This window comes from Pteropus medius, unplaced genomic scaffold (assembly GCF_902729225.1).
Source record: "Pteropus medius unplaced genomic scaffold, Ma_sr-lr_union100, whole genome shotgun sequence".
In the NCBI taxonomy this organism is placed as follows: Eukaryota; Metazoa; Chordata; class Mammalia; order Chiroptera; family Pteropodidae; genus Pteropus; species Pteropus medius.
In genome coordinates, this window is record NW_024350924.1 from 3,963,591 (window position 1) to 4,106,882 (window position 143,292).

The 143,292-nt window shown below is 44.0% G+C and overlaps 4 protein-coding genes and 1 long non-coding RNA gene across 8 annotated transcripts in view; 3 read left to right on the forward strand and 2 right to left on the reverse strand.

Moving 5' to 3' along the window:
- Positions 1 to 4,169: 4,169 nt before the first annotated feature.
- On the forward strand, positions 4,170 to 65,105 carry RAP1A (RAP1A, member of RAS oncogene family). Its single transcript, XM_039841190.1, has 8 exons — positions 4,170 to 4,287; positions 48,123 to 48,206; positions 51,999 to 52,067; positions 54,035 to 54,091; positions 55,113 to 55,253; positions 56,822 to 56,965; positions 61,589 to 61,704; positions 64,411 to 65,105. The coding sequence occupies exons 2-7, from the start codon at positions 48,150 to 48,152 to the stop codon at positions 61,673 to 61,675; spliced, it is 555 nt and encodes a 184-aa protein (XP_039697124.1). The 5' UTR covers positions 4,170 to 4,287; positions 48,123 to 48,149; the 3' UTR covers positions 61,676 to 61,704; positions 64,411 to 65,105.
- An 8,145-nt stretch (positions 65,106 to 73,250) lies between these two features.
- On the reverse strand, positions 73,251 to 88,475 carry INKA2 (inka box actin regulator 2). Its single transcript, XM_039841189.1, has 2 exons — positions 88,226 to 88,475; positions 73,251 to 77,949 (listed from the first exon to the last, which is right to left on the reverse strand). Exons 1-2 carry the CDS (start codon positions 88,280 to 88,282, stop codon positions 77,107 to 77,109), a joined length of 900 nt encoding a protein of 299 aa, XP_039697123.1. The 5' UTR covers positions 88,283 to 88,475; the 3' UTR covers positions 73,251 to 77,106.
- Positions 88,476 to 102,199: 13,724 nt separating this feature from the next.
- Positions 102,200 to 110,677, forward strand: DDX20 (DEAD-box helicase 20). The gene is made up of 11 exons (XM_039841191.1): positions 102,200 to 102,536; positions 102,928 to 103,022; positions 104,910 to 105,078; positions 105,661 to 105,775; positions 105,898 to 106,040; positions 106,151 to 106,289; positions 106,387 to 106,445; positions 107,069 to 107,151; positions 107,517 to 107,622; positions 107,733 to 107,834; positions 108,848 to 110,677. Exons 1-11 carry the CDS (start codon positions 102,236 to 102,238, stop codon positions 110,005 to 110,007), a joined length of 2,472 nt encoding a protein of 823 aa, XP_039697125.1. The 5' UTR covers positions 102,200 to 102,235; the 3' UTR covers positions 110,008 to 110,677.
- A 7,555-nt stretch (positions 110,678 to 118,232) lies between these two features.
- Positions 118,233 to 143,292, reverse strand: part of KCND3 (potassium voltage-gated channel subfamily D member 3) — a 202,996-nt gene continuing 177,936 nt past the window's right edge. For 2 of the 3 annotated variants that reach the window (XM_039841192.1, XM_039841193.1), the window contains exons 3-9: positions 128,851 to 129,013; positions 122,864 to 122,965; positions 122,411 to 122,500; positions 120,784 to 120,840; positions 119,386 to 119,633; positions 118,906 to 118,956; positions 118,233 to 118,654 (exon numbers count right to left, since the gene is read on the reverse strand). In XM_039841192.1, the coding sequence (XP_039697126.1) occupies positions 118,453 to 118,654; positions 118,906 to 118,956; positions 119,386 to 119,633; positions 120,784 to 120,840; positions 122,411 to 122,500; positions 122,864 to 122,965; positions 128,851 to 129,013 (913 nt within the window). In that variant the 3' untranslated portion in view covers positions 118,233 to 118,452. The remainder of the gene's footprint in view (positions 118,655 to 118,905; positions 118,957 to 119,385; positions 119,634 to 120,783; positions 120,841 to 122,410; positions 122,501 to 122,863; positions 122,966 to 128,850; positions 129,014 to 143,292) is intronic. The other variant, XM_039841194.1, reaches the window with a different exon arrangement.
- LOC120585028 (uncharacterized) lies at positions 121,886 to 123,664 on the forward strand. 2 transcript variants are annotated; one of them, XR_005648196.1, is made up of 3 exons: positions 121,886 to 122,318; positions 122,426 to 122,578; positions 122,842 to 123,664. It is a non-coding gene; the product is annotated as an uncharacterized LOC120585028 (long non-coding RNA). The 2 variants fall into 2 exon arrangements; XR_005648195.1 differs by having other exon boundaries at positions 121,886 to 122,578.

Here is a 143,292-nt window from a genome sequence, read left to right on the forward strand (position 1 = left end):
TTTTTCCATTCATTTCTTTGTAATTTCCAAGAGCTCTGAATCAAATTTGGTCTTCCAACTTAAGAAATTTCAGTTGTAACAGGAGTGCCATGACATAATTGCTTTTTTGGCTTCTTCTGCTCCTTTTTTGTTTGTTTGTTTCTCTCAGGGCATAAAGATAGTCTCTGTGAGGGTTAGTAATATCACTCTTAGAAAGAAGCATGAATGCTCTTCACATTCCACAAGTCTACAACTCAATTCAGTGGCTAGTTGAGAAGTACCTTGAATAGATAAGATGCAAAATTAACACTGCAAGGGGCACTAATATAATTAAAACACAGTGATCTGCACGGAGGAACATTTGGTAGCAAGATAAAATGAATGCACAGAATATATGACAAGGCGGCATGCAATGCAAGTGCCACCGATGAGGTAAAAACAGAAACAATGGAATTTCTGAGGAAAGGAAAAATCAGAAAAGCTTTCAGGTAGGACATAGTCTTTCAAGGATTTCAACAGATTTGGGAGCTGGAAGACGAGATGGGAGGCATTGCTACAGGCAGAGACAGTTTAGGCAAATGAGTTGGATCCTCTATAAAAAGTTGATAGGAATTACAGTAAGCATTCAATTTTGCTTGAGAAGCAGCTCTATATACATAAGGGTGTAGTACGAAAGGCTGGAAAAGTGAGATGGAGACACGACTGGGCAAATGGCAGATTAAGCAGTTTGTACCTAATTTTATAGGGAGCTACTGATAATTTTAAAAATAGGATAGAATCTTGATTTGGCCAGTGCTTTACAGAGATGGCTCTGGTAGCACACAAGATGGACTGAAGGGAAAGCAACTAAGGTGGAGACCAAATAGGAGACTACAGCAGAAGTCTAGACTAGAGGTAATCAGTACTTGACTTAGGGAAGTGGCAATGCAGACTGAGAAGAGGGGGCAGATGGAAGAGAAGTTGTGTAGGAAGCATCGATTGTGTCTGTCTGTCCAGTATACAATAGCCTTGGTCACACGTGGCTATTTAAATCTAATTTAAATTCATTAAAATTAAAGAAGGTTTAAATTCCTGTTCCTTAATCGTATTAGCCACATTTCAAGCGCTCACTGGCCATGTGTGATTACTGTTTTGGTCAATGCAGGTAAAGGACATTTTCATCAAGGCAGAACGTTCTATTGGACAGTGCAGATTGCTACGCTTTGGGGACTAACTGGGTACAGGGATGGAGAAGACAGATTAAAGGTGACTGAGTAACGGAGGAAGGTAGTGCCAGGAGCCGAAAAGGGGAGTCAAGAAGAGGAGGAGCTGGATTTAGGATTAAAGATGTTTAGTTTCTGTCAAACACCAGGCAGGATAAAGTGCCTACATGCTTGGGTGTCCACAGTGAAAAGAGGGGATGGGTAAAGCAAAACACCCAATAGGCTGCTCCAAGGCTTATAAAAGGACCTAGTAGCATGTCGTTGGCTTATTCCCTCCTGCACTCAGTTTCTCCCCAGCTGGTGCAGCTCTCTTAGCCTCTCCAAGCCCAATGGCTCATGTGCAGACTGAGAGGAGGGAGAGGTGGGCAGAAGCTGCTTCCCCAGCTACAGGCGCCTGCCTGAGCCCTTTTTTCTCGCAGATACCTTCACTTCCTCTCTCCCAGCCGCCTCACTCACCCTTCCCCATGCTCGATCCTTGGAAAGTCCCCGTGCCCCCACTTATTAGATGCTTCCTCTTGAACTATTCTTTCCCACAGGGACCACCAAACCATTGGCCCCACTGCTTTTTTACTTGCCCTCTCTTCCCTCCCAGCTTAGATTCCAAGGTCTATCACTATTATCACGCCCTGAAATATTCCCCTCCCCTTCTCCTTGATTTCCATCAGCAAAATCCAGCTCTAATTAAATCCAACTCTCCTTCAACCTCTCCCCACCCCCCTCAGCAAAGGAATGTGACTGGAGAAAAACCACACAAACCTGCTGAGTGGTCTCACTATAAATACGGGATGACCAACTGAAGAGGGCCCTCAGTGTTGTCCAGGCTACACTTCTCTAGTAACTCTTCCACTCTTCAAGGGAATTCTTTCTCACCTTCTTCTATATCCTTAAATAGTCCTTCCTCAGTCACTATGGCATAGAGCGAAGGAAAGCACAGTGGGATAGCTGGCAAATACAGTACTCAGTATGAACTGGGAAATCGTGCTGTGTGTGTGAATGTGTGTGTGTAAGATTGCTTCTGGTGGAGCAGTTGGAAAAGGTGCCCCTTCCTCTAGGTTGATGTGGCCTCACAGCTTGGTTGGCAGAACAAGGGCCAGATTTCAACTCTCACTCACCCCCTTTTGCTTTCTTGATGGCCTGAGCATGTGACCACCAAATGTACTACCCACAGACTTTGCTTTCTCTCCATAATAGTGTGTGAACATATTGTCCTTGTTCTTATTCAATGCCAGATTCTTTACTTCTAAGCTAGGTCCCATTGCTTCTCGCCTGAGGACAATCTTTTTCCAGTTGTCTTCTCTTTTGCACCATCACCTGTACCTCCCTAAAGAATCTTTCCAGCATACCAACATGAGGAAACATCTCCCATCTTAAAGTACTCTTCCTGATCCTAAGTAATCCTCTGCTACTGCCCAGTTCTCAGTTGCTCTTTACAGCAAAGCTCCTCAAGAGCTCTTTGGACTTGCTGCAAACTCTCTTCCTTACCTCCCATTCTCTCGTCAACATACCCTAATCAGACTTTCTCCTCTATGACCTCATTGAAACTGCTTTTGTCAAGGACATCGGCCACCTTCATCAAGCCAAATCAGCCTTCGGACTCTCAGATCTCATTTTACTCACTTCATCAGTATTTGATAAGACTGATCACTCTCACCTTCCTGAAACACTTCTCTTATTCCTGAAACACTTCCCACCCTGTTCAGGTGTTCCTCCTACCTGACCGGTAGCTCCTTCTCCCTTTCTACTTTATCTCCAAGTGTTAGAGTTCCTCTTAGTCCTCTCCCCCAGCTACTTTCCCTCCCTAAGTGATCTTCTATAGACCTAAGGCTTTGAAAGCATCTGTGTGCTGATGAATCCCAAATTTATATCTCAGACTCATATATCCAATTGTTTACTCAACATCTCCAGTTGGGTGTATACCAAGTACCTAACGTAACATACACAAAACAGAACTCCTGATTCCTCCACCCCATATTTTCTCCTCTTTGAGTCTTTCCCTGTCTCATCAAACAGCACCACCACTAACCCGAACCTAATAATCATCCACGATCTTTTTGTTCCTTCACGGACCCACCATCAACAGCCTCCTCTCTGGTCTCCATGCAGACATCTGTGCTTCCCTGTTGTGTATTTTACACACATTAACAAGAGTAACTTTTTAAAATGTGAATCAGATGCAGTCACTCCTCTATTCACCCTCCCATAGTTTTCTGAAGCTCTATTATCATCCCATGAGGCTCCACAGGAGCCGGCCACTTACACACCTCGGAGCCTATTACTGCTCTCTGGCCAGCTGACTCCCTTCAGCCATACTGGCCTTCTGTTGTTCCTGCAACATACCAGGCATAGTCCCACCTCTGAGCTTTCAGCTGATTTTATTTCAGCTTGGAAAGGCTGTCCCCACCCCACCCCACCCCACCCAAGTATTTGCTAAGCTCCTTCCTTCATATCATCCGTGTATGTGCTCACAAGGTTCCTCTGAGGGGCAATACCTGGTCAGCTATAAAGTCACCCCATTCCTGGCTTTATTTTTTCACACCACTTAGCACTACCCGGAATTTTTGTTTACTTGTTTGTTGTCTGTCTCCTCTCACCCACCCCACTAGAATGCAAGCACCACGATGGCCCTTGCTTGCTTAAGACTTTATCCCCTGCGCTGAGAACAGTGCCTGGCACCTACTAGGTGTTCAGTTAGTCCTTGTCAAATGGTTACATTCCCTCCAAGATCCTATTTCCCCTGAACCTTCAGACCCTTCTTCAGATCATTTCCAGCCTTGGGCACCTCCAGCCCCTTCCCATCTTTGCAGAGCCAGACCTCCCCGCTCCTCCCCCACCGTTCTCAGTTTTCCCCACCCCTTCCTGCGCGGCCCCTTTAAGTAGACTCCGGGACGCCGGGGAAAGGCGGGGCTGAAGCCCCGCAGACGCCGATCCGGAGGGGCGGGGCGGAACTGGGGGCGGGGCCTGCGTGCTGCGTGCGTGCGCGTTCTGGAGGCGCCGCCGCCGCCGCTCTCGAGGCCGCCGCCGTCGCCGCGCAGAGCCGGAGCCGGAGCCACGGCCGAGAGGAGGGAGGAGGAGGAGGCGGCGGTGGAGGAGGCGCCGGACCGGGGGGGTGAGTGAGGGGCGGGGAGCCGGAGCCGGCCCCAGAGGGAGCGGGGGGCGCGGGTCGGCCCCGCCGGGGCTGCGGCGGCTCGTGTCGCCGGTCAGTCCCCGGCTCCCCCTTCCTCCTCCGCGCTCCCTCGGTGTCCGGGGCGGCGGCCCGGGGGCCCGGCCGGCGGGAGGGGCCAGGGCTCGGGGAGGCCCGGCCGCCGCCGCCAGGGCCGAAGTCAACCACGCCCGCGGACCGAGCGGGTCGCCTGTGGCCAGGCCTGCGGGAGACGGACGGGAGGGGCCCGGGCCGGGTGTGGGAGAGAAAGAGGACATTGTGTCCCCCACCCTCCAACTCCCGGAGGTGTCATGGCCCAAGCCCATTTCCCTCGCCATCTCCCCGGACACAGTGCCCTCGTCCCTCGCTACCCAAGAGATGGAGAAGACTGGACATCGCTGCTTTATTCCTCTTCTCGCATGTCCCCAGACTAGGTTCAGATCTTCCTTCAAACCTAGCTCTCCCTTTGGGGGACACGCGAAGAGGGGATTGAAGGTTGGGTGAATTTTCCGTCCTCCTCCGCTAGCGAGATGCGGGTAGATGGGAGCGTTGCCCTCTCTGTGTTCACTTCTGTCAGGGTCTGGGGTCTCCTTTGCCTTCCTTTATTCCCTCAGTGCCCAGGGCTGACATCCCTACATCCCACCCCACCTCCCAGCCCCTTTCCCGCCCTCTTTTCTCCCAGGTTTTCCGTAGCATGCCATGTGTTCGCCTTTCCGGCGTTGCTTTTTTGGGTCTCTGCTTCCCTGAATTTTGCAAGGGACGAGGTCCGTGTGGTTCTTGTCTTTCTTCCAAGTGGGGCTGGTAGAAGTATCGCTTGCCCTTTCACTCAGGAAGTTAAGGGACAGTGTCTTCAGCTGAATTGTGTAATTTACTTCTATGGGGAGAAGATGAGGGGAAGACACTGGTGCCTAAAAGATAGGATCTCCTTACAGGGCTAAGGACCAGAGTTTAGGGGACCTTTTGACCTCTTGGAAAAAAAACTGCCGTTGAGCGGTTACGTATTTCTTTTTAGGAGGGAGATAGTTTTGTCATTGCTTTGAAGAAGGGAGGATATAAGAAATGAAAGGGAATAGTAAGAGGGCAGGAGGTTAATGGGCCACAGCCTTACAGGTGTCCACAGTTTTCTGCTTCCTGGGCGTGGGAGGATGATTTCTGTTTTTATCACTGTAACAGTAACTATCAGCTCTTAGTTTAATGTGGGCTCTTACCTTCAAAAGCTTGCTGAAGGGCAGCCTTAGAAGGGATGCTGCTGGAAACAGGATTTGGAAACTTTCTTTTGGTTTCCTGTCAGTGTGTGAGGGCGGGCATGCGTATGTGTAGTATTCTTTTGATGTAATTGAAATCTGCCATATTTTGACATCATAAGAACTAAATCAGGCCCTCAGCGCCTTTGTGTCTTTATTATGATTTCCTATAACACTTTCTGTTTTGAAATTATACTTGCGTTGGTTGACATTCTTTTTTTAGTCTGGTGTTTCAGTGAATCTTGTTTCTTCGGTATTTTGAACTGTGTACTGCAAACTATGATTAGATGTAAGGTATTGATCATACAGTGCCTGACACATGGTAGACACTCAGTAGTTCTTGAATGAATTGAATGATTTCAAAGAAGCGTCTAGGTATTATATATCTCCTATCCTTTTGAGAGGTAGCTTACATTTGAATCTTGCATTTCACTTCCAATATATAAAATAGTAATTCTTGACCTTTTCTAGGCCAAGGCACCTTTGAGAATATGATGAAATATGTAGATTCCACAGAGAAAAAATAGGTATTTATGCACAATATTTTACAGTCGGTTTCAGGGCCCCTCGGAAGCCAATCATGGTTACCTGTCTCAAAAGTTAACTAGAATCCCTGAATATTATTCAGTTCCATATTCGAACTGCTCAAAAGCCTTTGTTCACTTTCTGTGTGGCCTCAGGACTGACACTGTTTACACTTACAGATTAAACTTTTGGTCTTTGGGAATAAGATTTAAGAGTGATAGTTATTACCATTTTGTGGGAAAAGTTCTCATTAATAACTATTACCAGTCAGTAACAGTTATTGATGGCTTCTGAGGAACTAAGACTGTTATAGTCGCTTTTGGCAGCTTAAAATCATAATCACGACTGACTTATGATTTTTATTGTATGCACTTGCGAGCAATATGACAGCACTTGAAACTTCACAAATCAAACTATTCAATTTTCCTGTTCCAAGCTTTTTCATGTAGTTAATAATTATTGTATTGACATTCAGTGTTAATTCAACAAGTGCTTTTTGAATGCCTATTATGGAAATAAAACAAAGTCCTTACTGTCATAGAGTTTATATTCTAATCAGGAGAGATGGGCCATAACCTAACAAATATAGACTATGTCAGATGATAAGAACTGTGTAGAAAAGTAGGGTGATGAGATAAAGAATCACTGGCAGGGAAGGGTCAGGCAGGGAAGACATGAGGCTGGAGTAGAGACCTGAAGGAAGTGAGGGATGTATGCTCGCTCCCTTGTGGAAGAAGGTTACAGGCAGAGAGAACTGCAAGTGCAAAGACCCTCCGTTACCTTTTTTTTTTTAGAACAACCAGGAGGCCAGTAAGCAAGAAGGAAAATAAATTAGAGAGTTTGACTTGAGGTTAGAGAAGTAGCTGAGACCACACTATAAGGCCTTGTAGGCTGTGTTGAGGACTTTGGTTTTATTTTGAGTGAGATGGGGAGACCACTGGAGGTTTTTGAGTCGAAGGGAGACCTGTTATGACTTAAGTTAGTTTGAAGCATTCTGGCTGTTGTGTGGAAATCAACTCGGAGGAGAGTGGTAGAGGGGAGAGTGGAGGAAGCAGGAAGACCAATGAGGAGGTTAATCTTTTTAAATCTTTTTCAGTGGTTGCAAAATAGTCCATCTACCTGCTGTTGGGCATGTGGGTAGTTTCCTCTTCCCCCTGTTAAAAGAACAATGAAATGAACACTTTTGTATATACAACATTTTCTTTCTGTTGGAATATTTCCTGGGGAATTGATTTCCAGAAGAAGGCCTACTGAGTCAAAGTATGTGAATATACTTGTGTTCTTAGTGTATCTATGAATTCCTTCAGAGTAGGTTGTACTAGTTAAAGTGATGGTCACAGTCGTTGACCTTAAGTTTCATGGCAGTGTCACTTTCATTGAGTATTATTATTTACTACTTAGAAAATAATTTGAGTTATAGAAGAGATCTTATAGATTCTTAGGTTTGATTTTCCAGTAGCTTGCATTTAGAGTTCATATATTTTTAGTTCACCTCTCTCTTCAACATTTAACAAGGTGCTAATTGTTGGGGATAGATGAATTACACAGGATCTCTGCCCTCTGGGAGGTTTACATTGTTTTATTTTGTAATCTAATAGTTAAATAACTTAAAATCTTGCCAGTGTTCAGTGCCACCAATGAACTTTGTTAGTATGTGATTGATGATCTTTTCTATAAAATCAGCATTCCAATCAAGCATTTAACTTTTCATATTGATAATTCCTTTTTTTCTTACAGAGATTTTTTTTTGATATCTGCAATTTGTTTAATTTTGGTTCTATATGTCTTTAGAATTTTACGACTATAACAGCCCCATATTTTGTTCTTTACAATAAATTATACAACTAGTACTTTGTTGAGAACTCTCTTCAGCTGAATTTTTTAATTGTTAATTCTTTTGTTATTCAGAACACAGAGTATTGTTTCTGTTAAATAAGTTCAGCATTGTATTTTTGAAATTTTATTTATTTTTTTGAGGGCGATACCAGTCTGTTTTGATAAGTTATACCACTGTGAGGGTATTGCTCAGCATTTCTGGTTCTGAAATCTAGGTGGCTTTATTTGGCATGAGCAGGGGAACACCAACATCTATAAATTGAGTGGGTTGAACTAATCGAGTTACCTACAAGCACCTAGCACTGCATCCCCTACATGCTAGGCACCCAGGAAATGACCACTGAACCTCAGATAACCTCTAAGCTCCCAGTACTAAAATTCCCTTATTTTAGAGGGTCAATAAAAATATCTCATAGAAAGCATTTATATCTTAATGTTGTGGTGGGTTTAAAATTGTGAACATAAACTTACTTCCTCCTAATGTTCCTTTTCAAATTAAACTCTTCAATTTTAAAAAGAGTTATGGCACATTTCCAAATATTTTCTGCTTATTCTGTTATATACTGCTGCCTGACTTAATGCCAGTTCCATCGTATGGGAAAGATTAGTGTTCAACATAAAAATACTTAAGCTTTCATATGTTACTGTGGTAGATGCAGTATCTGTTTTTTTCTTTTTCGTAATTGAAATTTGGGGGGTTTTTTTTGTGCTTTTCAGTCTTTTCATGTACAGAGATATTATTGGCCCATTCACATTTTGAATTTTTCTGATAGTGGTTATGGGTTTACGCTGAATGATTCAGACTCTCTCCAGTCCCCTTCAAACACAGTTTTGAGATGACTAGTTAAGAGGGCATTTTGTTTCAAAGTTAAATGATCTAGATGAGTATTGAACCTGTAAGTTTAGCTTATTATGATTTTCTGACCAAGAAAGTTCAACAAAAAACTATGCCATGCTCTAATTTCTGCTTAAAAATAGGCCTTTTAGAGGTAGAAGGCACATGCATGCACCAGTGAGAAAAGGAAATTGTGTGTGATGATTAAGGTGGAGTTGAAACAAGAAATAGTGTATTTTTATAAGTGGTCAAAAAATATTTTACTATAATTTTCAGAAGTACATGATATACACATGGAGGATTAATTATGTTCTATGAAATTAATGGCTTTTTTTTGTACTAATGACTTATTTACTTAGGCCGTATAAATTTAGGTTAGATAAATCTGGAAAAAAAATTTCTTTGCATATCCAATTTTTCCAGATACATTCCTATTTCTAGCCTATTTACTTCATATTGATAGAGAGTGGTTCAAAGTGTAGCATGGTAAAATTAAACAAATTTGGAATTAAATATGTAATCCATGTTTAGTTTCAGAATATATTTAAATCAGGCTATATTTTATAAGAAGAAGACTTTACCAAACTGCATTGTAACTGATAAAAGATGTTGGATTAATTAAAAGTGCCTTACGTTGAACTCACAAACATATATATATACCTATAACATTTATGGTTGTTTGCAGTACTATGTCGTATTTACTTATTCTGGTTGTAAAAAATAACTTTGCTCAGGATAGAACTGTGGTTTAGTTATCAACTACAAAGGTGTAAAGTTAGAGAGGCACAAAGAACTGGCTACAACTGTTTCTTTGGACAAATCCCAAATGCTGCTTGTAAGATTCTAAATTAGCAGTAGTAGGAAATTCTCTCTTACTGCAGACTGAACATTTCAGAAGTGTCAGATATGTAATCTGGAGAGTAAATTCATTCACTGTATTTTCAGTGATATTTTAAAATTCATTTATAAATAGAATCATTTCATTCTAGACAAGAATTATAGAACATGAAGGAAGCAACCATAACTTAATTATTTTAGCAGTTGAAATTTAATCTGTGGATTTTATGTAGTTTTTAGTATCTAGCTCAAATCATTGATGTCTTTTGAAATACCTTTTTAAATTCTATTGTATGCTTGTGAAAATATTGCATAATTTTATTAATAGATTTCAGAATCAGTCATTGAACAGATGTTTGAGTGACCCAATATTAGACTCTTTGATGGAAACTGAGATGTGAGACTGTAGTTTCTATTTAAGGAATTTATAGTCTCCTAATTTATTTTGATTGCCAAACCTGACATATGTTTTATAAATAAATGTATTTTCATGGTAGAATAAAAATAGAATGATACTCATTTTCTAAGTAAAATATTTTAAATTCTCTGTTAGTTGCTGAACAACTGTCTCTGTGGTCTTATTTTCTAACTGCTTTTTAGCACTAGAGCAAACCAGTTTCCCAGTAGTTTAAAATATAGTGAAATAAAAATTGTTTGCTCTACTGCCTATTTTACTTCAGTTCAAGGCTTTTCTACTCCCCCCTCCACCCCCCCAAATTGCTTTTCTGCATATATGCCACACTGGAGGGAAGATTTTTCCTTGTGTAGCTAGCAGTTTTAATTGTATGTTTAATGTGGTGTGGATTTTTTTTTTTTTGTAGTACAGCTTAATATTTTTTTACACTGATTAAAGTTATCCTGTGCCACTAAAGTTAACTATCCACTAGAACAGAAATGTGCATATAGCTAAAATGCGTCAGTGTGCATTTTTAGTGAATGTTGGTAGCTTGCCAGCTTTATTTTCAAGTTTCCCCCTCCAGACCTGTGATGTACTTATAAGGCAACAATGGTATATTTAGTTAATTTGCAAAATGAAAATAGTTTTTCCGATTTTTCCATTTTGCATGTTTTGAGTTAGGATTAATTGGACATTTGTTCTTGTAAATAGACATACAATAAAACAGTTCATTTAACTGTGGCGCTTTCTGTTGGAGCATTGGCTGACTTTTAGATGGTGAACCTTGTGCAATTTCATGAACACTACTGAGTTTTGGATGGCATTTACATAATCTAAAAGTAAACGCAAGCATAACAGAAACTGGAAACAAAAATTTGATATTTTCTTTGCAGTAGGAAATGTAATTTCAATTCCTAGTAATATGTCCTTGTTAGGTTTAGGATCATTTTCAGTAATTATAACTGCTTAAACATTGTTTTCCTGTTCAAAATAATTCATGTTCCACTGTGGCAAATTAGGAAAAGAACACAAATGTAAAGAAATAATTGAAAATCATCCATAAACCTGTCACCCAGAGATAATTACTACGAACATTTTAATGTATATTTTTTTTGTCCTCCTCTTATATAGATTTTTTTAATTTTTTAAAAAATTGGAATTATTCTTTCATATAGACTGTTTTGCCCCTGCTTTATTCTCTGAACAGGATATTGGTCTCCTACCTAGTGTGGGATTTTTAAGTTGATTCTTTATAATAGTACTGCTTAAATAACACTGGGACAAACATTTTTGTACACTTATCTTTGATTGCATCTCTGTTTTTTTGGGTTTTTTTTTTGTTTTGTTTTGTTTTTTTAGGATAGATTCTCAGAAGTGGGATAACTGGATCAGAGTGTGGTTACCCTGTGTGTAAGAGTGTGTGTCTCACTGCACCTTCAATGACATTGAGAGGGTCAGTTTTTACAATCTTTGCCAATTTGATAGATACCTTTTACAGTTCTCAGGTGGTAATCACAAAATCATATTAATCTGTAAAACCATCATAGTATATGATTAGTAATTTGCAGTCATTTTGAAAAAGTTGGTTAGAATGAATTTCTTTGAAAATGTTTTAGGTAAAAGTAATCTTTGTGACATAAAAAGATATTCCTTGCAGTTACTATTTGAACATCGTTCTTTTGTTAGGATGAAATAGCATTTTAATATCTCCCTTTACTAAAATGGCAAATATGAGAAAGCTTATTTTGTAGTATATAGTAAGTAGAAATATTATGTAAAACTAAATTTTTTCAGTTAGGCAGCCTGAATTCAAATCCTTGCTTTCCCACTTATGAAGTACATGATTTGAGGCAACTTACTGGGTGTATAATTTGAGGTAACGACTAAATATATGATTTGATGTTTCTGAACTTTAGCTGTCTCATTTAAAAGGGGAAAAATAATACCTACTTAATAGGCTTGTAGAGAGGATTCAAAATATGCTGTAGGATTGCTTGGCACATAGTAGGCATTTAATAAAAGCTAGCTATTATTGTTAAATTTGGGTGGGTATTTTTTGTTTTTGTTTTTTTGCCAGTTTTGGTGGGTAGGGCAGGAGATGTCATTTGTGTGGTCTTGTTTACGTGATGAATGTAGAAATGCAAAATGGCCATGAGCAATGGCAGCTGGAAGGGAGTGGTAGACATTCTTTGTGGTACAAATGACTTGCTCTGATGTAGAAAGTTCAGGACAAGTTGGAGGACAGGAGACTAATTTGACAGAAGCCTAGGCTTTTATAAATAGAAAATATGGCGATAAGGCATAAAGACTGATTGGGGCTAGACTTTGGTAGTCGTCGAATGCTAGGTTGAGAAGTCTAGACTTTATTCAGGAGTGTAAGTTTTGATTTGAGGAATATGACCTCATCTTCTGGAAGATGAAAGAGACCGAAGACAGGGAGGCTGGTTCAGTAACACAGGCAAGGCAAGGTATGAGCATTTAAAGGGAAACAAGGGGAGGTTTTGTGGGGAGTCGCTGGGAGTCACTGTTGTGACGATTTCTGGATCTTCTCAAGAGTACCCAGTTTGGAGACGAAATTCAAAAGAAAGAGTCTGAGGCTAAGAGATGGCCTACATGGAGTTAGGCAGCCTCTGAGAGAGGCTAGAACTCAGTACCCTGTGGTTATTGCTACTTTTTTTTTTTAAATTGAAAAGTCAAAGATTCTTGTTACTTCATCAGTGAAAAGCATATGTTTATGCTATTCTTTTGACAAATTTATAGTTTCCTGAGAAATTTTACTTACTTAGCATTTTAAGTTTTTAGTCAGCAAGGAATTCTCACTTTTAGACATTGTATTTCTGGGGGGCATTATCTTAAAAAAATTTCACTGTAAGGTGAAATTCTTATGCGTGTTGTCTTTCCAGCATTTGTGAACGTGACTGGACTTTAGAAACATCCGTTGTGTGAGCAGAAGTGATGAAAAGTGAAGTATGGACTTCTTGTTTGTTAAGCAGCTTAGTCAGAAAGTTGAGGGCAGTGAAATATGGAGCAATGGAAAATAGGAAATTGAATCTATGATCTTTAGAAAAAAATATTACTTTTACTCTTCTCTCTCTTCTCCTTAATTTCTTAATTAAAATAGTTTGCAAATGACATTCTTAGTTATTTTTGTTCTTAGCTGTAACTCTATGCTAATTGTACTTTCCACTTGGCTGAATGTAAGCAAGTTTAGCTTAAAGGTTGATATTAATATTTCTTTTTGACCGATCAGTAAATTCACATAAGCTGCGAATTATCTACTTGCTGTCTTCTTTTAATATTACCAGTTGAGAAAAAAGCAACCCCCATTTAAAAAAGAAATAAATACAGGCTTGTGATATAAGGTATTTGCATTTTTTAAATCATTGGGTTGTTACACTTTTCTAAATCTTTCTTTTAGTTTTCAAATATTTTTTAAACTCAGAAATAAAGTCCTTATTGTTGATTGTTACTCAACTCTCTTCCCTTTAAAACTACCTTGAAAATATTTTTTTATTATAGTCACGTGCCACATAATATTTCTGTCAATGACAGATCACGTATATGATGGTGTTCTCATAAAATTATAATGGAGCTGAAAAATTCCTTTTGCCTAATGTCATATTGAAACCCATTCATCTGTGCTGATGTTGGTGTAAACAAATCTGCGTTGCCAGTTGTAGATAAGTATAGCACGTACAATTATGTACAGTACATAATATTTGATAATAAACAACTATGTACTGGTTTATATATTTCTTATTCTCTACTTTTTATTGTTATTTTAGAGTGTATTCTTTCTATTTATTGAAAAAAGTTTGCTATAAAACACTATGGCAGATCACGCTAGCATCAGCCTCATACACCTCATGTTTACTGTGTTCTTTGATTGCATCACTGTCTTGTGCTTGATTTAATTTAGTATTATTTTAAAAGTTAGTGTAGCTCAAGTGTACAGTGTGTATAAAGTCTACAGTAGTGGACAGTAATGTCCTGCACACTTACCACTCACTCACTGACTCACCCAGAGCAACTTCAGTCCTGTAAGTGCCCTTCATGGTACGTGACCTATACAGGTGTACCACTGTTTCATGCCGTATTTTTACTGTATCTTTTTATGTTTAGATATGCAGATACTTACCATTCTGTTAGTTACCTACAGTATTCAGTGCAGTAATGCGCTGTACAGGCTCGTAGCCTCAGAGCAATAGGCTGTCCCATACAGTCTAGGTGTGTAATAGGCTAGATCATCTAGGTTTGTGTAAGTGCACTCGATGATGTTTACACAGTGATGAACTTGCCAAATGATGCATTTCTTGGAAGGTATTCCCATTATAAAGCAGCACATAATCGTAATAAGTAAATATAGCACATAATATTGGGGATTGCGTGTTACTTTTTACAAATAACTGTGTTTTTCTTATGTGAAACTGCAGAAACCCAGATCTGGTTTAATTGGATGAAATTTCGTTTACTCAAGAGACCTTTGGTATTCAAAAACAATTATTTAATGCCACCAACTATAAGATTCCAGTTGAGTAGTTTGAATTGGTTCAAAGATATTTCTGTTTGTCAACAGAAATCTGAACTACAGTAATTCTCCTAGGACTGACTGCTCTTACCCTTCCTTCCTCCTCCCCAATCATAGCTGAGAACAGGATCTTCTCTGGTTTGGGCTATTCTGGCACTGTCACTGTGATGGCAGCTATGGCTTTCCCAGTATGTATGTCTTACATTCTTAGAAGTCTGCTTGCATCTTGGCAGGAAAAATAAGTTATTAGATTGAGTGGCTAGCAGCTCATGATATGTTATTATAAGAAATTATTTAAAAATTAATGATAATTATAAAAATTATTTAAAACTCAATTTTATATCAGTTATACCTCAGTAAAGCTGAAATTTTAAAAATTCATTCAGTTTTACATGAGGTGACATATGAAGTGTGTGAAACATTAATAGACTTTCATATCCTTCTATACCAAAGGATTAAAATAAAGGAACATAATGCCTACTGGTTGAATAGAATATAGTGTACATTTTTCTTATTCTTTTTATCAAAAGAACATTTTTTCTTATTCCTTTTGATTGCTAAATATAAGTTCTTAACTAAAAACTCAGAATCCATCCCACAAATAATCTTAAACAGTTTGGTTAGTTATCCAACAAATATTTATTGAATGATTGTTGGGTATCTGGTACTAGTCTAGGAACTGGAGATAGAGCAGTTAATAAGACTTGCTCTCATGGCGCTCTTTGTACCAATGGGGTTTGGTGGTGGTGGAGAGAAAGGTAAACAAACATAAGTGAACAAGATAATTTCAGACGTCACGAGTGCCTTGAAGAAGCTGTAACAGGATAAAATGATAGTCATGGAACAGTTTAGATTGAGTGTTGAGGAGAAGCTCCAAGATGATGGTATTTCATAAGAGACTCGAATGACAAGAAGCCAGCTATGACCATCTGCAAGAAGAGCGAACCAGGCTGAGGGCCCAGTTGGTACAAAAACCTTAAAGTGGAAAGCAGCTAGTCAGATTTGAGAAGGCCATTGTGCTAAGCTGAGAAGAGATGGGTAGATGACGTTGGCAAGGGACAGATCACATAAGTCTGTGGTGAAGGATTTGGATTTTGTTCTTAGAAATAACAGGAGGCCACAGGATATTAGTATCCGCCTTTATGGATAAATGTGTGTAACGTCAAAGGTGGTATTACTAATGATAACGGCTTAAAACAAATCCGTAGGGTAACCAGTAATTTCTCTAGACATAGAAAATCACTAACTTATGGTACATAAATGTTTTCCCAGGGGTATGCAGATGTAGAAATGAATTATTTTTAGTATTGCGAACAGCCTGATGAAAAGTATACATTTACTCTCAATAAATTTATACAGGTGAAATTTATGTATCTTTGCTTTGACCAGTAATTATACAATGTCTCAACTCTTTGGAGCTAAGTATCACAAATTATTGTCATGCATTGTGGTGATTTGCAGGCTGTTAATGAAATAAAACATTGTACTTAAACCCCAAGAACCTAACATTTCATTAGTTTTTATGCCTTTGACAATTTGAAAGTTCCAATTAGCCATTACTTATCTGATTAATAAAATGTCAATACAGTTGGTAGGCAAAAATCTTCAAAGACACGGAATCCATGGAGAATAGAAGATATTTTTTATAGTAACGTTGAGAACCACTGATAAATGTCTTAATTTCTAAAGCGCCCTGCAGGGAGAAGAGGACTAATATTTTCTTGAAGGTAAAACCCTTACATCTCATTTAATACACACACAGCAGATCTGTGAAATAAATATTGTCCAGTTTTTACAGATGATGAAACAGTAATTATATAATTTATGAAAATTCACAAGCTCTAATTATAAAGAATATTGTTGACAGTGAACTACTAGAAGCTGGGATTACCATAATAGAAAGCATAAAATAGATGATCAATAAATATTTGTATTTTGCTTACATGCAAACATAAATGAATCAATGATTGAGTCAGTAGGTGAATAACAGAAGACCGCTTCTATCACTATAATCTTTCCTTCAGTATAATATACCATTTTTCTTCCAGGTGAAGAAAATTCTTCAGAAGCAATTTACTTCACCCGTCTTTTTTCTCTACAAAGCTCTTTCCTCCCCCATGAAGTTTAAGTTACTTAAAATAAATCACACAATAAAAATCCCAAAGGGGGAAATAAAGACCAGAAACATGGAAACTGTCATTTTCACTTAGATGTTAACTGAGTCATCTATAACGTTTTCAGCTTTTTAAAAAAAAAATCTACTTTAGACCCTTGTATTTACATTCATGATATTGTCTTCTTTTGGTTCTGTTTGTATCTAATTTTTTAAAATCTTAATTTGCTGTAGTTTTCTGAAATGAGATGGTAGAACAACAGAGTTAAATGATTTTGTAGCCAACATTAGTTGTCCATCTTCTCTCTATTTCAGTTGAACGGGGCATGTGTTTCTGTTTTTTATTAATACCACCAAGTGTGTGGTTTGTTTAGAAATATGAAGTGATAATTCATTTAATAGTAGGGTTAAAAAATACATAATGGGATAAATTTTTTTTCAACTGATGTTAATAACCAGGCAGACTGGTAGTATGCAACCTCTGAACTGTGTATTGATAACAGTTTCTAATCCTTCAAATGAGTTAATATTTTAAATTTAAGTTTAGAGTTCTTTCAAATGAATACCAAATAGGAATGGATACCTAAGGGATGAAAGTAGATGCAGGAAATTGAGAGATTGAAAGAAACTATTTTAGTAGGTTCCGAAAGTAGAAACCTTTACACGTGGAAGTTGCTATGCATAACAGTGGAAAAGAAATTTATTTTCACACACACACAAAAAAGAAATGAAATTGATGAAATGAAGGCTATGAGGAGATAATGTTGAATGGGTAGAAAAGACACTTTAGGTTAGATGTGGCGGCCTACAGGGACCTTCAGAGAGGATATGATGAACCTCACCATTTATGGCAGTGTTATCACTTATTGAAGTATGGGATCTGTCTTGTTGGTTTGAAGTCTAAGTACAATAAATTTAGAATGAAGAGAATTTTGTGAAGAAGGAACTTTTAAAAATGTGTTTCTAGCTGTCTGAGACTAAGGCTGTAATATGACAGGTTTATAAAAGATAACTATATGATATTTTAGTTCTCGATATCCTCAAAGTGCTCTTTCTCCTCCTGTTTTTTGTGTTTTTTTTGTTTTGTTTTTTGTTTTTTTGTGGGAGATTTCTGTATGACAGCTTTTAGACTGCTCCACTGTTGTATCCCACTGCTCTCCATTCTCGTATAATCAGTTTAGTAATGACATACCTATCTCCCCGGTATGAAATTTTCATGCTTCAGAAACTTGTTTTGCACATAGAGTACAAGTAACAATTTGCTCTCTAGATGTGTATATCTAAAAATTGATGTGGGTGGAACTTTTACAAATTTAATTATTTAAGAATATCAGATTAACTTAAAAACCATGGGCAAGTGAGTTCGGAAGGTGAATCTTATGTCTCAGACCAATCTTTATTTTTTGTTTAGATTTTCAGGTATTAAGTTACTTTGATGGTGTTTCTTTTATATCCAAATAAGTCCAGAACTTAAGAAACTCAAAATTGGTCAAATAGCATCCTGTCTTTTAAAAAGTTCCTGTGCCTTTTAAACATTGAATAACACAATTGGGACAAACTCCATTGTAAAACATCCCTTTGAATTTTAAATAAATGTTTAGTTACTTCTCACTTAGACTCAAATGTCATGATTTTTACATTAGAATATGACAGCATTATTACTTAAGAACCAACCAAAATCTGCAGTTGAAACCATGTGTTGGAGGGTTTCAGATGATATAGTTATACTGTTATTCCCATTATGCTTTAGACTTGGACTGCTGTCATCAATAGAACAAGTTTGAGATTGTGTCACCACTCTGTGCCATCTGCTTGCTGTGTATGTAAGCAATAGGCCTTAGACACTGGAAATAAAGAATCATCACTTTGTGGTATTCTTAGCTGGCTTCACTTAGGTTCAAGTGTACTAGGCCGAGCTTGTGTCTACAGAGAACTGTCAACAATTTTGATCTTTTGCAGCCATACACTTCCATAACCACGTGTTTAATGTCTTCTCTGTGTTGACGTGTTGAAGGTGGACATTTGAAGTTTTTTAGTAGTGTAAATAAAATGCCTATTTAATCAGTACAATTTTTAAACGATTGTTTTAAACATTCATGTACTTGCAAAAAAATTCTTTAGATGAAGGACCCACCATCTTTTCTCCACCTTGTGGTTTAGTTTTCACAGTAACAAACTATTTTTTTAGTTCAAAGTGTTTTGTAGAAAATCAGCCAAATAATTGCATTTGTCAACATATTTTAAAAAGTGCTCTGTTCTTACAGGAGAAAAAGCAGATTACTGATGTTTACATAGAATGTTTTCAGTTCTTATTTTTACAAAATACCTGTTCATATGTAAAATATAGGCTAAAAGGAAACACCAAGAGGAGCAGAGTTTTCATCTTCCATTGGGATTATGGGTGACTTTTATTTTCCTCTTTAAACTTTTTATTTTCTGAACTTTATACATTGTTCATATATTTTATAATTAGAAAATGAAAGTTCTAAAATGAATCCATAATAGAATATAAATTAAATTTAATAAAAGTTTTAAAGATGATTCTTAGGGGATAAAATGAGTTCAGACCTTTACAAAGGAATTAATAAACACTGCATTCCTGAGGTGAAATTATATGTAATGATAAAATCTGTACTTTAAACAAAAACAAGCAAAAGTAGGTTGCCATTTTCTGGGTGCAGGGAATGAGAGAAATGGGAAAAGTGTTGTATCGTCGATAGGAAGACTTAGCAGACTTTCGTTTGATTCTTCTGACTCAGGTTTGCCTCAGTTATATTAATTTATATACTGTTCTATGGATACATTTTCTACAGGATTTTAACTTATTTATATAAATGGTATGCCACATCTCACTTTGAACACTTGGTCATTGGATAACATATTTGTGGTCAGCAGGCAAAACAGTGGTTAAAGTGTGCATATAGTACCTACCAGCTGTTACGTCACATCTTAATTTCAATTTTTTCATCTGTAAAGTGGAAAAAGAAGAGTACCTATTTCTAAGACGTGTTTGAGGATTAAATAAGTATTCCTGGCATATAAAAAGCGTTAAAATATTATTACCGCCATTATTATTACTACCACCAAAAGTTGGCATTGATATCTATAAGAAATTGAAGTAGGAGATCACTAGGGACTTTAGCAATATCCTACATTTTATATATCCACTGTTTGACTAACCCTGTGTATTCTCCTTTGTTAAGTGGACTAGACTGTTATGCAGTTAGGCAGTTTCGTTATTTATGTATACAATAAATCTTGGCATTCATGGCTTAATGTTTTTTAGGCTTTCTCTTTTTCATTCCTTTATTTTCCTGCTTTGATGTTGGCAGTACTAGATTTAATTACTGTAACTTTATAGTGTTGTACTTTTATATCTGGAAATATAAAATGTTCCATTAAGTAGGCAGGTATGCCTGTATATTTTTCAGATTACAAATTACAGTTTTAAGTTTGGCTAGGTGTCGGTGTTTTTTTGTGTGTGTTTTTATTTTTTTAAAGAAAAGTATCTATTTTAACTAGGCTGGACTGGAATAATACAGATTTTTGAGGATTTACATTTTTTGACTTGAGACCTTTAGTGCCCGGCAGTAATTCAGAAGTTTGCGTTGCAAAGTGAACAAACAAGCTGTTGAGCTGTGAGCTTTTGGGGGCTATCTAGAAACCACAACATTTCTGTCCAGTATGCCTTTCAATCTTTGGTTTATTGATTGAAGTATCGTGGCCATATACTCTCTGCTATCCAACTTTTATTCCTTTTAAAAAGAGGTATATTCTTTTTACGTTTCTAGTAATGTCCTTATTTTAGATATCCTGTGCTATTTCTGCTAATTTTTTATAGAGCTTCTTTATGTACTATCTAGAGTTATTTATATATTTTTCCGAGGTTTAGAGTCTCATGAATTGAAAATATATCAGAGTAGATACTATATTAGGTAATACTTGTGAATCAGCCCTTGATTTTCAGACTCTTAATCTAGTTAGTATTTTTGCTGGATTCAAGCAGGTTTTTTTTTTTTTTTTAACACTAATTTTTTCTGAGGCAGTTTCTCCTTTAACTGCTCATACCATTACTAAAATCTTTAAATGTTGATTCGGACCCTACTTACTATGATTCTATTTTATGAGCTAATCTTGTTTTTTCAAGACACTATCGAGTGAGACTTTCGGATGCTCCTAGTGTTCTGGAAGAGTTAGTTTCCCTTTGTAATGAAAAATCTCTCCTGAGAGTACTACACTCACCACTAGGAGGAAGACTAGATTATAACGAGTGTCTTAAGTGATATTCAGTGCTTAGACTATACAGATAGGACTGTTTTCTGAGTAGCCTCTCTTGCAGTTGAGTTGTCACCACAGCTAGCTTGGTTAGGCTCATTACAGAAGTTCACCTTGCTTTGGGGCATGGTTCTTTGTCAAGCAAAGTGGAAAGCCAACTGTTTTCCCTCACAGCAGTGGTCTTTTTTTGCTTGGCATGTTTAAAAAATTAACATCTCAAATGTGATTTTGCTTATTGAGGCTTGCCATTCAGCTAGGTTGGAGATTTTATTCTTTGGTGCAGAATTTAACTTAATCACTTCGTGAATATTCGTGAAACTGGGTCCTTTACTCAGAATGACCGCAGCAAACATGGCATCCAAGCTTGAGCCTTAACACCTTTTCCAAGTGTGTGTGATTGCTCAGATACTGCTTTACCACCCTATTACCTGCTCTTTTGGTTTCTGAAGCCTGAGGCCGTATCAAAAGCTTCAGATTTCATTTAAATGAATAGTCCATATAAGGAGGATATTTGATTTTAACTAAATGTAAAATTATTAATGATTATAATTATAAATTAGACTGTATAATAGACATTTGTATTTGTAAAACTTCAAAATGACTCCACTTCATTATTTCCCATAATTTAAAATATTTTCCCCTTATACTAAGTGTTGTGATAAATTACTACCAGTAAGACTTTCATTAGTAATAGCCATCTGGTGGAAAACATTCTCTAATATGTTTGTTAGAATATACGTCTCCACCGCACATAGAAGTTGAAAGATTTTGTTTTGAGCTCTGACAAAAAGTAAGCTGCTCTCCAAGACAACAAAGTAATTTTTACTGGCTCTTTATATAATTATTTTCCTGTTGAAAGTATAATTAAAGTAATCCTTGAACATCCTTTTAGTCATACTTTTTAAATAAATTCATTATTTTTAACTAAACAAGGAATACATTATGAAAAGAAATACAGATCAAGTAAAAGCAAAACTGATAATTGTGTATCTTACAGATACATATGCTATGTATCCTTCCAGAGATTTCCTGTCTAAATATATAGAAATATTTAGTTTGTTTTTATACCTGTTTTCTTTTTTAATTCTTCAGCTACAGAGGTGAGACACGAAGACTAGACATGTTCTTTGCTAGCATGTATAAATAAAAATGGATTATTCAATGATGAGTTTTGTTCAGTTCCCCCGTCTCTACCCTCGCTCCTCCCCTCACCTGTATTCTTTTAATCACCGCTCTTCTTGAAAGGAGAGAAGTTAGTGTGGTGGGTTTCAACCCTGGCCTGGCTGTACGTTAGAATTAACCGAGAAGCTTTGAGAAGTATTCACATCCTGACTTCACAGTCCAGAGATTTTTATTAATTGGTCATGATGAGGTAAGACATGTGGGAGGAGAACATGTTTTACCTTAGCCTGCCTATGGAAGCTTCCCTGAGCTGAGTAAGATTTGGGGGAAGTCAGTGAATGAATCCAAGGAAGCGTCTTCCTCAGTTTCTTGCCTTTAAGGAAGACAGGCATAGGTCTTTGTAATCCCTCAACTTTTCTGAGAAATGCACTGCCACGAACTTCTTTATTTATTCCAGTATTGGTCCATCTACAGAGTTTGTAATACTTTAATTCAAAGGAAAATCAACGTCATTGATGCAGTGCAAATTAAATAGACAAGATGAGTGATAAAGCAGTATGGTGTTGTGGTTAACCACACAGATGCTAGAGCCAGACTTCCTGGGTTGTAATCCTAGTTCTGTAATTTATGTCCATTGAGTTTGGGCAGGTTTGTTTTAGCCTCATCTATAAAATGGAGATAATAGTCTCCACCTCATGGGAATATTGTGAGGGTTAAAAATATTAATATATGTAAAGTGATCAAAATAGTATTTCATACATGGTAAGAACTCAGTAATACTTACAATTAATTTATTCATTGTATCATCTTTTCTAACATTTCCTACTCTTTTCTTGCCTATTCCTCCTGAAGATAAGTTCATATTTTCTGCAATGAGCTAGTAGAGCAGGAGTAAGCAAACATTTTTCTGTAAACAGCCAGATAATAACTATTTTACGTTTTTAGGGCTATATGGTTTCTGTTGTAATACTCAATTCTGCTGTTGTAAGACCGATTACTACTTACAAAACCAGGTTAGTAAAAAACTTCCAAAAAACAAAAGTCTTGGACTGGATAGCTTCACGGGTGAATTTAGCAAACATTCAAAGAAGATTTAACACTTATGCTCAAACTATTCCAAAAAATTCAAGAAGAGGAAAGGCTCCCAATCTCATTTTTACAAGGCCATTATTACTCTGATTCTAAAACCAGACAAAGACATTATACCAAAAGAACACAATAGGGCAGTATTCCTGATGAGCATAGATGCAGAAATCCTCAACAAAATATTATTAGACCAAATTCAACAATACGTGAAGAAATCATACACCATGATCAAGTGAGATTTATTCTTGGGATGCAAGGCTGGTTCATTATGTACAGATCAACATGATATACCACATAAAATGAAGAATAAAATCATATGTTCATATCGATATATTCATAAAAAGCATTCGACAAAATCTAGCATCCATTAATGACAAAAACTCTCAGCAAAGAATAGAGGGAACATACCTCAACATAATAAAGGCTGTATATGACAAACCCACACCTGACATCATATTCAAAGGGGAAAAGCTAAAAGCGTTTTTCTTAAGATCAGGAACAAGATAAGGATGTGCACTTGCAGCACTTTTATTCAATATAGTGTTGGAAGCCCTAGCCACAGCAATTAGACAAAAGAAATAACAGGCACCCAAATCGGAAAAGAAGGAATAAAACTCATTTTTTGTCATTAGATAACATTAGATAACTATATTTAGATAGCTATATTTAGAAAACCCTAAAGAATCCACCAAAAAGCTATTAGAACTAATAAATGAACTCAGTAAAGTAGCAGGATACAAAATTAATGTTCAGAAATTACCTGCATTTTTATACACCAGTAAAAAATTATCAGAAAGAGAAATTAAAATAATCGCATCTACAATTGCAGCAAAAAGAATGAAATACTTAGGAATAAATTTAACCAAGGAGGCAAAAATCCTGTACTCAGAAAACTATAACATTGAAGAAATTGAGGAAGATACAAATAAATGGAAGCATATACTATGCTTATGGATAGGAAGAAATAACATCATTCTAATGTCCATGCTACCCAAAGTAATCTACAGATTCAATGCAATCTCTGTCAAAATACCAATGGCATCTTTCACACAACAAATAACTAGAACAAATAATTCTAAAACTGACATAGAACCACAAAAGACCTGGAAAAGCCACAGCAGTCTTGAGAAAGAAAAAGTTAGAGGTATCATACTACCTGATGATCAGTCTGTACTATAAGGCTGTAGTCATCAAAACCTGCATGGTACTAGCATATACACAGACAAATGGATCGATGGGACAGAATAGAGAGCCCAGAAATAAACCTACGCCCATATAGTCAGTCAGTCTACAACAGAGTAGTCAAGAATATACAGTGGGGTAAAGAAAGTCTATTCGACAAATGGTGTTGGGAAAACTGGACAGATAACATGCAAAAAAAGTGAAACAAGACCACCACCTTACACCGTATACAAGAATAAACTCAAAATGGATTAAAGACTTTAAGACCTGAAACTATAAAACTAGAAGAAAACACAGGCAATAAACTATCTGACATTGTTCTTAGTAATATTATTTTCTGCTAGCTTTGGGCAAGGGAAACAAAAAAAATAAATGGGACTATTTCAAACTGAAAAGTTTTTGCACAACAAAGGAAACCATCAACAAAATGGAAAGACAACCTACTGAATGGGAGAAAATAATCACCGGTGATATACATCCGATAAGGGATTAATATACAAAATTTATAAAGAACTCCTGAAACTTAAACACCAAAAAAGCCAGACAATTCAATTTAAAAAATAGGCAGAGGACATACAGCTGGCCAACAGACATATATGTGAAATAATGCTCAGCATCACTGATTATCAGGGAAATGCAAATCAAAACCAAAATGAGATATCACCTTACACATGTCAGAATGGCCATCAATAAATCAACAAACAACAAGTGTTAGATTGTGGAGAAAAGGAAACCCTCATACACTGTTGGTGGGTTTGCAAATTGGTGCAGCCACTGTGAAGAACAGTATGGAGGTTCCTCAAAAAAATTAGAAATAGAGCTACTTTATGACCCAGCAATTTCAAATCTGGGAAAAAGATACTGCCTTGACGTACCTAGTGGGCATCGCACCAAATGAAATGAGTCGGATAGAGAAAGACAAATATCACATGATATCATGTACATGTGGAATCTAAAGAACAAAATAACAGCAAAAGCAGAAATAAACATAGATACAGAGAATATTTAGAGGGATACTAGACGAGAGAGGGATTGACGGAACAGAAAAAGGCAAAGAGAGTAAGAGGTACAAATGGATAGTTGCAGAATAGATATGGAGGTGTAGAGTGTAGCATGGGGAAGATGGTTAATGTAATAAATACGTAAGGGGGAAGAGGGGTACTAGATTTAGTGGTGTGATCACTGTGAGTTATGTGGATCTCTGATCACTGCTATACAGCTGAAACGAATATTGTATGCCAACTGTGATTGAAAAACTAATTGAATTGTACAGTGTAAATACAAGCAATTAATTTTCTATTATATTTCAATAAAGACGAAAAAATAAAAATGGAAAAAAAAGAAAAAAAGAAATGAGCATGCAAATTTTAGGAAGCCTGAGGAGAACCAGAGCAGTTTGCAGTGGTCTGGACTTAGGTAGCAAGAATAAACTGTGTTTAATCTACTACAGGCAGAATCCTGCTCTAGAGTCAGCTTCTTAGAAAATTCCTCCTGATTGGCCCAGCCTGCAGTTAGGTGAGATGTCTCCCTTGCCGGTGGTGGGTGGGACACCTTGGTTAACATTCGCAGTAGTACCACAGTGAGGGAGGGAGCGTAGGGTTATTTCCGAGCAGGGAATCAGGATGCTGTTACCAAAAGGAGGAAGGGATACTAGACATGCAAAAATAACAGATGTCCACTTCGCCAACTCCTGATACCTACCCACGTAGAGGGACAGCTGGCGAGGCGGACCTGGACCGGGGCCAGATCATGAAAAACTTTGCAGGCCCTGATAATGAGTTTGGGCCTTATCCTCTAGAGTAACGAACCTTTTGGGGGTCATAGAGCCCACTGAGAATGTGAAAGTTTTGGACCAAATTTTGGGCCCTCTTTCCTACCTTCAGAAAATCATACTTGTACTTTAGAAAGGTGTGGTTTTTTGTTTTGTGTAGCATTTCAAGAAATTCTTGTACCTTGTAAAGTACATCAATGGTTGGTGAGAAGAGGGGCTAGTCACTTAACCCAAAAGGGTAAGAAGTCATAGGGAGAGGGTGGTATATACTATTTAAGGATTTTAGGCAGCGAAACCACACTAAAGCTGTATTTTAAGTGATTTATTCTGGCTTATATTTGAAGGATGGATTCAAGGAGTGTAAGATTGGATACTGAAAAACAATCACAATATTCCATCTCCCTCTGCTTCCAATACTTGCATGTTCTTAATTCTTAATATTCTTCACAGAAAGATTTAGCTAAGAGATAATGAGGGTCTTAATTAACATAATGGTAATAATGATGAAAAGGGTAAACAATTTTAAGAAATATTTAAGAGATAAAAACCATAGAACTAGCTTGGCTGTTGATTGCATATGGGAAACAAAGTCAACTCTACGTTTTATGTTTCTGGCTTGTGTGACAGAATTGCAGAGGGCAAGTGAAGGGGCTGACGTTAAGTATGAGGAGGGACAACTTTATCCTCTGAGTGGCACTTGAAGAACAAAGACAATAGTGACTAGACTTGATAAGTGTATTATAATGAGGGGACAGAAAGAGAAAGGAAGTGGAGCAAAGGCTGGTAAAAGGACATCAGTACAGCACTGAGGGCTTAGGCGAGATTTCAGACCAGGAATTTGTAGTAGTGACATCAATTACATAATGTGATTTTCTCCAGCAATGAAGGAAGAATTTAAGATTCATTCACGGTTATACAGGTGATTTGGAGGGAAACAGGAATACATGGAATAGAGTGGCTGGGCGAACCACCTCCAACAAAGATGGTAATGATGATAAAGAGCACTTACAGAACGCTTACCATGTACTAGGCACATTTATAAGTGTGCTTTAAAGGTATAACTCATTTATTCAAAAGGACCCTGTGAAGTATGCACTATCCCCATGATGAAACTGAAGCACAGAGAGGTTAAGACATTGCCTAGGATTACAGAGCAAGTAAAAAAGTGACAATAGTTGGACTTCAAACCCAGGAAGTTAGGTTCCAAAGTCTATGTTTAACTACCATATTATACTCATGATCACTCCTGGAGTCCAGGTTTAGGAGAGAAGGAGATGATAGTCTGGGAGACGATGAAAGGATCAAAGTGTCTGCAGTTGCAGTGAGGTGGACAAAATTAATTTAGACAATTATAAGTAATTCTTAATGATCAGGACCTTTTTTTCATGAGTCATATTTGGACTGCACAATTCTTTTCGCTACATTTTTGTGTGCTGATAATAAGATATTCTGGTAAAAGTAAACCTCTATTTCCTTTTGTATGTTCCAATACCCTAGTTTTGACAAAACCCCTAGTAAACAACTAGATTTTTCTAACTTTTTCTAACAGTTTTTGTCACACAAAGGCCGTATAACTGATAAATTAATCAAACTAACATTTTGAGAAAAAGGATTATAGTATTTTTTTTCTTATTAAATTCAGGTAACTGGTTTTATTTTTCTTTCTCTGTACCTTATATCCTTGATAGATAGGCATAATAGGTATTTATGATATTAGGAACTATTGTTACATATGTTTTCTGTATTAATATAGATATCAAGGTAAATTTGTTGTTTGCTGTGCTTGGTATGCCTTACAAATTGATTTGGGCTAACATTTCAATTATTTGCTTCTGGATAGATATTATTACAAATAAGGCTCTATCTAATACATGTTAAGCTTGTAGCTTCTAGAAAATGTAATCATAGATATTTGATTGTAGTATTTCTCTTTGAACCCAGATCTCAAGGTTTTAGTGTCTTCTGTATTCAGGTGGTTTTTGTTTTGACTAGAAATACTTTTTCCCAGTTAATAAGCTTAGTCCAAATCTAGGCCTCAAAGTAAGCTCTTTTTATATGCTTGTGGAGAATTTTATTACTTATTTCTTATTCATTGGTGTCTTTTAACTAATGTGAAGTTATTTAAATTGGTAAATTGTTGTACTATAACAGTAAAAGCTTGAAGCTCATTTTTGAAGAACCTTGAGAAGTTATGAGTCCAAAAGTATTAGACTCAAGCACAGTGTTACGAGTTGGAATTTCCTTGTGTATTTGTATTTAGCATTTTTCAAATTTTACAATTTGTATATGCTGTATGGTATTTTCATATATGCCAAAGGATTCAGATCAATCTTAAGAAGTTTCTCCTTATCAATGTGAATGCGCATGAATGTTATAGATAACATCAGGCTTTCAGTCTGTACTGTCTTGAGAATTCTGCTCTTCAGTGAAAATAGCTGGTATACTCGGTGTCTAGAACTAATTCTCCATAGAAATCCCTCTTCTAATAATTATATTTTCAAGTGTAGCGTAGCAGTCACTGCTCATATGAGATATAATTTCTAATTACTTGTGTATTTTGTGTATGGTTTCTTGGAAATTTTATCATCTATCATGAAACTTTCTTTCTTGACAATTTAAAGATTGTTCCCATACCCCTACATTTTATTTTTGTAATTTTAATTATTTTATTTAATGTTACTTCTTTGACAGCTCTTTTAATATCCTTAAATATTTTCATGTTTGTGACCCTTGGTCACTGCCCTTGAACATTCTGATGTCAAATGCAAGATTTGGGGTTTTTCCCCCCTCCTATAGTGTGTTCTTTAGATAAAAGGAAGATATACTTCATTCAAACGTAATTTTAAAAATATAAAATTAGATACTATCATTAAGCAGCTATTTTCCAAGATTAACATTCTTTCTGTCAGAATTTTCTTAGCAGAAATATTGTACTCAAAGCAGTTTTCATAGTTAAAAGTATCTTAAAGCTTTGACCATAATTGCATTTTCAAGGACACTTGTAATATATTGGTTTCTGCAAAAATGCAGCCTCATTATATACTGGACCTTTTTTTAATGTAAATGTAAATAAAAATTGGAGTAGGGAAAGCGGAAATGGGATTAGTTGGTTATGCTGATGGACAGTGGGTGGCCCTGGGTGAATAAAAATATTTCCTGGTAATCATTTCTGCCAACAACTAGTATTTCAAGTATTTAATGTACTCCTACTCTGTGGCAAGTACTTCAGCACATTTTTAACACAGTACCTATAGACTTAAAGTCATTGGAATGAGCTTTCTTAAAAGAATTCAGCAACTGTGAGCAAAGAAACCTACAAAAATAAGGCTTAATTTTGAACTTAAAAATATTAGATAGAAGCTGTTTTTAGCATGTAGGCTATATCATCTCAGCCCTTCCTCCATCACCCTATTTTTTGTGTTGTCGTCGGTCATATCTGCCTTTCATTTAGTTTCGTAGTAGTTAGATGTGGAAAGAAAATGAGATGAAACACACATCTGGAAATTTTACCTTTTCCTTGGATTTTGTTTTCGTTTTGCTTTTACTATAGAAAATGAAATCTCATCAACAAAATTTAGTAAGACAGCAGTTTAGGTTAAGAATGTAGACCCTGAAGTCATGTTGCCTAAATTCTGATCCCAGCCATACAAATTGCTGTGTTCTTTGGTAAGATAGTTTTCTTGGCCTCACTTTCTTTAGCTATACTCATACCTTACAGTCATGAAAATCCAACGATATGGCTCATATAAAGTACTTAGCACGGAAGATATCATTGCTTCATTATCACTTTTTCTGTTGATCAAAACCTTACTACTGATTCTGACTTGAATTTTGAGGTTACCATTTGGTTCCAGTTGAATTTTTAGCAGGCAGTTTAGTATTTAGAGGAATATTTGGTACATTATTCCTTTTAGCGAGAATAAGCTAAGATGCAGAAGAATGAGTGTTATCTTAGATTCCTAGACCTGGGGAACCGGTCTGAATGCTTTTATACACTTGGTTAACCTTTATGTGAGACCAGAGTGTGCTGATTTCCATTCGCCTGTTAGAAAGCCTTAATAAAGAACCACCCTAGGCTTCACTGATGTCTTTGGGACCATTAGGAAAAGTCTTGTTATAATTATGAAGACCCAGAGAACTCTTGTTTATATTTATTTGTTTCAATAGTGAAAACTTGATTTTGGTTTAGAATTCTTCTTAACAGTATATGAGTGATATTTATAGAGGGCTTTTTACAAACTTTTATAAACTTTGTCTCATTTGATCTTCCCAATTTTATAAAGAGGTGGGACAGATGGAATACTGTCTACTTTTAAAGATGAAAAAATCTGGGCTTTGAAGTTCAGTGACTTGCCCAGCTAGTTATGTCTGCTATCTCTTACATTAGTTTTCATTCTTCTATATCAGTGCACTTCTCTGTAGAATCAGTTCCTTCTATATGAACAACCTATCATTTCTAGAATGTAAAAGTCAAATTATTAAAATTACAGATTTTCATGTTTGCCAGAAATATGTATCTTCTGATTTGATTTTTTTTTTTTTTTAATGGTAGGGGTCAGGGCTATATATCAGGTTAGAAGAGTGAATATCAAGTTCTGCCATAGTATATTACTCTAATTTTAATTTTATTTGTTGCTTTAGAACTTAGAGATGTTAATAGACTAAATATAATTTTGATTCAAAGGATATTATGAAAAGTTTTTTTCTCTGATTCTTACAGTATTTTTAGTCAAGCTGCCTACTCTCAAAAGAAAAAATGACTTTACTTTTAGTAATCATTTAGAAAACTAGTATGCTTAACTTATAGTGTGTAAATACTTGGGAGATACATAATATTCTTTTAAACTGGGGACACTCTTTGTGCAAGAAGTTCGGTTCAGATATTTTTAGAACTTGTGCTCTTGTATTCATGGGCACTGTGCAGGTCACTATGAAGGAAAACAAAATAGTCTTTACCTTGCTTTCCGCAAAGTTGATATTGATAGAGAGGGCAAAGCTAATTATGAAAGAAAGGCCTGTTCTTATATGGCCCTTAAGCTAAGAATGGCTTTTGCTTTTGTCGTTTAAAAAACAAACTAAAAGAAAAAAAAAACAGGAGAATATGTAATATAGTCCATATGTGGCCCACGAAGCATAAAATGTTTACTATCTGGCCTTTGACAGAAAGAGTTTGCTGACAATGAATTAGAGGATGTATATCAAATCAAAATATAACTAAAGACATTAGAGGGATGCAAATCAAAACCACAGTCAGATACTATTTACACCCACTGGAAAAGCTGTAATAAAAAAAATGGACAATAGCAAGTGTTGACAAGGATATGGGGAGATTGGAACATACGTTGCTGGTGGAATGTTGTTAAATGGTAGGGCTGCTGTAGAAAGTTTGGCAATGCCTCAAAAAGTTAAACATAAAGTTACCATATGATCCAGCAATTCTACTCTAGATATATATATCCAAGAGAATTGGAAACATGTTCACATAAAAACTTGTACACTATGTTCATAATGTTATTAGTCATAATAGCCAAAAAGTGGAAATAACTCATGTCCATCAGCTGATGAATGGATAAGCAGAACATGATTTAACTATAAAATGGAATATTATTCAGCCATAAAAAGAAGTGAAGTATTGATACATGCTACAACATGAATGAACCTTGAAAAACGTTATAAATGAAGGAAGCTGGAAAAAAAGGGCCACATATTCTATTATTCTGTTTATAGAAATGTCTAGATTAGTCAAATCCATAAAGACAGAAAGTAGAATAGTGGTTGCCAGAGGCTGGAAGGACGGGGAAGGGGGAGGTGACTGCTGATCATGTGGGGTTTCTTTTAAGAGTGATGAAATGTGAATATACTTTAAACCAGGGATCCCCAACCCTGGGGCCGCAGACCAGTACTAGTCCGTGGCCTATTAGGAACCAGGCCTCAGCAAGAGGTGAGCAAATGAAGCTTCATCTGCATTTTCAGCCGCTCCCTAGCACTAGCGTCACCGCCTCAGCTCCACCTCAGATCATCAGGTGTTAGATTCTCATAGGAGCACCGGTCTTTGGTGCTGAAAAGGTTGGGGACCGCTGCTCTAACCGACTGCATTGCACACTTTAAAATAGTGAATTTTATGGTAATTGAATTATACCTCAAAAAAAAAAAAAAGAAAATGTTACCAGAGACCAGGTAGAGTGTATAAAAGAAGTAATGAGAGGTCAGGTAAAGAAGAAAAGACTAAAGACATGAGTTAATGGATACAGCATTGAAGTTGGAGCTGGAAATGCACTCCACAGGGCATGGAGAATTTGGATAGAAAAAGAGGAAGTGGGTATGTATGGCATTACAGATCTCAGGAAGGGGTACAAAACAAGGTACTGTTGTTTCACAGCAGAGGAAGACATGGCGAGATGCAAGAGGAAGACGGACAAGCTGAGTGTCTGGTTTTCATGGCACTTCTAAACTGGCATATTTAGCTTATTTGGCTTCCAAGGAATCACGCTTTGCGCTATCATGAATGCGCGATCATTTTCATGGAATAAATTATATATTCTTCTGGCCTCAGGCAGGAATTTTTTATTTCAGCCAGAAAGCAAGACCTAAGGGCTGTCCGCCACAGTTAATGTAAGGATTTTAGTTCTCAGTACGTATATGCTCTGAGAAATTTGCTGTATCATCTTTTTTGTTTTGTTTTTAACCAATTTTAAGTCATACAAAGTATCTCATTTTTTTTGTTATTTAAAAAATATCCTTGATAATACTATTGTTCTTTATACCTGACCACTTTACACTTTATAAAGTTCTTTCATGTATATTTAATCCTTTCACCCATCTATGAGATAGATGGTATCATTCCCATTTTAAAGATGAAAGAAGCCATATAATAGAGTGAGTAGAAGCCAGGATGGGGGCACTGAAGAAAGCCTAGGTTCAAATCCTGGTTCTGCCATTTACTAATTGTATGTGAGTTTTGGTGAGTTACCTTACCTCTCTAGCTTATATGTTTTTTCTTATGTAAAGTGGTGATTATAATATGCTAGAGCTGTATTTTAAATAAGTCAACAAAAGTAAAATTCTTAGAATCATGCTTGACACATAGTAAGCCCTCAGTAAGTGTGATGCCTCTATTAATAGATTATGAGAATTGAGTGAGGTTTAGAAGTCCACAGTCTTCCAGTTGATAAGTGGTTAGAGCCAGCACTTAATTACAGCATACTGAATCCAAGTCCTGTTGTTCTAATTGCTTTTACCAGATTTTATTATATACTTATTTATTAGACATATAAACTTTCTGAACTCTCATTTAAATGGAGACCAGAATAAACCAGATATTAATAGCACAAGAGACTCTTAACTTCCTTACAACAGAACTTTCATTTCTAAATCCAGTCTTTCGCTTTAATCCACTGATACCCTTTCTTAGCAGTAATAAACCAAATCGTGAACAACGAAGGGAAAATGACAAAGGAATGTTAGATTAAACATAATTAACAAAAATTAACTTGAATATGATAAACAACTAAAATAACACCTGGAGGGAAAACCTGGAATAATCAAAATGGTGGCTGTCCTTTTGTTATTAATAATTAACAGATTATTAATTAATAATAATTAACAAAACAGACTGATAGGAAAAACTTTTTTCAAAGACAGATGATGGAAAAATAACAGTTCACCAAAGAAAAAATGTGTGATTGATAAATATTTGAAAAACAGTTTACCCCACCAGTTAAAGAATGATAAGACATTTTGATGATATAATTAAGAAAATAAGAATATTTAAGTTGAAATAAGTTTTAAGCTGCAACTCTGCGCTGTTAGGGATTTGGTAAAATGGGACTCATATATTCCTGATGGGAATGTAGATTGATAAAACTATTAATTATCTATGAAGAACTTTAAAAATGTTCCTAACCTTAGGTCTAGTTAATGATCCATCTGAATATGTAACTCAAAGAAAAAAATGACAACTCTAGATAAAAACTTATGTGCAAAGATTCATTGTAACGTTATCTATCATATGACATAACGTTTGGACATAACCAGCAAAAAGGATAGTTAAATCATTGTACACTTATTGTAATATTATTTGTTAAAGAGTTTTATTTTAAAAATATAATGACCTTGAGAAAAAACAATGGTGAGATAATGTATAAAGAGAAAAGGTAGGATTCAGAATTGCAGCACTGTAACTGCTAGTGTCAGGCAGTGAACCCAGTCTTGAGAATAGTTCATTCATAAATGTCTGATGCCCTGAACTGCTTACTGTAAAAATAAATAAAACAAAACCTCTCTTGAACTCAGAATCCTTTTTCCTTGTAGTCCTGTCCATCCTGTTTCTCTGTTCTTTAAGCAGATTCAAAAAAAAAAATTGTCTATCATGTGATTTCCAATTTCTTACCTCCCAGTCCCAGGCCTTTGTCCCTAGGTTATGCCATTGGAGTTAGCTCTTCAAGTGACCAGTGACCTCCAGTGGTCAGTTCTCAGTCATCTAACTTGCCATCAGCATGTAAGAGTTGATCACTTCCTCTTCTTTGAAATATTTTTTCCTCTTTGTTCCAAGAAACCTCATGTGGTTTTCCTCCTACCTCACTGGTTGCTGCTTATTGACCTGCTTCGCTGGCTTCTCTACCTATTTTTTTTTTTTTTAATTAATATGGTGAATTACCTTTTTTTGTTTTTAGAATTGTGGCAAAATACACAATATAAAATTTACTATTGTGACTGTTTTAAGTGTAAGTTCATTGGCATTAAGTATAGTCACATTTTTGTGATACTGTTACCACCATCCTGCCTCAGAATCTTTTTCATCTTCCCAAACTGAAACTCTGTACCCATTAAACACTAACTCCCTATTCCTCCTTCTCCCCCACCCCCAGCAACCACCATTTTACTTTCTGTCTATGAATTTGACTATTGACTACTCTGGGTACTTTAAGTGGAATTTTATAGTATTTATTCTTTCATGCCTGCCTCATTTCATTTACCATGATGTTCTCAAGGTTCATCCATGTAGCATGTGTCAGAATTTTCCTTTTTAGGGCTGAGTAATATTCCATTGTGTGTATGTGTGTGTCTACCACATTTTATCTCTTCATCTATTGATGGCCACTCGGGTAGCTTCTACTTTCGGATATTGTCAATAATGCTGCCATGAACATGGGTATACTACAAATACCTGTTTTGGGGTCCTTGCTTTCAGTTCTCTTGGGTGTATATCCAGAAGTGGAATTGTTGGATCATATGGTAATTCAATTTGCAATCTTTTGAGAACCTCCATGTTTTCACATTGCCGCCAGGAGTGCACAAGGGTTCTGATTTCTCCACATCCTACCAGCACTTGTTATTTTCTGGTTTCTTCATTTGTTTATTTGTTTATTTGAAGCTTTTCCTTATCTTCAAAGAGTTTCATAGTTTTGCTCTTATGTTTAAGTTTTTGATCCATTTTGAATTAAGTTTTGTATAAAGTGTAAAGTATAGGTCCAAATTAATTTTTTTACATGTGAATATCCTGTTTTCCTACCATCATTCGTTGAAAAGACTATTCTTTCCTCATTGAATGGTATTAGCACTCTGTTAAATCATTTGACTATGTATATAAGGGTTGATTTCTGGGTTCTCTATTCCACAGATTTTGATCTGTTGTATTTTCATTTTCATTCTGTTCAAATACTAATTTCCATTTTGATTTCTTCTGCGAATCATGGATTATTTAGAGGTATGTTTATTTAGTTTCCAGATATTTGGAGATTTTTAAAATGTGTTTTCTGTAATTGATTTCTAAGTTAATTCCATTGTGGTCAGAAAACATACTTTGTGTGATTTAAATTCCTTTAAATTTATTAACACTTATTTTATAGTCTGGATTATGGTCTGTCTTGCTAAATGTTTCATGTGCACTTGAAAATGTGTCTTTTGTTGTTGGATGAAGTATTCTGTAAATATCAATTAGATCCAATTGATCGATGGTGTTGTTCACTTCAGCTTCATCTTTAATGATTTTCTGCCTGCTGGATCTGTCAGTTACTGATAAAGGGGTATTAAAATCTCCAGTTATAGTAGTGGATTCATCTGTTTCTCCTTTTTCTATCAGTTTTTGCCTCATGTATTGGGCACTCCATGGTTAGACACGTACACATTAATTATTGCTATCTCCTCTTGGAGAATTGACCCTTTATCATTATGTAATGCCCCTCTTTATTTTTTATTTTTTTAATTTATTTAATTGAAGAAATGATTTAAATTTTTTTCTTTTTCTTTTCTTCTTTTTTTTCTCCCTGTAATGCCCCTCTTTATCCCTGATAATTTTTATTGCTCTGCAGTCTACTTTGTCTGAAATTAATATAGTCTACTTTGTCTGAAATTAATATAGCTACTCAAGCTTTCTTTTGATTAGTGTTTGTATGGTATAACCTGTTATCCTTTGCACAAAACCATCCAATGACTTACCATCTCATACCAAGTAAAAGCCATAGAAATGATTTAAATTTTTTTCTTTTTTTCTTCTTTTTTTTCTCCCTGTAATGCCCCTCTTTATCCCTGATAATTTTTATTGCTCTGCAGTCTACTTTGTCTGAAATTAATATAGCTACTCAAGCTTTCTTTTGATTAGTGTTTGTATGGTATAACCTGTTATCCTTTGCTCAAAACCATCCAATGACTTACCATCTCATACCAAGTAAAAGCCATAGTCCTTACTATGGCCTAAAAGCCTGTATTTAGCTGTCCGTTTTATCTCTTACCTTATCTCCTACTACTCACTTCCTCACTGCCCTCCAGTTAGGGTGCCCTCCTTTCTCTTGATGGAGGTTACCTGGCATCTCAGGACCTTTCCATGTATTTCCTTCAGATGTCTGCATAAGTGTTCTCTAATTTCCCATCACCTTTAGGTCTCTGCTCAGTATCACTTTTTTTCAAATTACAAATCTCTATGCCCTATGGACTCCCTATTCCCCTTTCTCCTTCATTTTTCTCCAAAACATTTTATCAGCTGGTCCGTGCCCTTGGCAGGAGAGAGCATGGCACATTGGAGAAAATGAAGGAAAGCCAGTTTAGCTAGAGCATTGTGAACAAGTGGGAGCACATTTTGAGATGAAGCTAGACTGAGAATTAAGGACCAAGCTGTGCAGACCCTCGTAGGCCATATTAACATTTTTGGTCTTTATCCTTAAGGTTAGTGGAAGATCACTGGAGGAATTTGGGAAGAGGGTCACTAACATGATTAATCTCTTTATAAAGGTCATTCTAGCTCCATTGTGGAAAAAACACTGGAGTCGGGAAATTGGATGTGGGGAGAGATCAGATGAGAGGCTATTACAGTGATCTAGGTGTAAGCTGGTGGTAGCTCAGTCTGCTAGGGTTGATGGTCATACAAAAAGAAAGTTTGGAACCTGTATAGAACGTCAGAGTTTATGAGAATTGGAAAGTCATGACATTCTGGCCTTGGTAAGACAAATGTGAGTTATGAAAGCAAACAGACTAATAAGTTAGGGTCCTAACCATAGTTTCTAATGTGGCAATGTTCTCATTAAACCAAAACATTGATCCTCTTATTTGTTTTCCCTTTGGGAAGGAAAAAGCATTTAATTTCTCCTGTTTTAGACATTTTATATGTGCCTAATACATGTTATATTGTTTCATTTTCATGAGCATTGTCTTAATCTAGTTTCGTTTTATTACTAAGGAAATTGCATGTTAATAGGGTCAGATAATTTAGGCTCATACAATACACAGAGCTTGGTTTTGGATCCATATATGCCAGCAGAAGGATCTTTCCTTTCAATCAGAGGTTATTAATTTGAGTTCCTAGGTCTCCACTTCCGTCTGTGTGTTTATGGTTTTCAGGAACTGTGGACCCTTCAATTCAATAAGGTTTAGAATCAAATTTCATTATGTTGGCTCCAGATTTGGGGTTCCTAATATGACAGTGCTATCCATTCGTGTCTTATATTACCTTTCCACAATTCTTCTCAAAATACCAGTGACACCCTACTTACTTAAGTAGTAAAGCAGTGATAGTAGTAGTTATTTTTTAGTGAATAATATTTGTCAGTCACTGTGCTAAGTGCTATGTATGCATTATCTCATTTGATGTTCACAGCAACATTGCAGAACTATGTTCCCTACTTTAAGATTGACTCTCTATTTCAAATCTCAGCCCCATTCCTTGCCCTCTTAACTGGTTGGTCTTCCTACTCTAGTGTCTCGTGCTTTTGTTCCAACCTGTACAATTTTTATAGTTTTTTTTATAGTTTTTTTTTTTCTTTCGCAAATTCTTTGCTCGGAAACCTTAGGTGGCTTCTTCTCTGTGATCAGAAAGTTTCAAGTTCTTAAGATGTCATACAGGGACTTTGGTAGGTTGCCGATTTACTGTTTAAACCACATCTGTACTCATTCCTTTCCCTCTACCTTTCACTGTAAGTGCTCAAGCCACCTAGACTTTTTTTAAAAATAGTTTTTCATCAGAGTCTTCATTCTTTTGAATCTGTGCCTTTTTTCATGGAATTCCTCATCTGTTATAATACTCCCTCTACCTGCACCCCCTTCCTCTGCCTGACTTCAAGAAATACATGCAAAGCAAAAAGTGAAAAATCTCCCTTCTTTCCATATCCCCTCATTTTGAGTTTCCTTCCAAAGATACTCTCCACATATGCAAATTTCTCTGTACATGTACAAGTAGAGGCAGGTTAGCGTGTTGGTTAGAGTGTGAACTTTGGAACCAGACTGCCTGAGTTTGAATCACAGCTCCTCTTCCTAGATATGTGGCTTGGGCAAATTACTAGTACCTACCTCATAAGCCTTTAGCGAGGATCTTACAGCAGTCCCTGGCATATGGTAAGCTCTCAGTAAATGTATGCTGCTTTTGTTGTTATATAACAAAGCGTAATACGTTGAAAAGAGAATGACATTTAAAATTAGGAGGCATGGGTTTGAGTACAGCCTCCTAGTTATTTCATGCCTAAGTCATTTAACCCAGGTTAAACTTTGTATGGTTTCCTCATCTTTATAATGAGGATAATGATACACAGTTTTGATTTTGACGAACTAAAAAATATTAAAGGAAAGAGCTTTATAAATGATAAATAAAATTCAGTTGCTCTTGGCCATATCATATTACTTTCCAGGGAAGGTCACAGCATTTTTGCTGGTTATAAGAAGTAGTCTTTAAAAAAATAAAGATTTCAGAAATGTAGACAGTTCTGCCATTTTGCTTTAGAAATTATTCTAAATTTATACTTTTTAATTAGCTATGGCTTGTTTTTGTGTTAGTCTTAAATTTTGAAATTATGATTATATAATTTATGTGGCAATGCCAAGGGAATAAGGTTAGAGTAAATACCTCTATGGAAATGTATTATTTATCGAGAATCTGGAATTGATATATTTAGCTATACTTAGCATAAATTAGTAAACCTAATTTAGTAAACCTTCTCTTTTAAGGAAAAAAATTTTTTTTGTCAAAAATTTTAAAATATAAATTTTTTTTTTATATCAGTCACTGCCTATAAAATTTTCTTCACAGTTCACAGATGTCTTATTTGCCTGTGATGATAATAGGGGTCCACTTTGATGTACTTTTTGATCCTTTACTATATTGCTAAAATACAACAGGCATTTACTCCTTTGACAGCTCATGGATCCAAGGATCCAGGAGCAAATGTTGTACCCAGTGTCACAGAGTATGGGATCATTTTGGATACTGTGATATTTTCCCTTCCGTTAATTAGAAGCATTCCTAGTTTTCAGCATTAGGAGGAAAAGGTGTAGTCAGGTTATAAGTGGTAGAGCAGGATTGTGGCCATAGAGCAGGATTCTGGCCAGGCAGTGTGGATCCTAAGTTCAGTCTTTTCAACATTTCACTGTGCTGCTTATGAGAAGGAGAGTGAGACTCTTTGGGGAGGGAAGGTGGGGAGGAACTTCTAGAAATGAAAGTTATAAATTAAAAAATGTAAAACTCAATAGTTTTAATAATAGACTAGAGAATTATTGAACTAGTAGACGATCTGAAAGATAAATGAACCAAAATAAAGAGACAGGGATGGAAAATACGTAAGAGAAGAAAAGAGAATTGGAAAATTGTGGCAGAAATTGCTAGTTTTCCTTGATTGTTTTTTCCTTCTCAGTAGTGGATATATTCCTTGGCTGCCTTGCTGTCCAGCTACAGCTTCCATTTCACTGTCTTTCTGTGACCGTAGGGTTTGACTGTGTGACAAGGTTTTGGCAATTTGGATGCAAGTGAAAGTCATGCTTGTACGAGGAAAGGGATGCCCCTTTCCCTCCTCCTTCCTTTCCGTGGACTGGAGTGTGGACGTAGTGACGAACTGCTTTTAGCTATGTGAAGAGGGCAATACTCGAAGGATGACAAGGACGAAGAGTTTACCTCTCGCAGACTGCTAAGATGCAAACCCGCCCTCGCCCTGTCTCTTCTGACTGACACATGAGAGGGGAAAAATACCTGAATTTTGTTTAAGCCACTGTAGGGTCTCTTATTGCAGCAACTTGGTCTATGTCCCAACTAATATAAAAAGAGCACGAGAAGATCTAACGGTTATCTAAGCAGAATCCAGATGTGAAGAAAAATCAAATAGAGATATTTGAGATTATGATTGAGAATTTGTAGCTAGTAGAACTTGGAATTTATCCTTCTTAATTCTTTCATACATTCCACGTCTCTCCTTTTGTTTTGCATTCTTTGGGTGGTTTCAGTATATTGAGTCACTAACTTGGTTTTCAGCTATATCCATTTTTCTTATCAGCCCATCTACTCTGTGTGTGTGTGTGTGAGAGAGAGAGAGAGAGAGAGAGATGGTCATATTTTATTTTCTAAGTTTCTAATGTGTCTTACATAGATTTGGCAACTTCAGAAGTTTCTTTAAGGTTGTTACATTTTCTAAGTCAGATTGTTAATCATTTGTGGTTTGCAAAATTAGGATGTAAGAGGATTCGTTTTTATTGTATTAGGGCTACTGATCTGTTTTGTCTTATTCCTATTATCTTTTGTTTACCTTTCTTTCCTGTTGTTTATTTTTTATTTTCTAACTGGTTGAATTGGTCAGGGTTTTTTTGTTTTGTTTTGTTTTTTACCATTTTTTCTCTAGTAATTTTTAAGTTATAATCTAGTCATCGACATATTTTTCACGTTTAGATTTTTTTCAATGTGTATATATAGATTCAGTATCTTCATCCTTTTCCTAAGCAAGAGAAAAACTCTAACATGCCTTTACTTTCTAACTCTTCCCAAACCTAAGTGTTGAGATAATCATGGAGTTTTACTTCTAGATTTTTTGTATGTATTTACAGTGATAATTAGAGTTCTAGGTGTAATTTTTACTGATTTATTTGCTTGCCATGATTTCTTATTATGCCTTGAATTATTTTCCTTTTTTTTGGTTTCTCCTTTGATCCATGTGTTATTTAGAATTGTGATGTTTAACTTACAAACATTTTGAGATTAGGTAGTTGGATTGATTTCTAGTTTAATTGCATGGTGGTTAGAATATACACTGTACTATGATTTCGGTCCTTTGAAATTTGTCGAGACCTGATTTGTGGCTCAGCATAATCTGTTCTCGTAAATGATCCATGTGCATTTGAAAAAAAAAAATCTATAATTTGCAGTCGTTGAGTGTGGTGTTCTATATAGATCTGTTGGGTTAAGTTGATTCATTATTTGGTCAAATTGTCTATATAATTTCAACTTTTGCATATTTTGCCTTGTAATTTTTAATTTTCCTATTGAATACTTATTAATGTAGTTAATGATGTATTCGGATTGTCTGACATCTTTTTATTTATTTGCAGTTTGTCCATTTTTCCTTTCTTCTGATTTTAGTTATCAAACCGTTCCAAAATGTAGTGGCTAGAACACTGACATGGAATTGCTCATAGTTCTTGACTCTGGAATGAGGGAGTGGCTCAGCGGGGTGGATCTGGCCTGAGGTCTCTCAGGGTGTTGCCCACAGGTGGTGCTCTCTGGAATCATCCCGAAGGCTTGACTCTTCATGGTTCTGAGAGGAAGGATGCAAACAGCTAGGGCTCCTCAGGCCACACTGTCTCTGTGGTCTCTCCAAAGTGGCAGTTTCAGGGCAGCTGGACAGTTCTGGGCCCCTTTCTAGCTTCAGAAATCAGACGACATCACTTCTGCTGTTTTACTAAACTCTCCCATGTTCAAGGGGAGGGGAATATATTTTTTCTCTCTAGAAACTTTTAAGATTTTTGTCTTAACTTTTAGTGATTTGAAGTTTCAACTATAGTGTTTTCATTTGTAAATCTGATGATGATAATGATGACTGCATTCATCTGACACTGAAATGAGGATTCCTAACTTTCTTAATTTACCTCTGGAAATGTCCTATTATTTCTTGTATTTTTCTGTTCAACGTCTAGACTTCTGTCAGTTAGCTGATAGAACTTGGAATATATTCTTCTTACCTCTTTCTTTCATAAATTCCATCTTTGTCCTTTTGTTCTGCATTCTTTGGGTGGTTTCGGTACATTGGTTCACTAACTTGGTTTTCAGTTCTATCCATTTTTTTCTTCAACTTGTCTACTAAACTTTTTTTTATGGTAATATTTTATTTCCTATGTTTCCAATGTGTCTTTTTCATAGACTTGGTAACTTCACAAGTTTCTTTAAGGTTGTTAAATTTACTTTATAATCTTTTATAGGCGTTTTGTTTGATTTTTGTTTCATTTGTTGAATTTATTGCCTCTGATTGTTTTCCTCAAATCTGATTAATTATCTGCTCTTTTTGAGAGTCTGTGTTGACATCTTCTATTTATAGGAGTTTATCTCCTTTCATTGTGGGAAAGGGTAGGAAGTACGGGTGGGCTGAGCATGCCTGATTTTAAAAGTGTTAAGACTAATTTATAAACTTCATTTACAAGTACATTATGTCTGATCATTTTATACATCTATATACATCTTCCTCCTCAAAGTACTAGTCTGGAGAAGAACAAGAAGGAAAAGTATCAAGAAGATTCAACAGGAAAATAATGTGATTTCATGTTACAAAAAGTTGAATTTCCATTATGATGTACTATGATGAGCACTGTTCTTTATTTCAGAAAGTTAAATCTTAAACCATGATTTTTATACTTACCACCACCCTACTTTCAGCATGTTGTGGTCAGTTGTCAGTTTTAAAATACTCGTGGCTTCTGTAAATGTTTAAATATAACCAAGAAAATAACTGCTTGTTAAGAAACTACCTTCAGTTCTTCTTAATATGAAATAATTTTTTGCCAAAATTTCTTGTCAGAACTAAATTTCCTTTAATAAATCTTGTTTTGTCAGTTTAGTTGTTCAGGAGAAACTATTTCATCTTGTAATTAGTTTACATATTTAAAAACAAAGTTGGGATCAATTTATGTCATAAAGACAATCAAGTTAGGTTATTTTGTGAAATTTAGAAGTACTTTTGCTAAAAGAAGAATGAAAAAATTGGTATATTATAACTTTAGACCATAATGTCAGGGACTCAAGATTGACTTAAATTTAAACATTGTGTAATGTTTATTCTTGTCCTCCGTATTTGTCAGGAAATCTTAACCAGAGTGAGAAATTTTCTCGTGCTGTGTTGGGAGCACAGGGCACAAGAGATCTCCATAAAAAGGCATGAGATTTGCTTGGAAGAACATAGTGGTTTTCTAACTTGGCAGTAATAAGTTAGAACTAACCCCTTTAAAAAGAAAATATTAATCTACATTATTCTTTATTGGGTATTCGTGTGTTTTCTTTTTTTCCATTTAAATTTTTTTTTAATAGATTGTAAAAGTGTTTTCTTAGTGGTATCATTCTTGTGTTTGCATGTGTGCATGTGGATTTACATTCATAAGCCATGGTATTTGTTATGTGTAAAGACAGTAATTTTCTATACATAGAAAAGTGTCTTTGGAACTTGACTATCTTACCACTTGAATTGAGGAATAGGGGCCAAATACTTTATTGTTACAGAATACCCAGAATAATTTGGCTATGTCTAGAGTGCTTTCCTCAAATTTTGTTGCCCAGGAGGCAATTTGGGGAGTACAAATGAGCCTTGCTATAATAGGATTCCCTCTTGAAAGATAACATATTTTTTGGATTAGAGAAATGATGAATTCACATCTCATTAAAATGACAGCAGTCCTTACTGAGAATCACTTGAGGCTTGGAAGGGGAACTAGAATTTGGAGATCTGTCTGGGTCAAACATATGCACCTGCATTTAATAGTATTTTTTTTTTTTTTTCATGGAAATTAGAGAACCACCTGATGCAGAGAGGTGGGTATAGGATGACTGGTATCTGGCTCAAACCTCTCCTACCTCACGTTTTCCTCAGGCTTTTTGTCTGTCTATATAGTAACATGTGGGTGTTTCTCAGGGCTCGGTTCTTAGCTTTCTTCTGTTTTCGCTGAATAAATGCTCCTTGGTTGATCCCATCTACTGTGTTTTCAGCTACTACCATCTCTTATAACAACGATTCTTCCAACTGTGACCCCTAGCCCACTGCTTTCTACTGAGCTTCCAGACCTGGATTTTTAAATATATATATCAGATGTCTTCACCTGCTTTCCCATAAGAATCTCAAACTTAACTTTCGGCCGAAACTATTAACTTTCTTTTTAAACCTCCTTTTGTATTTCCTATCTTAATGGGAAATATGCTACCAGCCACCTAATTTATTCAGGCTAGATATCTAGGAGTTATCCTTGACTCGTCTTCATGCCCCATAATAATAACCTCTAATCAGTTACAGAGTCTTCTCAGTTTTACCTTCAGAAGCCATTGTCCCCTCTTCAGCCATAGTGCTGGTGCCACTGTGTCATTGTCCACCTGAGATATTACAGTAGCTTCCTAACTGTTCTCCCTGCCTCTAGTCTCTCTCCTTCAGTCCATTTTATATATAGTATTACTTTTCCAGAATATATATATCTAACTATATTACTATTTAAAATATCACTGTTTTCTCCCCATTGCTTACTAAATAAAATGTCAACTCTTTAACACGGCAAGTGCCTTTGCAAGCATAACCCAGTCTCCATACCCAGCCTCATTTTCTACACCGAGCTATGTGGTATTCCCTGGAGCTTCTCTGCTTCATGGTTTAGAGTATTTGCTCAAGCTCTTTCCTCTGCGTAGAGTGACTTTCCCTGCATACCTGGAACATTCCTATTCAGTTTTTCACTTAGCTCTTATGCATCTTAAATCGAAAAACTGTCTTGCACTCTTCCTCTGTTCCTCCATCCCTCTCCAGCCCTTTAATGTTGTCTCTGTAGTAACTGTTCACATCGTGTGGTAGTTGTTTTTAATTCTTCCTTGAGCTACTTGATGCTGGGAAATACATATTAATCCCACTCTTGAGGACTCTGCCCTTATGACCTCATCTAATGTTAATTACCAACAGCTCCACCTCTTAATACCATCGAATTAGGGGAAGAGTTTCACCTTAAGAATTTATGGGGGACACATTCAGTTCATAACACTATGTATGTAATTGGTATTCTGAGAAATTTTCCTCTTTTTCCCATCGAATTTTCTTAAACTACTTCTGTTGATCTATAATATACATATAATGTGTAATTTACCTATTTTAAATGTACAGTTCGATGAGTTTTGATAAATGTATACACCCATTAACCACCGCCGCAGTCGAGGTGCATCTCATTCTCACCCCAGAACGTTCCCTTAAGCACCTTCGTTGTCATCACTCCCGCCCTGGCACCGCTGGGCCCAAGCAGCTTTCTGGCGCTGTAACTTAGTTTACCTTTTCTAGAATTTTATATAAGTGAAATTATATAGTATTCACTCTTTTTTGTCTGGTTTATTTTGCTTAGCGTATTTTTATCCATGTTGTATCTATCAGCAGTTCATTTTTTTATGTAGATCCAAGTTTTTTCTATTCATTTTCTTCCACCTGAAGAACTTCCTTTGCTTTTTATTTGCTGGTGACTTTTTTCCATCCAACTTATTTTTAATCTGAAAAAAACTTTTACTTTCATTTTTGAAGACTGTTCATTGTATTTAGCATCTAGGTTGACCCTTTTTCCTTTAAGCATCTAAAGATGTTTCTTCTGTCTTGCATAGTCAAAAAGTCTACATATTTTCTTAAATTTGTTCCTCTGCATCTAAACTTTTTTCTCTTGCTTATAAGATTTTCTCTTTTTGACAACTATTCAGGAATTTGATTGTGGTGCCTTGTACTTCTCTTTGTATTTATACTGAGGAGAGGGTTCATTGAAATTCTTGAATCTGTTGATATATATTTTTTATCAAATGCGGAAAATATTTTTGATATTGTTCTGCAGTTCTCCTCGTCTGTTTTCTTCTGTTTCTTCTTTTCTCCCTCCTGCTCACGTTTTTTCTAGCTGCATCTTAGCGCCTCTGATATTTTCTTCTGTAGTATTTAATATACTGTTAATCGTATTCAGTGATACTTTCTTTACAAATATACATATTTTCAAACCCTAGAAGTGGGTTTTGATTCTTTCTTATGTCTCTCATTTCTCTCCTCATTGTATTTTCCCTTAAATCCTTGAACATATTTATAATAGCAGTTTTAGAGTCCTTACTATTTTTTCTCATTTCTGGGACTGTTAGAATTGCCTCATTTCACCCTGTTTTCAGGTCATATTTTTTATTGGATGCTAATTTTTTATTGGATGCTAATTTTTTATTGGATGCTATGGACATTGTAAATTTTACATTGTTGAGTGACAAATAATTTTTCTTTTACTGAATTTTGGATTTTGTTCTGACAAGCAGTTGAGTTACCTGTGGATTGACTATCTTTTTGAGGCTTGTTTTTAAGCTTTATTAGGAAGCATCTAGAACATCTTTTTACTCTAGAGCATCTTTACCTCTGCTATTCAAGTGTGAATCTTCTGGAGTCACAGATGAATTCATTGCCTGTCTTTCAGCAAGGAGGACTTTTCTGGTCAGAATACCAATATTTCCTAGCATTCTGGGAATTGTTTCGCTTGTAGATCCCTATTCTTTGTCTTACCTCATGGAGTTCATCCTGCATACCTGCCTTAAAGATTGGCCACAGACTCAGGTGGACCACTGTGCAGATAATGGAATTTTCTATGCAGAGTCTCTCTGGCACGCTTTTGGTCTCTGCTTGAGCTCTTCCTCCCTGCACCACAGGATGAAAGTGCCTTCAAGCGGGGCATTGCCAGGGCAGTCATAGGTCTCACTTTGTTTTCTTCTTGCCCCTCAGAGATCAGAGTCTTATACTGCTTATTGTCCAATATCTGAAAACATTTGTTTTCATATATTTTGTCTGGTGTTTTAGCTGTTACTGTGGGATGGAAAGTCCATTCCTACTTATTCCATCAGAGCCATTGGAAATTCTTTCCTGCCCTTTTTACCTTTTAAGATAACCATGGATCTATTTAGCAACTAGAAGGGTACTCCAAGGGGTTGTACAAAAAAATAAATAAATAAAGATAGCATTGGAGAATTGGAGTTCAAAAAGTTGAAAATTGAAATTGAAAAAGTTTATATTCACTTTTTATCTCTAGAAATTTGGGCCTTCTGGAGCATATTACTAACACCTACCTATAGAGTTTTAACATTCATCGACAGTCTTCCATTCCTATCCTAATTTCAAGGTAACATTTTACATGGTTCAGCTCTAATACAATAATGAACAAAATAGTGTAGGATTACTATATGATATTTTAAGAGAATAAAATAGCATGTACATTAAAGCTCATGAGTGAACTTTTCAAAAAAGTACACACATTTAAATGATAGCTTCATAAATAATTGTGTTCGTGACTATAGTTACAACCACTACTTTTAATCATCTTATTTTCTGGTTAAACATTCTCAGAAGTAACGTGAACAGGCTGACCGATGCTAGTCAAAGATGATCTTTAATGAATTAAAATTCTTGGCAGTAGTTCTATACACTTATGTTAAAATGAGCATGATTTTGCTGTGTCGCCTCTGTCTCCCCTTGATAGTCTTAAGGGGAAAAGCAAACAAAAAACAAAATCTCATTTTCATGTAACAGTTGTACATACTTAGGCTAATCTTAGCATATTTACTAAGTTTTGATTTTTTTTTTTTCAGATTGTCAGTATTTAAACAGACCACATCATGCGTGAGTACAAGCTAGTGGTCCTTGGTTCAGGAGGCGTGGGGAAGTCTGCTCTGGTAAGTTAGCCATGTAACTATAACTAATTAGGATACTGCAAGAAGAACATTATTTTCTTGCTTTGAAACTTCTGTTCACTAAAGAGAAAAGGTGGCAGTATTTTTTATATGCCTAATATCTGGCCCAGAGGGGACAGGGATTCATTTAGTAACCATGGAGGTGTAGTTTTATAATGGCAGCTCATTCATTCTTTCATTTACCAAATATTTATTGGGTACCTACTCTATTTCAAGCACTAGTAGTGTTCATGATTCAAAGAGGAATAAGATTGCTCTCATTTTTGAGAAACTTACATTCCAGTAGGGGAGAATGATCATTACAGGTACCAGTGGAGTAAGTCCTGCCCTACTCGCCCCCAGACTTCAGTGGAATGAAGGGTTTTTTTTTTGTTTATGATCTGTATTTTTTTAATAAATATTTATTGAGCTTCTACAATGTCAGACTATAGGGTTACAACAGTAAACAAAAACCATCACAGTTGCTCATAGAGCTTACATTATTGTGGAGGATGTGATAAATATGCAATTAAACAAAGAAATACTTGATTATGAGAGAGATACTTGGAAAGAAAAGTACAGATTGTTAAGCCCCTATGACATGTGAACCTAAATTAGCATTAAACAACTAAGAGAAAGGTCACAGTTGCTGGGGCAGGAGTGAACAAGGGAGAAAGTAGAGGGAAGTGAGGCGAGAGATAGGCAGGGGCCAGATCATGACTTGAAGATCATATGAGAACTTGGAACTGATTCCCAATGACTATGAGAAGCTGTTGAAGGTAGAGCTGGAAGTGGAGGCGACAAAATTAGATGTATGTTGTAAAGAGTGCACTTTGCGTAACTTAGATGAGAAACAGTAGGTGTGAAAGACATTACTCTGAGAGTTGGGAGTTCATGTAATCCACCAGGTTATTGTTTGTGGAAGCGTATAGTAGGACCATAGCAGCGATGAAGAGAAAACTGGATGTTTTGAGAATGAACTAGAAGGTAGGACTGACGTAACTCGGTGCTGGATTGCTGTGGGGACTAGGAGAGAAGGAGCTGTCAGAGATGACTCCCAAATTTCTAGTTGAACTGCTAATGTTACGGATGGACCATGTGAATAGAAGGGAAACACTGGAGAATGAACAAATTTGAGAGTGAAAATCAAGAGTCATGTCAAATTTGGTATGTCTGTGAGATGTTCGAGTAAATGCATCAAATAAACAATTAGATCCTCAAGATAATAACTTAAAAGAGAAGCTTGTGATATGATTTGGGGTGCCATGAGTATATCAGTAATATTTAATTTCATGAGAATTAGGTTTCTGTTAGGAGTGTAAATTAGTACCTCTGTGGTGAAGTTTGAGAAAATCTGTCATTTTAAATGCATGTAATGTTCAATTTAGCAAGTCCCTTTCTGGAAATTTACCTCACACAAAGTTTACATGTACAAAATGACATGGTTAAGGATATCCATTGCAACATTCTTTACAGTGGCAAGAGTTTGAAAGCCACCTAAATGTCTATCGTAGGGACTAGTAAAGTAAGTTTTTAATACATAGTTTGAATAGACTACTATATAACCATTAAAAAGAATGCAACAGCTTTACATATATAGATATGTAGTGATATCCAAGATATATTATTTCAGGGGGGAAAAACATACCAAATAGAGCAGACTACCACTTCTGTTTTATAAAAGAGGGAGAGTGATGGGGGAGATGTTATAAACTTCAGACTATGTCTGCAAGGGTAAATAAGCTACAGATAACAGTTCCTTCCATGGGAATGGAGTCAGGTAGCTGGGAATAGTGGTGGTAGGTAGGATTATAGTCACCACTGCATAATCTTTTGTGTCTTTTGTATTTTGTCCTATGTCCATGAATTACCTTTTCAAAAATAAATAAAATAGTTAAAAATAAAAATCCATAGGAACAACGAGGTTGTCTAGGGAGAGACTGGAGAGAGAAGAGAAGAACTCGAGACTGAGCTCTCGAGTAACTCTCAGCCTTTAAAAGAGTAGGTGGGATCAAAGGATCCAGCACAGAAGAACATGTCTTATACTTGAATGGAAAGAATGTGTCTTTACTTGACTGTCAAGTAAAGAAGAGGAAGAAGATGATATGGGAACATAGAGGTAGCTGCACTTGATAAAAGCAGCTTTAGAAAGGTGATGGTGCCATAACCACCCTGGGGTGGGTTGAAGAGTACATAAGAGCTAAGGAAATGGAACCATATTGTAGACTTTTGAAAAAGTTTGATTTGAGAGGGAACAGGGTAAGGGGGCAGAAGCTGGAGGGATCATGGAATTATAGGAGGTTTTTGTGGGTAGGATGGGAGATAGGAGTACATGTTTGTATGCTGGAGGCGGCAGTCCAGTGGAGAGGAAAGATAGTGGGAGGGAGTGATTGTTACAGAAAAGGCAGTAGGGGAGGAAGGAAGAAGAGGATCCAATAGGAAAACTAAGGGAATAAAATAAAGGTATATGAATGAATGAAATAGCTCTGAGAACTAAGAGGACAAGATTCAGAGAAGTAATGAAACATTGCTTTTAGTAAGAAAGGCGTTAGAAGCGTGAGATCATTTCTCATTTTTGCAAGTCCCTCTAACAGTTGGCTTATAGAAAGCACTTTGGTTCTCATACCTGCTTCTGCATCCAGTTCCTTGCTATAGCATGTGTTGTATATCCATACCCTTTGGAAAACTGTGCATTTACGGGAGAGTGTGTCATAGCATTATTAGGGAAATAGTTTTTTTCTAAACCTCTGTCCTGAACCATATTTTGAGAACTTCTGTTCTAGTCTAAAGCATATTAGGAAGTTTTTCATATTTAAATTTATGTTACATAGTAGTAGGAAGATGAAGTGATTAGATCTTTGATAAAAATAAAGTTTTTGGTGTGATTATACCCTGAGTTTCTTTTGAAAAATAGCCACTTAGTAGGGGAAAGAAGTTAGTTTACTATATTCAAGTTCATCTGTTTAGCTCAAGCAAAAATCGTGTATAAAATACTCCTCTGGGTAACTTAACTGTAGATGATCTCAGCCCACTTGACCTCAGTCCACATTCTTACCTTCGCTTTTAAGGCAACAGTGTACCGGAACCTGTCCAGGAAATATTTCACAATCATCTTCTGTACTTTTCATTTACCAAATGATAAAATACCTAGTTTCTAGTTTGAGCTTCCAGAAACCCTAGAGATAAAAGTAGATGACCTGAAAAAGATAGAAAGAGTAAGGCTTTAGAATAAGGAAGCTGTACGTTTGCATCTCAGCTGGCAAATGGGAAAAATAACTGCTTCTGGGGGGAATGTGAAATTGGAATGTGATTATAAATTTAATAAATTCTATAAATTTTAATTTCTTTTACTCTTTTCCCTCACAATTAGACTATTTTAAGACTTTAAAATTTAGAACTTTTTGACTGTGTCCTTTAAGGGCATGAGATAAAAGTTACTACAGATACATAAAGGAGTAATAGGAGTTTACTGATGAATTTTCATTTTTCAGTAAATTAGACTCTGTGTCCTTAACCGTATCTTTGTTGCACTTTAAAAGTCAGTCTAGTGTTTATTTGACAGTGTAATGTCACCACAGCGTTGCCTGCAGTCTTTAGCATGTCCATCTCCTTTTATAATAAGTGTGCTCATAGTTACGGGTGTATCCTTATTGAAAAATGATACTTTACATTTACATGTTTACCCAGAATTTTCACATAATTTCGTTTCATCTTTACCACATTGTAAGGTTAAATAACATTCAAGAGGGGTTGATTTTCAAGTCCTTAACTTTTCTCTGCTTTTTTTTTTTCTAGACAGTTCAGTTTGTTCAGGGAATTTTTGTTGAAAAATATGACCCAACGATAGAAGATTCCTACAGAAAGGTAAAATGTGAAACGTGTACGCACATTCTTATAAGTAGTTCCTTATGACTTTAAAACTTGATCCATGGAATGGCTTTTTAAAAATAATTTTGAAAAATGATACAAGTGTTCTGTATCTGTTTTTAAAAGTTTCACCAAGACAAAATATTTCTCATAGAATGCTACTTAGCTACAGAGAGCTATGTGTTCTATTCCTGATTAGTAATTTGTTCTTTAATGCACTTATTTTCCTGATAGGAAATATTTTTAATGTAGAAAAATTGCATATAATTAGTAGGTATATTTTTGATGAACTCTTTGTGAACTAAAATTGAGATCACTTTTATGCTTGAAGTTTTCCGGTGACTGATAGTTTATATTTACTTATATGATAACTTTAAAGATATTTGATCTTTAGACTATAAAAAACTCGTTGTTGGATTGTGTATGATACTGTAATGGTGGGTATATGTCGTAATACATTTGTCCCAACCCATAGAGCGTACAGCACCAAGAACAAAGCCATAATATGTAGTTTGGACTGGGCACGATAATGACATGTTGGTGAAGGTTCTTTGATTCTAACAGATGCGCCACTCTGGTGTGGGATGCTGATGATGGGGTGGGCTGGTGGGGAGCAGGAGAGGGGTATATGGGAACTCTTTACTTTCTGCTCAGTTTTGCTGTGAACCTAAAGCTGCTCTAAAAAGTAAAGCTTATTTAAAAGGAAAACATTGGTCTTTACAAAAAATACTATTTTACATAATTACAAGACCAGCTAGAATTGTGAAACGTTTTTATGATTTTATTTCCCAAACCTGTTATAGTCGTGGAAGGGTGGGGAAGGACAGTGTTTTAAGAAAGACTAGTAGCCAACAATATACCAAAAAACAAAACAAAACAAAACAAAAGCAAGAAGAAGAAGAAACAGCAGAAGAAAGAAAAGAAATTAAGCTCATCAAGCCACAGTGGCAGAGCAGTTTTGTTATCTGCCAGTTGGATACAAAATCATGCTGTAGGAACAGTGAGAAACTACAGACTTACTTCATTTTTCATTGAACATGCCCATTTACAAATCGGGCATGTTCATTCATTTTACATTAGTCCCATGTAAATGGTAGAACAGTGAATTTGTGGCCGCCAGTAATTTTCCTCATCAATCCCAGATCTGACACAGAAGAAGAATTTAAAATAGTCCTTAGGTTAATTTTAGAAGACAGTGTTGCATTACTGAAATTTCTCCCAAATAAGTTGCTGGTTAAAGCTTTAACTATAAGCAGAGATATATACCTAGAATGCTGAAGATCGAATACTTTCTTAATCCCTTCTTTATTAAAAATTTTTTGCATTTTGATAGTTGCTACTTCCTTTAGGCCAGGCTTCTTTTATAAAACACTGGGAAAATAGAATTCAGTGTATAAAATTTCACCATATGCACACGGCTTTTCCAAACAAGTTGAAGAAGTCTCAAGGACTATATGAGTTCACTGTTATTTATTTTAGCACTTCTGTGTTCCTTTTATCTCTTAAAATTTTCTCGTGTGTTAAATTTAAGGTGCAACATTTCAGTAAAACTTGTAACAACTTGAACATGATAAGTTGGCAAAATTTTCTTTACCTCAAAACCTCGTCTACATTTTGAGCTGTTTAATATGTTTTTGCTTTGTTTTCTTTGTATACCTGTTGTAGTTTTTCTTAAGTCACAGAGTATGACCATTTGCCTTCTAACAATAACAAGTCATTACTTAAAAGTTTTCAGTGGTCAGAAAATATCTAAACTCAGTATTAACAGCCATGGCTTCTATAATATTTTTAGAATGTTCCTGATTCTTAATTATTTAAATTAAGTACTAAGTTAAGTCTTGACCAATACAGCAAACTGAAGAAAAGCTTTATAGTTGTTAATAGATACTTTGAGTAAAGAGGTGGGAGGAAAACAGACTGACGTTTTGATGTTGTTTTTTCTCGCCCCGCCCCAACCCCAACAGCAAGTTGAAGTAGATTGCCAACAGTGTATGCTCGAAATCCTGGACACAGCGGGAACAGTAAGGATGTTTTCTCTCTTTTTTTGGTAGATTTGAATTTGTGAATAGGTTTTGTTATCTGAATAATTCCTCTACGTAAAAGTAACTATTCTGTTTAGGAATAAATTCTCTAAATGTAGGGCTTATTAAATTTTTTATGTGCACGAAACCATCTATGATATACTTAATGCCCACACATCACTATTAAATTCTATGTTGAGTTCACCTATGTGTTGGGTTTCTTCTTGTGTTTAGGTAAGGATGATGCTACTCCTGCTTACCCCAATAGTTGTAATAGAACCTTGATCTCGTCTTCAAGCATCCTACTCTCCATTCAGCGCCTCTTATTTTTCCAGCTCACTTCCTTTCATAGCCATCAACTTCCCTGCAGTCAGTTTATCCTAATATCTTTAATTATCCTTCATATCCTCAACCCCCTCTTCACACAGCTTTAAGTCCATGGTCTGTCATTTTTAATCAATCCCCTGCATATATCCTCAACTCCCATGACTTTTCGGCAACTTTTGACTCAGTTGATCACTATCTTCTGTAAAATTTTATTCATCCGGCTTCCCGAAAGGCTTGGTTTTCTGCCTGTGTCATTGGTTGTGCCTAAGTCTTCTTTCCAGATTCGTCTTCATCTCTCCGGCCTCTTACTGTTGGAGAGCCTCAAAGAGTCCATACTTGGACTTCTCTTTTCTAACAGCACTACCTTGGAGGCCATCTTTAGTAGCATCAAAATAATTTACTTAGAATCTGTATATAAAAAGGAATTTAAAGTTTCCAAAATCACATAAAAGCAAATTAAGATGGTTAAGATTTCCCTCCTGATTCCAGTTTATTGTTATCGTTGCGAGTCACATAAGTAGGCAACAGGAACATTCATCTCAGAGTTTCTAGAAACCACGGATCATGTCTTGTGTTCATTGTCATGATAGCATGTAATAAAAAATTCAGTAGCTCACTTGTGATTATTCTCATTTAAGTTATTCCAATATATGTTCAAGAAATCATGTTTATAATTGCGTATTTTTTATTATAGGAGCAATTTACAGCGATGAGGGATTTGTATATGAAGAATGGCCAAGGGTTTGCACTAGTATATTCTATTACAGCTCAGTCCACATTTAATGACTTACAGGACCTGAGGGAACAGATTTTACGGGTTAAAGACACAGAAGATGTAAGTATTTTTCTCTCTATAAGATATACTGCCGTCTTTCTATGGCCAAATAAAAAGTGTCTTTTTTCTCTGTCAGTAGAGTATTTGGAGGGTATCTACCACATGCCTAAAAGAGCTCCTGTGACCAAAAAAAATTTTTAACTTTCTAAATTTACCTACAGATTACATGCTGAGATGGTTAGGAGGACATGTATGATAAAGCGTTCGTTGTATCTATGGGTAATAAGTGTAGCAGAGGAAGAGGAGTCAGAATTCTTGGTAGAAGAAGTGGACTCAAGTCAAACGTTGAGAGGTGGTAGTTATGTCAGAAACGGTGTTCAGAGAACGTTATTAAGAACCATATGATTTGCTCATATTTCTAAAGTGCTACTGGTATAGTTTTTACTTACAGGTTTTTAAAATTATTTTAAAGATTTTAATCGGGTTTTTATATTTTTTAATTTTATTTTTGTTTCAGAATTTTTGTCTTATTTGATGACTAACGTCATTGTTGTTTTTGTACTTTTTCGCAAAGATGAATTATATATTTTACATGTTCACCCCAGTTTTGAGCTAAAGAGTTTCTTTTCAGTTATATAAATTAAGATATAAAATTTCATTTGTACCTTTCTGTTTTTGTGTGTTCTCTCTCATTATTAATGGGAACATAGGCACCTGCTCAGGACCTTATCTTTGGGTAGTATTGTAGGCGGGGAGGGCTTTATGCCATATGACTCATGACCAACGGTAACCTAATGAATAGTTCTCTTCCTTCCCATGACTAATTTATCTAAGAGAGTTCTGTTTTCATAGGCAATTACATGCAAATCACTGAACTCTGGTAATGTTAATCTCTTTATCCCGCATAATAAACTAAAAAAGGTGGAGTTGTAGGTGTCTAGTGTGTTTCATCTAACACATGACAATTGCCTATTTTAGGTATCCACCATGTCCTTTAAATCCTTTCTTTTGTATAGTGTCCATCACCTCACAAATGACTTTGCTTTCTAGATACCTTTGAACTAAGAACATTGTACAGTTTGTTAGCAACCCATTTTATTGGAAGTAGGGTTTTGTGGATGGACATAGCCAAGCATTTCTGTTATGGAAAATATGGGAAGACATAAAGCTGCCTTGTGGCTTTATTTCCTCCTCACAGCTAGATGTCAAATGTAGAAGTCGAGCCTATTCCCATGTTGGTCTTACCATGTAGGCCTTTTAACTTTTGGCATTCGTTGGACCCATGAAATGAAGCACTTAACCCACAGTTAGGCCATTCTTATCTGTGCTGCAGGAGATTCCTTCTCCTTCAGATTTTTCTACTTGTAATTCAGTTATTAATAGTAGCTCACATGAGAATTTTGGGATTATATTCTTAAAATAATTTAGCAGATCAGCATGGTAGGATCTCTTCCATGTTTTTTCTGTCTCTTCCCTCTTATCCACTTTCTTCCCCTCAGCACACATACAGCCCTTTTTTAAGTATTTGGCGAAGCTTATAGTCTTCAATACATTTTTCAATTGGTGGCAGTTAGTTGCTAAGTAACAAGTATGTTATTACTCATTTTATGTGTTTTCCTTCCCCACAGGTTCCGATGATTTTGGTTGGCAATAAATGTGACCTGGAAGATGAGCGAGTAGTTGGCAAAGAACAGGGTCAGAATTTAGCAAGACAGTGGTGTAACTGTGCCTTTTTAGAATCTTCTGCAAAGTCAAAGATCAACGTTAATGAGGTAACCTACAGCTGCTAGGCAGCACAGACAAGCACCTTTTTAGTTTTTTTCTTTTAACAGCCAAAAAACTAAGAAAAAAATTTATTCTTTTAAACAGTCTCAATTCTATGAATTTATAGGAAGCACTAAGTAACTCTTAGAAACTATAATCCTTTGCTTGCATAAAATTACTTCGATGACACTTACTAGTGAGGACACTTATATTTACTTTATTGGCAAAGAGGGGAGTTTAAGTTAGAGACTATGTTTAAAGTCCTGCCAAGCTTCTAAATGATATGCCAGAAAGCAATGTATGAAAATTGTCATATCACTCTTGTATTGTAACAATTACCTAGGCAAATATGTATAAATAGGTTGTAAAATCAAGTAGGAAAATACAAAAATCAAAGTAGTTGTTATGATGAACTTATGTTTCTGTTATACAGAAAGATATTACCTCATGGACATCATAGAATTTGGCGTTGTGAGTCCTGCTTCCCTTTAGTGCGTGACTTAAAGGGAGGAATCTGAGTGTGGACATGGAACTGTAATTCACATTCACTTGGTCTTTTAGGCCTGTTACAGCAGGTGCACAAGGCTTTTTTCGTCCATGACTTAAGTACTCCACTATCTCGAGAACATAGCTGTGGACAGGAATGCTTAACAAGCAAGCTGCCTGCCTGGGTGTGAAGGGCCAGAGTTCACTGGATTCCTAAAAGATTAGTGAACTCCCCAACTGCCACCACCAACCAAGCAAAACCTTGAGGTTTCCTTTGTTTTTGCTGATTTTAAAATAAGGTTTGTTTTTTTTTTAAACCAGAGCAGGCTTCTTTTCTTTTTCCAATAGTGCAAAAGCTGCACTTGCTGGTGTGCTTGCCATTTGTAGCATCCTAGGTAACCAATCAGAATTCAGCTCACTTAAAACACAGATGAGAGCTAAGAGTAGATTAGGTTATCAGAGTCCTGTGTTTTTGCTTGCTGTTCCTCTCTGGCCTTTGGTTTTATAAGTCATTTTTACTTGACTTATGGTTATAGACTATTGCCTGATTTTTGAAATGACCAAATTACTTTAACAATCTGGCAGGGGGGAAAAAGTGAACTTGCTGCAAATCCTGTTTTACAAGTAAGAATATCAAAGCTTGCTTTTTTAGGTAAAACAATTTTCATAATTTTTACATACATAAAAATAAGATGTTTGTAAATTTGATTTATTCAGCAAATATTTATTGCATGCCTATGTGTCTGTCATTGTATTAGGCACAGGGTAATAGTCATCCAGGCACACACTGTTCTTGCCCTGAAGAAGTTTGCATCCCAGTGGGGAACAAATCCTAGTGAGATCTTCAACAGCAATTATTTCTTAGTCGCTGCCAAGTCAATAAAAGGAAAAATGATATGCTTCCAGCTTCAACTTTCTTTGTGGTGGAATTACAGTTTTATAGATGTTATTTTGAAAAATGTGGCTGATCATAAAATTTTAATTTTTAGTATAGCCTTCCAGAAAAGAAAAAAAGAAAGATAACTTTGAAATAAAACGTTAGGATTGATGGATGAGCTTGGCTAGGAGAACAGTAATGCAAGTTACTACCTGTAGGATGATTGGCCTTAGGGATCTGGTTCTTTGCTGTCCCTGTCACCTTCACTGGTACCACTCACCAAGTAAGTTAATGGGGCTTAGCTGGGGCGGAGTTGGGCCAGGGTCCAGTGAGCACAGTTACTTACCATTTAAGCCTGACGTATCTGTGGGAGCTTACATACTACCAAACCCCTCTCTGCATCGAGGTTGCAAATGCGGCAGAGCTACCTTTCTTACAGCAGTTGTTAAAGTCAGTCCTTGACATGAGAGTTTATAAAACAAAAATAGGAAAACAAAACAAAATGAAATGCATTAGCTATTTAAGAATCTGTACTCTCTTAGAAAACATTACAAACTTCATGCTGGAAATTCTTGAGAGAGTAATATTTCAAGTTTTTTTTTAATGTTTGTTTATAGCCTGATAATCTAACTATAGAGTTACATTAATAGCTAATATTTCCTCTGACAGCTAAAGCCTTGTAAACAACTGTGTGATTTCTGAATGCCTAAAGACAGAGGGATCATACTTTCACAAGAGTCAACTCTTGGACTCAAATTTAAAATTATATATGGACATACTGCTTGACTAAATGCTCTCTAATTTTCTATATATCTATATTTATCTCTATATATTTTTAAAACTCTTACCCACACCATTTTTGCTATGTTCTGAAAGTAATACATAGCTATACCAGAATGAATCACCATCAGTCTTAATCAAGAATTGTTCTTTGCTAGGAATAATCATTGGAATCAAGACGTCCTAGTTGAGGAATGGCAGAAGGATTAAGAAACTATTCTGTGTTCTCATTAGATTTTTCTATAGTTCAGAGAAATGAGGAAGAAACTAAGCTGAGGTCCTTTCAACATATGTAACAAATACTATAGCTTGAACTGGCCCTCATCACTAACCAGCTGCTTCTCTGAGGTGGGCAGTGTTTGCCAAAGAAATTAAGGGTAATACTACAAAATCAGTTACCACCTGAAACTGGCTAGCATGAAGAAATGTATGGTTTTGATTTATTTACTGTTTTAGTTTATCCTTTTATTATTTTTCATTTTATAGCTTATACATTGAGGGTAGGGAACTAATGAGCTTGTTTGTGGCTTATGCATATTAAGTTCTTGAAGGGCTTCAGAGTTATAAAACAATTTGGATTTCAGAGTTGTGAAACAAACTACCATTTTATTCATAAATTCTGTGTTTTCAGCTTTCTTAGAAATAAGGTAATAGAAAATTAATGTAATAGAGAAATAGAAAATGGGAATGGGGAGGAGGAGAGAAGGAGCAGAAAGAAAATATAAATAAATCACTTTTATGGGTTTGGAATATTAATTTTAGGACCATTTAAAAACATAAATAGAAGTTTTATCCGAGTCCATCTTAAAATATAGAGCAATCCATTTTTAAATATTTTATTTTGAAAACTTACTGAAAAGATGTAAAAACAATAAATTTCTATTTACCCATCATCTACATTCATCAGTCATTACCATTTTGTCACATATATGTATATCACACTATATTACTTCTAAATATGTTAGTGTATATACCTGTATATCAAGAACATTCTCTTACACAACCACAACACAATTATTGAAATCGAGAAAATTGATAGTGACACCGTCCATGTTCGGTGCATGTTCAGTTTGGCCATTCGTCCCAGTAATGCCCCTAAAAACTAAAACATTTTGATAGACTTCTACAAAGCACTGTTATTACAGATGAATAATAGTAAGGAGCTTCTGTCATAATTTGTTTCTATTCCAGATCATTAGTAAATGAGCGTTCGCATTCCATAGCAAAGAACCAAATTCAGCTGATGTACTTCATATTCCAACGCTATGGCATACTTAGCTCTGTGAAACACGTGGACATATCAGAATTAAAGTAATCCATTTCTGTGAAATAAGTAGTATTGTATTTTTACCTTTGATACCTTGCATTTTTTAATCCAAAGTGAATCCAAAAGATTTATCGACGTATTATTTGTCACTTTAAATCAAGGGTCACAGACCTTATCTGTTTTTCACTTTAACCAAAATTAACATCACCAAAAAGGGACAAGCAAAAATCATGTGCTGAGTGGAATCTCTTTTGTCCTATTCTTGCCAAAAATGTGTAACACGAATGTAATCCTGTGGAAACATCAGATAATCCACATCGAGGGAAATTCTATAAAGTTACTAGCCATTATTTTTCAGAAATGACAATGTCATGAAAGGCAAAGGCCAAAGTACTCTTCCAGATTTTAGAAGATTAAAGTGACAGGAAATTAAATGCAATATGTGATCTTGGATGCACTCTTTCGGGGGGTGGGGACAGGAATTACTATAAAGGACATTTATTGGGATAACCAACAATATTGGAATTTGCACTGTAGATGGAGCAGAGTAATGTATCAGTGGTGAAATGTCTTGAATGCGATAACTGTAATGTGGTTGTGTAAGAGAATGTATGTCCTTGTTCTTAGGAAATATACACACTCAATTATTAAGGGCCCTGTGGTATGCAGACTACTCTCAGACGGTTGAGAAAGCGAAGAGCGGGCGGGGGCGGGGGAAGTGTGTGAGGGTGTGTGTGTAGAGAGGGAGATGAGAAAAAGTACACATGGTAAATAAAATGTTACTAACTGGTGAATCTTGGTAAAGAATATACACAAGGTCTTGGTGCTATCTTGCAACTTTTCTGTAAGTTTGAAGTTTTTTTTAAATAGAATAAATGTGAATATTCCAGTTGAGCGTTAACTGTTCTCTTAATAATTAGGTGTTGACATGTCTAAGAGTCCATGAAGGATATAACTTCACTACCTTATTTTGCACTAATTCTTTTTCTTAATTTGATATTAATATCTAAGAGCAAGTGTATTTCCCTCGGTGTCAACAGGTTAGTCCTGCTTTACCCTGACTGAGAGTCTGCTGGGGCTTCTGAGAAACCTGCCTTTAAAATGAAGCAGCAAAATACAGATCCAAGAGCAGAATATTTAACAGAACCTACCTAAGATTGTTTCATGAAATAAGGCCTCAAATGTTGGTTGAATAAATTCTTCTTTCTTGTTCTTATTTAGATATTTTATGACCTGGTCAGACAGATAAATAGAAAAACACCAGTGGAAAAGAAGAAGCCTAAAAAGAAGTCATGTCTGCTGCTTTAGACCTGCAGTAAGCAGCAGCTCTGAGCCAGGTAAGATGCTAAAAACAGAATGCATGCCTTTTTGTCCTCTTACTTTATTTTCGGCTTTCCCCAACCGTAACCACTTCCCTTTTCACCCATGAGGGTATTTCCAGGCTCCTATTACTTGTAAATGCGATATATGACTTGTGGGTATGTTCATCTGTTGGGTAATTTTTCTGTCTCCCCTTGAGATCGTAAGCTGTCTGAGGCAAGGACCACGTCTGTTTTGCTCACCACTGTGTCCCCAGTGCCTGGTACAGAATCGGTACTCAGAAAATAGTCACTACTAATGAATAGAACGCCTTCCAAGGTCACTCTCAAATTCATGTTGAATTGAAGAGGAACAGTGGTTCTTCTGAAACAAAAGGCTTAAGTGCACATTTGATGAATTATTTCAGTGGACACACCCATATGTGTCAGTAGTAGTCTTTGCTCCCCAGATGGCAGCCCCCCCACCCCCACCCCCAGTTCCTAACTACATGGATTAATGTTACCTCTCTTTGAACTTAACATAAACAAAAACATGTAATGTATTAAGTCTGGCTTCTTTTACTCAAAAATGTGTGTTTTTGAGAATTATCCTTGTTGCGTGTAGCAGTAGTTCATTTTCAGTGTGTGACTATACTAGCAACATATTTATATATTCTGCTATTGCTGTACATTTGGGTTCATTTCGGGAACTAGTCTGGGCAGTTCTGCTGTGCACGTTCTTGCCCAGGTCTCCGTGCACGTGTGCATGCATTTCTCTTTGGTGTAGATCTACGAACGACCAGGTTGTCCATGTGTGTACGGACAGCCTTAGTCGATACTGCTAAAATGGTTTTCAAAGTATTTGTGCCAGTTTACACATTTATCCGCAGTCTGAGTACCACATCCTGCTCAAATTCGGTATCGTCTGTCCTTTCCACCTGAGCCACTCCGCTGGGTGAATGGTGCTGGCACAGTGTCGTTTCAGTGGTCATTTGCTCTCAGGAGTGGTGGTTTTGTCTGGAGGTTTCTAAGTAGTAGCTGTCTTTAAGTGCTGCTTATTTTTCATTATGTGAACCCTTTGGAAAGACATTAGTGGCAGCATTGAAGCTGCCCCTCAAGTGAGAAACCAGGCCCCATGGGACCATTTGTTTTTCTTTAACTATATATTTATCTTCATCAACTGTATAGACAGTACCATAAAGGGGTATTTTTATGCAGTGGATTTATGATGTATTTGCGAACCTGGTCCCATGAGAGGGAAGTCAGTGTCCCCACGTGAGAGCTGGCTGCACTAACTCTTGCTGCGTCTTGTGGCCTATTGAGGAGATCACCTCTTCCAGAGCACGAACGAACTAGTTTGTGCTTGCTTGGGTGTGTGAATGAATCTCTCCCAAGGGAGACAACTGAGTAGTTATGCTCCTTTTTAAAAGAATGTAGAGAGGGGGAAAGGGCATGGGATTGCCTCTGGGAATTGGATTCAGGAAAGACAGCTTCTGGCCAAATGGTGGCTTTAGGCTTTTAGTGAAATCTCGATTTAATAATTGTACATCATCAGCGCCCTGAAAGTGATTGTTGATACAGTTGCTGGTGTTTGGGTTTGTTCTGGTAAGGGTGCAAAGACAGGGAAAGTGAGGACTGTAGTTCCTGTTCTGAAAAATATTAACTTTACTCTTATAGTTGACTGGCTTATTGATACCATCCATTATCTTAGCTGCTGATCCTCTTCCAAGTCTCAGAAAACGTCCATTAAATTTATGTCTAAAGGAAGAGGTGCCATCTCCTGGCCTATTGTGAAAATTCCCTCTTACACACGCTACAGTGTATTGTGAGTTTGACCTTAGAGGATAGAGATCTTGGCCTAGATCTAGAAGTGAGACTTTCATCCTGGTTACATAAGTTTTTAGGTTCTGATATATAATTCACCTTACAATCTACTTAATAAGTCACCTGAGTTCTCTCTGAACGTTCGATGCTAGGTCACTTAACAGAGTACTTTGCATGCAGAGCATTCTGTTGTAGTTACAGACTTGAAGGGCCATGTTGATCCCACTGGAAAACGGAGATTTGGGGTAAATTTAAACTGCAATTGTAAACGTTGTTAGTAAGAGTATGTGAACCTTGAAGGCAGCTTCCCTAGTCTTAGCTTTTAGGCAAAATTGTATTGAAACATGTTAATCTCTTTCTAATATGTCCCATTTTTAAAAACCTAGGAGAGAAATTCATTTTCAGGAAGTTCTTCCTATAACTTTTCTTTTCCTTTCCTGTTGAGCAATAAGAGTAACTTTGAATCATATGCCCTTGAATGTGGGGATCAGCTCTCTCCAGATCATCTCTTGTCCTAACCTGTGCCGGAAGTGGTGATCCTGATATATGTGCCATCATAAAGTGGCTTGGTAAAAATTTCCCATGGAAAGTTGATGCAGGCAGGTGCCGTTTCCTTAGCAGAAACGAACTCTTCAAATAAGATGATAATGGGATAGAAATAAAATAATCATTATTTTCCTCTTTAAAGACAAGATTGTCAGATATATTGTGAAATACCAATAAAACTACTTTTTAAACGTTTTTAAAGGGAGTTTAAAATAGCCCTATTAACTGGAGCTGTTTAGTGTGATTTAGTTCTCAATCAGCCAAAATCATTGTTTCTTTCTATATTGTTACATCTCCTCCTGTTTACTCTCGTCTTCTAACGTCAAGAAATTAACCATGTATATAATATGTATTTGTGTCCATTCAATGTTCTAGATTACAGGAATGAAGAACTGTTGCCTAAATGGAAAGTGCCAGCATTCCAGACTTCAAAAATAAATCTGAAGAGGCTTCTCCTGTTTTATATATTATGTGAAGAATTTAGATCTTATATTGGTTTGCACAAGTTCCCTGGAGAAAAAATTGCTCAGTGTATATCTCTTGGAAAGTAAGACAATAGTATTTCTCCTTCGCAATAGCAGTTATAACAGATGTGAAAAATAAATATACTTGACTCTAATATGATTATACAAAAGAGCATGGATGCATTTCAAATGTTAGATATTGCTATTATAATCAAATGATTTCATATTGACCTTTTTATCATGATTCCTCCCTGTCAAGCACTAAAAAGTTGAACCATTATACTTTATATCTGTAATGATATAGATTATGGAATTTCCCCTCAAACTCATTGCAGCAGATAACTTTTTTGAGTCATTGACTTCATTTTATATTTAAAAAATTATGAAATATCATTCTGTCATTATATTCTAATTAAAATTGTTTGTGCATAATGCTTTGGAAAAATGGGTCTTTTATAGGAAAAAAACTGGTATAACTGATTTCTATGGCTTTCAAAGCTAAATATATAATATACTAAACCAACTCTAATATTGCTTCTTGTGTTTTACTGTCAGATTAAATTACAGCTTTTATGGATGATTAAATTTTAGTACATTTTCATTTGGTTTGTGTGTTTTTGTTGTTTTTTATAGAGTTAAGGCCTTTCTTTTGTATTGACCACATCGTTTTAAATGCAACAAGTAGCTCCTCTCTGCCTGGGACCTGCAGAACTCGTGGCTTTAAACCCCTAAGTAACTAACTAGTGATGTAGGAACAGACCTCGCACTTTCTGTTCTAGAGATATTTATTCCTCCTCTACAGTAAAATACATCGGACAACATGGAATAGTTTTATATATTCTCTCTTGATCTTAGAGATTGTATCTTCTTGAATAAACTATCCCACCGTGTATTATTTTTATATGTAAAAAGATAAGTTTAATACTGTATCAGGGTTTAACTTTTACTATTGCAAATCTTCCACAGCTTGTAATTTCATCAAGGGAATCCTTTTGCCATGGTTAATTTGTGGGTACAAATCCATCAATGAAATGCTATGTAAAATTTTTCAAATTTGCTTTATAATAGATTGAAGAATCTGAGAAGTGGAAAATCTGAAAGTGAAAAAGCACATAAAGATTGCCCGTTGCTTTTGCTTTGACTATATATGAAATAGCATAGTAGTAATAGTGTGGAAAAAATTGCTAATTTGAATTGTTAGCTGGCTATTTAGTGGTGCTTTTCCTTCCCGGCTTTTTCCATTTTTACAAAAGATGGGGCTTTTAAGTAGGACATGGACCTAGGGTAATATGACTTACCTATTCTCCATAGAGGTCGAGCAGAACAGCTCCTTAGCCAGTTAAGTGCTGGAGAAGGAAAGAAACAAGCTTAGGAAACCCTGTGCCTTGTCCCTGAATGTTGAGGAGGAGACCAGCCCCGGAGAGTCCAAATCACCGCTCAGGGATCCAGATGCTGTCTTGTTGCAGCCAGGTGTGAAGTAGCGTTCATGCCCTACTGAGACTTTCCAGGATGTGGTCAGCCCATCAGTTATGGAATTGAAATTTAAAACTCAGACTACAAATGTAAGTTCTGACCAACTTGAGAAAATGTTAAAAGTTCTGTAAAAAATATTTGGAAATTGTATTCTTTCAAGTTTCTAATAAACTTAGTTATGTAATATTTTACCTTCTACTGATCCACTTATACATATGTCTGGGATTGAGGGGCCAAAAATCTAATAAATGCAATAAATTAAAAAAAAAAAAAAAGTGAAGCATTAGGGCCAGTCTGTCCATGTCACGGCATAAAAGGTCCTCCAAAGTCATTCTTGCTTTAAAACTCACCTCTCAAACATTCCTTTGGACTTAAAATCATAGACAAACATCTCACAAATGAGTAAAAATTTCTAAATATTACCTGTTATATAGATTGCATAGTTATTTGCCAGATTATGTAGACATCATTAAATAAGAACCCCAAGTCCCAGTGTGCTTGACTAGTGGCATAAACTTGGTGTCCTCTATTTTAGAACATGGTAGAGAAAGATGGACGAGTACAGTGTATTCTTTTATCACATCGTGTATAGTTGGGATAAATGCCCGTGACACACAGCAGGATGCAAAGCGGGACCCGCTGAAATCAGGGCTGTAAATTACTGGACGGAAGGGGACGCCGTTAGGCAGGGAGATAGGTGTGTTTTAGTGTTGTCCCTGTGTGAACTACTTAGTCTCGGTTCCAGAGGAGATGGTGCCTGAAAAGAAGATATATTTTTATAGCTGAAAAATCAAAAAGTCCTCAAGAATATTATATGAATCGTGTATGATAAATACCCAAGAACTAACAACATATTAGTATTTGCGGTTATTTAAAGTATAATGGCTTTATTTGTATCAGTACCACATAATTTAGAGGGGGCTTGATGTTACAGTTGGTAGTTCGCTTTTTTCCCACTAAAATGAAGATAAATGGGCACTGCTATGGATACAAGAGGAAAACAAGTGAAACAGATGCCTTAGTGGGTGAGGATGGGACTAGTTCTAGGTAACATCACACACACACGCACACACTCACTCACTCACTCACTCACTCACTCTTTAATGGCTTAGTGCCCCTGAACAATTTAGTTTTAGAAATTAACAGTAAATGCAATCTAACTATAACTTTACCCTCCACCAGGGGGAGCTTCAGTATCAGTTAACATTTCCGTAAGTGAATTACATATTCAAGCCATCTATAAGCACTGCAGGCTTCATAAAGAGGCATAAAGGCCTTCTCTCAAGAGTTTGCAGTCTAATTGGAGAGGGAAGATATATATAAGCAATTTATGAAAGACATGAATAATACTGTAATTTATTGAGCTGCGGCCACAGGGTTGGTTCTCTTAGGAATGTGTGGAGAAATATGGATGTTGACACGTCACTCTCTTCCCCCTACAACTTTGGACTAATCTCTGGCCCCTCGATCTGCCATCAAAACCAGCCACCATTCACTCCTCAGTGAGACAGTGCTGCTTTGCAGGTAAAATGTACTTGGAAAAAGTTAATCCTTGGAAAGATACTGATCTTTATTTCATTACCAACTTTATTCAGACATGTTACTTGATCTGGAGCTGTTTTTCTCCACACATAAACATTCTTTATTTTCTGGACCTGCCCAATTTCAAATTTTGTTCCTCATTGTCTTCATAAGTACACGTATGTTTGTCATTTCACGTGTCCGATTTTTATTTTCACTCAGGACTGAGAGGCAGAAAGAAATAAAGATTACTTTAGTATATTCCTTTGTAAGCAATCATAAAACATGCTCTTATAAATTGTATCTGTGTGGTTAAACTGAAGTGTGAAGACATGGCAGGTGTTGGAGGAGGAAAATACTTGTAAAATAATCTTTTGTTTTATTTGGATCTTGTACTTATTTAAGGTGCTATAAATGTGTGTTAAAATGGCCCCTCTGGACTCGGCTCCAGACTTCAAGGGGCAGAATGAGTGCTTTGGGTGCTTGTCCAGGATCTGGAAAGGGCCCATCTTCAGGGAGGAAAATCAATGTGACCTTTGAGGAAGTCTGACCACCCAGCTTTTAGCATCTTTATTCCACAAAAATGTAAAAAATGCAAGTTTTTAGAAATGTAGTACAGACATTGCATTGAGCATGGAGTTTTCTTACTACAATTTTATCTTGGGTTCGCTGAATGTGCAATCTGCTCATTTAATGCGATGTTTTGCTTAAATATTCTTGTTGAGAACAGCAGGAGACTTTGAACTGGGTGCCTGGTTCTGTTTTCCTGGAAGGCAGCATGGAATCTGTTTTGCAGACATTAACAAGAGCTTTAAAAGGGAACTGGGGGTGCGCATTGCACGATCTCCGGCTTGTCAAAGCCCCCTATAGTTCTGGGCCCGAGGTGTGACATACATTTCCTGCTAATTGCTTCTCAAGAAGCATGGGCTTGACTGTTCCTCTTGAGGAAAATAAACCTTAATAAACTTTCCCATTTTAAGCAGTGATGTGACTCTTATTTTGAGCCTTTTAAGTTTAGCCGTGTAAAAATTCTTGTAGGGCCTACAGTGCAGAGCAAGGCATGATCATTGTGGGCCAATCAGCAAGTATCTGTTGTGCTTCTACCGTATGCCAGGTGCTGGTCTGCATTTTGGGGATACAGCGGCAAATACCAATAATTCTTCCCTTGTGGACGTGTGTGTGCGCGCGTGCGTGCGTGTGAGTGATGAGTGCTTTGGGGAACAGTTGAGCTGTGTAAAAGGGCAGGAGTGCTGAGCACAGGGAATCTGGTAGTGAGTTGAAGGTTTAGGTCTCGCTAAAGTTGCTATTTACGTCAATATGTGGAATATGCAGCCCCTACAACTGGGGGGTGGGGAAGAATGGCTTTCCGCGCAGTGGGACGGGTCTGCAAACGCCATAAGGTGGACGTCTACCTGGCATGCTGGGGGACTGGCAAGGAGGCCAGTGTGGCCGGACGGAGCAGGATGAGCAGCGGGGAGAGAGTAGTAGGGTTTCGGTGGAGTTGGGTAGGGAGTGAATTTCCTTCGACATTTTCTGAGTGAGATCCATGGAAAGGATTTCAGAAAAGGATCTAACGTGATCTGACCCAACGTACCATCAGGCATACTCTGCCTGTTGAGAACAGCCTGTGGAGGGGTGAAGATGGCAGGAGACTGAGTATGAGTCAGAAGCAGAGGAAGCGGTCTGGACAGAAGATGATACTTATTGTTTAAGAACATGAGCTGAATAGGATTACTAGGGTTGAGTATGGATGGACTAGAGGTCCAGGAACTCCATCATGGGCTTGGGGGTAAAGAGGAATTGGCAAAGAACATGAAGGTCACTGACAAACCCTGACGGGCTGTCAGCAGAGCAGTGGGCAGTGTCTTCAGTAGGCGGAAGAGGAAATGGGAGGAAAGACCTTGGAGACGCAGCATGCACTACCCTATTTAGTGGGTGAAGCGATGCGTGTTTGTGTGCTCATGGAAATGATCCACTGAGGAAAACTAGACAGAATGGATGGAATCTGGAATCTAGTATCCAAGTCAAGAAGCTGACCCAGGTAGGAGGAACAAGGGCAGGCCTGGTGGCAGAATGGAAGACAGTAGGTGGGTATAGAGACTGGTCGGTCACAAAGAACCAATAAAAAGTACCATAAAGAAGATGTAAGCAAAGTAGTGTCGTAGCGGTCATCCAGGCGCGGCTTGGAGAGGGCAGGAGGGGGGAAACGTCAGCACTGACCGGGATGGAATTACAGCACCACGTTACTCCCCTTGGACGCTAGTGGCCTTCCCGGGCTTCATTCCTCACTTCATTTCCCCCCTGTCTCTAGTGGAGGTGATGTCTGAGGTGTATGGTGATCGTCCCCAAATGAAAGCTCTGTTGAGACGAGAACCAGCATTGGTACTTTGGCACTCAGAGATGTTACAGGGGATCGAAGAGGAAAATCGCTTTTCTCTCTCTCTATTCCTCTGCCTCACCTGACGTGATTCTGCTCCTCAGAGTTTTTGGCACTTGCTGGCCACACAGTAAATATTAGTCCCCACCCTCACCTCCCAAGGTTTCCTCTCTTCACTGATACGTCACAGCATGGGACAGCCGCCCCTCCGGCCCTCCAGCCCTTCCTGGGGGATCCCCCATGTTGACTGAGAAGACTGGTAACAGGGTCTTTTCTGTAATGCACCCCTATTGGGTAGGTGCCGGCTTTCCCAGCACGATCCCATCGTTCAGGCCTTCCCTCGTGGGTGGGAGGAGAGGCACACACCAGACGCCCGCAGCCCCTGTCCACCCTGCCTTTCCCATCACTCAGATGGGTTGAGGACTTTGAAGGAGCCACCAGGGTTAAGGGGGATGCTAAGCATGCAGTTTCCCAGTTGGGAAGGTGGGACTTGGAACTGGGACTAGGCGTTGGGCACTGCCTGCCTTTCCCGGGAGCCTATACATGTAATGGAAAAGTTTAAAGAAGTTTTTCTACCCCTACACTCCCAGCAGGGCCCGGAAGCCATGGCCAGAAGCGCTGGAATTCTCGCTGATACAGAGCCTGACCCTTTTTCTGGGATATAAACTGACTTATCTGAACAGATGCTTGGAACCTCGGGTCAGGGGCTCTAACACCTGTTTATGTCAGTCTGGCCCGGTGCTCCCTATGGTGAGGAGCAGACTCCCAAGGCCAGTCGTGTGGTGTGGCAGTTTGGGTACTTGGAGGCTGTCCGGGACAAAATGACCGGCTTTGGCACCTCTGTCCAGGGGGCCGAGTCTCTGCAACTATTTTAGTTGCTGTACTTAACCCCATTCGGAAGAACCTCTGCTTTGTTTTTGTTTTGGATTTTGTTTTGTTGGTTTTGGGGGGCTTAAAAAAATTTATGCCCAACTCCCTCCCTTTCCCACCACTTATACGCTAATGACCATACGCCTGCTGCCTTGCTGGCACCTCAGTCCCTGGGAGACAATGCTTGGAGTGTGGCCAGTAGCAGGGCTGGAGGTAGGGAAGGCGCTTGAACACCCAACTCTCACTTCCTTCCCTGTTGCCCCGCCCCGCCCTGCCCCTCCACAATCACAATGCGGGAAGGAGAATCTGGCAGACTCAGTGTCCCCAGCAGGGGTGGGGACCCCTGGCACAGCAGATTGAATAAGCCGCCTAGGGTAGAGTAAGTCTGGGGCCAGATGCTGTTGCCAAAATGGACGAGATGAGTCAGGTCAGGAAGACCCTTGCAGAGGGAGTGAGCAGAACGGGAAAAAACATGGAGGCTGGGGCGAAAGCAATGTCTTCCCGGATGGAGCCTGGGACCCACGTGGGGCTGAGCAGGCAGGGGAGAAGTGGGTGCCATCATCTGGAGGGCCTGAGCTCTGAGCAGCCCAGCGACAGTGCCCCAGGAACAGGGAGCTGGGTGGGAGGGATGAGGACCAAAGCTCTCTAGGCAGCCTTGGCCTACGAAGCTAGACAGAGAAGCCCAAGCGACAGGCCAGGGGCAGAGGGGACTGCACAACAGTTTGGAGAGGGGGGTTAGGGACAGAGTTTGCTCTCTCGAAAGTGACTTTGGCCACAGCTCTGCTCTCCTGGGGAGTGGGCTGAGGTGTGGAGTGAACATGGGCCTGGGAGGCAGCCGAGGAGGCCTTGGCTGCTGGTCTTACCCAAAGCAGGAGCCAGGCTCAGCCGAGGACTCCCTCGGCTGGAGGTCACACTGAGTGCCCTGTGCCCAGAGCAGCAGATACAGAACTGAGAGGTGACCAGTTACTCCCTGGGGGCACTCAGTCCAGAGGGGAAGATCAGCATGCTCAAGAGCAACAAAGTCCTGCGGTTGGGTACAGGCACTCTAAGGCCCCCGGGGAGGGCTTCCCAGAGATGCCCTTTAAACTGCAGATCAAAAGGTAAGTACCAGTCAGCCAGTCCCGAGGCGGTGGGGGAGCTGGAGTCTTCAGGAAGCAGTAGATGCAGAGACTTACAGGCATAAAAAACCCCAGGCTTACAAAGTGGAGGGTCGAGTGGAGGGCGCGAAGTGCCCATTAGTGTCTTAAGTGGGCAGAGCTGGGCCTCCAGGCAGCTGGGGATGACTGGGGAAGGTTGGCTGAGTGGAGAAGTCACAGGATCTCTAAGACATTTCTCCCTTCACCTCCTGTGCTCCCAAAGACCCCAGCCAGCACTTCCCTGCAGCTGCAGGCTCCGGCCTCAGTCAGGGCTGAGAGAGAAGCACAGGAGGAAAGGGAAAAGCAGCCACAGGGAGTAACGTGTGCAGAGCGGGAGACAAAACCTGATTCTTCCCTTGGATGGGGACACCTTCTGCCTCAAAGCAGCCTCAGACCAGGTGCGAGTGGCATCTGCTGTGCCTGCACCACCCTCCCTGGCCAGTTGGAGGAAGCTGGGGGTGGCGGGGGCAGAGGTGCAGAGCGTCAGGAGGTAACTTTTGGCGGTGAGTTCTATGTCCCTGAAACGGACAGTCATCTTGAAGGACGTGCTCAGAGGGGCGTATTGAGAGAGGGCAGCTGTGGAGTGGAAGCCAGGATGTGCAGCATCTGTGGCCGAGACGTGGTATGGAGCTGGCAATACTGCTCCCTTCTCTGCCCAGTGTTTCAGGGACATTGGCGAGCCTGACTTCATCACGGTGCGTGTGCCAGAATTCGGGGTGTATATCCGGGGCTGGAGGTGGGAGGTGGATATGTTGGGACTGAGGGAGGGTGCAGGGAGAGAAGCGGGAGGTGAGTCCTCTGCCCGGTTCCGAGGGGAAATGGGAGAGAGGTTTCATCACCTTGTTTTAAGGGGCGGGTAGAGAAGGCTGAAGTGGGGGCAGGGCAGGGGACATTTAATAACAGTGCTGAGGGGGTGCCTGCAGTGTGAGGTCCTGCTCTTTCCTCCCCAGGTTGGGGAGGCCCCTCTAGTCCATCACCCTTCATCTGGTAGCACCAGCCTGAGCCCTGAGACTGCTCATGGGGGCAGGTTCATGGATGCCTCCCTCCACCATGCCATCCAGAGGGAGTGGAATCCAGGACAGCCACAAGCCCCTGTGGGCCATGAGCCCCCAGGGAGGCAGGGAGAGATGTGGGGCCTGGCAGGGACTCCAGAGAAAAGGCCTTAGAGCAGAGAGCAGATGGAGGCCTGGCTTCTAAACCCGTCAGAACTTGGCTCACCCAACTCTCTAGTCCCTGCCAGGATCGTGAGGGCCCTGCTGGTGTGAGGGAGAGCTGGGGTGCAAGAGGGGTGGGGGTCCCCCCAGAGCACATCCTCAGCCAGTGCACACTCTCCATGCCCCACCCACCCTTCAACACACACACACACACCTGTCATCATCGGCCAGTGGAAAAGTGTAAACTGTTTGCTATTTGGCAAATAACAGCCCATCTGGATAATATTTTTACACTGTACAAAAACACATCCACACCTATTGTCTTCTCTGATCCTTGCTACATCCTGTGAGGTAATAGGGCCAGTGTACGTTCTTTAATAGAAGAGACCAAGCTCAGAGAGAAAGCTTTTTTTTGTTGGCATTTTTGCCTGGGTCACCCGGTTAGTGCCTGAACTGAAGGTCAGGTGGTCCAATATATATATTGAACGTCTGTCTAGATGGTGTGCTTGACCCTGAGGTGCATTATGTCCTTTAAATCTCAGGGCATTATCCCCAACTCACAGATTAAAAAAGCAATGTGCTCAGGCTCACACAGTGACAGCAATGGGTCTCCTGTCCTGTCTGACTCCAAACCCAGTGCTCACGCGTGCCATTAGCAGAAATGCCTTAGCTGTCCTGGGCAGGGAGTCACCTGAGGTGGACTGGAAGCCACACACAGGCTGTGCTTTCGCTTTTTCCCAAGCCCTAGGTCACGTCATGTGACCTGGGAAAGACAGAGGACGCCCCCTACAGGGCTCTGGGGGGTAGACAGTGGGGGATGTGGTGGGGAGAGCTGAACCAGGTTTCTATTCCTCAGGGAAAGTTTGAGTTCAGCTCTCATCCTGAGGGGTGGGTGCAGGGAAGGTGCTTCGGGAGAGAGGATGCCCCAGGTCTGAAGGGCTAGAAAGAGGGGCAGGAGGGTCACCGGGCAGCTCCACGGCCATGCCCAGCAGGGACTCTCCTAGCTCCTGCTTGTGGTCCGGGAACATCTGTAGACACACTCTGGCCACAGGGTCACAAAGAAGCAGGTGGGGCCCTGAGCAGATGCCTGAGCCAATCGGGGGCCCCGTACCTGCCAGGGAAGTGGGCCAGGTATGAGGCGGGGCCCTGTGCCAGGGAGGATATTAAATGAGCTTCCAGCTTATTTACATGTCCTAATTAACCATAAAATGAGCCCCAGGGGCAGAATTAAGCTGTCAATTTCTTTCTACTTACTACTAGCTCCCCGTCACACGCACTGCTCCCCACCCCTACACTCTCCTGCATCGCTGAGGCCCCAGGCATTTCCACTGCCCTCTTCCCTCGGCTTCAGTAAATACAGTGTCCATCACTGTCACGGCAGGAGCCCAGAAGGGGAGGGAAAAGGAAAAATTATTGGGAGTGGGGGGTAAGTCAATCGGCCATATGCTTTCATTAGCAAAGCATGACATGGTGACGGGGCATGCATCAGCCCTGTCGAGACCAGGGCAAGATCCCCCAGCAGAAGGCAGTATCCCATTTATTATCCGTTGCCTGGGTCCCGTGGGAGGACAGGTTTTGTGATTGTGTCTCATCTTGGCTTTGGAGCAGATTTTGACAATCTGTGGGGCAGCGTGAGAAGCAAAGCCCTGGAGGTCAGCCGGAGCTGTTTCAATCCCAGTTCTGCCACTGTGACCCTGTGCAAGTTGCTTAACTTCTCTGAGCCTCTTCATGAGAATAAGAGTCACAGCAACCTCTTCCAGGTGTGGCGGGAAGGAAACAAGAACACGGAGATGACAGTGCCCGACACCTGTCAATGGCGCTGGCAGCAAATGGCACTCCTAATTGTTTTGTTCTGGCCAAAGTTAAAATGCATTTTCATTCCCATGAATCCTTCTCACCAGTGGGTTGAGTGGCTGCTTTCTTCCCATTGGGCTCTCGAGTCAGGAACTGGATCCTCTTCACGGCTGTTCTCAGCTCCTACTGCAATGCATGACGCTGGGAGGCGTTCACAAGTTTTGTTTGATTGGTCTGAATGGCTGTGGCCAGCGCACAGAACAAGAGTCACAGACGAACGGCTTGGAGGTGATTTTGGTTCCTGTGAATCCTTCTCGATTTGAAGCTGGTGCCTCCTTGAAGAATTTGCTGGGTGGCTTCTCCAGCACCCAGTGGCCCAGCAGCTGAGAGATGGGATCTCCACACTCACACATCACACAAACACACACACACACGCACGCACACGCACACACACGCACACATCACCGCCACCACCAAAGCAGCCACAGCCAACAGGCCTTTCCCAGGACTGAAATCTGTGGGAGGGACAACAAAGGGCGGGCAGGTTGGCTCCTCCAGAAAGGGCTGCTCGGTTGGCAAGCTCCATGGAGGCGAGCAGAGGAAAGGACAGCGTTTTTGGAGAAGGCTGTTTCAAATCCTGGTCTTTTTATTTGCTAAGAGGACGATGACAATACCTTTTAGGATCGTTCTGAAGTCTGAAAGACATGTCGTGTGTACTGCCTGTCAAATAATGAGTTCTCAAAAAAAAATTAGCGCCTTCCTCCTTGTAGTTTTGGCCACCAAAACCCAAACATCTACCATGTGATTGAGTAGGAATTTGGGAGTGACCCTGACCACCCCTAACTCAAGCTGTGGAGCTGCCCACTCTAAGCCCCCTCCCTCCATCTCCGCCCCAGGGGGTCCAGGATGCAGGAAGAGCCTTTCTTGTTATTTTTCTTCTCCAGTTTGCTATTAATGCTCTGAGGGCAGGAAGGCGTCTTGCCTCTAATTGCAGCTGTCACCCCCCATCAGGCAGAGGGAAGATCAGCCAGGAGGGGTGAGGGGAAGAGAGAGGGTGTGCCCTCCCAGGCTGGCTCGCTGGAACAGGGACCTACATTGTCTTTTCCCAGCCAGCGGGGCGTTCCAGGCCAGAGTAGGCAGGCTGGTGGCTTCCAGGGGGGCCGCCGGGGTGGCGTCGCGCCCGCCACCACTGCTGCAGGAGCTGAGCTGCTGCCCAGGCCCTTCCCCTTCCCTCCCCCAGGCTAGTTCTGGGTCAGGTGGAAAGACGAGGCCCATGGCTGTGCCGTGGTGCAGAGGGAGGTCAGATGTGGAGCCAGGAATTTAGGAATTTGGAAACGAGTGCTCATCTCATCTGGGCACGCCTTGGCCTCCTTGTGTCGGGTGGGGGTTCAGGGCTGGAGACAGGGTGTTGGGGAGGACCCTGTGTGAGTCCAAGGCCCAGCTGCGCTCTCAGTCAGCCCTGGACTGGGCTGCCTCCTGCCCCGCCACCGTCGTGTCCCTGGACAGGTAGCACTGCGGGCCGCTTCCTCATCTGGAAAGTGGGGATAACACTTGCCTTACTTGCCCACTCACAAAGGCGATTATGGATATGGAAAGGCTTGCCAGCGTTTAAAGTGCTATACAGATATCATCCCTGTGTTTTTGGAAAGATATCAGGGCTGTCCCAAGCACTCCTTAAACCTATGCTCCTTATTCAGCCATTTCTCAGGATCCAGGTACTGGCTGAAATCTCAAAGGTACCAGGAACAGGTATGGGAGGGCGGTAGATTTGCCTCTCTGCTGCTCTGCCTCCCAGGAGGCTGGGGTTCAATACCTATGCCCCGAGCAGCGCTTTGCCAGGGTAGCAGACAGTTATAAAGCTGGGGACGGAGATAAGGTCTTTACTGGGAGCCTTTTGGGGGTACCTGAGGCCCCAGTGCCCTGATCTGTGCAGAATGCTGAAAGGAGGTCTTTGGGGGCGGTGAAGGAGGGCAGAAAGGTTTCCTGCCCTCTCCTCTGCTGTCACTTCCAGCCTCAGAATGAGACACACACACACACACACACACACACACACACGCACACGCACTCACCTCCCCCACCCGGTGGACCCCCGGTCACAGCCTCTCTCCCAACCTCAGGCCTATCCGCCCTGCTCCTTTCTCTGGCTGCCTTTCCCTCCTTTGGGGGAAAGAGACCTGGAGTTAGGCCTCTGAAAGCCACATATCACCTGACCACCATCCTCCCCAGGGGCCCGGCACTGGGACCTGGCCCTTTCGGGTTCAGCGAAACTCTGTCCCTAGGATTCAGACCCAGACGGCTGTGTTGATATCGAAGCCAGAGGGTGAGGCTCCCCGGGCCCGGGGGCGGCTGGTGGAAGGGCCTTCCCCCGGCCTGGGCCCTGGGCAGCCCGGGGAAGGGAAGCGGCCGGAGCCCTTGGAGTGGCCCCGCTTCTTAACCTTCTGCGAGCGTCCGGCGCGGGGCTCCGAGGCCGTGGGTGTCGCCCAGCCCGGCTTCTCCTTCAGCAGCCGGTCGCGGTCGGGACGCACACTGCGCAGGAGCTTCCTGAAGATGTTTGCGGTCAGGGCAAACCGGCGGCCCAGCTCCCAGGGCTGGCCCCGCTCCGCACTGGGCTCTCCTCCCTCCCCGGTCTCACCCCTCTCCCCACCCTTCTCCAGTTCCGGCAAGTCCAGCCAGTTGCCCACCAGGTCCGCGAAAACGTTGTCACCCAGCACCAGAGGCTGTCGATTCCGCCCCCGGGACATCAACGTGGAGGTCCAGTCATCCGGTTCCACGAGCTCCGGCCCCTGCAGGGCCCGGCTTGGGTGCTCTGGCGGCTGTGTCCTGGGCCGGGGGGCTGGATCCCTCCCACACACACCTCTGTGAGCTGGCGGCTTGGCGCTGCTGCCCAGGGAAGGCTGGCTGGACGTGGCGCGGGCGGCAGGCCTGGCAGGGCCTCGGCCACCCTCCCACTGAGGGGGTGGGGGCTGTGTCCGGGGGCTTGCAGAGCAGCCAGGGGCAGGACCCCCTCCAGAGATCTCCAGCTGCTCCAGTGCCGTCTGCACCTGGAGGAGCTTCAGTTCCTGCAGCGCCCCCATCATGCAGTTCATCTGATCCTGTAAGCCATCTCCCACTTCCTTCATGGACATCTGCCCGAGAGAGAGAGAGCACAGGGCCCGTCAGCCGGGGGGTGGGCGGAAGGGCAGCCCCCCACTGGCCCTGAACCCCTCTCCAAACACACATCTCCGAGGACATTCCAACCTGCCACTGACCCCGCCGCTGTAGGGCCCAGCACAGTGCAGACCAGAGCTGGGAGAGGGCGACGTCTAAGGCGGAGATGGCTGCATAAAGGAAACAACATTCACGGCGGCTAACGTGCCGCGGCAGGCACTGCCCTGCCCTGCCCGCCACCGACGTGCGGACAGATGCGTGTGTACAAATTAACCTACATTTTATCTCCCCAACTACTCTCTGAAGGAGTGACTATTACCATTCCCGCTTTACAGATGAGGAAACTGGGGCACGTACGTAACTTGCTCAAGATTACGCAGACAGTAAGAGGTGGAGCTGAGATCAGCTTGAGGGTGCACAGAGCTGTGGTGTAGATACAACGTCCTTGTCATCGTCTGCGTCTGTGCCCTCTTCCCCCTCTGAGCCTCCCTGAAATGGTGATGACGACGACGACGGCAGCAACATTTTGTGAGAATTTATTACATAACAGGAGTTGTGCTAAGGACTCTACACACTTCATCTCATCTAATCTTTATGTAAACCCTCTGGGGTGGCTATTACTGTCCTCATATGAACAAATGAGGTAGCCATGGGAGGAGGGTGAGGTAACTTGCTAAGGTCACACGGCTCATAGAGCTGGGCTTGAACCCAGGTCGTCTCGCTCCGAATGCCAGAGGCCTAAGTACCAAGCCCTGCTCGAGACCACTGGCAGTGGCACCGGGCTGAGAAGGACCCTGGGGCAAGAGGGGCTGAGATTCGCTGTGAGAACGGGAAGGCTGGCGCTTCCTTTCGCCGCTGTTCACATCTGGCTGGTCGCCGGGAGAGGAGGCCAGCAAGCTCCGGTTTGCGGAAGCCCTTGCCCGGCTCTTCCCAGCCCTTCTCTCCCTTCCAAACGCCCGTCCCCTCCCAGCTGCTCTCAGGCTTGGCTCCAGTGCCCTCCCTGCCTTCTCAGCCCAATCGGAGCTGCTGCCCTGGCCGGGAGCGGGGACACTGGAGGCCAGCTCCCGGGCCCCTTTGTGGGTGTCTAAGGCTCGAGTCCCAGGTGCCAGCTGGAAGGGGCTGAGCGATTGACTTGGGCGAGGGCCGAGTTTGGAGGCTGGGCAGGGGATGCTTCGTCTGATAGCATTCACGAGGTTCCGTCCTCGGGCCCAAGCTGCCTTGGTCCTGCCAGCTCCCTCCCCAGATCTGCTCAGGTTACCAGCAGCAAACCTCCTATGCGGGGACCATCTGTTTCTTAAGCCCCCCAGAGCCCCGTGGGGATCATCTTACCTCCCAGCCTGTCCTCATGCACAGAGCTAAGCCCTCCGGGTGGAGGGGTGGAGGGGAAGGGAGGGCGGGCACAGAGGCTCTTCAGGGCTGCACTGGGCAGCTGACCCTCTCAGGCTTCAGGGTCAACCCCACCCCTGCCAACCCCAGCCCCAGCAGGGTGGTGGCCTGGGCCAGGCTCTCTTAAGCTATCAGCACTAATGACAATGGAGAACTGACTGTCCCTGGGGGCACAGGGGCCTTGCTGAGTGGGGACCTGCCCATATTCCACAGCTCCCCCGAGACAGGGCAAGAAGAAGTGGTGATTCCAGGCTGCCTGGGCAAGCTCGGCTCACTGGAGTGGCAGCTGCAAGAGACACAGCCGTGAGGTGGCTGTGCTTGCGGACGCCCCCGCCCCGGCTTCTTCGGCTTGAGAAGACCCAGAGGAAGGCAGAGGAGACACTAAGCCCCAAACCGAATTCCTCAAGGTCCCTTCTCGGCAAACTGCTTCTTTGACTTCCTGGTTCCCACAGCCTCCCCCTACACTTTCCTCCTCGCCCCAACCTGGAGCCACTGGGTCATTTTTGGCTTTTCCACCCAACCGCCCCGTTCCTGTCTCCATGTGTCTAGCTTCAGCCTTTCCATCCCGAAATGCAGAAGCCTCCTCAAAGGCCCTCCGGCCACCCGCACACGCCTCTCGTTGCGGCTCTCATCACTGGGAACGCATGTGTGTGCCCCACGCCCCCGTCGTCAGCACCTCTTCTGCAGACTTAAAATGCTCTTCCCTTTGTCCTGCCACTCCTGTCCCCGCCCCAGCTCCTCCAGGTGTTGGTGCTCAGTCACTCAGGCAGCATTCACCGAGCATCCTCTACCTGAGGGACGGACTGAGATCTACGCATTGCTCCGTCTCCCCAGAACCTAGCCATCGCTCTGCGCTCGCTGCAAACCCACAGAACATAAACCGAGTGCCACGAGCACCCCACATCGCCCCTCCAGACTGCTTGCTGCTTTCGGAACTGTAACTCACGACACGGGCAGAGACAGTCTGGGACACATTGCAAGGTTTCGTTTCATCAAGAAGCAAGGAGTCTGAGCTGGCTTCCTTCCAGAAGGCCCACCACAGTCCAGGTCAGAGGCAGTGGGAAGAATGAAATGACCCCATTCAATCGCTTCCAATATGGAAAAATCCTTAAGAAATAATGCTGACATTTCGTAGCATTTTCCAGTGAGAATGCATGTGTGGGTAAGTGTGACTTCAGGGCAGCCCATAAAACAGAGGCCCCATTTAAGTAAACAAGAGCTGAAGTTATACCCATATGGAGAATGATAGTCTGTTTTGGTGAAGATCTTGGGTTCTAGAGACAAACGGAAGAGGGTTCAAATCCCAGCTCTACCATGTAATAGCTGTGTGATCTGGGCAGGTTATATAAATTCTGTTTTGTTTTTTGTTTTTTAATTTCTCCATTCTTTAAAATGGGAATAAGAGTTCCTGCCTCACACAGCTTTGGGCAGATTAGGTGAGGTAGTATGTATTTACGTGTGGCCTAGAAGTGAATTTGGGCTCTTATCTTAATTGAAGACTTTTTAAGAATTCCAGGACACTTCTCGCTCAGTGAACCTTAACGCACAGTAATGGCTGGATTCCATTCATCGATCTGGTCCGATCCAGGGGGAACACATCTCTTGTCCTGTCTGTCCCTTCTCTCCCTGCCCCGTCCCCTCACAGAGGAAGGAAAGGGGAAGGAAAAGGAAGTCTTGGCATCCTCCTGCCCATCCTCATGCCAAGGGGGGCTGACATGGAAGGCGAGGAGACAGCTGTGAGCCGGATGAGAACGAGAACGAAAGGAAGCGAGTGTGGGAAACCAGGAGGCCGTCAGGGGTGGGAGGCTGGAGTATCCGCTGGGTCTTGACTGGGAGGGAGCTGCCTTTCCCACCTCAAGGGGGATGATGTCACCCCAAGAGAGAGCCAGGGGGCAAGCTGCTGTCTTGTCCAGAGCGTGGGACCTTCTCAGATCCCAGGGTTTCTCTACCTCAGGAACCCAAAAGGGAGAGGGGAGCGCGGTGTGGGGTGGGAGGGAGCCCAGCAGCGGGGCCGAGACAGAGAGAGCCCCAGCTAGAAACGATCAGCACCGAAACCCAGCCTCAGCCGGGGCCTGCCGACCGCCTCTCTGGCCTCCCAGTGCCTCGGAGCCTCAGGTCCTTCCTCGGGATGGGACCAAATCGTACCCCACTCACTTTGAGTGGGAACAGATCTAACAGCCACCTCCATCTTTCTCCACCACCTCATTCTCAATCTCAGTTTCCCCTCTCTCTCTCTCACACACACACACACAAACACAGGCACACACACCTAACCTGCTCCACCATCAAACATAAAACCCTTCCTAAGCATATCCCAGAATCCTTTCTGAGAAAGGCCGTGAACCGTCTCCCCGCCCTCCCAGCATCCACACAGCCCCCAAAGTCCGTCTCCCACCCTACTGCATCTCCCGGGTCTCGAAATGTTTCATTCTAAAGATTTCCTTCATGTCAAACTTTAGTCTCAGTTGCCACTGTTGAAACCAGCCTGTGGCTCGCTCCCTCCCTGTACTAGAGCTGGATGCCATCGCCGGGCACCCTCCTGGTGTCTGTGACTAGCCGCTCGCTGTAGTCTGGAGACCTGGCCTGCAGTCTAAGCCGGCGAACTCAGCCACGCGACTCTGGGCAGACTCGCCAGCCTTTTGTGCTTCGGATTCGGATTCTGCACAGTGATCACTCCCTCCCATGTGCTTTGCACTTGTCCTTTCCTCGACACGAACGGATCTGATCCCATAATGACCCCGGGAGGCTGGTGGGGCGGGAGGTATCCCCACTTAATGGACGAGGAGCTAGGGATCTGAGAGGTTAGATTTCTCCCTGTTTCCCAAACATTCTCCCCTAGGCTTCCTTCATGATTTTCGCCATAACCGCATATAGCTTGGTCTATTTAATATTTTATTTAAATCTACTGTTTATCTGAACGTGCCCAATCCCGTCCGATCTCAGAAGCTAAGCAGGGTCGGGCCCAGTTAGTACTTGGATGGGAGACCACCTAGGAAGACCGGGTGCTGTAGGCGTAAAAAATTAAAAAAAAAAATTTTTTTTAATTAAAAAAAAATCTGTTTATATAAATGTCTTTATATAGGAACTTATGTGAAATGCATATTACTCACCATAAACAGATGGTAACTCTCTCTATATATATCTCTAAAACTAAAAGTTTTTCATCTCAGTGTCTCCTGACATCATACCTCCAGTGGAGGCGGCGATCTACTGCCTGGGGTTCTGAGGCGTACAAGTGGGAGGACTGGGACCCCAAACCTGGCCCTCTCACTCCCGGCCAGCGGGCTTTCCACGTCATCGTAATCCCTGGCTTCTCGGCCTCGTAGGCTTGCTGTGGGAAGCAGCCAGGACGGGCGGTGGGATGTGCAAAGGGCAGTTATCAGCATACAGGGATGAAGAACATGAAGTCTTGGAGGGACTCCAAGACTCAATTCAGTTCATCTCCTCTGACGGCGTCTCTGCACTGAATCATCCAAGGAGAGAACTGCCTGCCTGGGGCTGAAGAGAACGTGCCGCGGTAAGCCAGACCCCGCCATCCTGGACCTCAAGCCCTCGGCAGGTAGTGTGGGGTCAGCTGTCCATGGATAGCACCCTCCCCTCCTTGGCACTCGCTGGGCCCTTTGTGGGGTGGGAGGAGTGGGGATGGAAAAGTGTGACACCAGCATCCTCGGCAACCTTCCCAAGGCCTCTCCTAGGCCCCTGACTGATCCCACAGCTGTGCCCTCCATCCATCCATCTCACGCCCTCTCCCAGCTTAGCCAGATCCTTTGACACAGGCTCCAGCTTTGCCTATGGACCTGGCAGAGTGCCCTTCCTCGCTCCCCCCGCCCCCATTACCCACAAGATCCCCACACAGTTTCTTTCAGCCCTTCTGGAAGCTAGAAGCAGATTCAGGGCCGGAAATGGGAAAGACCCGTTTTTGCCAAGTGGCCCATTCTCTGGCTCAGTGAATGGGGACCTTCACAGCCCCCTGCTCTTGGCTGGAACTCGCAACAGGAAAGTAAAGTAGAAACGGTGCCAAGAGCTGGAGAAGAGAGGATGGGAAAGAAAGGAGGAAGTGTGAGATGGATGAGTCCTCCCTCCCAAATGAACCATCTCCTGGGGGCCGTGTCCTCAGGCTAGAGGCAGACAGATGGAGAGAGGGGTCCAAGGTGCCCCTTCAGGGAGCTGGCCTCTCCATCTCACCAAGCTCTTCTCCCCTGACCAGCTTCGGCTCCTGTCCACTGCAGTCAGTCATTCAAGTTCCTCAGGCATCCAAGGGACCTCAAGAAGTCACCTTCCTGTTCTCCTTTCTGGTTCAGGTCTTCATAATCTCCTATGTAGGCTCCTGTAATAACCCTCTACACCTCATCCTCCTGCCTCAATTTCCTCCTTCCCCTCGCCTCCACCCCATGCCACCTCCTAGATCCCAGGGCACGTCTCGGACCCAGCTGCTCTATACACATATAGAAAAGGCCAGACTCTTTATGCCCCCATAGTCTGCTCTCGACAACTCTTTCAGCCCTGTTGCTCACTACATATCTGCACACACTCTATGTTCTCGCCAAACTCAAGTGAGTCTTCAAACATCCCCATTACTTGCATCTCTGTGCCTGTCGCTCATGTTGTTTCATTATCTGCCTGGAAATATATTTTTCTCCTGTTCACGTTCCTATTTATCCCTCGAGTTCTAGCTCATATGCGACCTTTTCCACGAAGCCAGAGGTCATTTCGCTCTTCTCAGAGCACTGCACTGTGCCTCTCACACAGCCCGTGTCCTCTATCTATCCTGGAGGTGTGCACACATGCTTAAGAGTGTGAGTTCTGCACTGGCTGAGTTTGAATCCTAGCTCTGTCACTTATCAGCTCTATGACTTTGGCCAACTCATTTAACCTCCCCATGTCTCATTTATTCAATGGGAATAATGGAAGTACAACTTAATGTTGCTTTGGCAATTAAATAATAATACATTTTATGCCTGGCATGTCAATAAATGTCAGCATCAATAAATATGATTATTGTTTCTCCTATTAAACTGTGAGTGCCCTGAAGGCAGGATCTATGTCTGTTTATCTTCGTAACCATAGCACTAGTGCCCGGTAAAGTACATTAAACATAGTATGAACTTGGTAAATCTGTTCTGTAAGTGAACACACAGCAGTCTGATTAGTTCATCATCAGGAGTTTACCAAGTGCCTACGACACATCGGGCACTGTGTCATGTGTTCCCTGCTGAGTATTTACAGCTGGGGAGGCACTTTACCTATATTGTCATTTAATCTTCACAGTAGCTGTACAGTCGGTATTTTACAGATGAGAAAACCAAGGCACAGAGAGGTTAAGTAATCTACTAAGGGTACACAAAGCCGTGATTTGAGTCCAGGCCAACGCTCTTCCCACTGACCACCCCACTTTCTTTCTCTTCGCCCGAGCGCTAAACATCAAGGGGGACTGCTTCGTGAGATCCCTTGCAAAAGCTTTTTTCTGCCTCAGGAAATTTGTTCTTTTGCCCAAGAGCTGAAGGCTGTTCCTGCAGCGTCTCCTCTGTCACCATCTTTTCTCCTCCTTACTTCGCCTTTAGGCTTTGCCCCTCTTCCAAATGCCAGAACCTCCTGAATTCGTGGCCACTAGCATCCTGCCTTCTAGGCACACCAAGCTGTCCTAGGATGGCCTTTCCCAGCCTTAGAGAAATCTCTCTGCTGCTTCAGGTGCCTCAGCTTGAACAGACATTCCAAGAACTGGCCTCCATCAACCTCCTCTCCTCCAGGAAGCCTTCCCAGACTGGCTGTACTTCATGAGCCCTGCTCACTCAGCCTTTATGCTCTCTATATGCTGTATGCTGAGCTGCACTCATGAGGAACGCCCTGCGAGCATCTTGCATCTGCTTCCTCCGTGTGCTGTGTCGACCTCCTTTGTTGGAAGCCCTCAAGGGAGCAGTGTGTAAGGAACAGCTGGCCCCAAGGCCTAGGTTCAGGCAGGGCCTCTCTCTGGCGGCTGGAGTGGGGAGGGATGTGTTCCCTGCTGAGTCTTTGCAGCCCTGGCCCCCTCTCATCCTAATGAAGAACTATGTCAGCTGCTGCGACTCTCCTGCCACATTTCATTCCTGAAACCTGATCCCCGACCCCTTCCAGGCAGGGGCAAAGGGCCAGTTCTCTACACATCAACCTAACTGAGCCAGGATCCCCAAACCCTCAGCCTCCCCACAGTGCTCACTCCTCACAGTGCACATTTTCTGCTTCGGGAAATTGGAAAATTCTGCTACTTTGGTTTTCAGTAACAGACTCTTCTTGTCCAGATTTTCTGGGCCAAGGACAGGGCCAAGATTCAGGAGGGGAGTGCAGAATACCCTCAGCAAAGACAGTTTCACAGCCCGTTAGTGTTTTCTTTTCCAGCAGATTTAACCCACAGTGTCTGCAGGACGAATGCTTCTGGAAGGGAATTTAGTGGAATGAATGAACGTCGAAAACTTGACTAGATTACATGAGTGCCATTCCTGGGCACACACTAATTTAGGGCAAAGCCAGGCAACACACAGTCCTCCTGGGTGGCAGGGAAGATTCTGGCTGGGATGCGCACACACACACACACGCACACCCACAAGCTCATGACATAAATCGCCTGTATGTCTCTCCCATCCCATTGCAGACCTGGGGGATAAACAAGCCAACAACTTCCTGTCACAGCCACAACTAAGCTGCATTGAATTCAATCCCTACAGTCCTCAGAGGGGCCGAGGGCTGAGCCTGGGCTAACTCGGCTCTGCTTTCTCCTCACTCCCACTGGGAAAACTGAGGCACTGACATTTGGCTCAGTGACCTGAGCACTGGGCTGAGGTGCCAGGGAGTGAACAAGACTCTAATAGCTCTGCTTGTCACTCTGCTCTGTCTCCTTTCTGGGCAGATTGGCACAGAGGAGGGGGCGGAGCCCCATGGGGGGCGGGAGGGTGCAGAGCTCTCCCATCTGAGTGTCATTCTGGGCCCCAAGCCAGGCATTTGGCTTCCTCTCCAAGAGAGTCAAAGGCTGAAGCTGCTCAGACAAAGGGCCAAATGAAAGCTAATGGGGAGCTGGGTGACTTCAGCCTCTCCCCTTCCTCCTCCCGGGACTGGGGGCTCCGGTCCTTGGCAGAAGACTGTGCAAATCAAGACCTGGAGCTCAGCTCAGTGCAGATTCCTATTTGCCTTTTTTATTCTCCTGGCACCCACAGACTCTCTCTTCCTCCCCTCACCACCTCCCACCTAGGGTGCTGTAAAAAAATGCAAATCAGTAGGATTTTAAAATTCAAGCCCATGCCAGGAACACCCACAAACCCTCTATTAAGGCAGATCCTGAGGTGGGTGGTGTGGTCCCAGATTCCATGCATAAAAAGAGGATTCTGTTAAGATTCATTTCTCAGCAAGAGCCTTGGACTTCAGACATTATCTGTGATGACTCTGACCTTTCTTTCTAGATTGGATAAATGCATGGGAAAGGTCAGAATTGTGTATGTGTGAGCTGGGCCAGATACCCCAAACTGACATGGGAAGCATGTGAAAACTAGTTTGGGACAAGACATGATGGAGACTCTTCTGTCCTTCACCGAAGAAGCATCTCTCTGAGTCACTTTCCCATATGTGTGTCACCACAAAAAGAGCTTCAGGAGGAAGTACCAGAGAAGTGACCACTGGCCTGAGAAGGCAGGCCCTGGAGTGGGACAGACAGGAAGAGTGCCTGGGCAACTTGACCAGGAAGCATCAGTGAGAACACCTGCTGCTTCGAGCTCCCCCACCCCCAAAGCTGGCCTCTGACACGGCTGCCAAGTCCCCTCCCCAGCGGAAAGAGTGTAGAGTTTGCAGGCAGGAGTGGGAGAGGCTGTCATGGAGTCTGGAGAGCCATGGGCTGGCACTTTCTGGATCCAGGTCTGCTGTTGTGAGCCTGGGTGCCCCTGGCTCTGAAAAGTAAGAAGAAAGAGGAGGGGAGAAAAGTGAGACTAAGACTTCAAGAGAAACAAACTAAAAGGGACAAAAAGAGGCAGAGGCGAGGACAAAAGAGAGAGCCTGGTTGACAGTCTGAATTCTGGTGCTTGAAGGAGCAGAAAGGTAGCAGGTGGAGGGGAGCTATATGAAGTCGATGAGAACCTAACAGCTTTAGCAAGCAGCCCTCCCCCATTTGGGTACCCCCTGCACACACACTGAGCTTCTTCTCCCAGCCCCTGCACGCCCGCACCCGCACGCTCCCTACGCAAGCCCCAAGCCCAGACCTGACATCTGGCTGGGCCTCCACAGCGCCCGCTCGAGATCTGCCAGGCGGGCCCCTCCTCCGCGCAGGGCCCTCCCTTGCGGTTCCAGCTGCCAGCCCCCTCCCTGCTGGCAGGCAAGCCCGGGCAGACAGCCGGCCTAGCCGGCCCCCGCAGCCGCGCCAGCTCTGCCAAGCCCGGCAGAGCTGGGGACCCCAAGCGGTGCCAGGTTCCCTCGAGCGACCAGTCCCCGGCTGACCTCCTGCCCCGGGCAGGCTTCCTGCCCGTGCACCCTTCCCGGCGCCCCGCCTGCCCCGAGCGCTCCAAGTCGCCCAGCAGCCGGGCACCCGCGTACCGTTCTTTCTGTGCTACCGCCTGGGTCACACTCCGTCCGCGTGTCTGTCTGTCTCGGGTGCGCCCTCTTTTCTCCCTGGGGTTCCCCGGGTACCTTTCACTCCGGGTTTGGTTTGCTCGGTCTCTGTCACTTGCTCGTGTGGCCTCATTCTCACACAATCTTTGCTCCAAGTTTCCTCGTGGCCCCTCTTCCTCGGGACAGGCCCTGCTCTCTGCCTACCGGTGCGCATCCCCCTTTCCCCCCTGGCCTTCCTTCCGTGCGCGTCCCGGCCCCAAGGGCATGGCCGAGCTAGGTACCCATCTGCGCCCGCTCTGCTCTTACCAACTCCTGTTTGAGGCGGCGTAAATAGCAGTCCATTTCCCAGCTCTTCTTCCTCATGTGCCCATTTGCGGGGCTCGGCTCCACCAGAGAATTCCGGGTGGGAACACCCACCGCACTGAAACCTTGCGCTCTGCGGGCTGCTGGACCCTGAGGTCCACGCCTCTCGAGCGCCCAGCGGAGCTTCTGCTCCGAGGCCGAACTTGGAGCAGCTTACCCCGCGGCAGGCTGCGCGCGCCCCGGGCCGCGGGCGGAGGGAGACGTGGGCCAGCCTATGAGCGCTCAGAGGGGACGCCGGCAGCCAATCAGAAGAGCGCATGGGGCGCGCGGGCTGGGCAACCGCGCGGGCGGACGGCAGCGAGGGCTTGCACCCGGCGAGGGCCGCAGCTCCTGGGGGTCTGGCAGGGGGACACCTGGTCTTGACCAGCGCAGCCGGGGTGGGGGGCGGGAAGGTTATGGTGACGCCAGACTGTACCGACGCCCGCCAACAAAGCACGTGAGCCCTGTTTGGTCATCAAACGGGTGGGCACTGAATATCAGTCTCAGAAAGAGGCTGAGTGCCTTAGTGTCAACCCGGTTTCCCAAACTCCGATCCGGCAAGGAACACTCTCCACCCCAGAAGCCGCTCGGCAGTTCTTTTGAATTCTGGAAATGTTCACAAAAGTGGACTCTGAAAGTGCGGCTCTGCCCCACCTCCGAGTGTAGGGTCCTGGCCGCCCACTCCTAGATCGGAGCCGAGGAGCCGCCGCTCGGGCCATTCACTTATTCACACAGAGCAATGGAGGCTCTGCTGTCCTCCAGGTGGCAGGTCCGGGGACACTGAATGGAACAGGCGAGGTCTCTGCTCTCAAGAACGTGCATGGGACGAGGGCAGGAAAGGGATGAGACAAAAGAGTTAAAAACAAAACACTGTAACTTTAGGTAGTGATTTTTTATAAAAACATAAAACGGAGTGACGGATGGAGAATGCTTTCATCAGGTGGGCATGGAGTGGAGGAACAGGCCTTTCTCGTGCTCGGTGCCTTGGCGGCGGCAGTTATCCAAACTCTTGGGAAGCGCTCTGTTAGCTTAGAGATGAGAGGGGGACTCGAAGATGCTCCGATTCTACTCTATAGCCGCAGCCCGAGCACCCGCGGCGTGCGAGCTTCAGCCAGGCCCTGGGCGGCAGAGTTGCTCAGATCCGCCCGAGAGGTGTCGCAGACTCGCCGCGAGCTTCTCTCCGCGGAGCTCAGGACCCGCCCCGCCCGCCTCCGAGCGCACCGCGCTGCGGTTCCCAACCGGTGCCAGGCGCCGCGCCACCCCGCCTGGCCCGCGGCTGGACGGCGGGGGCGCGGCAGGGCCCGAGAGGAATTAGGGCAATTAGCGATGTGTTGTTTCAAGGTAATTAACGGGAAAGTGAGCCCCGGGCAGAATTTGGGATCTCTGAGCGAGACAGAACGGTGAGGACGCCAGAGAAGGATGCAGGCCCTGCGGTGATTCCGATCCGTGTCAGCGAAGAGCGCCACTTCTGCTTACTATTGAAAGGTGAGAGGGAGCAGGGATTAAAAAAAAAAAAAAGAACATCTTTAGACGCGATGGCCTCAGCTTCACCCCAAGTCCTCGGTAGATTATAGTGGACGTGTCCACGTGTTTCGGCCTAGCCCGGAGGGCCGGGTTTGGACGAAGGTGGGGCAGCCGTCGCTGAAGGATCGAGGACAGAAAGAAGAGGCGCGGGGTGAGTCACAATCCGGTGCGAAGCCTGTGCCTCGGTGCCCTCGCTCCCTTCGCAGTCGCTGTTCAGGATCCCGCATGGGTCCGAAAACGCGACGGGAGCGGGATGGAGCTGAGAATCTGCTCAGGCGTTTCCAACGCGCCCTGGGAGAACCCGAAGTTACATTTATTCTCCTGTCCCTGCGGCCACCACCCAGGGGAGTCCCATCCCACCCTCCGGCTGCTTTGCAGTTGTGAGCCGAGATCCCCAACGGGTCCGTTCCATGGGACAGAGGAGTGTTCAGAGTGGGAGCCAGCCCCCCAGGAAGGAGCCGAACCAGTTCTGGAGTTGCATCCTCTGGTATTGGGATAGAAAGGGGAGCCTGGCCATGTCCACCAAGGAAGCCTTACGAGGGGAGAAGCGCCCCAAGAGAGTTCCCCAACCCCGGAGACCGAGCCTTGCTCCGTCTGTCTCCAGCATCCAGCTCAGTGGTGGCTGTAAGAGGCACAGACTAAACTTGTGTGGGTCTGTGGTTGAAGCTGAAATAGTCTTCAGAATCAAGTTTAAACCCTGGTTTTCGCCAGCCCTGAGATTCACAGACTAGAATCCTCTTAGACATGGATGTAGGACAGTGGCTACAGTTAAAACCTCAGGGGATGCAGCTGATATCTTTGCAAGAACTTAGGAAGGACTAGGAGGTTAGGTCTCCCAGACTGCTGACAACACGTGATGACCTTGCACCAATGCTTTCCTTCTCCTGGCCTCAGTTTCCCTTGCTTCTAGCTTAAACCTGTGTGAATCTAACACTTTTATACTCTTTTTGAAACTCTACTTTGACAATGATCCATGAAGTAGTCGGAACAAGTGGAATTCATCTTAGAGAAGAATATGTTGTTAGTAAAGCCAGATCGCATTCCATCCACTTTTAAGGAGATGGCAAAAAATAAATAAATTTTTTTTTACATTATGGTCATCTCACTGTGGCGCTCAAAAGAGAGGTCTCAGACAGGTCAGAAGTGCTATTATTCTGTGGTTCCCACAGGACTTTGGGAGACAATTACTGTCAAACTCTGCAATCCCTTCATGCCGCTGAGCCATTGCAACTTTCTTGCTCCCCTGCCTCTGAGAAGGCCATCACGTGGGCGGGGGGCCAGGTAGTTTCTCTCTACCTTACTTGAATAGGTCATTTGAGGAGAGCAGGAGGCAAGAGTAGAAAAAGAACTCCTTTCTACTTCTTCCTTCCTTCCTTCCTTCCTTCCTTCCTTCTTCTTCTTCCTTCCTCTTCCTTCCTTTCCTTCCTTCCTTCCTTCAGGGTTTAGGTGGTAGAGAATAAAACCTGTTGCCATGGTTATATAAACATGGGTAAATATTCCTAAGCTGAGGATGGAGGATGGAGGACATGATTCATTTTTGCTGAAGAGGAATCAAATGGTTCAGCCTCCTCCCTCATGCCCTCACCGCCTTCCCCCCCTGCCCCCGCCAACTCAACCTCGAGGGAGGATGAGATTACCTAATTTGAAAAGGAAGAATAATTCAAAGGTTTTAGGATTGATTGTGAACATGCTTTCTCAAAGCCCTCTGGAGCTGGGACGGAACCTTCTGTAGGCATCTCAGCATTTGCCCTCTGCTGATGGGGATAAGAGAATGGTGGGCCCTTTTCTTGAGGGAGAGGGTACAGCTCCTGGAAATGGTGTCTGAGGGTGTCAGACTCTTAGGGTTTGCTCAGCGTAGTCAGGGAGGGTGGCTCCTCTGTCCCACTGCCAGAGCCTGAGGGTCCTGGCACTGACGACTGAACTCAAAGGGAGGGGCAGATCCGGCTGTGCCCCAACAGAGCTCAGACCCTAAACGAACAATGGAATCACTGCTATTCTCCTGGCTCCAGATCCACGGCCCCCACCTGGAGGTCCCCACCCATCAAGTCCTAGCCAGCTCTCGAAGACGCACCCCTGGGTGAGGCGGTGTCCATCTCATCTCCACTGGGAACAGAAGAGCTGGGGAGCTCACCCTGGTGTGAGGAAGGAGAAACGTGGCCAAACACACCACAGTCTGGAAACCTCATCATAACATCCCCCTCCCAAAGGTGGGATTCACGTCCCCATTGCTCTCATGCCTTGGCCCCTTGTTGCTGCCATCAGCCATTATCCTATTCCCAGCTCCCCCCAGGCCTCCTGAGCACCAACAGGAAAGGCTGACCCCAGAGATAAGCACGTGCTGTTGGAATGTGTTCAGATATCACTGCAGAACTGATTCTCTCCAGGCAGAGGACCTCGCCTGACCAGCAGACCCAGAGATGCTGAGCAGAGACTACGTGTCTGAGTGTGAACACACTGGATGGTGGGGGAGGAGCTAGACAGAGGCCTAGTTCTTGAAAGAAGCTAACTCCTAGCTTTCATGACATCTTCCTCTGTCATCTTAGAGGATGAGGCTCTCTGCCTCTTACAATCTCAGCACCAGGGGAGGTAGCAGAGGAACAAAGTGGCTTATATGTTGGGAGGCCTCTCGGTTCCAAAAGAAAAATTCTCTTTGGGTTTTAACTAAAACTCTTTTGACTGAGTGGAGGAATCAAAGACTCTAGTCATAAAAAGCTCTTAGATTTTGACGTCTTCAAACACAGAGTGTCATTCTCCCCACTTATAGACGGAGCAACTGAGGCCCAAAGAGGTGGGTCTGGATGGTGAGGGAATAAAGTCTCATTGTTTCCAAGGTAACATCTTTCTGCTACCTGACTGCAAAAAGCAGGAGGGATGTGCCCTCCAGTGGATTACTGAGATTACTAGAGCGACGGAGTGAGAGCCAGTAGTTCTCCATCCATAGAATCACCATCCCTTTTGCACATAGTGCTAACCTAGTCACCATGCTCACAGCCTTAACTTCTTTACAAAGTCACTGGGCTTCAAGACCAGGCTGTCGACTATGCCGGTGCTAAAACTTTTTGGAGGGAGACAGAAGGAAGTTGTTGTAGGAAGAAATAGCAGTACAGTCAGTCCTTACTCAACGTCGTCGATGGGTTCTGTGACTTTAAGCAAAACCACTTTTACTATAGGCTAATCGATATAAACAAAAGTCATGTTCCTGTGGCATCTCATAAAACGACGTTAAATGAAATGACATTATTCGAGGACTTGCTATATAGTGTTTTGAGAAAACTCCATGTATGAATGGGCTATCTCACCTGAACAATTCAGAAGGAATTTTAAGTGCAAAATTAGACTAGTCCAAATACTGAACTGTTGTTAGTCTATGGGCTGCTACTGAGACCTATGTGGAATGAGTTGTGGTTGTGGGCCTGCTGCTTACGGTGCCTGAACAATGGTCTCATTGCTCCTTGGGCAGCAAATATCTCCATTTTGCAAACATTTGCTGAAAAAGCAAATATTTTTCAACTGCAAAACACCTGAAGAATGTGAGGGCTAAAGGAAATACATATGGAATTGGTACAAACTAAGGCTGATCGATATGCTGCTCTGACAAGGAGAGTGATTTGCTCAGCAATCTCCAGGGGACATCCTGCCACGTCGGACTCCCTGGGAGCCCAGTGCTGGCTTCCTGTGGCCTGGCCACGGCCCGAAACTCAGAACGAAGGCTCGTTTTGTTATACACTACTTGGCCATCTCCATCGGCTTCTGGGAGCTGTTAGCAAGGACCAGGGTTGGCAGCCTGCCAGGGAGAGACTGTCAGTAAGAGAGGAAGGAGGCCACCTGCTTCTCCTTCTGAGGCCATGCAGGGAGGAGAAAAAGAGGTCACTTCTCAGGTTTGGCTTACTGTACATTCTTTTCCACCAGGTTGGTTCCTAGGCCTCTTCTGGTCTGAATTTCAGGGGCCAGAGAGCTGTCTTAGTCCAGGTCAGACCTCAGCCTGGGGGATGGTGAGGATTTCAACCTGGAGATCCTGCAGGAAGCCAGTGCTGAGAGTGACAGCTGCTCCCGTGAGGGTTTCTGCAAATTCAGAGAGACAGATTCCTCTCCCAGGGGTTTTGTGGGGTGGGGGCTGGGTGAGCAGTGACTCTCAGCAAAAGCCACAGTCTATCCTGAGAGAAAGCCTCAAGTTCCCAGAGCGGAAAGGCAATGAGGCCAACGAACAGTGTCATCACCTAACAAATGAAGATGCATATTGAAAAATGGGAGCTGAACGTGCAAAGGCGTTTGGGCTTTTCCGGCCTCCGGCCTCCGCCTCCCTGCCTTGGGACAGGTTTTCTTTGCTGTGATTATTCCCCATGAATCATCATCCATAGAAAGTGACTGAGGCAATGGAGAATGAATAATGAACCCCCCAATGGTCTTTTGTGTCTCTGCCTGGAGGGTTTTGCAAATAACTCGCATTTTAATCTTTTTGACTAGAGCCATAGAATTTGGGAGCTGAAAAGGACCTTATAGATAATCAGGGAATTATGACCTCACAGAAAGACCACGAGTCAAGATACATGGGTTTGAACCTCACTAAAAATAGTGCTCCTAACATTTATTGAAGGCTTTCCTTATGGTAGGCGCTGCCTATTCTTTCCAAATCCTCCGAGGCAGGGGCTCCTTCTGCCTCCGTTCCGCAGCCAAGGAAGCCAGAACTCTCCTCCTGGCAGGCAGAGAGAGGCTCTGGCTCCAGAACCCACGCCTTCTCGGTCACTCCACTGCCTCACCCTGTGGCCTTGCACAAGTAATTTTAACCTCTCTGGGTCTCAGTTTTCTCTGTGATCTCTAAAGCTCTCAGACTTGGTCTGCATTTCCTGCCCAAGCATATCATTTTACAAGTCAGGAAATTGTAGCGCAGAAATGTTAAGTGATTTGCCCTTGGTCACCCAGGTTACTAATGGCAGAACCAGCAGGAGCCCAGACCTAGTGATCTCCGGACATTGCCCCTCAGGCAAGCCCTCCTTCCCCTCCACCTCGCTTTGTCAGGTGTTTCTAGAGGAATCCAACTCCTTGCCTTAGAGGAGATCTGTTCTATAATTTCAGATGGATTGGCAATGTTGGATTTGGGTGTGGCCAGTTGACACCAAAGATGAGTTTAGGAAGCTGGTGATATTTGTTTAAGTACCTTCGACCTGTCTGTCTGCTGTGTGCTATCTTTTCTGGGTCAAGAGTGGTGATCAAAATTATGTGATAACCACAGGAAAGAGCCTGGTGATACCATGTCTGGTGTGGCACATACACGTTCTCCCCTGATGGGTGGTGTTTACAGTTTGTCCTCATCGAGCAAACACGTTTGTCCCTCATGGCGGCAGTGGATGAAAGTCTGCTTCTTTCAACTCTTTCCTGTCCTTTGTTCCCTGTCCCAGGATCTGACCATTAACTGGTGCCCTGGGAGGAGGCAGAGTCCAAAGTGTGCTCTGGCAATCGGCAGGCACCATTCCTACCAGCATCCCCACCCCTGTGTGCCCCTTACCGAAAAAGAGATTGGATGGGGTGGAAGTGTCAGTACAGGAATTATGGTGTGCTTCCGAAGCGAGAACGAGGGCATCCTGGGTGAGGCATTATTCACAATGGTGCCATGTATCCACGTGTGTGTGTGTGTGTGTGTGTGTGTGTGTGTGTGTGTCAGACACCCTGAAAGCTCTCACCCACTGGTGAGTGGAAAATTAGCTTTGGCAGGTGAAGAACTGGGTGACAGGTGAGGAAGCCAGCAGGGTATCAGTGTGATCCTTTTACAATTGCTGTTTGCTGGTGTTACTAACAATCCCTCACCCCCCTCCCCTCCTCTGAGTTGTAATTAGGTAGAGCGGCAATGACTTGGAAGGACCCGGGCATGTGGGAGAGGGACATGAGTATGTTAGAATGGCCTCGTGACCTTTGGAAGTTAGCCCTGTGCTTTGCAGGTGGACTGAACTAAGCCAGTTGAGAAGTGGTATTTTTCTGGTGGGCCACAAAGCACGCTGTGTGGTTTACAGTTCTCCGGTGGGTGGGAGAGGAGATGGCAGTCCAGGGACTAATCTAGGCAGTTCTGCCATATGGCGTAACGCTGGAGGTAATATGGCCCAGCACCGGCAGGCAGGGGACCTGGGGTCTTGGACTAGCTCTGCTGCCTGACTCAAGATGGCCCTGTAATCTCCCTGTGCCTCAATTTCTCTAACTGTAAAGTGGGGCAAATAATCCCACTGCTACCTGCCTGTTGTGAAGGTAAAGTGTGTAAAGGCCCTTCGAAATGTCAAACGCACTGTTCCAAACATGAAGCCTGACTGCCAAGGGAATTCGCAGAGCCTGTGGGGAGGCGGCAGTCTGCTTCTGTGTCAGTTTCACAGCCTGTGCTCAGACAGGTACTTAAGCATCTCACATCCATAAATCTCATCTCCTATCTATAGTCAGCAAATAGGGAAAGGGCAGGCTGCTGCTGTCTGATCTTCCTACCAAGCTGGCTCTCAGCCTTCCCTGCCCTCCCCGCCCGGCCCCACAGGCTTGATCCCTCTGCCCTTCCTCATCTGCTCCCCGCCTGTCAGTTTAATTTAACAAGGTTGCGGGAAAGATTTGATTTAATCAAACCAGTTGCTGTATCCATTCTGCTCAGAGGTCCCTCAGTGCCACCACCGAGACTCAGATTAGACAGTGACAATTACTTTTTCTTCCCTGGCTATTACCTCCCCCTCCCTTTCTGTCCCTAGAGGGAACAGGGAGGCAGACCAGTCTCCTGGGACCTAAGAATAGATGCGGAAGATCAAAGAGGGAAGCGGACTCTGGCCTCAGAAAGCCCCTCTCTGCCTTACATGGCCTTGTTTAAGGCTGAGCACCAGCCCGAGGGGTGTGGGGAACAGAAAATGTGAGTAGAGCTGCCTTGGAAAGGCTCAGGGCTGCCTGAGGACAGAGCTGTGCCATCATCTGTGCCATCATTGATGGCCCTCAGAGATTAAACAAATCTTCCTCATTGTCAGGGAACTGAGTAGAGGGCGGGCAGAGGGGATGAGGTAGGTAGCTGTGTGCTCTGTACCCGCCAGACCACAAGCGTTTCTCTCCAGGTGCTCAGCCTGGATTCTGGGGTCTGTGGAGCTGGGAGACAACAAAAAATGGTGAGACTCCATCCACCTGAGTTTCTGTGATTCTGTTCTTGGCATGAAATCAGCAGTGACAGGAGGAGCTGCCACCTGAATCGGGTTCAAGGGAGGCCGTGTGGATGTGGGGGGTGTGTGTGTGTGTGAGTTGTGTATATGAGTGTCAGCAGCTGGACAGTAAGGCAGGATGTCTCTGGTGCAGAAATCTCAAGGTTTAGGGAGTTTAGAATTCCAGAACAAATCTCTCTTCTAGCCATTTAACTCTTCACTTCTCTCCTTTTTCAGGAAGTAGGTGCTCAGCCCCTCTTCTCTCTTGAGCAGCTCCCAGAAGAGAGACAAAGGCCTCCCGAAGGAGAATCTTCACTTAGGCTGATGGAAATCCTTGTTTTCCTTTTGCTCGTTTGTGTCAACATTCTTCCATCAGGCTGGACAACTGACAGGTGCACCCCTCCCCGGGCCCCCTTCAAAGTCCCCTCCCTGCCATTTGTGTCTCTCCCAGATATCCAGCAGACACTATCATCCACAGGAGCCGAATATGATTAGCAGAAACCCTTCCTGACAGCCCCAACGAGGATCCCTCAAATGCATATTCTATTGAGTGCATCTCACTGCGGCTGACAGCCGCTTTATCAATTAAATTCCACATTCCCAGTCTTCAGAGAGGCCACAAGCCTCTCTACCTAATAAATCACAGGCCCCAGTTATTGTTAAATGTCCCATCAGTCTCTAATAAACTCCCTGCCAACGGGAGCAGGTTATTTATTATGCTGCCTGGATAAGAATGAATTGGGCCCCGTTCTCACAAGAAGAAGAGCAAACATGAAGCCTTTCTCCCTAAAGACTGAGGCTGTGGTATTAAATGGGGCAATTAATCAATGTGGGCCTTGAGCAGAGGAGTGTCTGGTCTGGAGAGAGGGAGGATGGCCTGGGGTTCTTTTCCCAAAGCCGGCCAGGCAAATCCCCATGGCCAGAGGTGGCTGTGCGGAGCGCAGGGGCCCAGGCCTTTGCTGTGTCTCTCCCTCTCCTAATTCCTGCATGAAAAGATACTGAAGATATCATCACCCCACAGGCTATGGAGTACATGTAAAAACCATTATTCTCCATGTTGGGAGGGAGCCACTTAGGACTGAGCAGGGTCATGAAACAATAAAATCTGTTTGGAAGCCCAGATATTGTTACTTGATGAACTCGATGTCACTTAAGTTTACTGATGGTGCTAGTCCGCTGAGCAGAAGCACTGAAAAATCTAAGAGGAAAAGAGATCTCGGAAACACATGCTTGCTCACTGTTTGCTGGATAAACAGCATCCAGGGAGCACTGGCAATTGGAAAGCAATGTAGCAACACCTACAAGACCCAGGAGCTGTTAGGTGTAAAGTGGGCTTTGCAGTTACCTGCCATGAAATAGTTCCCAAACTTACATGATGTTCCATGGTCCGCAAATTAAAATCCAAACCCCTCCCCTTTGCCATTATTCAAGCCCCACTCTACATTTCCAACTGTATTTCTCTTTGTTGCTACATAACCCTATCCCGCTTTGGGAGAACATAGCACGTTCATTTCATATTCCTTATGGTGGCAGACAAGGTCTTCCATAATGCGAGATCAATATACCTCTACAGCCTCGTTCCCTGGTAACTGCTGTCATACTTGCCTGGTTCACACCGAAGGTCTTGCCTTCCCTAAAAATATGGTTTCTCTTGCTTCCACGCCTTTGCACGATCTGTTCCCTTTGCCCAGAATATCTCCTTAACATGTCTGCCTGCTGAGCTCGCCTTCCACCCCCACTGCCTGGTGAACTCGTTATCTATTCTTCAGGATCAGCTCAGAAAATCAGCCCCCAGGGCTTCATGAGACTTCAGCTTTGTCTCCTGAAGCTGCTGTCTCCACAGAAGTGCTAAACTCCGGGGATTAGAGAAGGCAGGATCTGTGCATGGAGTTTTTCTCATAGTTCCATGCACACTTTAAACTCGCAGTTCCTAACATTTTTTTGTGTCGCATTCTTCCATCAGGCTGGACCGGTGCTCCTATGAGAATCTAATGCCTGAGGATCTGAGGTGGAGCTGAGGCAGTGATGCTAGTGCTGGGGAGTGGCTGCAGATACAGATGAAGCTTCGCTTGCTCACCTGCCACTCACCTCCTGCTGTATGACCCAGTTCTTAACAGGCTATGGGCTGGGTTTGGGGACGCTTGCTTTAAACTACTGATTCTGGATGGAGATGAGAACAGCATAGAGAAGAAAGCTATTACCAAAAGCTTTTCCCCTCAGTTTCTCAGTTCTTACTCTCCCCGCTCATGGCAGCCATACTTTGAGCAACTAAGACCCTGAAAAATGTCAGTACTGCAATATGACTTTACACCACCTGTGCTGCTTGCATATTTCCTTCTTGATCAGTGCCACCTGTCTGTATGTATCTTTCTCCGTGAGGGCAAGAGCTCTGTGTATTTTATCCCATTTTTGTTTATCTAGCATTTGGCTGACTCCTATTAGGTGTTCCGAATATTTTTGTTGAATGAATACAGAGATGTTTGTGGATTGAATGCAAATAAGAATGTTGCTTACCCTTTGTTGCTTTGGGTGCCAAATATGAAAAAGTGGCTATAAAAAACTTAGTACCTTCCCGTCTTTCCACATTCTCCCAGATCCTCACACCCAGGATGGGCCAGCTTGCGTCCAGGCTTTTATTTATATAGTTTTCCTTCTCTCTGGGTGTAGAAAGCATCGCTGCAAAATGATTGGATGGGGACCATTTGAACCTCAACATCAGTTATGTCTGTCTTACTCCCACTTCTTCAGCTCACAGGATCGCTCCCCGCTCTAGCTCACAGGAGGTGAGGAAAGGCCTTCCAGGCAGTCAGAACATCATAAAGGGGCTGAGGTCCCATTGTGATTTTATCCTGGGGGAGGCTTGGAGGCAGACAACATCCAACTGGTTTCTGTGCATGTAACTCTCACACCTTAACTAGTTGTTAAATGGTCTCTTACCTTTGTGTTTTATCTTTACGGCACCAAAAATTATGGTTGACAGGATTATTGCAATTTTTAACTACTGAGGAATTCACTTTATTGACTTGCGTTTTTAGCTACAGCATATAATTCTCAGTAACATTACTGCAATATCTGTGTCCATAAAACATCATAACTAACAAATGCAATAATAGAATGCTGTTAAAATGATAAATGTGTTTTTTTTTTTCTTTCTGAAAACTAGTTCTTTTGTTTCTTTTGGTATGAGAGCTGGTTCTTCCATAGTGATGGGTGTGCTTTCTATAGAACCACTCCTGTACACACAGAGACCCAGCAGGGACTTTTGAGCAAGAAAGTGTCAGCTATTCAACGTTTCTTAGGTCCACCAAGGGCCTGGTGCTGGGCTGGAGAGTCTGGAGTGACAAAATTACCTTCTTTGAGAAGCTCATAGTTTATTTAGTGTGAGGGTTGGACACGTAAGCAAGTAAATAGAACACGGTAAGAGCTAGACTGGAATTATTTATAGTGTGAAATGGGAGCCTGACACGGGAAATAAAATGGCTGTCAAAAGGATCAGGATCTGAAGTTGAACCTAAATAACCTAAGATATCCACTTAAGAAAAATTATTCCAGCACCTGTGGAGTGGATGGCGGGGAAGAAAGTGGACAGGGAGACCATTCAGGAGGTCGTTGCAACAGTTAGGATGGTGAAGGGGCCTACAACAGGACAGATGCCGTGGAGACAGGAGAAGAGAAATGGATCAAATATTTGGAGGTGAAATTACCTGCACTTAGCGAATTGTTAGAAAGGGGAGAAGGATAGTAGAAGGTGGGGAATTAGAATAATTCCCAGGTTTGAGATTTGGGGATTAGGTGGATGAAGGAGGTGGGGTACTCAGAGGAAGCCTGGGACCTTTAGTGCCCACTCCTAATAGTTCCATTCCTTCATAGGGACAGTTGACGTTTTCTCAATGTTTTCTAAATTTCTAAGCAAAATGCATCTCTAGGACTCCTTTTCAATGAGATTATTATCGAAAGTCCCTCCTACATGGTTTGGAATCTAGATCATCACTGTGCGTGTGTGTGTGTGTGTGTGTGTGTGCACTCAAAGTGCACAGGAGTGGAAGATAATGACTAGGATTATGATCTAAGGACAAAAGAAAAAGCTGGGGTCGGATGCAGAATATCTAAGTTGGAATTGTGAGAAAAATTAGGTTGTAGAAATACATTTGGAATTATGACTAAAACTTTGTTATAGGAGCTCGTTTATTCAATATTGAGCACTGTGTCAGATTCTGATTTTTCCCATTAGGGTTACAGCAGGCAAGGTGGAATAGGTCCCTGTCCTCATTGAGTGGGGGAGACAGACAATAAACACATATAATTTCAGACAATGATAAGTGCCAGGAAGAAAAATAAAGCAGAACAAGGTAATAGAGAATGATGAGAAGGGCGAGGGAGTGGACAGGATGGGGAGCTCTCTTAGGGTGTTCAGGAAAGCGTCTTTGAAAAGATATTTAAGCAGAGCCCTAAAGTAAGGAAAAAGTGGTAAAGACTGCTAGTTGCCACCCACGAGATGGGAGGAGGCGGGGTAGGGCGGAGAGGTAGGGATAGGAGCAACACATAGAAGACATATTAAATTCGAGATATCTATTAGACGTCTAAGTGGAGATGTTGAGGCGGATAGATGAACAAGCCTAGAGTTTAGAGAGAGGTTTGAGGTGGAGATATGAACTTGAAAGCTGTCAGTCCTGTTCCTGGTTCTGATTCAGTTTACTTTTATTAGAGCTCACCGCGTGCCAGGTACTGTGCTAGGGGCTGGGGACGCAGAGATGAATCAAGCTGTACCACAGACACATACCTGACCACTTGGTCAATTCTGTCTAGCCTAAACTCCAGGGGCTCTCTGTGTGTACAGAGCGGGCAGAGAGTTGGGGCGGGACAGGGGAGGGTTAAGGGAGGGTTAGGGGAGGTAACCTCGGAGCCGAGGCACGAAGGTCGGTAGTGTGACGCGCTCCGCGCATCACAACGACAGCCTTGTGAAGTCCGCGACGCGGGACGCAAGGCTGGACGGACCCGCCCACAGAGAGCCAGGAGGCGGGGCGGCGCCCCCACCGTGAGCGCGCGGCGCCCTCTGCGGGCCGCAGGCGGCGACACATCGGTAGCCTTCCCTTTCCTCTACTTCCTCTACACGCCCGCCTTGCTCAGGCCACAGGTTTTTGTTATTCTAGCTGTTTCCCTTTCTTTCTAAGCCTCCGACTTCCGTCCCTCCCCACCAAGCGTGTTAGTGTCTGCGCGAGAAGGGTGCTAATAAAGTTTTCCCTCTTCTCGCTCTCAGGCTCCCCGCCCCGCCTCAAGTACCGCGAGATCTAGCTGCGCGGCTACCATGGCGGCGGAGTTTGAAGCCCCAGCAGCTTTGGGGACCGTGGAGACTGCTACGCCCTTGGAGCATGTTGCCGCACAGGTCTCGGCCCCGGAGCCCACCCCCGGGCCGGCGCGGAGCCTGCGGACGGCTCACGACGTCAGCGGCCCGCGGACCCGCACGGGGGACGTGCTGCTGGCCGAGCCCGCGGACTTCGAGTCGCTGCTGCTGTCCCGGCCGGTGCTGGAGGGGCTACGGGCGGCCGGCTTCGAGCGGCCCTCGCCGGTGCAGCTCAAGGCCATCCCGCTGGGGCGCTGCGGGCTCGGTGAGGGCCGGGGCTATGGAGAGGCCGAGGCGGCGTGGCCCGGGAAGAGCCCCAGTGCGGCCGCCAGTGCGGGGCTCTGCCTGGGGCGAGGCGCTGCACGCGTTCGAGCCTCACTTTCCTCTTTTTGTAAAACAGAAGCTCAGTATTGAGTTTGAAGATAGTTAAGGTTCTTTCCACACAGATAAGTGGTTCCGAGTTTGAGAAGATAAGCAGTAGAGGTTCAGGGAAGAGGCACGTTCCTGGATATGGCCATGCGTTTTTGAGAGTTAACTAAAAACGAAGGTGTCAGCTAGGTGATTTCTGGAGACCCTTCTAGCTCTGTAATTCATATCTGGTACCTAAGCGTCTTCGGTCAGTACTGGCTAGTGATATGTATATTTTTTCTTTTCAGACTTAGTTGTTCAAGCTAAGTCTGGCACTGGGAAAACCTGCGTATTCTCCACCATTGCTTTGGACTCTCTGATTCTTGAAAACTTAAGTACCCAGGTGAGTTAAGGTCAGAGGACCCAGAGGAGGGGGTGTAATGTGAATTTTAGCACACTCTGATGAAATAGCTAGTAGCTCCTCAGAGGTAGACGGGCATTTGATGAATGATTAAGTTAAGCTATACGAAAAGTATAAAAGTAGACATGAGTGGCGATTGCGTGGTGACCAAGGACGCATTGTTAGTGTTAGAAGTCTGGAGTTTTTCTATTATTAATGCACTTTGAATAGAATGTCTGTCCTGTGTGTGTCAATTTTGTCATTATTTGAGAATACAGATACTCTCTTTTACTTACCAATCAGACTTTGGTGAGATTTAACGTTTGGCCTGATTCATGGTAGTGTGGTAGTGTGGTGCTCTGGCTGTTGCTGGTAACTACAGGTGGTTCTCATAGCTCTCTGAGTGTATCATTGACCTGGCTTGTAGGTTCTCATCGAGAGTACCTAGAAGCACTTAGATCTCATAGAGTAGATCTAAGATGGCCTTACTCAAATTAATAGGAGATTTGGGTTTGGAGATCATTTCTTCAACAAAGATTTGTTGAGCCCATATTAGGTATAAACATTATTTCAGGCATTGGGGATACAAAGATGAATCAGATATGATCCTCAGAGTCTTACTTTGTGGTTCAGTAATTATGACAGACTGTATGTATTTCAGGTTCTCAGTCATGTATATCTGATGCTGTTTCTTCAATAGTGGTTTTTAATCCAGATGCCATAGGACAGGGGTCCCCAACCCCTGGACCGTGGACTGATACCAGTCCATGGCTTGTTAGGAACTGGGCCGCACAGTAGGAGGTGAGCGGCAGGCTAGCGAATGAAACTTCATCTGTATTTGCAGCTGCTTCCCAGCGCTAGCATCACCACCTCAGCTCCACCTCAGATCATCAAGCATTAGATTTCTCATGGAGCACTAGTCCGTGGTGCCAAAAAGGTTGGAAACCGCTGCCATAGGAAATCCTTCTATTTCCCAAAGACTTGGGCTATTCTACTTGTGCATTGAGATATATTTGAGATTTTGGCTTCTGAAAATTTGGCAACAGGTGAAATGTCAACTCCCTTAATAAGTTTCATAAATAAAATTGGCATTTTTTAATATAAAATCTTTTCTTGTCAAAGTAATACATATTCATTTTTGAAAACTGGGAAAATTTGGAAAAATAAGTGCCAGAAAACAAGTTTTAAGCAGTTTTTTCTTTTCATAGTTGAGACCACTTAGTTTCACCTTCTCTGCCAACAGTTTTTTGTAATGTTCTCATTGTGATGCCCAAGGCCTTCCATGACCTAGCCTCTGGAGTTAGATCTTTGATCTTTACTTTCCCTGTAATTCTGTCCAGCCACAGGGGCCTCCTTGCTGTTCCTCAAACACACCAAGAACGCTGCTCTCCTAAGGCCCTTGCATTTGCCTCTCCTGCTTCCTGAAGGCGCTTCCCAGGCGTCACACAGCGCGCTCTACTCTGTCATGTACATTTGGGTGTCTGCTCAGCTGTTACCTCCTCAGAGGGGCCTTCCTTGATCACCCCATTTAAATGACTCTTTTGTTGCTTCTTTCTCTTTTCCCTGTTTGATTTTTCTTCATAGCACTTTTCATTACCTGCCATTATTTGTATATGCTCGTTTATTGTATGTCTTCTTATCATTTCAAGAATGAAAAGTGCCATGAAAGCAAGGACTGTACTGTTAACTGTTGACGCCACAGAAACTCATATGTTACCTAGGTTCTTATTTGTTTGTTGAATTAATACATGAATAAATGAATAGTTTCCTTTGTCCATAAAACCTCATTTAAAGTGATCATTTAAAGGAAAAATAGTTTATTGTATAATGAGTGTGCCAATCACATGTATTTATTCCACTGACTCAAAGATATATTTTACATTTTCTTAGATTTTGATCTTGGCTCCCACAAGAGAAATTGCTGTACAGATACATTCCGTTATCACAGCCATTGGAATAAAAATGGAAGGCTTAGAGTGTCATGTCTTTATTGGAGGGACTCCATTATCACAAGACAAAACCAGACTTAAAAAGTGTCATATTGCCGTTGGATCTCCTGGTAAGATAGCAAATGCTTGTTCATAACTGGGGCTTTTAGGAACTGAACACTTTTACTGTAACAATAATATGGGAATCTTTGGATAACTATGATAATTATTTTGAGGATTAGAAATGAAGAGCCTTTGACTAGTGAGAGATAGACACGTGACTGGATTACCAACAGCATTTTCTAAAGATGTTTAAGAACACATATGGGATAGGTTTCTGAGAAGAGGATGAAGCAGATGACTTTCAGGAAGCCATTCTAAGCCATGGATTGAGATTGTTCTTTGCTGCTTTATTAATCAGTTTTGAATCACTTAGAATTAATCTAGCATCCAGTGCCTTAGCATTCAGGTCTTTTGATAGGAGTAGTGTTTATTTTCCATACTTATTGGTGATGAAATATGAGGGAAAATAATGGATTTAGGCAAGATCAGAACTCAAGATTTCTAATTTGTGGCTTAGTGCATAAATGCACAATGAGGGTTGGGTCGGGAAAGTCAGCAGTACAACCTTTGAGTAAGTAGAGTGACAACATTGGCTGAGATGTGCATAAATTTGGTGCATCATAAATATTTCAATTTTTTAAAAAATTTAGGCAGAATTAAACAACTGATAGAGCTTGACTACTTGAACCCAGGCAGTATACGTCTCTTTATTCTGGATGAAGCAGATAAGCTATTAGAAGAAGGCAGCTTCCAGGAGCAAATAAAGTAAGAAAAATAACTAACTTTGACTATTAAAGTGGTGCCCAAAGTATCTGTCTTTAGCTCTTCAAGGTAATGACTACTGTTTGATTAGTCTCTATGGCATGTGTTTTTCTTCTTTTTTGCAGTTGGATTTATTCTTCCTTGCCTGCCAGTAAACAGATGTTGGCAGTATCAGCAACTTACCCTGAATTTTTGGCTAATGCTTTGACAAAGTACATGCGAGATCCCACTTTTGTAAGACTAAATTCCAGTGACCCGAGTCTCATAGGTATGTACAGATATTGGATACTTAACATTACTGGTTTGTTCATGATATTCTGGAGTTTTCCCTGGTCTAGTTGCCTATCGCTTTTATATTTGCTGTTGACTTCTTTGTAGGTTTGAAGCAGTATTACAAAGTTGTCAGTTCGTACCCTTTGGCCCATAAGATTTTTGAGGAAAAGGCTCAGCATTTGCAGGAACTGTTCAGCAGAATTCCATTTAATCAAGCCTTAGTCTTTTCTAATTTGCACAGCAGGTAATGTACCTTAAAGGGTCATCTGGGGAACTTGTGAAATAGAAGCATAGGTGCGAAGCAATATTTGCGAAATTATAACCCTCTATGTTTTTTATAGAGCACAACATCTGGCTGACATCCTTTCTTCTAAAGGCTTTCCTGCAGAGTGCATTTCAGGTAAGTTCATCTCTTTAATCTTTGTTTAGTATTCTGACTTGAGGCCTCACCCAAGTCAAGAGGAAGTATCGCTTTATGAGTTGTCTCGTGAGTGAGGTTATGCTGAGTCTTCAGAGGAAATTTCAAGTTTGTTTTTCATTGAGATTTGATGTTAATATTCCTGTTTTTTAAGAAGTAACTTGGTATATAATAATTAGAAAACGAGAGCTTAATAATTTTATAAAACAAAGTTTGTTTTTGTCTTTTTAATAGGCAAACATTTTGCTTCTTAACATAACACCTGAGGTGGTGTTCCAGAAAGGGGACGGTCCTGGGGGATGGCCCGGGGTGGTTAATTTATTGCCCTGGGAGTAGTATGTTGCAAATCATGTAGACCTGGTTGTTGTTATATTTCATATGTAACTTTGCAGATATAGTTATATCTGCAAGCATAGCCTAGTCACTATTTAAAATTGATTTTTGAATTTCTAGTGGATTGGCTAACTAATTTCAAGTTGATTGCCTAACCCTGTTTTAAAAGGTTCTGACTCTCTAGGTCTTAACCTAGATTTGTCTGCTTTTTGTGGATTCGAGAAATGTGTATTAGTTTGTTTTTATATGACTTTCTTTTCCGGCTTTTTTAGGCAACATGAATCAGAATCAGCGTCTTGATGCTATGGCTAAACTAAAGCAGTTTCATTGCCGAGTCCTCATTTCCACAGATTTGGTAAATTGCCCCTTCAGTTTGGGTGACTAACGCTCTTAACATATGTTCTGTTATCAGATGTACAGATTTCATCTGTTGTTTTATGGGGTGTATCTGACAAGAATACCAGAAGATAATTGTCTTTCCAGTGCTAGGGAATATGCTTTCATAAAAATGTCTTTTATATTTCATCTGCATTCTTGAAATTAGTCATTAGAAATGAATTCCCTTTTCCTTTGCTCCTAAATATCCCCCTTCCTCCTAAACACCCTCCTGTTTTTAATCTGGTTCTTCGTTATACTAGAATAAGATAGTGTACATTGGTACCACGCCACAGTTAATACAAACAGACAATTTCTCTCTTTTTTTTTTCTCTTAAATTCAAGACTTCCCGTGGGATTGATGCTGAGAAGGTGAATCTGGTTGTGAATCTGGATGTACCATTGGATTGGGAGACATATATGCATCGGATTGGCAGAGCTGGCCGTTTTGGTAAAAAGAAAAGTTTGGGTGTTTTCTTTAAGTAGAGGAATCAGTAATGTGACAGGTAGACTTGGAGTTTTGTTTATGTGAAAAGGATTAACATTTCCTCTGTGCTTTAGGTACTTTGGGACTGACAGTGACCTACTGTTGCCGGGGAGAAGAAGAAAATATGATGATAAAAATTGCCCAGAAATGTAATGTCAACCTTCTGCCTTTACCAGGTATATTTTACCTGTTTCATTTTGCTATCAGAATAATAATGGTAATGATAAAGGCCTTATAAGAATAATAGCTAACACAGAATGCATATCATGTGTCAGGTACTATTCCATGGTCTTTCTGTATGTTAACTCATTTAATTCTCACCACAGTCCTATGAGGTATATGCTATTATTATCTACATTTTGTAGATGAGTGTATCGAGGCATGGAGAGGTTAAGTAATTTGCCTTAAGCTTTTAAAGCTAATTAGTAGCAGGGAGAAGATTGCAAGTTAACTATGGCACATGAAAAATGAAAAATTGTTTTCTACTGTGTTAGCTCCGTTTTTTAGTTTGTAGCCTTGCAATTTAATTTTATTCTTTTTAAAAGGTGGGTATTTTACCTGTTTTGTCACCGTGAAGGTAATTCTTGTCATATTCTCCTTTGTCACTATGGGGAAGGCATAGTATCTTTAATTTGAACACTATTTTGCAATTTTTGAAGTATTTTCTTTTGATTTTAATGAATCATTTGTCAAGCTACTCTTTTAAAATGCCATCTTGGAAACAGTGTGTGTTTGAAACTATTAATGATCTCTTGAAAACAAAAAAACCCTAAAAAACTTGTGTGGAAATGTGGTTTATTTGCTACATATGTTAATACATGCACATTACTATATATGTCTATATGTACATGTATATATATACCTATTCATAACTGTATACTTATAGTGTATACATGACCTAGAATATGAGATACATGGTGATTGAATAAATATAACAATTTTTTACCAATTTATGTTGTAACTCCTTTAGTGATTTTTACAAAGTTAGATTAAACACAGGTCTGGGAGTCCTGTGGATTCTAATAGTTCTGCCTTTGTAATAACTCATTTTATGATCTTTTGCAGATTTCTTTAACTTGCTCCAAGCTTATGTCTTGACTTACAAAATATTTATTTTATGAAATTATTCAGAAAATGCTGGTCTAGGGTAGCTAGAGAATTTTAATATTGTTTTATTCCCTCTCTATAGATCCCATTCCTCCTGGTCTGATGGAAGAATGTTCTGACTGGGATGTGGAGGGTCGAGCTGCCGTGCATACACATGGCTTAGTGAGCATACCTGCCAAGCCCCTAAAAAAACAAATTCAAAAAATAGAGAGACCCTCCCAAAGTCAGAAAGCTCACGGTAACCACTTGGCTTCATCTCGAAATACTTCCGTGTCTGCGCCATCAGTCAAATCAAAAAGTAATACCAAACAAAAGCTGCCTGTGAAAAGCCACTCGGAGTGTGGAATTGTAGAAAAGGCAGTGTCACCCAAAGCACTGGGCTGTGCCCCACAGCTGGAAGAGCAAACGAAGACTTCTGTTCAGACCCCCGTTGAAAACTCTAACAACAGTCAGCACCAGGGCAAAGAAGAATTACCTGTGTCCCTCCCCAAAATTCCCTGTCTGTCTTCCTTTAAGATCCATCTGCCGTGCACTTTGACTTTGGCAGAACTGGTAGAGGACTATGAACACTATGTTAAAGAGGGGTTAGAGAAACCCGTGGAAATCATCAGGCACTACACAGGCCCTGGGGGTCAGACTGTGCACCCTCAGAATGGTTTTGTGAGGGATCGAATTACTGAAGAGAGAGTGCAGGTATTGGCCAGTAGTAGCCAGTCTGGAGACTCGGAGAGTGACAGCGATTCTTACAGCTCGAGGACTTCTTCCCAGAGCAAAGGAAATAAGTCATATGTGGAAGGCTTTTCTGATACCCAGCTGAAAGACTCAGAGTCTACCCCCGTGGATGGCCACACCCCTTTGGAACCACCTCTGAATGGCAATGACACTCCTAACGTAGAGTATCGAGAATCACCTGACATCCAAGTAAAGACAAGGCATAAAGAGGGGGCAAACCAGAGAGCCAAGCAGAGCCGGAGAACCCTTCCTAGGCGGTCCTCTTCTCGATGGCAGACGGAACCCCAGGAAGATGGTTGGTACGACCACCACAGGGAAACGCATCTCAGTTTTCCTGGTACCTATCAGGATTATGAGGAGTACTGGAGAGCTTACTACAGGGCCTGGCAGGAATACTATACTGCTGCTTCTCAGTCATATTATTGGAATGCTCAGAGGCATCCAAGTTGGATGGTGGCCTATCACATGAATACCATTTATCTACAGGAAATGATGCGTGGTAACCAGTGACTAGAGGTCACACTTCAGACCATCCGAAAGTATCAATGAGCGATACCTTTGGATAGCCATCCCCCTCGACCTATAGTAGAATGGCATATAGTGGCATTTTTGAGGAACTTGAAGTGTTAAGGCTTTCTGCTGGGATCCATCTCTTTTTCAGATTGTTTTGACCTTTGATTTATGTCAGGTACATTGCCTTTTTTAAAGAAACTTTATCAATCAGATTCTTGATGAATTTTGGGGGACGTAGAGCTAAAGGTCCCAGGGTGCCATTTTCTATAAGCCATTCCAAAAAGAAATGTTTGAAAAGACTTATACCACTGCTTACTTTAAAAAATAAAAACAGTTGCGATTTGAAAAACGTTAGTTTATGCCGGGAAGTTCTTTGCAAAAGGCTTGGGCTACATTTCCATAGAGGTATGTTCCTGTAGGAATTTGTAATATGGTAGGTCAGAAAATCTCCTTTTAGGTTTAGACAAGGAGAAGTAAACATTGCTTCACACTTTGCCAAAGGTACTCGATTTGACGCTCTTCGTTTTCAGTAAAACTATTGTTACCAGGAAAAATACAAACTTAGCCAAAAGTGTTGACATTGTTCATCTTTTGAGTGTTTTTTGTCTTTAAGATTGTGAAAGCTGCCCACACCTCCATAGTACATTAAATAGCTAAGGATCATTGGTGGCTGTCTTATTTTTGTTTCTCAGAAAGAGAAGCAACTCATAATCTTTATTAGATTTTAGATTCTTTTATGAATCTGATGAAAGCTATAGATAGTCCCAGAAAATTTCTCATTCTATAAACAAGAATTGTGTATGTAATTTCAAGGGGTTCATAGACCCCGCCCTGGGCCTATCTGTGGTTAACTGCCCTACACTGCCAGAGCTGGAACTCATTCTGTTCAAACTCCTCCCACGATGTGTCTTAATCTTGTGTCTTCTAGAAATTTTTCCCAGTTTTTACCTCTAATGCTAGGATCCAAAGGAAACAGTCATTTTCCTGAGATGGTGCATCTATAAATTATGATTTAGAAAAATATAATTGGAAGTTACACATCCCTTCTTTTCTGTGGCAGTCCTTTTATGATTACACATTTGCTTCCCAAACCTTTCTGTGAGCTGTATTTGTGGTGAGAGTACCTCTTATGTATGGAGATATATATATATACACTTTTTAAAAGGAAAGTTCTTTCCTGCGTACATATTTGTCTAGGCAATATGATCATTTTCCCTCAGGACTGTCAGCAAGCATCCACAGCCATTGTCATTTACTGTCTAACAGTCACATAACACAGTCCTAAACTTTGGTTTAACTTGTATTCCTGTCATTTGGGTTGGGCAATGGTAGGCTTTACTTATATGTACCAGTACTGTACATGTATTGCCAAATTAGAATGAATGAATTAACACTAAATAGTAAATCCATAATTAGGTCCAGTGTGTTACTAAGAAGTAGAGACTTTAATTACATATTTAAATAAAATCTTGTTTTTTCTGTATAATTGAATATACCTCTTTTTCTCCCCTTTCCCCCACAATGTAGCCAAGTTCACAGTTTGTCATTGCTAGGAGATTTTAATTAGGATACTGCTGCATCTTAATTAGAAATGAGGTTACCCATTAGTCTTGAAATTAATTGGATTCTCTCTTCAGGTTCGTCATATTTTATGTTTGCTTTTTTTTTAATAGAAAAATAAGCTGGAGGTGAGCATATGCATAACATGAAAATACTAATTGCTTCATTTTTCCATAAGCATTCGCTAGGAAAATTTCAGCTGTTATTTTCCCGAATAAGGGATGCAGTTACAGTGGTGGCTGTCAGAGGAATCTGCTGCTCTTTGTGTGGAAGAGGCTTTTCTGTTTGGAGTTGTCAGTCTAGGTGCACGTCCCTACAATCTGTTAAGGACCCTACAGGGGTTTTGGGTAAATTCACGCGAGAGTGCTTTGTGCTGCAGTGGAAAGAGCATCTGTCCTGGTTGAGACTGCTGCTGCCTCTTTACCTTGTACCGGCCACTTCTAAAGATCCAGTGTGCTCATCAACAAAACGAGGGAGTTGCACTAGAAGAGTTTTTAGGGTCTCTTGCAGTAGTTCTAAGATTTAATTACTATATTACTAATAAGAGGAAACACTTCCTGGCTACAGTAAAGGCTAATTATTTTATGAATACAAAGTGTCTTTATAAGTTCAGGTAATGGCTAGTGTGAGTGGGTTAAATGTCTGAATTCTAAAATACTAAATCACTATACTTCACGACAATCGTTCAAGTTGAACTTAAGAGACTAGTAGTAGTAACATGCAGAGAAATCTTTGGGAAACCTGCTGCTTTGGATAATTTTGACTTAGAACTAGAATACGAATTATGATTTAATATTTTCTAAAGTAGCTTAAGGATTGCAGTAATGTTTATCAACCTTTTAAAAACATGTGGTTTAAAAGTAAACTTCAGCCCCTGAATATTAAATATAATTGAATTATAATACTCGTGGATCAGCTCATATAAAACAAGGGAGTAGTTTGAAGTTTTAGAGTTTTTTCCCTTCCCTACATGTAAATAAACCTGTTAATCTTAAAAAGTAATTTTTTTTGATAGTCATAGCTGACATTGGAATATCACCACAAGGTTATTCTCTTGTTTTGGCAGGGTATGTTTATTGTTTTGTGCCTCTGTGAAGAAGCACATATGTCCCAGTTAACATTTTGTGTTTTTTAATGAAAAAGAGCAAATATTGCTCAAAGCACATCTGGTTTCCAGTTTATCGCCAAGACATTTGTGCTGTGGATCTGTAGTGACACCTAGTGGGTGATAAGGATACGAGCATCAGTGATCGAAATGCATTTATTTCACAGACAACTTCTAGGGCTTCGGGCATCGTGCATTTGCCTTAATGTTCCATTTCTATGGTTTCATTAATTGGGATCTGGTGGTCGTGGGACACTAAAAGGGTTCCCATGGTCGTTGCCACATATGGTGACATATGAAAACGCCTGCCGCTCTCATTACCTAAGTCAGTTATTAAGGTTACAGCATATCTTCAAGATAATCTAATCCAACTGCTGCAATTTTTAAGACGAGGAATCAGACTGAAGCCAAGAGAAAAACTAATGACTCAAGGTCATATAAGTAAGTGATAAAACCTGAACTTGAGCCTCCATCATCTGATTCCCAAGCTTTCTGCTATACCCTATATAGCATCTAATTTTGAGTTTTCTTTTTAGTTTGAGGCCGTGGTTTAGATGAAGGAGTCGGTATATTCTCAGCAGAACCAGTACTGATAAAGAAGGGAGATTTTCTTTCAATAATGCAGGGGCTGGGCCTCAAAATAGAGCTGTTGACAAATGCAATCAGATGCTTTCCCTGTCAGTGACCATCAGTGACTAAAGCATGCAGGCAGGCGGATTGTCAGGGATGTCACCGAGCAGTTGCTGGGGGCCGGGAAGGGAAGATGAGACTTAGGCACCTTTCTGAACAGAGAGCCTCTCTGTTAGATCACTTTTACTTTCTAGTAGGAGAATTTGTATTAAAATAAACATTCATAAACATTTTAGGGTTTGTGGCACATAGTTTGTTTAATCCAGATTGGATACATCAGGTACAGCAGTGGCACATGACTCAGTACTGTAAATGATATACATTTTAACATATGCACTACGGTTTCAAAAGACGACAGGAAACTCAAGATATTTTTTCCATAGAAAGTTTTCACGTTTATCTTCCTGCAGTTTTGTACAGTATTTCTTCTTTGCCATTGTGATGTTGTAAGCAAAGCCCATTTATTATACGAAAATAGAAAACATACTTGATGTTTTTCACGATAACATTTATGGGGTGGGGGGGGTGACCGCTAAGGGAAAGCATTGCATTGGAATGTCTGATTAACATCAAAAATATGCCATCCCTCCCCTCCCAGGTTTGTAAAATAGTCTATTGGTCCAAGGAGCCCCCCAGGACTTGGGTCAGTGCCTCGCACTGGTTAGAGTGACACCGGCCAGTGTAGGTAAGTAACCTGCTAATATAAATGTCATTCCCACACTCGATATGAAAAACAGAACATTCTGAATAGAAAACAAGACTCAGAAGGAACCCCTTTAAAGCTTTCTTTTGCCGATAGCCTCTTTCTCTTAGTTCTAATGATACTCTTCATGATGCTATTTGAGTTCCAAGTGTCATGGGTCATAACAATGTTTTTCCTTCATCCAGTTGTTTTAAAGCTTTGCATATGATGAGATTTCATAAGGAAATTAGAGAAAATAAGTCTTTCAGGTTCCTAGTTGTCATGGTTACCATGCCAACTAGAAGGGAAAGTAATATTGCCTTAGTAATCTAAGATCTCAGCGTTGGGATCTTTCTGCCTTGTAGGTACCCGGTAGGTGAAGTGAGGGAATCTGGACCACTAGAATTCGTCAATAACGTCAATCTATAAGTTTAGCTCAATTTCAAGCACTACCTCTGCAAAATTAGAAAGAAAAAAAAATCTAGGTACGTGTTTCAACATATACTTTCCCTGCCTATATTCTAACAAATAAGTGAAGTGATCATGAACTGTAGGAGTCAGTTCGAAAATGGTAAAGTCTGCAGCATATCCATGAGCTGACTTTTGTTCATCATGGATCAACATTAACTGTCCACTTTAATTTCTGTTCAAATTATTTGTTTTTCTGAATTTCATTTACTTACTGGCCTTATACTCCTGTGTGATTGTAATGTGTTCATCTGTCATTGAGAACATCTGGTCTTTTGGACAGGATTCTATGCAGTTAGTCCTGAGCTTGACACTAGCTATGAAAATGGATGAGGGGAAAATAGTACAGAGTTTGCTTCTGGAGGTCCTGGCTCAGGATGCTTCTGAATAGAATGCTTCCGCACCCTTAGTCACCATCCTTGACATCCAGGCATTAAAAATATAAGCAAGCCTCAGAGTAATGCAACATGACATGGAGGAAAACTCCTCAAGATAGGCTGTCTAAGCCCTGGATTGCGATCGCAGTCCTGCCGTGTGACCTTGGATAAGTCATTCAGCTTCTTGCCTGCGCTCCTCTCTGTGAATCAGGGATTAAGTTAACTTGACCCACTACTGTCAGAGGTTGTAGTAAGGGTCAGAAGGACTAGAAAAGGTATGCTTTGAAATGTCCTAGTCCTCTCTTCGTTGGGAAGAGAGCATTTGACTGAAAAACCTGACTGTTTGCTTATTTTTGATAGATTCGGCAGCCTGTGGCTGGTGCTCCCCAGGGAATGGTGGTTCCCAAAGTATGGTTCGTATTCGTGCAGTCAGGTGGCTTCCCGGGCTGCGCCCAGGTAGTGTTGGCGTTTACGTAAGACTGCGTCTCTAGTTACTGCCTCCGTACACGGTCTCTGAAGCACGGTCCCTCTGGGAGGTGATGGTGTAGTGGAAAAAGCATCAGACTAATAGCCAAGGGACTTGCGTTCTGGTCCCAGCTGTCTTTAAATGACTGCATGGCCTTCAGCAAGTCACTTAATTTCTCTGGGCCTCAGCTTTCTATACCATAAACTATTAGAGAGAGACTTTAATATCTTCTTGTTCCGATATACTCTTAATACTATATTTTCTAAGTTTCCATTCATGTGAATGGAGACTTTAGTTTTTCTTTAACTCTCCCTAAAGCTTAGTGGGATGGAATGGGATGGGTAGTTTGGGGGAATCTTCCGTTATGCTGAAGCGATTCATCAACTATGAAAGCTCAAGCGTCACTGTAGCAGAAAGCCACTGCCCCAGAAAGCCCCGATGTCTTGGCTCTTCAGCCGCTGGCCAAGGAGTTAGACTTGCTGACCTGATGGGGCCACTTTGGCCCATCTGTGTCCTTACAACCAGCAGTGTGCTCTGGCTGTTGGCTGCTGTGTGGATGAGCCACTTTCCTGGGTTGACATCTTTTGGACCAGGGGTGAGCCGGGGCTCGCATCCTGGCTGAGGCTACACTGGGGGAGGTAGATGAAGGGGGTGGTCTAATGGTCTTTTAGGAACTGGCATAATGTGAGATTTGGAAAGGAAACTGTCAGAAAATGGAAATTCTTTGGGATATGATCATTAAAATGTGTTGATTAATTTTCGTGGGAACCGCTCTGCCTCCTTGGTACACTATCAAACCGATCTTGGGTTAGATCGGTCACTGTTCCAACCCGCGATGGCCTAAATATGGCAGTTACTTCGCTTGGTTCTTAGGATGTAAACCCACTTAGACATTCCTAACTCGACTCTGTTACCTCTTCTTTCAAAAGAAAAATTCCTTTTCTAGTCCTTTGCCTGCCCTCTAGCTGGAGTCCAGCCCAGTCTTCTGCCTTCTCCAATGAGATATGTGTATGAAGTAAATGGACTTAGGTCCTTATTCTCAGGTATGTTTAGATTGTTTGTGTATGTGCAGACATCTTCGTCTGTAGTTGGAAAGCCTTTCTGTCTCCTTAGACCGCAAGCTCAGGGCCAGAACCACTCCATTCTCACATCAGGGGGGAACCTGTGAGGCCAGACCCAGAGAAGGGACTCAGTCGGCGGTCAGTGAGGACAGCATAGAAGACAAAGGTAGGAGGCTCCCCTCCTCTGCCCGCTGCCCACCTCCTGGCTAGGTGGCACCTCACAGCCCTTTGTCTTTCCCCTTCTATGGGGTCAATAGAGCTGGGGCCATAGGGAGGCCCATGGAAGGTGTGTTCATGTTCCCGGCTAGTGAAACTCGTCTAGATGGCTGTGGTGGGCAGAGAAACTCTTGGCCTACAGTTAAACAGCTGACCGCTAAGCTGGAGAATGGACGAGGCGCTCCTGTATCAGAGGCCCGGCCAGAGAGATTGCCTTAGGGTAGCTGAGGGTGGGGGAGGGCGGGAAGGGGCTCGTTGCTAACCCTGAGGCCCACCTGCTCTGTTATAAGCAGTGGAAATGGATGGAGGATTCTAGAAATGCTTTTCCCAGCCCCGCCAGGGTGCAAGCCTCTTGGACAGAAATGCTGTCCAGGTTCCCAGAAGTGATATTCACGCCCTCCCTTGCACGGAGGTGATCAACTTCTCCCCATTTCACTTATCTTCAGGGATATCAAGCCTGAAGACGCTTCAGATCTCAAGGCGTCTTTCAGACCAGGTAAGTCATCTAGAATCTCTTACTTGCTTTCACACTTTGGTGCATCCTTCGGGAGGCACTCGGGCTTAACCTTCTGCCGCCTCCGTGTGGGAGTTGCCTCAGGGGAGAGATAAGTCAGAAGCCTGGTCCCCATACCACTGCCCTCTGCAGGAAGCTGCTCATGGGGCCCCTTGGCACAGCTCTGGATGGGCTTTATGGTGGGTCCTGGAAGAAGGGTACGTAGCAAGGGGCCACAGGGGCCGACTGCAGCGGTGAGCCCCGGGGTCTTCTGTCCTCTCCCCACTGGCACACACCAAGAGTTGGCTGTTTCCTTTTTCCAGATCCCAGTGTGGTACATCTGGTCATTCCCTTTCTAACCCAGAAATGGAAGCTGCAAACACCGGTGGTTCCCACCGCAGGGGAAGCACTCAGTTGCATCAGGTGGTCTCCCCTCACCCTTCAGCACTCATTTTCGCTTCATGCCTTTCTCTTCCATAGCTGCATTCACAGAAGTACAATCCAGGCAGACGGCCGCGGGTGCCTGCCAGCGGAGAGACCTTGCTAACACGTCATGGGATCGTTGGGGCCTGTGTAGAGACAGATGGCTGGACACAGGGGGTGAAGCAGAGAGATACAGAGACGAAGGAGACAGGGACCGACAGAGGGTAAAGGTTGCCGTGTGGTCACCTGGCAGCTCTGCGCAGGTGGGCTGGGCCTTAGGGGCCCAGACTCACTCGACCTCACCACCTGGGGGAGTGGAGAGAGAACTCAGCAATGACTGACTTCACAGCCTAAAAGCTTTGCTATAAAAGGAGAAAACTTTTTTTTTTCTTACTCACAAAATGCATTGTTTTGGTTCAAAGGTTTTGGGTCCATGGAGATAGAACGTTTCACAAAAATCCGTTGGTGTTTTTCTTTTCCACCTTTTCCCATGAATAAATATTATCCATTAAGAGCCTTGAAAAGGTGCTTAAATACACAGTGTTATATTTTCTTCCCGTTTTGCATGTGATGACTCTGTCCTCTGTGCTGCTCTTGGTCTTGTATTTTCCTCGTTGGGTCTCCAGAAACAATCGTTATTTGGTCTGAGGCCCGCCCCCTCCAGGCCCTGTCCTGGCACGCAGCTTCTCCCCCCACGGTTTCGCCCCTACCCCACCCACCCTCCCTTCCCGGCCCCCGTGAGAGGCAGGCTCACAGGGCTACGTCCAAGCTAGTAGCAGCGAACCTCAGGGGCCCCTTTGCTGCTGCTTCATCCTTCCAGGCACAAGTTTCAGTGCTAGGGGTGCAACAGGGCAGGCAGAGAGAGTGGGGGAAGCGGGGAGGGAGTGGAGCCAGCGGCCACCCACCAACATGCCAGCCCCCTGGACTCCCACTACCTGCACTGGCCGTCTGTCCAGTGGCTTTACAAGGCGGAGACCTTGACGACATTGCTGGCTATGGAAGGAATGTTCGTGTTGGGACCTGGGCTGGCAGGGGGCGGCCGACTTTCCCCCTCAGGGGTTAGCGCTGGCGGGGTGGGGATGCTGATGATGGCTGTGGTGATCTGGGATGCTTTGCAGTTTGGTCTCAGTCCGTCGTCTGCTTTCAAATTAAGGCTGGAGCGGCTGGGATAAAAAAAGAGTGAGCTGATGGTGGTTCCTCTGGCTAGCGTCCCACAGCTTCCTCGATGCCCTGCATTTCCAGCCCAGAGTAACCAGGAGGTGGTCTGGGTGACCCTCTGTCTTCTTTTCGGTAATCAGCCTGTAATGATCTATTCTGATTATTATTCCTAAACTGCCAACAGTTGCAAAGTTGTGGTGGATATCGGGGCTTTGGGATTCAGAGTACATGTTTTTCCCTCCAGTGGACTGTTTACCTGTCATTCGTGGCATTTGACTTTTGCTTTCTCCAAATTCCTCGCATCTCACTGGAGGTAGTGGGAAGTGGCATAGATGTAATCAGAGAAAGGAGGAAAAATTCAATCTATGACTCAGAATCAACCTAGGATAAGCCATGTCTAACACAATTGTGAAAATTATTTCCCTGAGAAAACGGGTGGTGTATTCTTGGCACTGGGATAGGTCATTTTTGGATTTTTTTTTTAGTTATTTTTTTCCTGATATGTAACCCCACATGGGGCCTCAGCCTGCTGTAGGACCCTCCACAGCACACGAAGGGCGTTCGGGTTAACTTGCGAGGAGGAGAAGGAAGGTGGGGGGAGGCGGAGGGGCTCACGCCTCAGATAAGGGAGAGGTGGGCTAGAGGACTCTCAGGCTTCTCCTAAAGCTGAGATCATTGGATTCTGTGAATGCCCTGACTCCAGCCTTCGGGGGTGATGGGGAGGGAAGCCACCCACCTGGTGGTGAGGGACGGCTGCTCGCTGCCCTGGATGTGGATCGTGCTGAGCTCCTGCATGCTGCGCAGGCGAGTGGCCGGCAGGTTGGAATTGGGCAGGTGTGTGGTCTTCTTACTGCGGCGGGAGCAGCAGGTGGTCGTGAGGCCGGGGTGGCTGGACAGTGAGGGACTTCTCGTGGATGGGTAGTTCTGCATTGAACTCTCCATGCAGTTCTGCTCAAACATCTGCTCGTCTACGAACTCGTGGTTCTGTGGGAAGCAGAAAGCAAAGGAGTCGGAGAAGGAGACGGGAGGGAGGGGGAGGAGCCCCCGTGCTCTGTATGGCTGCCTGGCTCTGTTCTGGCCGTGAGAGATGGGCTCCCAGCTGCCCGGAGCCCAGACAGGCATCCAGGAGGGGTGACGTCCCACAGGCATCAGATGCAGAAGGAAAGAGAGCTCTACGGGCAGCCCTGGCCCTCGCACCGAAGGGCGGGGACTACAGTCGTTCAGTCATGAGGTGACATGCACTCCATCTACAGCTTTGAGCTGTAGGGACACAGAGGTCACAAAGGAGTTTAGTGGCATCATAAGAGCTAGAAGCAAAGACTACTTACTCTTCAGGCTTTGCGCAGGATCCCCCCAGAGTGGCAGACAAGGGGTCACTGCTATGGTAGTGGTTCTGCTAGGTTGCCTTTGCTGGATTTAACGGCGAGATACTTATGAATCTTGGGTAAGTGTGAGACATAAGCTTTTAAAGACACTGGACTGTTCACAGAATTGGGAGAGCTCTGCTCTTAAAGGCTAATAGGGTCAAATTGTCAGGGTTACGATTTATTATTGTTTTTACTTGATAATGGGATACGGATACCTGGAGGCATAGGGTTCCCTAAGTCGAGTGTAAGCATGGGAAGGGAATGCTTATGGGACAGAGTGGAGCTTAACTCAAGAGAACTTAAAAATGGCCGTGTGGCCAAGGTGACTAAAAATCTGCGGCATTAGTGGTCTGACCGAGGCCGCCGGGGTGCGGAGAAAGTCTGAAGAGAAGTTGCATGAGAATAGAGTTCAGAGGGAGACCAGCCCTGACAGCCAATACCAGGAGGCCCCATGGAGCCAGGCAGGTGGCTTAGACGGGCCACAGACGTGGCATGTGGACACTCACAGGATACCGACATCGGTGCCATGTTCCACCCCCTCCAAGCCCCTGGGGAGGTCAAAAGAGGGAATCGAAAAGGCAGGTGGGTCGTTCAGCACAAAAACTGGGAGCCTGGGCTGGTACTGGGTGTGGCGGCAGCGGGAAGATGAGCCCCAGAAGAATCAACAGCACATGCAGAGAACCAGACCAGGGGGTAAAAAGAGGAGGATCCACAGACTCAGAAGAATCAGAGAGAAAAAACATCAATTGAATTTTTAAAAGTTATACCTTGATGGTGGAGGTTCGTACAGACAACAGGGGATCATCCACAAGATAGGACAACCCCTACAGGACAACATGCCAACAGAAGATAAAAACACCATTGATTGTACATTCCGGCATTCCCAAGCTCAGTTTGACATTCAGTCTCTCAATCCCAGCATTCCACCCGCTGAGCCCAACATTCCAGCCCCGGCTCCCCGCATTCTCCCCCCATCCCCCCCGCGCTGTCCCAACATTCCACGCCCTCAGCCTCCGTGCCCCCACCCCCGCTCCAACGTCTTACTCCAAACCAACATTCATCCCGTCCATCCCAGCATTCTGCTGCTTCTAGCCCCACATTCCTCCCCTGAAATCCAGCATTCCAACTCTTCCATCCCAACAGCCCATCCCCACAATCCGACATTCTCCCCCTCGGATTCAGCATTCCACCCCTTCGATGCCAGCATTCCAGCCCTCGATCTCCAGATCTCGTTGTTCGAGGCCAGCATTCCAGCCCTTCAAACCCAGGTCTTTTCACCCACATTCTTCAGTGTACACATTCCACCCAGCACATGCGACTTGGAATGGGCAGTTGGGTCCAGGCCTATCCCTTTGGCAAGCTCTGAGTCTTGGAGAGAAATCCGAGATGTGTACATACAGTTCCTGACACTAAGAGATACTTGATAAGCCGGGAGACTAGGGTTTTCAGAGTCCCTTCCCGTTTTGGAAGTCCTCGTTGGGTTCAACAGCTGAGCTCCTGCGTGCTCACATGCGGCTCTAACATCTGACCCCCCGCATCTGGGAGGCCCGGATATGCAACATTAAGAATTAGAAAGTTCTTCCTCGGTGTGCTGAGCCCTCCCTACAGGCTCTTTGGGGAGGAAGGTTCTAGAACGGAACAAGGTTTTACTTTGTCTCTCGTTGGTCGTCCGCCCCGACGGCTCCTCTCTCCCTACTCTCCCCAACACTTCGTGCCAAGGGTCCCGGTCGGCCCCGCTGCCCTTCCTTTCGGCCGCGGAGGCACAGACATCATTCCACATTCCGACGGTGACGCCCTAAACCACGACTTTTAACAACAAGCCCGTCAGGATCCGAACGCCCTGGGAATGGCAGGTGACTAAGAGGAAGGGGTAATAATAAAATCCCCAGCTAGTGAAATATGTGCACTGCCTCCTTCACTCACTGTCTCCTGTTTAAAGAGGAACGTACAGAGCAAAGGGACCCACAAATTGCATCAACCTAGCGCCAGGGATAGGACAAAAAATGGTGTTCTTTACTGTCCCGTAGCACTCTAGTATAAATTCAGCCCTTGTTTTGAAGAGCGATGCCCATCGGGACTGAGAAACTGGTCGACAGAGCCCTTAGCCCTCAGTCACCAAGAAATGGGGACTAGTGTGGGGGGTGTGGAAAGGCTGAGGGGGACGGCCTCCTCTATACTGCTGCGGGACAGAGCTGGCCTCCCTACGCTGGTACGCCCCCCGAGGGTTGATAGAGACCTCGTCACTACTTTTTGGATCTGAACAGGACAGACTTTGACTTCTGAATCCGGGCCCAGGGTGAAGGTGTGGGCAGAGCTCTCACTGTGTGAGCCCGACCATCGGAAGGGGGCCAGGGCCAGGGCCGAGCGAGGAGGTGGCGATGGGCTGGGACTCACAGTGGTTTTCTCCAGGCAGTGCAGCAGGTGATGGTGCTGGCTCTCGATGAGTGAAGTGGCCTTGCCCATGTGCCCCTCTTCCGGGGTGCCCTAGTGAGAAAAGAAGAGAGACTGAGCATGGAGTGGGGGGCTCTCCCTCTCTCCATCCCTGTCACGTCTCCACGGAAGGTAGGAGGGCGCTAGAAAAAGAGGGGTGAATCAAATTTTAGGGTTAACATGGAACATGCTAGCCTTCGGGCTGGGGGCCCTTGATCTAAAGCTGGTTTGGGGATAGCGGTGACGATCCATGGGAGAGGTATGTGGAGGGGGCGCTGCTACCTGGGGAAAGTTTAGAAACATGGTGTTCTCAGGGTTCAGATTGGGGCTTCGGGGTGAGAGTGCTGGTGCCCCGGGAAGAGAAAACAAGGCCATCTCGCCCTCCACCTCCCCAGCCCGGGTCCTCTGGGTGCCTACCATCAGCTCCAGCGCCTCGTTGAGGAGCCCGTTGCGCTTGCTGTGCAGGTAGGCGTTGGAGCTGCCGGTTTTGGCCACGCGGATCCTGGCAAGGCGGGCCTTCTGTGATTGGCAGAGAAAATCAAAGAGTGAGGTCTAAAGACAGCAAGCCTGGAAAAGCCGATGCCAGTGGGCTCTCCCAGAGAGGCTGGGCGCGCAGGTGATGTTCAACGCAGGGGAGGAAGCTGCTCGCTCCCAGCCCCGCCCATCTCTGCTTATAAACCCTGGGACCGGGCCTGAGATGCTGTGTACCCGCCTTGTGCCACTCGGTCACCGGCAGAGTTCCTGGGTTTCCCATGCATCTCTCCAGCCGGGTGTCATCCTGGCAGGAGAAATACCACTTACCAAAGTCCTCCTTCCTTCCAGACGTTTCATGACCTTCATCTGCTCACTATCGCGTGGGTGTATTTCTCATCTCTAACTAGGCAGTGAGCTCTTTCATGGAGCGTGGGTCACAGCTCTCCTGACTCTCTCCCAGGGTCCAGGGCTCTTCCCTGCGTACAGCAGGTGCCCAAACATCGATTAATTATGAGAAAAGCACGGAGTGCATGTGTGCCCCTCGACACTTAACTCTCTCTGCTTTCTATATTTTCTTTAGCCTTTATTACTAAGCTGGTATAAGTTTTATACACTTATGCTGATATACTGTCTGTCTCCACTGCCAGAATGTAAACTCCATGAGGGCAGGACTTTTTGTCTTGTTCACTTATGCATCCCCAGTACCTAGCAGCTTTTAAGTTAATAAACGAATTTACAATCGCATGTCTGTCTTTGAGAGTGGATTCATGCACGGGTGTGTCAGTATATGCATATTTTGTCATCCACGTCCGTGGGGGTGAGTGTAGGTGCATGTGACCGTGACAAGGTGGCCCTATGTGTGTGTGTGAGAGAGGGGAAGATGGAACAAATTTCCATATACCACTTGGGCTTGAAACTCCAGCTCCCACCTGGAAGCTGTCAGCAGGCCTCCTACAGGAAGGCCTCATGTATCGCAATGCAGACCCATCTCTCTCGCGAAGGCTGGCTGCCCTGCTTCCTAACAGCCACAGTCGGCATCATCATGACAGCAGCACAACCACAGAGTGAGGCCTAAGAGGAAGAAGCCTTTGGGAGAGAGGGAGACGGGAATGGTAGAGGGGTTCCTGCTGGTTTAAAATAACGCAGCCGGAAGTTTGGGCTCTTATAGACTTGGGCCTGGCCCCAGGCCCTTGCTACTGGAAGCGAGAGAGCCCATGGGAGCTCACAGACCCATCCTGGGACAGAAGGGACCCCCCTTGCCTCTGGGAAAGCCCACGCGCAAGGCCCCTGAGCAGAAGAGTCCTTGGAGAATTGTGGCAATTTCTATTTCTTGTCACCTGCCCCCCGACATGAGGAAGTGTCCCCTCCAAGTGTCCCCCAGCTTGCGTGAGAAGTATCCCCAATATGAGGAAGTGTCCCCAACATGAGGAAGTGTCCCCAACATGAGGAAGTGTCCCCTCCAAGTGCAAACAAGTGTTGAATACTTGGTTCCCAAGAAGTCCCCTTGTGGACAGCATGACCCTGTGGGGACAATTCAGCTCCCTTCCCTGGCTTCTAAATACGAGGAAGAGGCTAGGACTCGAACCTGGAAGATGTGCCTGTAAGCCCGAGGAAGAGAGCTCCTCTAGATGGACAGATGAAAGGGGAACTGGGGGAGAAAGGATGGTAAGTACGCCCGATCCTTCTCCTCTGAGCAGAGAACACTCATTCAGGTCCAGGACCGTTCTCCCTGGGAGTCCTGCCCCAGCCACGCCCCCAGCTAGATATCTACACTCAAGCAAGTTCCTTGTCATTAGAGGATGTGGCTCTTATTGCTTTGGGTGAGTGCTGGGTGTTGAGAGCTGCATACAGAAATCCAATTGTGTCAAGCTCATTACAGCCTTATATAATTTGATTGCACCGCTTTGAGCCAGACCTTTCTCGTATCTGGGGTCCGTCTTCATTACTTTCTAGGGATGAAAGATTCTCCTGTTCTCCTTTGTGGCACTTCTTTTAATCTTATCTTACCCTGGGCTCTATTAAAGCAACAGATTGTCATATCAAATGTACTGTATCGTTTAATCATTTCCCACACAGGATAAAGAGGTTTACAGTGTGTTTACAGAACCAGCCCCAGCATATGAAATTCGGGGAGGCTCCCTGGCTTGGCTTTGAGCCCCCGAGGGCCAGAGTAGGTGGCTTATGCATATTTTCATCTTCACACCCGGCACAGAGCTTTACACCGAGCAGGTGCTCAAGCGAGGCTTATGATGGCCCAAGAAGTAAGACGGTCTCACAGCATCGGTCAGAAATCTACGTCCACAAAGCCAGCGCAGTGGGCTCCGTCCTCGTGTGGGCCGGTCAGCTTCCCTCTCTTCTGTGGCCATAAATTCAGCATGAGAGTTGAAAGGGACCTTAGAGATCACCCGGACTCTCTTCAAGACACAGGATGGAGGACATGAGGGGAGATGACTGACCCAGGGCAAGGCGGTGGACTGGCAAGACACGGCTCCGGCCGGCTGGCCTCCAGGCTAAATGCTGCTTCCACAGCATCGCTCTCCTCCTCCCCTGGGTTTCGGCTCCTGTCAGCAAGTTTCTGAAGCTGATGAGCCAAACCGCAGGAAGTTGCATTTTCATCAGGTGGAGCTTTCAGGGTTGGAGGACAGGTCTGGATGGAGGATCCTGCCTACGGTCCAGGTACGGTCTGAGCTCAAGTGTCTGTCAGTCCCCTGGAAGCCCTTCACGATCGGGGCTTCCTAGGTGCCTGGCTGGCGGGTGCCCTTCGGCTAGAGTATTGGCATCTCTTGCCCCTGGAAGGCAGGAGGAGGAAGATGAGCGAGAGATGGAAAAGCCAAACGAGACCACGGGCAATTGCAGTCTCAGGCGTTTATCCCAGAGAAATGAAAACTTGGGTTCACACGAAAACCTGTCTGTTCACAGCTGCTTTATTTACAAGCACCCCGAAGTGGGATCATCCAGATGGGCCCCAGCAGGGGGCCGGTTAAACGCACGATGTTTAACCATCTGCAACAGCGAGAAGGAAGAACCGACCGATACACGACTTGGATGAAGCTCCAGGAATTACGCGGAATGGAAGAAGTCCGTCTCCGAAGGCCACCTACCGTCACGGGTCCATCGATACAGCATTTTTGAAACGAAAACATTTTATAAATGGCGCACAGATAAATGGTCACCAAAGGTTAGGGACGGGGTCGGGGTGGGGTTGTAAAAGGGTGTGGTGATGGAGGTGGACACATAAACCTACCGAGGTGACAACGTTGTGTCAAACTCAGCACACACACGCACAGACTACAACTACGAATAGAACCGGGAGATCGTACCGATGTCCACACCCTGGCTGTGATGCTCTTACAACTGCGTGTTAATCTATAACGAGCTCAATAAAAATTGCCATTAAAATGAAAAGAAGATGAGCAGGCACCAGAACTGGAGACGGGGACCAAAGCACTCCCCTTCAGAGGTTCCCGTCCCTCTGTCCACTGCTAGACCTCCTCAGCTGACCTCCAAGTCGCTGGGCTCAGAGAACGCAGTCTCTGAAGCAAATAGGCACGGGGTCATTTGAGTAACAACCCCAAGCAAACCAGTCATGGCGAGGGAGGGCTGTCTGAACCCCGCCTTCGCGCGCGAGGCACGTGGGCTGCAGCTAGCTTACCTTCATGGCTGCTTAGCTCCCGAGCGTGTGGTCTGGGCCAAGAACTAGCAGCCGCTCTGCGGACCTCCTTCCCATCCCATCTCTCCACGCCCCGCTAAGGACCCTGGACCTCCTTCCTCACCTCATGGTGACGGATGCAGCGCTAGAAGCAGGCAGTATTCGTGTATTCTTTTTGTGCCCCCCACACCCCCACAGGAAGCCCACGGGGAAACGGTGAAAGAGACAGAGCTGAGTGAGCAACCTTGAGGAGAGGAGTATTCAGGCGAAGTGAAAACACTGTCGATATTTACTCTGATTTCAAAGAGAGAGTGAAAAGGAGCAGGGCGGAGAGGGGGGCAGAAGGGAGGGGTCTCGTCTTTAGGGGTGGCAAGAGGAAGGAATACCCGAAAGCGGATCCCCCACCCCCCCGGATTTAATCACACAGCATGGGGAGGGGACGTGGCCACCGTCACATTCTGTGTGGGGGAAAAAATGGCAAGGATGAGACGCTGTGAGGGCGTGGGCGCAGCCTCGCCTCGCTTCCTTTGAACCTCACCTGCTGGGCCAAGCACCTGGGTCAGCCCAAGCCCTGCAGGGCAGGGCTGTGGTAGGACCCCTGGCCCCTCAGGGTCTCAGGCTCCCTCCTTCGCTGGGAGAGGAGACCCCAGATTCTCACTGCCCTTTTCTTCAGGACGGCATAATGAATTCAGAGATTGTTCACGTTGGCCAGCTGACAGGAACAGAGAAGAGATAAGGCTTCTATTTCTGGAATGGCTAGCAGCGGACGGGGGTGGAGGCGCCCTGACCTTGGGTGAAGAGGGAGAAATCGGGTGCTGGAGGGGATGGGCGGACAGCACAGAGCCAGAAGGTCAATCTCAGGCAGCTTGGCCACAGTCCAGACTCAGGTCAAGACGAGTCAAAATGTATTTCAGCACAGGCGGAGGGGACAACAGGGTGAGGAGGAGGTGAGCACAGGGGCCATAAAGGGGACATGCCGGAAGTGGGAACCAGCTGCGTGTATAATATAATTATATCATATGTATTTTATTATGAAGTATTATTACATATAAAGTATACATTTCGGAGCTGGCTCCTGCGAACGTTGTGGCTTTGGTTCGGTCAGCACACACTATTCTGAAATTCCGGATTCCTCTGCTATGTCAGGGGCCCCGCTACCTGGGGGGTCCCCATGTGAGTGGAAGGCCAGCAGCAGGGACCAGGTGGCGAGAAAGTGACTCAGCTGCAGCGCATAGGGCCTGACACACAGTAGGTGCTCAGTAAACGCTGCGGAACGAATGAATGAAAGAATAAAACGGACGCGAAATCTCGGGGTTCCACAGCAACACTTTCAACAGGATCCTCTCGGGACATCGTACCCGGAAATGCCCCCTGGAGGCTGAGATGCTCTGAAGGGGAACCGCGTTTCAGCCCAGATCAGAAGAAGGACGAAAACTGCCCCTCTGTCCTCCCCTTTCCTGACAGGAACCACGTAGAAGTCACGACCCAAGAGTCTTCACCAGCCAGATGCCCTGAAAACGCAGGCGAACGCCGGCCGCCCGTGTGGGTGAGTTGTTTCGGATGGAAGGCGGGGGACCAGCCGGGCAAGGCAGGTTCTGTCTCAGCACCCAAGCCTCTGCCATTGCTCCCCATTCCGTGGGTGGAGGACGAGCTCGCCCACCCTGCCTTCTTAAGCAGAGTAAACTGGAGCCAGTGAACGCTGTCCTCAGGGCCAATGGCTCCAATACTGCTCCTCAAGCGCGGCTCTGTGCCTTGACCCTGAGATGCCCCAAGGTGACTGAAGCCTTCCGTGCCCTTTGTCCCTGAACTCATCGGCCTCACAATGTTCTCCTTTCAGAGGGTTCGTTTTTCTTTTCGGCAAATTTATTTTTATCCCTGTGTTTTGTATAGGCTATTGTAGGGTATAGAAAAGTGATTATGTCCCCCAGGAAGCTCTTGGCTGGGACAGGGGACGAGTCCAGGGCACGGCTGAGTGGGGGTGGCTTAGGTCTCAGAGGGGGAGCCAGGGCAAGGAAACCGCACGAGATAAAAGGGAGGTAATGAGCTTATGAACAATTGAGCGTTTGTTGCATTTTGTGGCCGACTGGGGCTGGATGCAAGGCACCGGCAGGTAGAAAGAGACATGAAGCTGCTTTACCTTCCAAAGCCAGAGCCATCTGTGCAGTGACTCCCTCAGATACTCCAGGCCTGGCAGCCTGACTGTGACCGCTGCCAAGGTGAAGGGCCAGGCCCCTCTCTGGGGCGGCACCCCACCCCTCCCCGCCCCCGCTCTGAGGCTTACCTTCTGTGCCCTGCGTTTATCAGCTCTCTGATTCTGGTGGTAAATCCGGCTGAAATTGGAGACGATCACAGGGACTGGCAGGGCGATGACCAGGACGCCACTCAGGGAGCAGATGGAGCCAAAGATCTTCCCGGCGATGGTCTTGGGCACCATGTCCCCATATCTGAGAGAGAGAAGCGGGCGCAGGGAGAGGGACCGTGTGGGAAACGAGTCAGGCGACTTCCCTGCCGATCATTCACTCGCTCATTCACTCAACCGTCGTTTAGAGCGCCTACTATGTGCCAGGTCCCGTGATACGACCTGGGAATGAACAAAACTGACGAGATCCTTATTTTCATGGAGCCAGCGTCCTATGAGGAGAAGACCGTAAACAAGGAAGTGAATTCATGAAACGTCGTGACTTGTGTTTATTTCTGTGAGGGCGGCAGAGACAGGTGCCCTGCCGGGTGGGGAGCGTGTGGTCAGCAAAGGCCTTTCTGCAGGGGGAACATTTAAGCTGAGACCCGAAGGGAAAGGGTCCAGCCACGCAACACCCTCGGGGGAGAGTGTGCGGGGCAGCGGGAGCAGAAAGGACGGAGGCCCCGGGAGAAGCAGCCTGGCCGGTGCTAGGAATGGTCCAAGAGCCAGTGGGGCCGGGCGCAGTAAGGGACGGGGAGTCACCCAGAAGGAGGCGGCCTCGGCAGGCAGGGGCCAGGTCGCGCGCGCACTGTCTACTGGGCCAGGACGAGGAGTGCGGCCCTCGTCCCAAGGGCAACGAGAGGAGCAACACGACCTCACTTGCGATAATAAGAATAGATGAGAAACCTACCTTCTGCTGAGGCGAAGATTTATACATTTACAAAGCACTTTTACACATTGACCTCGCATAAGCTCCATGACCTTGGGAACCCTGCACCCTCATCCCCATAGTTCCGATGCAGGAACCAAGGCCCAGAAGCATTCCGTGGACTGCCGCGGTTGGGGACGGCGGGGGTTAAAACCCAGTCCTTCTGCTTTCCTGTCGTTGCCACTAACCACACTGAGTGACAGGGGGACCCCGAGCTCTGAAACTCATCCCTCCAAGCCACGTGGCCGCTTTGGGACAGTGCCTGCTCCTCTCGGAGCTCTGAGAAACTCTCAAGTACTTCACGCCCTGGCAGATGCCCCCGGGGACTGGCTTGGCCTGGGTCCCGCTCGGCCCAGGCAGGCAGGCCAGATCCTCTCTCCTCTGGTCAACAAGACTCTCCAGAGTGGTTAAGTGTTTAGCCTCTTCTTCACTGAGATAATTTAAAGGCCTTATTAAGTGAAGAGCCATGATGACTCTGTCCAAAGCCAGAAACATCCTCTTCCTGGCTTCTGTGCCCTCTGGGCATCTGGAGCAGAAACAGGCTTAGGATGACCAGGAATTGATGCTGCTGAAATAGTGAGGCTCAAAGCCCCTTGTCCCCTCAGGAACTCCAGGTGTCCTGGGCTCCACAGAGGATGTGGAACCGGAGGAAGGGAGGGAGTCAGTTCAGAAATATGAGGTCCTCGCCTCTTAAGCACCTGAGGACTTTGGGGAGGCGATGCCAGTGGTTGACACATATTTGATCTCACTGAAGCATCTTAACACCCTATGAAGCGGCTCCCGCGTTGAGAACTATCCTCCTTCTCCTTCAGCGTCCAGGTCCTTTGTCCCAAATCAAGCTGTCTCAGTCAAGCCACTGACATTGAGACCTGTCATAGCTCCTTCTGGAACTTTGACACCAGGTTTGCCTTCTCAGGAGCGGCCCCCAGTGAAGCGGTTGAGAACTTGGCTTCCGGAGTTAGACGACCTGGGTTCAAGACCCACCCAGCTCCACCATAAAACAGCTGCGTGACTATTACTATGGCCCTCAGTTTCCTTGTTTGTAAGATGAAGGTAATAAGGGTACCTAGGTCACAGTCTGTTGTGACATACACAGCTCTGTCGACATGGCCACTTTTGCTTTTACCGAGGCATTCTGATACCCACGGTCTCTGTTGCCAGGAAACTCTAAAAACCACCGCTGATTGTCCCATGTTCACATAATCCCAGTGGTGAAGGAAAAGGGGGCTGCCCTGACAGGTGAGCCCCGTTAGCTGTGATTTTCAGATGACATGACTGAAAGGTGGACACCAGGCACGTGACCACGGATAAAAATAGAGCATGACAGGAAAATGTAAGAACAGTGTCAGGAAGGCCACATCTCGGAGTGATTGAAGCTGGTGGAAAATACTAAGGACAACAGAAAGATGGTTTTACCCCCTGGCAGAAAGACTAAGGAGAAAAGCTACGCCTCTGGCTGGGGCAGATGGTCTGCTGGCAACAGAAGACAGAGAGAAAGCAGAACAACCCAACTCCCATGCGCTCTTGCCTTCACCGAGAACATGCTTTATCTCGGAAAGGCTGGAGCAAATGTGGATAAAAAGGATCTGGAGCTTGAGGTAGGGACGGGGAGAGCAGGCAAGCACCCCGGTGTCCTCAGGGGATTCACACCTGGACCCACCACAGAGACGGAAGGAACGTGCAGATGGATTTGTAGAACCACTGAGAAATCACGGTGCAGCGGAGAAATGCCAGGAGACCAGAGATGGAAGATGATTGTATTAATATTTTTAAAGGAGGAGACAAGAGTCTGAGAAACTGCAGATTAATAGGCTCGGTGTCCATCAATTCTGCCATCAAGTTGCTGGCAGAATTTGAGAGCAGATCCTTCAGGGGACAGCTGGCAAACACTTGGAAAATCAACTGTATTGGTTTACAGTTTACACCTTGCCAAATTAACCTTATTTCTTGTTTTGAGAGGGTTAATTGACTGACGGATCAGGAGACCGCTACAGAGATACTGCACTATAATTTTAGCAAGATGTGATTTTGTCCCAGTTCTTTATGCCCTTGGCAAGCTGGAGGAAGATGGTGTGGACAGCAGTGTGGTCAGTAGGGGACGAACAACCATCTCCAGTCTCCTGATGCTTCTCAAAGGTTACCAGCAGCGGCCTTAGGCCAGCGAAGGACACTCATGCTTTTCGTGTTAGAAGGGTCTCCTTTAGTGAATGAGTAAATGAGTAAAAGCGAAACGGAACAGATGTAAAGTTAGGTCTCCAGTCTACAGCTTACATAAAGCCAGAGGGAGGCAGCATGGCCTAATGATTGAGGCTGGCGTCACATTCTAGCCCCTCAGTACTTACTAAATACTGTAGTGACCTTGGGCAAGTTATTTAACCTGAGCCTCTACCAATATAAAATGGGTTTTATATACTGAACTTACAGTGTTGTGGTGATCATCATGAGGTGATTCAGGAGAAGCGCTCAACGCGGTGTCTGGGGGAATGTAAATCCTCTATAAGCAGCCAGTGTGGTGGGTGCCTGGTGTTCCATCTGATTCCCCACCTTCCCCACAGCGGAAGCGTGCCCCTCCCCCACCATGGGACATAACCTCTGTCTACAGGCGCTGGCTTTCCAGGGAGCTGCCTTGCTTTGACAAACCTCCTCCTCATGCTCTGGCTCTCATGATCACAGTAAGTTCAGAACAGGGTGTGTGACTCACACTGGGCCGATGAGCTGGCTCCCTTCCTGGATCTAACAGCTTTATTGAGATATAATTCACTTACCATAACATTCGTCCACTTAAGTCGTGCAAGTCAATGGTTTTTGTATTTTCTAAGGTTTCAAGGTTCCTTCACGTGGTAGCATATTATCAGTACTTCATTTCTTTTCATGGCTGAATAATTTCCCATTGTATAGATATACCACGTTTTATTTATTTATTCTTTAGTGGACATTTGGGTGGTTTCCCCTTTTTGGCTATTATAAATAAATTTGGCTACGAAAGTTTGTGTACAAGCTTTTGCGTGGACATATGTTTTCATTTATTCAGGACTGGTTAACAGTTAGAAGAACTGTCACACTATTTTCTAACGTGGCTGTACCATTTTACAATCCCACCAGCCATAAATTAGGGTTCCGGTTTCTCCGTATCTTTGCCAACACTCGTCACCATTTGCCTTTTGATTCTAGCCATCCTGGTGAGTGCGAAGTGGCATCTCATTGGGGTTTTGGTTTGCATTTCCCGTTAAGATGACCGATGACTGGCACCTTTTTCCCTTCCCTGGATTTTTACCCTTGAGCCCAGATCTGTCATTTAAAGAAGTTAAAGGTGCAACAAATAAAACTCAGGAGCTGTTGGCAGCCATGTTTTCTGCTGTGGGAAAAAGCCAGAGAGTAGCCAGGGAGGAAGCAGGTTGCCGCTTAGAAAGAGAAGAGAGACGGAACGGGAAGTCCGGTAAGTCCAACTCCCTGTCCTAATTCTCACTGAGGAGCAGCTTCATTTTTGCCTTTCTTGTGGTTTAGTTGTTCAGTCCTTCCTGTGACTTTGCAGACCAACAAACTGTTGTCTTTGTTCAACCTTCTTCCGTCTGGATCCCATGATGGTAATGAGGATGATGGTGACGAGGGTGATGATGATGGTGAGGATGAGGCTCCTGCTGATTATTTTAAAGCAAGCTCTCGAAATTTCTAAATGACAGAGCTGCTATGAATTGAGATCTTTAGGAGTCAAAAGGAATTTAACAGGTTGTAATCATGGGTGAAACCCATCAGATTAATTTTAATGAAGATAAATGACAACACCAGCATGTTGACTCAAATAATCAATGCCTGTATAGCTGATGGGAGAGACCAGCTTTACAAGCTGTCCATGTTAAAAATCACCGGGGAGGCTTGACTTCAACACAGCCACCAGTGTGATGCGGCTGTGAAAAACCGAAGGCCGGATCGACAGGAGGGCAGCGTCCAGACAAAGGGAGCGTGTATTCGCACTCCGCTCACTGGTGCAGACCACTTCTAGGCTGTGGCGTGGTGTTCTGGGCACTCTGTATGCTCCAGGACACAGGCTAACTCGATCATGCTCAGAGAAGGGGGGTTGGGATGGCAAGTTGTCTGGAAACCCTGTCAGGTGGCAAACAATCAAAGGAACGGGAACATGTGGCCTGCAGAAGAGGGGATGGGGAGCGGGGGGGATGGCGTGAACAACGCACCGGACGGGACCTGTGCCAGGAACTTGACCGGCATCAAGGGCTGTCATGACAACAGCCCTATCAGGTAGGGTGGATCCTGCTTGGGGATGAGAGCTCAAGTCCAGAGAGGGTAATGACTGGTTCAAGTTCACTCACTCAAGTGGTAAGAGGCAGACTGGTCTGTTTCCATTGCCCTGCTCTGTCCGTTGCATCCTGCCCCCCGGGAGGCGGTGGGGTCAGGGGTCGGGAGAGGGTAGTGGTGGGGGAGGGCTCCGAGGAGTCCGCTGGAGCACATCCTTCCTCTTGTGTCTCTGCCTCAGCGGCAGCAGCACAGTGTAGCAGCTAAAAGTGTGGACACTGAGCGCCAGACCACCTGGGGCAAAGGCTGGCCCTGCCACTTACTGGCGAGGCGACTTTGAGCATGTTGCTTAATTTCTTTGTCCTCAGTTTTCTGGAATCGATAAAATAAATAGTATCCACTTCGAGGGGTGGTTGTCAGGGACTAAATGAGTTATTATTTGTCAAAGGCTCAATCCTGGCACAAAGTAAGAATTTTATAAGTGTTTATTAAATAAATTCTGAGCCCGAACCACTGTTGTTTGTGGACTGGACTTCAGTGAAAGGCTCTTAAGCAGACTTCTCATTTCCACTTTGTTCCCCGTTAATTTGCAAAGAAGCACCTTCTTAACATGCAAATCCAAGCATATCATTCTGAAGCACTTCGATAAATGTCGAACCTGTGAGTTAATGAATAAAACCCACCTTGCAACGTTGTTGCAAAGATGACACGCCTGTTACATAGCAAACTCCGTAACAGCAGCTAATTATGATCTTAGTGACAGGGATGGGCTGTGCCTGTATCCTATGGCCCCTCCCGGCACCCACCTGGATGGGAGCAGTGAGGTGGGGGAGCTGATGGTGATTCCCAAAGTCCTAATGGCATCTGTGGCCTATTTTCTCTGTGGAATTTTGAGGAAAGAGAGGGGTAAGAAAAGAAAAAACAAAATATGTCCTGGCCTCGGAAAAAAAAAAAAAAAGGAAGCCAGCCTTCATTTCCCTTTTTGTCTTCATCTTCTCATGCAAATGCGGACTCTGCTCTGCCACCCAGTCCTGGCTCTGTGCCTCGGGGAAGTAAGGGATAAGAAAGCCCCTTCTGAAGTGGCATCCTGGGTCTAGGTGGGCTGTGGTGCTCACCCCAGACTTAGAGCTCACACCCGGACCTTACCTGGGGCCAACGTGGAGGCAGCAGCCTGCCCCTGACCAGGTGGGCCTCAGGGACTCCGAGGCTCTCTGCGCACCTCTCTCCCCCAGCACACCCTCGGCCATCCGTAGTGACGTCTGGGCTGTGGCAAGAGCCGGGAAGCTTACCCTCCTAAGATGGAAGGCTAATTAATTTGTATTAGGGCTTAGGGATAATTAAACTTTTTTTTATCTGAACTTAAGCTGCACAAACCACCCGCCTTGTACAATTAATTGCTGCCTTCATTTCCTCCCCCAGGTGCCGAGAGATAAGTACGAGCCAAGCTCCCATCTGATTCTGCTCAGGCAGGGCGGGGCCGCCCGTCTAGTGGGGGTCTGTTTTTCCCTGGAGGCCGTGGCCCTGCCCATCAGGGCCCAGCTTCTGGGAGCTCAGCCAAGGAGACGGGTCCTCAAAGAGTGTCTGCGGGGAGGATGTCTCAGCCTCATCGCCACGCCCGCTCCCGCACCCACCTCCTCTATTGGAATGCCCTTAAACTTGGCTTCCACCTCTGCTCCTGGTGTCCCTGGTTTGGGGGGTGGGGATGGAGGATGGACGCTGCCCTGTCGTGTGGGGTCAGAGTGAGGAGAGGTTGTCTTGGAGCAGGCTGGGCCATCTCCTTGTCCAGGGGCAAAGGACAATGGTAGATCGCCCTGGAGGATGCTAACACGCCAGCTTGGGCTGAGGAGTGAGTTCGACCCTTCACAAACACCCCGTCAGCCTCCCTTCGTGTCCAAATTCCCTCCCATGGAGCAGCACGGCTGTAACTTTTTTTTTTTTGAGCTCATATCATGTCAGGTACTGTGAATACGTGATCTCATCTGTTTCTCCCAACAACCCTAAGAACTAGATACTATTCTTATCCTCGCGTGTAGATGAGGAAACTGAGGCCCAGCGTGGTGAGGCGGTTTCCCAGAGGCCATTTAGCTAGCCAGCTGCAGTGTGGGGACGTGGACCAGGTCGCTTGGATTCCAAAGTCCCTACACACAGTTACTAGTTGCTGCAGCCCAAAGCCGTGGTCCCTGAGGAGCCAACACGGTGGGCACCGGTCCTGCTAGAGAGCAAGGGGCTACTTCGGGGGCGACTGGAGTGAGAACAGCAGCCTAGCCAGACCCCTACAAATGGCTTTGGCCCTGCGCCTTTGGTTCTCAAGGAGGGGAACTCGGGAAACAAAAGGAAAGCCTCAAATCGCTCGTCTTCCTGTTCCGTGCACTACCCCTACCCCGACACATCTCTGACCGCCTTCCTGCAGGGGGCGCTCTCCCGGGCTGGCCTGCAAAGCAGCCCCAGCAGTGGCCGGGAGCCAACAGGATGAGTTGGCACTTGGGAGCCTCGAGGATCCTCCGAAGACTCCAGCTGGGATGTGGACCCAGAGGGGAGAGCTGAGGCTCGGGGCAGGGGAACTAATCACCGTCAGTGACACTCAGTAATAATTTCTTTTTATTTAGCATCAGTATGTGTCATTCAATCTTCATAACAAACTTGCAAAGTATTACAAGCCCCACTGCTGAGAGGAGCAAAGCGAAGCTCAGAGAGGGTGAGTAACATGCTCAGGGTCATCAGCTTAGCCAAGCCAGTGTTCCAGACCAGGCCGGTCCGACCTCAGAGGCCCCCTCTCGCTCACTACACCCTGCTGCGGGAAGAGAGAAATGCGCCAAAGGGCTTGGCTAATGCACATGAGAAGGAACAGCCTCAAGAACATGGAGGAACGTTCAGTGGTGTGAGCCCAGGAGCCCAGTGGGGAAGCTCTCGGTGCTAAGGGAGCTGTTTCCGGGCTCTGTAAGTGGGGAAGGCAGTGTTGGCCCCTCCAGGCCATCGCCGTGCATGGCCTGCCCCTGCAGGGTCACGGCCAGGCGCGGCTGCAGGCTCTTGGCCCCGGGGGTCAGTGGCCATCATCTTGTCTTGCCACCTCAGTGGCAGTTGTGCTGGGTGACAAACCAGTGGTTCTCAAACTTTAGTGTGCATCAGAATGGCCTGAAAGGCTTGTTAAAACATAGATTGCTGGGCCCCAACCTCAGATTTCTGATTCTGTAGATCCGGAGTGAGACCTGAGAATCTGCATTCTAACCAAGTTCCTAGGTGACGCTGATGTTGGTGATCTGGGGACCGCGCTTTGAGAACCATCCTTTCCCCACAGGTCACAGATCTGCAGACTCACAGAATGTCAGGGCTGGAAAGGGGTGGCAGCAAGCAGCTTCAGACCGCTCACTGCCCCTGTGAGGAAACTGAGGCTCCGAGGTCCTAAACTGGGTGGCAGGGCCCACCTGATCACCCAGGGTGATGCCCTGCCTATCACGTTCACACGCACACACACACACACACGCAAACCCCTGCACGAGGCCCGTACATTTCCACACCTGTCCTCTGGATTGACCGATTCATCAAATACCTGCGGGTGTGTACCTTGTGTCTGTCACTTTGCTAGGGGCTGGGGATACAAAGCTCCCCCAAGGAGCGCTCTCAGGGAAGGCAGACAAGTCAGTCATGATGACGGCTGGAAAAAGGGCCGTGCGTGAGCATGAGGGAGGGTCCTCCAAACCAAGCTGGAGGGTGGTCTGAGGACCTCTGGGAGGCAGCGGCACAGGCTGATTTCTGAGCTGTGAAGCAGGAGGGCTCACCCGAGAAACCATAAGAAATTATGGCTGGAGGACGGGGGAGGGGGAGATGAAGCTGGAGAGGTGGCCACGTGAAGGTCCTCTGGGTTAACGCGGGAGTCTGAACTTTCTCCTGAAAGCTATGGGAGCTGAGAAGGATTTTAAGCGATAGGACCAGATACTCATCTTTGAAAGATCACCCTGAAAGCTGAGTAGAGGACGGACTGGCTGGGGATGAAGGGAGAGGCAGGGAAACCAGCCACTGCCCCAGACCGGGCAGGAAATGACGAGGCCGAAGCGAGGCAGCGGCAGCGGGGGCGGGAAGGAGAGGACGGATGTGCCGTGTCGGAAGCGGAGCCTGCGGGACTGGGTAACTGGCTCAGAGCGAGGCGGACGGAGGGGAGCAACCTAGGGCGCCGCTTTGGTGGGGAGAGGGGACAGGCTCCGTATGCGGCGTCCCCAGCCAAGCGCCCGCCCTTCCCTTCCTGCTGCTGTCCACGCTCCCGCACGCCGTGTCGGTGCTTCCGGGTGCATCGGGCGCCTTCCCGACGCCGAGCCTTTAGCCTCGCCCTTCTCCCTGCTAGAATGGTCTTCTCGCTCTCTGCCAGGCAACACTACTCATCTTTCCAGATGCTGGTCAGCGGTCACCTTCCCCAGGCCTCCCCGACTCCCCATCTCACGTCTTTCCACCTCCGTCAGAGCGCACGCTCCTTTAGGCCTTGACATGCCTCCCGCCATGGCTGTTTTCCCCATTGGGATAAGTGTGGTCTGAGCCCAGGGCTGCCTCTCTCCACATCCCCAGTGCCTGGTGTGCTGCCTGATGCACGGCAGGAACACAATAGTTCAGAGTCGGAGCCCAGGCGGCCCCTCTGGTGTGTGTTCCACGGACTGAGGCGGCCTCCAGGACTGACTCCTCCTGGAATCAGACTGCACGCTCCAGGGGGACGGAGGCTGTGTCCTCAGTACCCAGAACCACGCCTGGCACATGACGGGCACTCAGGCAGGATATTTGTTGAGTGAGTGGATGAACTAGGAACAGATTAGCAATGCATCTACCGACTCCAGCAGACCAGCTCATCAGGGAGCCCTTCTGCCACAAAACATCTCAATCCTGAATAAAATACGCTTTTTGATGCACGGCTGGGTTCATGCGAAGTAGGAAAAATCTCTTTTACCTTCAATAAAAAGGAGCAAATCACAAGGAAAGGTTACAGCTCTGGGGAGGGAGCAGAGGGGAGGAACACTGTGGCCCTCAGGGCATATGCCAGCCACAGCCGGTCCTCTGTGACCTGTCACTGGGAAACTGAACCCTGAGCCAAGATCAAAAAAGAACTCAGAGTGATTGCGAGAAGCCAGGCCCTGCCTGGGGGCTAGAGTGCTCCGGATTCCCATCCAGTCCACGGGAAAACATGCACCAGCTTCAGGAGTCTCACAGATTAAGAGCAAGTAGATAGGAATTTGTTGGAAAGAATCATAAGGAAGCAAGCGACCATGAGTGAGAGTCAACGGAAGACAAAACGAAACAAAGCAGAAGAAAAGATGTAGGCCCTCGTCCGCCCAAGAGCTTCGGGTACTGGAACTGACTGACGCAGAAGAGATACGCAGGAAATGCTCTACACGGAACATAAAGAGTGGAATCAGAAGTTGAACAGCAAGAGAACATTATCGGCAACCCCCAGGCAGGTAGGAAAAGAACCAAAGGGGGCTTCTAGACGTGAAAAAGTTAAATGCTAAAATTAACCGTGATTGAACATAATGCCTTAAACCAGCTGGTTATTCTTAATGGGCTCAGCTTCTGGAGTGGACGGACCTCTTCTTCCCAAACTAATCCTCGGGGACCCTGCCATTGTCGCTTCATAAAGTCCGCATACCTAAGTCTATTCCTATCGCGGTTAGTGGGAGAGAGGAAAGGACCATCGAGCTACCTGCACCAGCTTTGTCACTGAGAGGCTACTACCACTGTAGCCACATCACAACGCCGAATGAAGCCTGGCTCCTGTTGAGACACAATCCCTTTCGCTTCCACAGCTGTCAGGAGAGACACACTGACATGGACGAGCATGTGGAGGGTGAGCAGACAGCAAACCAAAGTTAAAACTAGACAGCGATAGTGCCAGCTGGCCAGCCGCCTTCATATAAAAACCAGGTAAGATGTCATCACAGTCACTCACGGTCTGTCAGTGGGAAAATATTCAAACGAAAGTTGGGATTTGGTTCTTTCTGGTGATGCTCCCTAGATGTCCCATCAGTTGGTCCCTGTGCTCTGACCGGGCTTTCTGAATGGGGTCTGCAAGGACACGGATCCTTAGGAACGAGGAAGTAGAAGGGCGGAGGCCCTGGAGACTGGGAGACAGCCGCTCTGACTGGACCCGGCACTGGGGACGAGCCTAGCTGAGCTGGCGAGGGCACCAGCCCTGAGCTGGGGCACCGTGGGCTGGGCGTCACATTGGCACGTCCAAGGTCTTGGCCCCAACAGGCGTGCTCTTCTGCAAACTGGGCCCTGCTCCGTCCGCTCTCCCCAACCTCGGTCCCCTGGAGACTTGTCCCATTTATCCCCTCTGCACTCTTGGGAGTAGAGGTTGACAAGAAAGAGCCATGGGGAACCGCGCACGTGTCTGGTCAAACCACGGAGCTCCCTCGGAGATGGCGTCCCGCAGGCCCACACCATCTGCTTCTCTTCCTCTCATCTGTTGATCCCAACGCGCCTCTCCTGGCAGCTTCCCCGCCCCTGCCACCCCGGGCTAGCAAGCGTTCCTCAGAAAGGGCGGGCCGCCTCCACTGTAAGCGGAGCACCGGCCGAGCCACGAGACTGTGGTCCACGCCGGGGTGGGCTCGTGTCGCAGAAGGGTGGGCTGGATCTTGCGAGGAAGTGGAGGGGCCCATAAAGTCTGCACAGCAGAGGTGGGGTGTGGCCAGCGACAGACGCAGATGGCACTCGAGCAGGGATGGAGCTTGAGGTCAAAGTCCGTGGAGGTGAGGGAGCCAGGGTGCAGAAGCTGAGGTGGGTATGTGTCAGCCAGAGTCTCGTGGGCAGTGTTTGTGGTTGGCGCGGATCTCTGAAGGTCCAGCCTCTGCTGGCACCTCGCAGTCTTTCTCCTGCGGCTCCCGCTGGGATGGCAGCCGACTGAGTGAGAGGCAGGGGAAGTGGGCGAAAGGCAAGGATCGCTGCGGGAGTACTGAGCCCCAGGCCAGGACAGATCGAGGTGCTAAGTGATTGGGCCGCTTGACCCTATAGACGGCCACCAGGTGTCCCCACTCATCACAGCACTCCTTGCTCTGCCGCTCACAGAGCAGATCCAGTCTGCACCGGCTGCCCACTCCAGGTCAGATCTGTCACCCCCTCCGCGGCACTGTCTAGAACCGCGCTCCGCCCCTCCCCTCCTCACCCGCTCCCTCCTCCTCTGAGCCTCATCGGAATGCACTGGAGCCCCGCTGTCTCGGACTGGGACAGGGGCTTCCTGGGTGGCAGGCCCAGCCCCACCTGGCACGGGCTCCACTCCACGGTGGCCTTGCAGCCTGTGCTCCGCCCCGCGGGCCTTCCCTGCACGCGCCGTGGGGTCAGACAGACGCTTGAGTCCCTGCTCTGCCCACTCGGAGCCCTCAGGCAGCCACGTGCTTCCTGGGCCTCAGTTTACTCTTCTGGAAAATGGCATAGAAATGACCTGTATCGAGGGGTTGTTATGAAAGTCACGTCTACAAATCGTGAGGTGAGCTTAGTCATAAAACTAGTTTTATATATATAAATAAACTATATATAAACTATGCTATGCTGTACTTTATATACAGTTTATGGTTACTATATACATGTAAACTGTATATAACATATATATAACATATATATATATAACATATATATGTATATATAACTAGTTACATATAAAACTAGTTATAACTCAGTTATAACCGGGAGCTTAGTTGTTGTTCTATTTGAAACGCCTTGGGTCACAGGCAGGCCGCTCACAGCGCCAGTTTGCCTGCGACTGGCACCTGGAAGTCCCAGTTCTGCCCTCGGAAGCCCCAGAGGATGTCTGCCCCTCTGCCAGCCAAACAGCCCTTCTCTGAGCTCTTGAAGCACACCCCGGCTCCTCATCTTGTCTGGCCTGCTTTGGTGGTCGCTGTCTCACACCACCTGTCCTCTCTTCCCTGACAGGCCCTAAGTCTGGTAGGTGCAATTTCATGCAAGGAGCATGGGCTTTGAATTGTACACCTGCCGCTCTCTCTCGTGCAATTCTGGCCCGTGACTTAGCTCTTAGGCCTTAGATCCCGCGGGAATAAGACCAGGAATAATGTCTCCTTACAGGGAACAGTGACTGCACTCACGGACCGCTTGGCATGGCATTTACACAATTACTTAATTAACGTCTTTCTACCTACTAGATGGAATGCTCCACGAAAGCGGGCCTGGCACAGTACGAGGCACCCTAGTAGGTCTTCATAGATCTAACATCATCACCTTGAAGAAGGGGTCTTTCGCTTCTGTGTCACCTCAGCATTTCTGTTACAGGGGACATATAATGGGCTGCTGAAGGGTAATTTGGGGTGGCGGACTACATTTAGTTGTCGTTTCTTAGGCAGATTTCTCTCTGAGCCTGTAGCAGGACTAAATACCTGGGTCCCCAAGATACTCAACTAAAACCTCTAACCTCTCATCTCAGGCACTTAAAACCCCACTCCAGGGCCTGAGGCCAATTCAATGATTCTGCTGAGCTATGGAAAATCCAGAAGAATCCTTTGGCCTCTCACCCACTGCCAGCCCTGGGCTCGGCGCTTCTGGGTTTGACTTAATTCAGCTTCGTATGTTCTCCGAGCCTCGCTCATCCCCCCTAAGGGTTTCTTCTGCTTTGGAAGGTGGAAATGAGCTGTGGGCTGGAATCTGTCTTGCCTGACTCCACTAGAGGCCATCTGGGGACGGAGAGGGCAAGGAGGCTGCCACCACAACCCTCAGTGGGCGCCCGGCCTCCAATGCCTGCCTGGACAGGAGCCTGGACAGGAGTCTCCCGGACAGGAGCCCGGACCCTTTGGCCTCTACCTTTAGTCTCTGGGTCTCTGTGCCTTTGCCCCTCTCTGTCTTAGTCTCTGCTTCTGGGTGAGATGGCTTTCAGGTGTGGCACCCTAGGACAGTATTCTCCCGCGGCACACATCAGCCTGTTTACTCTCTGCCTGCCTACCACTTAGCCCCGTCTCCCCAGGTGAGCCGGTGACGGCAGAGTGTTGGCTGGCCTGGGCTGCTTCGGCTCTCTCAGTGCTGAGCATAGTGCCTGCCAGGTGCTGGAGTTCATTACATATTTTATGAAGACATGGATTTGTCTGATTCTCTTTTAGTCTCTGCTTCTCTTGGATCCACAGGTCCACGCTGTTCCAGCCCGCCTCGGCTGGCCTGAGACAGGCTGGGAGCAGTTAGGGTAGTTTTGGGGTGATCAGAGATGGTCCTTCGAGCTGCTGTGTGTGTATCTAAAATAGCATCCCCCCCATACACCAAACCCCGAATGGACACATCACCTCGTCACCCCTTTAAAGAAACACCATCACACACACATTCACACTCGGTCAGAGTTGAAACCTTAAAAGTCACCTTTTCCATGCACGCAGAAGTATTTCTGGGCGAAATGACACATA

What these genes read in the sequence shown, in the direction of transcription:
- RAP1A (XM_039841190.1), top strand. Translation starts at nt 48,150, where the DNA reads ATGCGTGAGTACAAGCTAGTGGTCCTTGGTTCAGGAGGCGTGGGGAAG. An exon ending in GCGTGGGGAAGTCTGCTCTG is followed by an intron (nt 48,207 to 51,998) that starts GTAAGTTAGCCA and finishes TTTTTTTTCTAG; the next exon opens with ACAGTTCAGTTTGTTCAGGG. An exon ending in CAAAGATCAACGTTAATGAG is followed by an intron (nt 56,966 to 61,588) that starts GTAACCTACAGC and finishes GTTCTTATTTAG; the next exon opens with ATATTTTATGACCTGGTCAG.
- INKA2 (XM_039841189.1), bottom strand. Translation starts at nt 88,282, where the DNA reads ATGAGGAAGAAGAGCTGGGAAATGGACTGCTATTTACGCCGCCTCAAA. An exon ending in GCCGCCTCAAACAGGAGTTG is followed by an intron (nt 77,950 to 88,225) that starts GTAAGAGCAGAG and finishes TCTCTCGGGCAG; the next exon opens with ATGTCCATGAAGGAAGTGGG.
- DDX20 (XM_039841191.1), top strand. Translation starts at nt 102,236, where the DNA reads ATGGCGGCGGAGTTTGAAGCCCCAGCAGCTTTGGGGACCGTGGAGACT. An exon ending in TATTGCCGTTGGATCTCCTG is followed by an intron (nt 105,079 to 105,660) that starts GTAAGATAGCAA and finishes TAAAAAATTTAG; the next exon opens with GCAGAATTAAACAACTGATA. An exon ending in TCCTCATTTCCACAGATTTG is followed by an intron (nt 107,152 to 107,516) that starts GTAAATTGCCCC and finishes CTTAAATTCAAG; the next exon opens with ACTTCCCGTGGGATTGATGC.